The sequence below is a fragment of the Hippoglossus stenolepis genome, chromosome 12 (assembly GCF_022539355.2).
Source record: "Hippoglossus stenolepis isolate QCI-W04-F060 chromosome 12, HSTE1.2, whole genome shotgun sequence".
Classification (NCBI taxonomy): Eukaryota; Metazoa; Chordata; class Actinopteri; order Pleuronectiformes; family Pleuronectidae; genus Hippoglossus; species Hippoglossus stenolepis.
In genome coordinates this window covers 2,898,858-3,043,036 of record NC_061494.1, presented here as the reverse complement: position 1 = coordinate 3,043,036, position 144,179 = coordinate 2,898,858, and the positions used below count along the sequence as shown (strand labels likewise).

General features: G+C 40.7%; 2 protein-coding genes and 1 long non-coding RNA gene across 16 annotated transcripts; 1 reads left to right on the top strand and 2 right to left on the bottom strand.

The window, feature by feature from the left end:
* The first annotated feature begins 58,290 nt into the window (after positions 1-58,290).
* fancl (FA complementation group L) lies at positions 58,291-85,360 on the top strand. 8 transcript variants are annotated; one of them, XM_035171989.2, is made up of 15 exons: positions 58,291-58,636; positions 59,172-59,230; positions 59,394-59,454; positions 59,998-60,054; positions 60,392-60,489; positions 67,493-67,589; positions 69,456-69,524; positions 77,542-77,692; positions 77,900-77,983; positions 78,194-78,214; positions 79,341-79,386; positions 81,113-81,190; positions 82,060-82,176; positions 84,290-84,361; positions 84,764-85,360. In XM_035171989.2, the coding sequence occupies exons 1-15, from the start codon at positions 58,553-58,555 to the stop codon at positions 84,774-84,776; spliced, it is 1,107 nt and encodes a 368-aa protein (XP_035027880.2). In that variant the 5' UTR covers positions 58,291-58,552; the 3' UTR covers positions 84,777-85,360. The 8 variants fall into 8 exon arrangements, with proteins under 8 accessions (XP_035027880.2, XP_035027878.2, XP_035027879.2 ...); XM_035171987.2 differs by having other exon boundaries at positions 81,113-81,194; XM_035171988.2 differs by lacking the exon at positions 78,194-78,214 and having other exon boundaries at positions 81,113-81,194.
* Positions 62,903-105,685, bottom strand: LOC118118725 (serine/threonine-protein kinase VRK1). 7 transcript variants are annotated; one of them, XM_035171982.2, is made up of 16 exons: positions 105,531-105,685; positions 104,815-104,968; positions 103,734-103,789; positions 102,311-102,380; positions 101,470-101,557; positions 98,950-99,058; positions 98,720-98,812; positions 98,456-98,588; positions 90,773-90,893; positions 90,316-90,374; positions 88,232-88,410; positions 86,264-86,407; positions 85,456-85,635; positions 85,149-85,263; positions 67,827-67,919; positions 62,903-64,407 (listed from the first exon to the last, which is right to left on the bottom strand). In XM_035171982.2, exons 2-16 carry the CDS (start codon positions 104,942-104,944, stop codon positions 64,370-64,372), a joined length of 1,608 nt encoding a protein of 535 aa, XP_035027873.1. In that variant the 5' UTR covers positions 104,945-104,968; positions 105,531-105,685; the 3' UTR covers positions 62,903-64,369. The 7 variants fall into 7 exon arrangements, with proteins under 7 accessions (XP_035027873.1, XP_035027869.1, XP_047198231.1 ...); XM_035171978.2 differs by lacking the exons at positions 62,903-64,407; positions 67,827-67,919 and having other exon boundaries at positions 84,669-85,263; positions 105,527-105,685; XM_047342275.1 differs by lacking the exons at positions 62,903-64,407; positions 67,827-67,919 and having other exon boundaries at positions 84,669-85,263; positions 104,815-104,949; positions 105,527-105,685.
* A 2,166-nt stretch (positions 105,686-107,851) lies between these two features.
* On the bottom strand, positions 107,852-108,285 carry LOC124854589. Its single transcript, XR_007034770.1, has 3 exons — positions 108,271-108,285; positions 107,993-108,162; positions 107,852-107,874 (listed from the first exon to the last, which is right to left on the bottom strand). It is a non-coding gene; the product is annotated as an uncharacterized LOC124854589 (long non-coding RNA).
* Between the last annotated feature and the right edge of the window lie 35,894 nt (positions 108,286-144,179).

The window sequence follows — 144,179 nt, the reverse complement described above, 5'->3', positions numbered from 1 at the left end:
AACACCAAGCACTGGAAAACTTGAACAACTCGACACGTTTGGATGTCCACACCTGGCAAGTACTGAGGGGGTTCAAAGAACACTCAAACATCTCGACACTAAGCATAAGATACTATTAGCCCTGCTCTGCTGCAGAGACTTAACAACCTGAGGCCGACTTTAACATCGGGAGGTTTTAACACCAGCATTTTCGTTGTGTTTTTTAATGTATTTTACAATACCCAAAGTTTGAAGGCTCTAGGGTAAGGATGTTAAGAAACATGGAGTGTGATCTGCAGCATGAAAGTGAAGACAAAAAATCCTGGGACTGAGCCAGCCAGTGGCACAACGTGGGTAACAACATGTTAACCCCTTGCATAGTTTTTTGGTGACAATTTAAAAAATCTTTTGTATTTTTAAATTTTTTTTTCATCATATCCCTGTTATATCCCAATTTCTCCCAGATGCCATGAGTTGCCAGCAATTGTTGACATCGCCCCTGTGATCATCCTGAGCTGTGCCCAAACTGAGTATCAGTAATGAATCCCCAAACAGTGGAAACAAGCATGCACACAGTAAATGAGTAGAGAAAAAGGTATCCATTTGTGTATGTGTGAATTTAAATTAAAGGTGGATCTCCGAACATCAACCAGAATTGGTGTCATAAAATAATAAATCCTCAAATTAAAACCTCAGTGCAAAACACACATCCCCACGCACCCACACACACAGTTTACCCTCCTCCCAGACATTGCATTCCCAGAGATAAATAACAATAAATATATGTCCTCCATCAGCCTGCCCACCAATCCATCCCTCACCCTCAGCCACATCATATGTGACTGGTTTAATCGCAGGCCAATCACTGCCAGGTCACGATTAATAAAAGCCACAACAGCAGCAAATAAACAAGTCCAAATTGCAGCGTTAATCGAATGATGCAAACATCGATGAGTTACAAAAGTTCACTGCCGCCACTGACAATTTCCTAATTGTATTCACTCATTCATGGCAATTTTATTAACATGGAGCGGATGTCTTCTGCCCTTCCACTGTCACAGCACCAGGGATCTAATTTCATTATTTTCCACAAGATTTGCTTGACTACTGCCGCCATGCTAGTGGCGCACCACGGCCAGATGTTTATGCTATTAGAATGAGGAAGCAACGCCTGTTGGGTAAACATAATTAAAGAAAGTTGAAGCTTCTTTTTTTCTTTACTTCTCCCCTTCCTTGCCCTCTCTTTGTCTCCCTACCTCTCCTCCTACGGGTCTGTCTCACTTTCTTAACTTTACTTCATTAGACAAATTTCAATTAACATCGGAGTCACATGTTTCTCTGAGCGGGAGCACAAGGCCTGCATGGAGGGCTGGGTACGCAGAGAAGTGTGACACAGTGGACAGACAGCAAGCACACACACACACACACACACACACACACACACACACAGATATGCACAGATGCTTTAGCCTACATTTAAAATGCAAATATGCAGACATCAGCAGACAAGTGGAGAAAACAGCAAAACAAGGAGCTAAAGTCAATGTTTTCTTCACAGGATTAGTGACATTGTGTGTGTGTGTGTGTGTGTGTGTGTGTGTGTGTGTGTGTGTGTGTGTGTGTGTGTGTGTGTGTGTGTATCTAACATGCTCTTGAATCATTCACAGCTCTGTCCTACCTGTGTGGATGATGAATCCAAATACCGTTGACCTAAGGCCCCCACAGCATGTGTGTGTTTATTAAAATCATCGGCCAGCGCAGGCCAATCACACAGGAATTACTGTCCATGCCTGTCGCATGCTAAATAAGAGGCGATACAGAGTAACACACACAGAGAGAAAGAGAGAGAGAGAGAGACTGAGGGTAAATTAAATCACTCATGTCACGGTGCTAATAGGCCAGCCTCACTCTCCATGTAATTCCAGGGGTCGGCGCTGCAAAAAATAAGTTGGGTTAAAAAAAAAAAATAGAGCAAGAAAAATCTATTAGGACCAATATCCCAGACAGTGTGTTACAAGAGGTCATTACAAGATTATGTAAACCAAGAGAGAGCATTCCCATGCACTGGTCATTTACATATGATTATTGCATCAGAGTTATGCAGTGATTATGCAGGAGGACATGTCAAGCCATACGCAGGGCGTGCACACACACACAAACACACACACTGAATTACATCAGGAGTGTATGTTGTATGGTGGGGCTCACAGCAGCCCCTGTATGTTTTTTGGCTGCCGGACGAGGATTTATTTGCCACCGCCCCTATTTTGCTGCACGATTTGTGGGGCTCCTCACTTATAAAAGCTCTCCTTCCGGCCATCACAAGCAGAAGCATTAATTTACTTCATCTGATAGAAAACATCCTGTTCCGCGCGTGAGTTGCTGCCGGTTTGATGGCTGAAATATGCTTTACGGCTGCCGCCATACAGGCTCTTTTTAAGTATGCAGCACGCAGCACATTCGATACCCTTTAGTGCACATGAACTGAGTAGCTGTCAAAAATACAACAGGCATCTCAAGTAATTATGCAGATTTATGCAAAACATTAACAAGAAGAATTAAAGGCACAAATGAGGTGGCTACACTTGAATTGTTAAGATTATGAATAATTACCATGAATCTTTTTGCTCTTAATATAACTTGTTTTTGATAAACAAAGCCTTAATTATCGGAATACTTTGGAGGATTCCAGTGACCTTCATTAATCTTAGACAACAAGTCTCCGTTGAGACTTGAGATGAGGCCTATGCACGTGCACGCAGAGACATGCACATGCCCACACACTTACACACCCGCATAGGGTAAACAGACATGCACGGTGCTGCATATGCTAACTAGCCACTTCAGCCCGGAGCGAGGAGACAGACAGGTATGTTTCCTAGTTAAGCCAAGAGCGCTCCTCACGCTCCCTGGTGTGTCCAGGTAGCCTACGCTAAGCCAGGAGAACAGATGCACGGGCACAACACACGCACACACAGCAGGTAACTCAGATGCTCCTTTGAGAGTTGCGAGCACCCGGTCCTTCACTAATTACAATTACATCTCACTTCCTTCCCCTTTCCACTTTCTTCAAACTTTGGACATGAATATTCCAATCAGAGCCATTATACATTGGACACGCTGCTCAATATGTCCCATAATTAAAAGCATGATGTGCAAGGTGAAAACACTAAGAGTGCTCCGACTCCACTCAGAGCCTGCTGCAGCTGAAGGGGCTAAAAAAGAGATTTAGCTTTTTTCACCCGTAAACAGCAAAGTGGGACAGAGGAGCTTCATCTGGGTACTGACGTCTGCAAAAGCCTCTCATTCATAAATGAGAAGGAATTGTGTCAGGGATTGAGATGAATCATTTTATATATGTACAACAAAAAGTATTTTTTGAAACAAACTGTTTAAAGATTATTTGAATTAAGAGTAAATTTATGAACTAGGTTACCTCTCTGTTAGACATGGACAGAGTTGTTATATCCTGTGTGAGTCATGATTGCCTGGGTAGTTTGAAAAGGGGAAATTGGTATTTTAAGGGGGAGAAGCTGCTCCATCCCAGGAGGTAAATAATATTGAAACTGCAGTGAACTGCAAAATATAATTAAAGTGATAGAAAACATTAATATTAGACATATTACTCCTGTTACATTTTGTTTAACTGTGTCATATTTAGTAATAAAAACATTGGCATACTTAAAATCTTTAATACAGTAAAAATGTTACCTGGACTGTATCAGCTGGGACTGATTTTCCACTTATAGCACAAATGACAAAGTCCTGGAAAATCATGATCTTACAAAGTCAGACATCATCTTCAATGAGTGACACTGACACCATCTGATTTCAGATTCTTACATGTAGAACACTTCCATGAAATACACTGTGTACACCGGGGACTTATTTGCACAGTGCTTGAATTTCGACATGGCTAGCTAGTCTTCACGTTATTGTTCATGGCATCAAGTCCTAACAAACACCCAACCGTTTTTTTGGAATCAAACGTTTAGCAGGTAAAGAAGGATCACATGTACCCACTTCCTCCCACATTGCAGAAATGAAACCAAAATATCCCAAATATGAAAAGTGTCATCTTGCCCAATTGGAGCCAGTGTCTGCGCAGAAGCAATCGGGGGATGAGGTATTGAGGACCCCATGATATTCATGCTCAACCAACAGTCAGCCTCAGCTATCAATCCTGATGTCTCACCATGTTTTTATAGCATCGAAAAACTAAATAACCTGAAAAATGAGCACTATATACCAGTATATAGCAACATATACCAGTGTGATAACTTTCACGGAGGAGGTGGGGTTTATGACCTATACTGCAACCAGCCACCAGGTGGTGGTCAGGGCGTTTTGGCTTCACTTTTTGGAAGCAGTAATGGAGTCCATCTTTATTTACAGTCTATAGCATGATGTAGTGATAACCGTTACATCCCAACAGCCGCAGCCTCCATTTTCATATGTTTAAAGGTACATTGGCAATCCCACCCCCAACTTTTTGACCTTTATGAGTATGATTTACAGGGACTCAGTGCACTGCATGTTTCCATGATTGGCGATGTGAATAATAATGATAATAGCGAGTGTGAGGACAGAAGAATGTGAGAGTTGTGAGCTAACTTTAGATCCTGTTAGCAAACATTAACTGCTGCTCAGTCAGCTCTGTTCTCTGTGGTGACCACTAAAAGTAATGAACTGTACAGTATCCACGTGTAACCTCACCACAGTACTTCAGACTGTGGTTACTATCAGTGGACATTAGCTTCGTTAAGTCCTCAACTGCAACCCAGCTAGAACAAACATCCGCCATCAACTAATGCAGCAAACTTTTTTCTAGATAATATTTATGATTTAAAAAAAACAAGAAATCCTGCTCTCATTAACTTTGAATATCAAAGGCCAAGAGCTGCATTGCTTTTAGTAACATATTTAGTCAGCAGTTTGTAGTTTGGCTAACTCGTGAAATTGCGTGTCACAGTGGTGGCGTGCTCTGGATCATACCCTATACATACAAAATTAATTAATGTTATTGGCTTTTGCAAATTACCAACTTAATATAACCTGGAGTAAGACGGACCAACCTTTGATGCTAAAGTCCAGTAAACTACGTTAAATTTCAAAAAGATTTCAAACTAGGCAACATAAAGTTGAAATATTACATAATAGCTAAATCATGATGAATACAACATCACTATTTAAATATTGTACATAATTAATAACATAAGATTAAGTGTGATTGTTATTATGTGTGTTGATAATAGTGAGTTACTACCCTGCGATGCTTCAACAATTAGGCCTTATCCCATGGGTGCAGGCACCCAGGGGTCCTGTCAATCAAATCTCTGGTGATTGCTTTTTTTTTTTTTTATTGTTATGTTGTCTCTATATGTTCTGCTTTCTTAGGCCTGGTGCAGACTAGAGGATTTTCAACTCTTAACTGATTTTAAAAACACTGGAGACCACAGACAGAATGACAGATTTTTAATATTATAATTGTCAAAACACACACACTAGAAGATTTGGCCAAGGACGTATGACCACACACTTGCCGTTTGTAGGAACAGTGGTGAATCCAGAGACTTGGGATCTTACAGAAACCTGGTGATCAAACGAGACTACAGAAGAAAAACTAAAATAGAGTTATGTCTGAAAAGGCAGAATAAACTTTTGCAGCACAAGCTGTAGATGACTTATTGTGGCACTAGGCCCAGTTTAATATAAAACACAATTTTATACAATATATATAGTAGGGGGTCCCTGCTCCATCTCTCCATCAGTTTGGGGGTCCTTGGCCTGAAAAACGTTGAAGACCCCTGCAATAGTGGGTTTGCTCAGTTTTTCATGTTTGATACTTGATTTGATATTTGATATTTGTTTCAAATTTCGAGATCAGGGAGGCTCCGACACAATCGTTAGCATTTAGAATATTCTGTATACCCCTCACACCCCAGCAGATTATCAGCTCTGATTTGCAACCCCCATAGTTTTAAGGGGCAAATCGGGGCTAAAATGGCACCAGCCCTTAATGATCCCATACCTTCATTCTGTGAAGAGGGCATGTCAAGAGTTGTTCCTTTCTGAAACCTATTTCTATTGGGGCAAATGTAACAATAATGTGTATCATGTGCGGAGCTGTTTAAAATGGTCTGTGACACATGAGTCAATTATTCACCATGAAATAAATCCCTCTTTAACTCCCTCCCTCACTAATTTACAACAATATGAGCTAGGTTACTATCTGTCAACCAGGTAAATGTAAGTACATTGTGAGTACCATGATTGTAGTGTAGCTAATAATGAATATGTTGCTGCCCATTTTGGTGTAAATCACTGAAAAAGTCTCCATTTTCATTCAGTGATTCATGCAGACCAATCAAAGCTTCATGGGCGATATTAAGACTGGGAACGTCCTCTGTCTGTGCCTGAGCCAGAAAAAGAATGGTGGACATGGTGACAAGTGGATGAGATTGATGCATCTGAACAGGTTGTCGTAAAGGACCATGTGAGGAGGATTTAGGAAGATCTATCATCAGAAATTTAATCTAATATTCATAATTATGTTCTCTTTTTTGGAAATTGAATAGAACAGATAGCTTGACAGTTAATCACAAAAAACTTTTCATACGTCAAGTAATAATAGAGACACAAGACAGGTTTACATACGCCGCCAATCATCCCATTGAAAGCTGACAGTGTTTTCCACTGTGCTAGGGGACTATACAACAGAAGACCACTGTTGTTCTAAAATAAAAAACTGAAAGTATGAAAACTAACGTATGAACTGCATCCTTGAGACTTTGGATCCATTGGTTCAAGGAAGGTAGGTGAGGCGGAACCCGGTTTATTATTTTCACAATAATCATGATAATGATCATCATAACTCAATGAATAACTTAATCAATAATAATGGGCTAATAACACAAGCACCCTCAGAATATATACAATTTCACCCATTCCTTTATATATGTGTTGCCAAGAATCGGTTGATGTTGTTAAAATGGTTTGTTTACAGTCTAATTTATCCAATTTCCTAAGACAGTCCGTAAAATGTGAGAGACATCTCCCCTTTTTAACCACGTCCTCTCCTAAGTTTACTTTTACATATGATGCATATGTTTTCATCAGTGTATAATCAATTCAAATTAAGAATTGTTGAGAACAGGTCATCATCCACGGACTCCGACAAGTCGTGTTTCAACAGTATCCCAGAATTGACAAACCAAACAGTGACTCTAGAGAGGGCCTTTGCATTTGTTTTAGCCTACTACCTGAAGGCTATCGTGGGTTCTCAGACCCCTCTCCTCACCCCTACAAAACTAAGGTGAGGGGAGAGGTACTCATTTGGTTGCAATCTGATACCTCACCACTAGGTGTCATAAAATCCTACACACGGAAACTTTAAGTTTTGTTCTAAGCATTTTCGGTTTGTTGCAATATTTCAGAGGTTTCTGGGGAAAGTTTGGGGAAAGGTTTGTGTAACAATAAACACAACGTGAGTTGAAGTGCAATGAGAAGACACCTCCAAAAGGTGTGTGATTTAAATGTGTACTGAAGCTTCTGCTCCATGGAAGAGATAAAAACATCACCTTTATATGATGCCATGAGGAGAGAGTAACCGTCCTCACATTAATAAGAAACAATGGTTCTATAGCAAGACTGGATAATTAGCACCACCAACTGTGCTTAACTCAGTAATGGATAGAAATATAACACGTTTGGAGGGAATTTTTATTTATTTAATTTCATGAGATAATTTCATCGGAGTGTTTCCTTTGGCTGACAGAAATGTTTATGTGTTGAGTCTATACTGTGTAGAATTATGAATGGAAGAATATCAGTGTCTCTGAAACTGTTTCCCTTGTGATGATCATCAGTTGGAAGTCACACAACAAGGAGAATATGGAGACATCAAACATTTTTTTTTATGATACAGTATGTTTCACTGCTGAGTCATAATCATTTTGTGGGACATCTGCTGAAGACGACAGCTTCACATGCCAGACCTGTGTGACTGCTCCTCTGTCCCTTATAACAAAAGCTTGCACAGTAACTCAGGCCCGCTCTATTGATCAGCAAAACACAGCATCCCTCAAGTAGAGGAGAACAAAACAAGCCAATATAGCTTCCAAATGCTTTACTGCCCTCTAGAAAACATCAATGTATATTAGTTTACATAGATGGCAACTAAAAAAAGCAAAGAGAGAGGGAAAAAAGATGGCTGCCGTTAAGCTGCTAGTCAACGGAGCCAGATTTACCATTTCTATTTCTACATTTTCCCTCTGCAAATCAATGGGGGGGGGGGTGAGTTCATTTTCTCCAACATCAATACTGTGGAGCCCGGTACAGTTCGCTGTAGCCTCCAACTGCCTTTCATCCCGGCCACACTGGAGCTGCTGGATGTGAGTGTTTGACGCTCGAGGTAGTGGCTGCCATCCCCAGCACAGGATCAGCTCAGGCTCACCTTTCCACGCTGTAACCTTACCCCCGCATGGAAGAAGAGATGGAGGCAGGGAGGGAGTTTAAAAAAAGAAAAGAAAAACATTCGGTGACCTCTCATGAGTGGTTCGGGGCATTGTCTACCTCCTTTGTAGTCTGCTGGTGAAACTTTCCAGGACCTCTTTCCACTTCTTGCTCAGCGGCAGGATGTTAAATGTTGGCCGGCGAGCACATGTCCTGCCCTCCTGTCTTACTTATGGAGGTGTTTTTTTGTTTGCGCAGGGAGAAAGTCTTTTTAAACACCCTTGGAGGTGCACGGGACCCCTCTTCGCCAGCATTTCCTCTAACCTCGGCCCAAACCTTAAAGCAGCACAGGGAGGAGAAGTTGAAGAAAGCTGGCAAACTGGCCTGAATTGCAGCGCTCAGGGGCAGCCCCAACCTCCATCTCAGTACCCTGCCCTCACCTCCTGCAACGGGGGGAGGCGAAGGGTAGAGGTGGTCGAGGCGGTCGTTAAAGAGGTCTGCGGAGCGGAGGGAGGGAGCACTTGGCACACAAGTTTGAGATTCTGGTCCAAGGTGCTCACAGGAAATCATGCCTCAGGACAGGAGCTGTGTTCACATGACCTCTGTTTGATGCTTGCCTTCCTTGTCTTTTTTTTCATTTTTATTTTTTATATAGTTTCATTCTTTTACAAAAAGAGGGCACATGTGCAACCTCTGAAATCAATGCATTTAATAACTTTGAAGTCTCTTTTTTTTTTTGCTGAAGGTATGAAAAACTTCAAGTATCTAAAATAAATCTTTTGTCTTTGATAGGTATGATGGACACAACATCGAGACCAACTTAATAATCTATTACCTTTGACACACTTTCTTCCAGGCACATATGTTTTTATTTGAAGAATATTTTTGTAATATTGATATTTTATTATTCTAAAGGTTGTTTTTGTTCTCTTTATAAAGTGATCAAAAAAATCAAGCAAGCGATTAACAAGTATCTCAACATGTTCTCAATAAAACTTTAACTACTTTTCTAAATCAGACAAAGAAGCATAAAGCAGGTTGCTGATGTAACATTTAGAAAAACTGACTGATAACAAAAATCTATTGAAATCATTTAGTTGTATTGGGAACAGTTTTTGTCAATCCCAGTTCACATAGATTTAAACACTTACCTTGAGGAGGTGGTTTGAATATAAGTGAGAGATTGTGTATTTTAACAGAACTGACAAGACACAAGGTCACTTATACTTGTTCATTAGATAAAGCAGACAAGACAAAAGAAAATTCACAGCAAAAGGAAAATTATGCTATGCTTAAATTAATAACTACATGTATTTGATTTTCTACATATGAAAAACGAGATACAATAAAATTATAATAACTACAATTATTAAATTGAAAGACAACATTTTTGTCTTTATCTGTACATGTTTCTTCCCCCAGTGGAATCACCCACAATCCTCCGTGCCTATGAGCAACATATTGCTGAGAAGCCGACCCTGCCACCTTTCTAATTAGGCCTAAGTGAAGTGTTGTTGTTGTCTGTGAGCCCCCTGCCCTCGCCTGCAGTTACCTGCTCCACGCCACAGTCTGCCTTGTTGTGTCTGCCTCCACAATCATATTTTGCCCAACCCCCCACGAACCACCACCGACCCTCCCCCTCCATCCCTCCTTGTCCGAAACCACCCCCCCACACACATGCAAATTTAAGCCTGCACCCACCTCCACACCTCTAGACAAAACATATGTCCCCCCTTTAGCTAACGTGTCCGGGTTCACTACACACACACACACACACACACACACACACACACACACACACACACACACACATCTGACGCAACATGGATGTTCAGAAAAGACTGAGGAAAAAGCTCTAGTAACACCACTGCTGAGATTATTTCCCTGCATGTGACACAAAACCGGTGTTTTAACTAATCACATCACTTGAAACGAGTGTTCGATTTTCCACTACAAAAACTAAACTTGACATACAGTTGTGCACAGTCTGAAAGTGACTAATTTTATGATGCATGACAACATGGGGGCAACATTAGCATGGACAAGACAAAAAAAAAAAAAAATGCAAATGAAAGAAATATTTAAATTTCTGCACCCTCTTGACACCCTCTGTCAAAACCTGACCTTTTTTTGTTGTTGTTATTTTTACTCTACGCATGTGTTGTTTCAACATCGCACACATATGAGGCAGAGGTTACATCATGGGATAGATGAGAGTGTCTCTTTTTAGGATTTCCTGACAGAAACAAATTATTAAAAATAACACTTTTGCTGGAAAATGTTACCCAGAAAAAACCTGCATGTAAAGTGTGTGCATCTATGTTAAATGCTCACATATTTAGTCATTGTATGTCTCTCTTACACACACACACACACACGCACACACACACACACACACACACACACACACACCAGAATCCACTTATTCACTCACCTACCTCATTTGCGATTTCACCATTACAGACATTATGTGTGTGTGTGAGAGAGAGAGAGAGAGAGAGAGAGAGAGACTGCATGTGCATTTGCAACAGAGGCTCAATCTGACAAATGTATGTGGCTCCAACTCGCAGAGCAAAGACCTAAAATTTATGTAAAACAGCAGCAACTCCCGTTGCGTTTTATTAAAGGATCGGCTTTGACTATGGGAGCACATCCCCATCAAATATTTTATTCCATTTTGCACATTCAGGCTTCATGAAAAAAATAAAAAATCAGACCAATGTACCTGGAGCTGTAATCTATGGGGCAGCGGAGAGACAGGTTATACATGTAGGTGGATTAGTTGGTGAGGGGGAAAAGGAGGAACGATGAAGTGAAGCTCTGTGGCTCTGAAAACACAGGACCAAAACATATTAAGTCCCAAGTTTAGCCTCTCAATCTATCCAAATTATTTAATGATATTTCATGTTTGCTTTGGCTACAGTTTTACAGCAGTGTTTTAATGTGAAAAACCTTAAACAGTGGACATGAGATAAAGAATTGGACGGTAACCAAAAAAAGATTCGACATAAAATGACTTCCTTCAAATTGTGGCTTCAAATCTTTATTCCAAATAATTAAAAGACTTTGGCTGTGAGACCTGAGAAAGGACCTTGACAGGTTTTACTTTAAGAGTTTACGAGCCAAAAAGGTTGAGAACCGCTGATGTATGGAATTAAAAATGACAACAAAGAAGTGATGCAACCAGATTATCACAACACTGTCTTTGAACATTACTGTATTTTAAATAAAATAGTAATGATGATGAGAAAGAAATGCAACTTAAATCAGAATTAAGTGTTATTTTATTTTAGTGTTTTATGTAAAATCTAAATCTTTAGCCTTACCAGTGTGTACAACACTTTCTAGTGTCTAATGTGAATGAATGAACAAAGAATGTGCTTGTAAACACGTCTTGGGAACACGATTACAGAATCATTTGTAATCATCACAATGTATTTTATTACTTTCAACTGTTTCTAATGTGTGAATAAAAAGTAAACTGATGTTATGACAGTCACAACTCGTAATTTTGTCGTGTAGGAATTATTATTGTATAAAGTAAACTCTAAATTAAGAAAAATATGATTATGTTGTTCAATACTATTCACTATAAGCACCCTTGTGCAGCACATCAATTAATCTCAAATCAAATATTTATATTTCTTGTTTCTAATACAGTGTTAAAAAAAGATATGGTAATATTTTTTAATCAAAGCAAACTATGATGAATAACTATAGATTTTGAATTAAAAGAAATGTTCACACACTTTTCATATTTTTAGACAAATTAAAATTCATGATTTAAATGCGTGGGAATAGAGAAACGCAAAAAAAAGGACTCAACATAAATCATCCAGATACATATTTACATATGTAAGATTGGATGAATTGAAAATACACTGAGTGGTCTGTATACATATAGAACAAATATAATATAAGTATGATCATTAAGTAGAGAAAACAAAATCAATCCTAAGATAATTATTTTTTAATTAGGAGCTGGTGTTTTCATTTTAATTATCTTGGCAACCTCCTGCATGTCGCTGTCCGTCAAAGCACTGGAAGACGCTGCCAACTTTTGATTTATTTGATTTGATTTAGTTTAGAGGTAAATGAAGTTCAGTCCTCCTGCATGTGAAGCCCAGACACAAAGGAGGGAAATGAAGACACAAGTGGGGGAGTTTGAAAAAAGTAGAGGTTAACAACAAGTCAAGCAACCACCTCCCTGTATTTCCCTCAATACTATTCAAAGCGACACAAATGTCTGCTTCTTGGAACCTATTGGATTCCTGTTGATAGCCGATGAGATAAATATGCTAACGCATTTGTCTGAGAGACGGAGAAGGTGAGAGAAAACAAGGAGAAGGTGAGGGAGAAAGAAGGAGGTGCAACAAGCACGCATATAATCAGAAGTTGCTGGTAATGTGCAGGCATTCACCCATTGGACGAACATCTTTCACTTTATTAGCATGACAAAGAACACAATCATTTTGGATATGCCTGAATGCCGTTTTCATTAACTTCCCAATGATTTATTAACAAAAGTGTCAAGAATGCTGTGAAAGCTTCAGGCCTCGGCAGAAACCAAAAAAAAAGGGGGAAAAGAAAAAATAAGAAAGTGAACAAGAAATCATAAAGCAAAGCAAATAAAGAAATGCCATCTTCAGAAATGAGAAATGAGAGGGCCAAATAAAAGCAAATAAAGACAGAGAGGTGGGTAACAGGGGTGAATAAAGCAACGGGTTAAAAGGTAGATGGGTGTATAACAGCACATCCATTCTAATTGTAAAGTATATCCAGTTGATTATGACATTCATTAGGTTTTAACACAGCTCATTCAAACTGAGACTCCCAGCTGGGAAACATTCTCCAGTCGGCTAATAGGGAATTCCATCAGCCATAAAAGAGATTGAGCCTCATAATTTATATGCTGCTTCACAGACTCTGCTCATACTGAAATACTTTACAAAAAAAGAACATCGGGGATGTGTGTAAAGCCACTGACCTTTACCCTCTTTGACGCTGTGGACCAGATCATTTAATACTCATGAGATCTTCAGTCTTAGTACATATTTTTTTCTGTCATGACCTGAGCTTGTTCCGTCTGTTCCTTTCTTAGGCCCTGTTCAGATCTGGTATTAACATCCGTCCTGACAGATCTGATCACAAGTGGAGAACTCTAAGTTCGTCTGTTCACATTCAAAATCATCCTGAATATGTCCCCTGTGACCACTTGTGATCAGATCTCACTCTGTCACTCTGTGTCAGATAATCGCTGACAACATTTGTGTGTACAAATACCAAATTATGTTGTTTCTACCCAGTTTGAGTTTACAGATGTGTTCCATAACAATTTTTGTGTGTGTCAGTTGAGAGAGCTGAGTCAGGAGGGACTGATTGAATGAACTATTTAACCAAATTTTTTTTAAAGTACGTAAAATGTGATAGGGCGTCAGATGAGTAGGCTGTTCTTAATTTAAGGCCCTGGACGCATTTGCATTCACACAGACTGACTGTGGTCGGAGCTCAGGATGGATGTTACTTCCAGGTCTGAACAGGGTCTTAGGTTCACATGATGTGATGTTATTCTTTATGCAGGTGATTTAGTGTGTTTATTTTCTTAAAGGGTAATTCCACCCTCACATTCTGCTAGAACCCTCCCAACATAGTCAGGGAACAATGACCTGTAGGTGGCGTGGCTGTACGGCTGAGGATTGTGTGACGTGGAGGGTCAGGGGACACGGGGGGAGACTGACTGACCACTGACCTCCTGACATTGTCCGGAGTTGAGTGCATGTCTGAAAGAGGCTATAGAGTCTGCTGGAGGTCACTACCAGCACTTTCCCCTGTTTAGTCCTGTGTGTGTACCTGTTGTACCTGGAAGAGTAGCTTGAGGCTGTGTCCGTGGGGTAGTTTCAGCACATAGATGTTGCACTTCTGTTTACAGCAGTTAGCATTAGCCCTAAAAATATTGTTAACCCTCTGGTCCCTCAAGCAGTTTATGTTTTTTTTCTCTCTCCTGTCACATTCTACTCAGCGTTGACTCATATTTCACTGTAACATAAACTCCTGCACCTCTGTGGAAACAGCACAATCATTTCTGCAAGTAAAGAACAAAACCTCTTGTGTGCAGTATAACACAGTTATGATGCCATGAATCATTAGAAAGTGACAAACTGAAACTGGATTGTTTTATCCTTATTATATATATCAAAAATGGAATCAATATATACAACAGGAATTCACACGCTAGTCTTTCACTTAGCTACACTGAGGCCCTGTTCATACCTGAAGTCCTCCCTGTCTCAGGCGAGCTGATCACAGCTCTGATGGACAGATCGAAGGTGTAAAAATTGGGTGCCGAAACGGATCCCCTGCCCCTCATTATATCTGTAGACACCCCAGGCAGAATAAAAAGTACTTCTAAAGCACAGGCCACGTAAGGTGTGGTTGCAGTGTGTGAAGGCTGCTTCGCTGATCTGCTGCATCTCTTGTTCACACAGGGAACGTGTCTCGTGCATGTTTGCAATGCGGGTTTCTGGTACGACTACTGTATTTCTGTGAATAAAAGTAGCCTATGTTCTCAACTGAAAGCCAGGACTCTACAGTGTGAAGGAAGTGTCGCAAATATTTATGCTTGTGACATATTTGACGGAGAGACATTGAAACTGTCTATTTCTCTGTGAATCTCGTAGATAACAGGTGAGACTCTGACTCTATAGAAGAGTAGCGTCGCTCACCAGGGCAGTGTGACTGCTCTAATCTGATTACATGGGCGCTGAAATTAAAAGTAAGACGCTGTGTGACACACGCATCCAGTGTGGCCTGTGGTAGTTATATTAACTGTAGGCTGATGATCAGTTATTTCATTTATTTGTTTTTGTTCCAAATTGAATTGTACTATCGACCAACAAAAGCAAAATACCATTCAAATTATCATAAAAAAATGAAAAGAAACCTTGAAACCTCAAGATATTTCACACAATGGAAGTAATGTTGAAAGTGTTTAAGAGCTACTCAAAGACGTGTATCAGCTTCCACAATGTGGACATAATATTAATAAGTAAAATGAGAAGGTAATATTTTACACAGAGCTCGGTATGAAACTTATCGCATGAGACTTGCTCCGCATAATCACACTGAGAACAAGGAAATCCGAGCTGAAAACTGCAGAAAACCAAATCTGATTCTCTCGCTTTCAGTGTTTCCCAAAGTACAGTATGAGTGAGTTACGAGCAGCGGGGACCATAAATGAGTCATGGACCTGTTTCATTTGGATCCCCTCTTGATCATGGTGTGTTTTTACGAGTACATTTTTCATTTGGCGTTCTTGGCTACGAGGGTGCAACCGCTCATTCCAGTATCCAAAAGGACCTGGGAGTCCCCCCCCCCATCACCGCCCTCACCTATAACACAAACAGCAACAATGGAAAGAAGGAACTTTACTCTGAGGAGACAAGTGTTTTAAAAGATTGAGCTTTCCACCACTGAGCTGATGAACGACTCTCCACTCTCTCACTTCCTCAGAAGAAGAAAAAAAGAACAGCCAGTGAAAATAAGCTCAACTGTGCAATTTAGAGAGCCTTATAAATCAATCCGGGTGAGTACACATATTTCTGTGTGGGGAGAATTTATATGTTTAATTACCGAGCACAGGTGCCAGGCTCTGGCTTTACTCATTACAGTAAGATATATGAATGGCGGCTAGAGCCCGGATAGCGCAGGACAAAAGGGAGGACAAAGTAATTAGCCATCTCTTATTTAATGGGACCCTTCCTCAAGTCGTCCACGGCTCCTCGTCCATGTGCTCCAATTCAGAAGTCATTTCATAAAGGACCACTGGTGGCAGGTAGGACCGCGGCAATTACAGTGGCGGGGGAATGGAGTCGGCTGGGATTGAAAATGAAGTGTTTAACACTATGTAATGTTTGATTGCCCAGCTTTTCTTAGCCCACAGCCCCCCTCCCCTGCCTCGCTCCCCTTCATCTCAAATGGATTTTCCCAGAGAGATGGAGAACCTGGGATTCCCAGCTGTGTGGGACGGTGCTGCAAACGCCTTTGGCCAGAGAGTGGTCTAGGTTGGTTTTGGCTGCATGTGTGCGGTATTTGTCCAAAGCATGAGTTTATCCTCCCATGGCCTGTAAGTGGACCTGGCGGTAGATTCCGCTCTGGCTATCCTGAGCCTGAGTGTGTGTGTGTGTGTGTGTGTGTGTGTGTGTGTGTGTGTGTGTGTGTGTGTGTGTGTCTAGTGGCATTTGCAAACAATAGTGGAGACACTGGCCACTGCAGAGCCGTGTGTGCCATCTTACCTCAAGGACTCTGGATTTGTGCCAAGCAGGGCCGTGCCAAAGAAAGACACTGAACACCTAGAGGGGGGGTCAGCTCAGTTCCAGTAATATCCACAGGATGAGTGTGTCTCCACAGGGGATCGATATATACACTCATAAAAAAAATCTAATCACAAGTGTTGGTGATTTAGCAACACACACTAAAAATAGTCATCAAGGTATATTGAAAACAGGAAAACCTGAGGCCTCATCTAAAAACTTAATGTTTACCAAAATTTGTATTTTAATTATTTCATTTCATTGAAGCAGATAGATAGATGAAAACATTTGGGTTTTATTGTAACTAATTTGTCTTGGAAACTGCATATGGCTGGAAAACAAGTGGATTTGTCAAGATAGAAGATGTCTTTATTTCAAGTAAAAATAAAAAAGAAGGTTTTAGTGACTCAGTATTTACTTCTGTTTAGTTGTGATACTGGCTCTTACTCCTCCACTTCAAACAAGAGTATCCTTTTTTAGAAGCTGAGCAGCATCATCAAAATCTGTGTCTGAATCCTCTACGTTGTTTTATTATTGTTCATTATATCCAAGTAACTGCTTTACTCTGTCAGTGTCGCTCCCTTGCTCAGGCCATCAGCCACTGTCTGAACCGATGAATTAAAGTGATTTAATGAAGTATTACATAAGCTATTATATTATTTAACCAAAGGAGATCATGCAGAACAGCATAACTGTGTTTAGGGGGATTTTCACTGTTTCCCAGATGTTTCCAGGGTCCAGACACTGATGCCTTAGGCCAGATGTTTTTATGTTTTTGGTGCAATCTAAAGTTATGTCAAAAAGCAACATTCGCTTTCTTTGCCTAATTGTTGTTGTTATTGGATAGAATTTCCATATGTTCTCATTATTGGATCTAGAAATTGAGCAAAACTAAGCAAGTAAACTAGGGTGGGGTGACAGGGCAATTTATTCCAAGCTTTGTCTGGCCCCCTGGGTTAAAGGATCAGTATTGGCTATAATACAAACTCTAAAATTTGAATGATTTTTAGCTGCTGTCATTTTTCCAACTAAGCCCACTGCATTTCTTTACCAAAGTAAAGTAAATCTGTATTTCAGTGCATCTGCAAGGCGAAATCAGAGTGTTTGAATGTATTTGTGTGAACGAAACTAGCAGCGGCTTGTCATGGATCACGACTTTTAACAGTTGAAATCACATAAACACAAAAATAGTCTCTGTAGTTCAGACAAATCTAACAGACTGATACGTGTGCTTTCGATTTGAACCTGTCACATCAGTATGATAAGTCACAGTCTCCTGGTTGATGTAATTTATATTATGTCAATAATTTACATGGATCAACTCCATAGTTCAGCACCAGAACCATAAGTTCATATTAATATTCAATCCGCATTTAGGAAAATAACAGTATCAGATCACACTCAGATTTGGTAGATACCTGAAATTCTTAATTTAAAAAATGGAATAAAACCAAAATTTATGTAAAAACACCAAAAACTAAAAAGAAATCAAAAATAATGTTACACAGAGAATTGAAATAATAATAGCTATAAAATACAAAACACAATTACAAAATAGATAAAAGGTAAAAACATTACTATTTTAAAGAAAATTTAAAAAATGACACTCACAATGTATAATATATATTAATTAGTGTACGATAAATACTGAAATGGATCTTCAGTAAGAAAACACAACTGCCTTTCAGCATGAGCATAAAAGCTAGTGTCAGCAAACTCAAGTGGCTGCTTTCAACAACCTATGTGGAGATAAAAACAAATGCAGAATAACAAGTGTTTGGGGATGTAAACCAACCCAGACCTCTCATCACCTGCTCTGGCCGCTAAACAGCAAAGCAAAGCCACAGGCAACAGGCTCCGCTTCTCATTCTCACTCTGTCCACACACACACACCCGTCATGTTGAGTCGGTCCAGCCAGCCTGGGGGCGTTGGTTGGCCAGGGTATCCCTCGGTGGACACCACTTGGCTGCTGCTGACCCCTGTCTACTCGCCATCTGGCCACAGGCTTGTAGCAAATGTGTGCATATGAGTGTGTGAGGGCATGTCTCTGGCACATGCCCCGTTTGAGTTGATAGCTTTTGACCTGTCTGTTGAGGGGATGTGTTTGGCTCATACTCAGACATACAAACATTTGAGTTTGTAGCCGACGGCCAGTTTGGCCCGAGCAGCCGTGTTTAATGGGATAACACTGGTTGAATTAAAGCACCCGATGTTGTCAATCTGTCTCAGAGCCAGTTAAAAGCCACCGTCCTTTGACAGTCCAGACTCAAGGTGGACAGCCTGTGGAAAGTAGCAGAGGACTACACACTGAGTGCACTTATGAAAGCAAAGCATATGCTGCTCACACTGTTTCATAATCAACTTCATGATCTGGGAAATTCCAGTATATGGCCTTTTATGAATGAACTGAATTCAGTTTATAGATGAAACCATGACTCGGCTCATGGTCCATTCACATTAAGATGGCTTAAATTAAAAGCAACATTCTGTTTCTGCTGTTTTTCACTTTTCACGAAAGGCACCAAAAGATTTCCCAATTTTTTTCCAGAGTGGAAAGAACTGGGAATGCTGGTCTTGAATTTATTCAGGGCAAGAAAAGGTGAGTTTTTGGACAATAATGATATATGGCTGCAGAGCAACAGCTTTCTGTGATCATCAATGAGCAAGATAGGAGGTTTCTATCTGTGTTGAGTTGTAGAGTTAAGGGGTACCTCCCTTTCTTTGTGGACAACTCAACACACCTGGCAGCGGCACACCTGAGACACCAGACGGCAGCCATTGGTGGGTGGCCACCTGCGTAGAGAAAGAATCCCAGAGCGTGGACTCTATTTCGCCCCTTACGATGCACAGGGATACACTTTCCCCCTCACGTCTGAACTAAAACCAGACAATAGCAGACACAGCTGGACAAGTTCAGAGCCTGGCTGGAGGGAACACCACACAGCCACGTCCTGGCAATAGGCTCCTCGGTGGAATTCATCTGGAAGTTTGGCTGAGAAGTGGGAGAAATCCAAAACCTCCCTAGACAGACAGTTTGTTCCCAACCCTAGATGCATACACAGCAGAGACTGAATTGTTACTGGGCAAATGTTTAGGCCTATCGTTAAACGTCATCCTCACCTGCACAAGTTTCACCAGGTTAGTGTTACGTTTTGGTCGTGTTACTCGATGGCTGTTCCACAGAGCTTACAAATGGCCAGAATTGTGTCTTTCTTTCTGTCCTGCCTATAAAATCAAATTCTTTACCAAAGCCTTTGACGTTAAATTTGACGGTGCACTGTAAATCGTTTCAGCGTGTTGTTGCTTTTAACTTCTCTGCATATCATTGTACTAACATCTCTATTGCAAAACTGATTTCCAATTAATATCGACAAATTTATTGTATAAATAATTATGCTACAGTCATTTGAAAAAATTAAAGCATTACTGTATAAAAATCACCACTGGAGAGGTGATAGATAATGTAATTGGAAACAAAGAGGGGAATCTGTAAATGCAGGTAACAAACTTGAATGGGCACTAGTTCAGAGAGCCAGAGAGATATGGATGCAGAGTTGGCATGTACCCCTACCTGGTTCAGATCTGTTGGCACTCCTCCAGTCAGTGTGCCACCCCGGCTGCCATCTCTCCTCCCAGTCATCCCAACCAGGCTCCCTGCCCCATTTACACCAACACTGGGGACACAACCAGAAAAGCACCAGAAAGAGGAGGACCAGTCACTAATCAGGTCGTCACCACATCAAACAAAGGAGTACTTATTGTTGTTAGCTGATGCTAGGTGCTAATAATGAACAGTTACACAATACCTTTTCAACATCAGTGGAAATAATGCAATTTTAGGAACAATTCCTTAAATTTGGTCTGAATCTCATCCAAGCAAGAGATTTAAGCTGAATGTAATCACACCCTGAATGATCCATTTTCCTCCGAATGAGGGGTTGTCTCTGTGGTTTATGGCAAAGTAAACCAGCGAGCACAGCAAATGTTGGTGAAGTTGCTTTGTAGCACTGCTGGAAGCAAACAGAGAGCACAAACACTAACCAGAGCTTTGTTTTTTTTCAATTGCTTTGCAAGTTTTAAGCTAATTTCTGAAATTTGCAAAGTAAAATGTGAAACACTCCGCGTTTCTTTTAACTACATGTTTGTGAACATATTCAGAACATTGCACCTTTTTATTCATTGTTCCCTCTCACAAAAGATTCAAAGCTCTACTGCTTTTCGTACAGTAGAAGACATTTATTATATCCTGTTTTTCTCATTTGTAAGTGCAATGTGCAAATTCTCAAAGTTGCAGACACAAGTGCACTGACCGTTCTAAACCTGCCTGTTTTGAATGTTCTGCTCTCTTGATCTATGGTAATGATCCAGAGCTACTTCAGAATTGTTCCCTGTTGTTGGTGAGTCCTCCTCAAACAGTTCTACAATATACTGTCACTTTTTACTGTTTGTGTGCAGAGCTTTATATCAACAGTCTATGGTGTAGAGTGAAGTTAGAAAACCTTGGTACCTACCTGGTTTATCTGCATTGAATATTTTATAGTCAATGTTTTTGATAAAATAAAACTGTTTATTAGTGTTCGTGTATGTGGCTTATATGTTAGTAACTGGTACTATTTTGTTCATACATAACATGTCAGCTATTTTAGAGGTCTGTTCAATAATCAACACAATCTTCAGACCCAAGGTCACAACTTGTCAATATGTAAGCTCTGTAATTCAGCTTGTTAAATAGCATTACACGAATGTTGTGCTTTTACTTTGAAGACAAATTACTAAACGAGGAAGTGATTCAATGAATGTTGCTGCCATGATGGAGATCAGCTCTCGTGGATGTCTAAGTCAGTCAGATAAAGGGAAATAAGAATTATCAAATTATCAAAATGGTTTTGCTGCGGTTTTGACTAGTTTGCTATGAAAAAGAGAAAAGAGGTTGGTAGGAGCAAGTCACTTGTAGCAACTGGGACGTGAGTTTCGTAAAGTCATTTGTACTTGCACAAATGAAAAAATGTAATGAAATAATGTTAAACATGTTGTTCTATACAACTGAGGAAGGTGAAGGGTAGCACGCACCATGTGATTGACCAACCAGTCTTACTCTGCCAGATGCTAACATCTAACATCAACTGTTACATTTTATTTAGCTTGTGTTTGACCTATTGAGTTTAACAGACTCAATTCACTTGAACTTTACTGTGTTTACAGTGAAACCCTCAGTCGTATTACACAAATAGTAACTTTTTCATTATTATTTGAAATATGACAATATTTGAAATTTGATATGTGTAATGTGAACAGTATATACAGTGTAAACATTCTGAGTTTTACCTGATTCCAATTTTAGTATTTTCCAACAGGGGATATGCTGATATTATACGGGTTTATACAGCATCCTTTGGACATGTCTACGACACATATTACAACACCGGATTTTTCAATAAAGTGTTCGAAGGTAAAAAAGGGGGCGGCTTTGTTTGCACAGTTAAACAAGTCCGCCACTGGTGATAATAAATATAATCATGTAATAAAGTTATAAAAAGCGTAGCTATAGGATATACATCATGGAGTCCTTCTATGATAATCAGCGTATGCATGGCTGAATGTAAATGGTAATATTAATGGGATATTCATTTTTATTATCCATGTAAACAGCTTATTAGGAAAATTAGCTACTTGGAATAAGGAGAAAATTTAAATATTTTTTACATTTAAATCTAGTGAGTGTGACTAAAGCTTTGGAGAAACACTGACTTTCTAAATTAATTTTACATTCAAATAAAATGCATTTTTATGTTTACGCATACGCACTGGTGAAAGATAATAAGAAGAGTCGCAGAACCGATTAAATAAAAGACAATTTAATACTCGTTATTTCTTTATTTTAGAATGAACACTTTTTTTAACGCACAAACAAGCTGGGATCCACCTTTAGCACCAATCCAAACATTCTTCAGACACAATAACCTTAAAATCTGGTTGAGATCCAAAAGTTCCCTTACGTGATATTAAATATCAAACGATGTGGCAGGAGGAGGAGCGACGAATTCCCAAAACTAATCTAGTATAATCAGGGCACTGCCCCAGTGTCCTGAGCCCATATACACTAACTAACACACACACACACACACATCAGCATGCTCCTGCCTACCCATAACCCCCAGTGTGTGGGTGGTGGTGTTCCCTTGACCCACTTAACACATCTGGGTCAGCTGTATTCAACCACCACACATATGCACACAAACACACACACAGACAAAGAGACAGAGAGAGAGAGAGAGAGATTTTAACACACACACACACACACACACACACGAACAATGAGATAAAGCAGATGGGTTTGAATTTACTTTTTCACTACTCATGTGAGTTGTATTGAAAATATTTAACAAAATAATATTGCTGATCCACTGCTCATTACTTAGAAAAGATGCACATCCGTAAGCGTTGGTAATATATTATAATTTTCTCTGAAATAAATTAAAACTTAAAGTAATCGGCTGTCACTATTATTTTGAATGACATGAATGATACAGACAAATATAGATAATATATTAATAACCCTTGACCTAAAATTCTCTTCCACATCCCTGGAGGCACTCAGCAGACCACTTCAAAACGGTCCTGTGTTTTAGTCTCATCCAGTCTGTGCTGAGTTTAAATCTTTCAGGTCCTCATCCTGCTGGAGGAGCCGAGACATGGGACTGAGACAAAGCTCTCTGACCCTGAACCGTATGTTTCACCACTGGATATCTCAACATCTCTGATGTCATTTGATTTAATTTCATTTGATTTGATTCCAGGCTTCCTGTGCCAGACACAGCAAAGCAACCCAATAACATAACCGAGGCTCCTTCATGTCGAGGGCGATCTTTTTTTTGGAAGCCCCTAAGTTTGTTCCATTTGTCCAAAGGACGGAAGCACATTTGCTTCTCAAAATTCCTTTCAACAAACTCCAGTCAGTTTTTTTCTTACTCCTCCAAAAGTGGGGTCTTCCTCAGTCGTCTTCCATGGATCCCACTTTCTGTCAAATAGCGACGAATGGCGTGACCAGAAACTGCTGCACCTTGATCTCAGAGGTCAACTTCTATCTGCTTTGAGGTTTGCCTTGGTTCTTTTTCCACCAGTCAAACTTTCCTTCTGTTCAATCTGTGGTCAATTTTCCTCCAATTCATGGAGGTTGGCCATGGTCCTGCAGACCTTAAACTTCTTAATGATTATAGCAGCTGTGGTCAAAGGAACATCAAGCTGCTCGGAGATGGTCTTGTTGCCTTTATCTTAAATATACTTGGCAAATATTGTCTTCCTCCTCTCCTATTTCATATTTAAAGAAACCCGTTATATGACCGAAGATAGTCTGCTTGATATATCACAACAATCCACCCGTGTATCACCACTTCAACGGAGAACCAATCATTTTGTCCAAACAGAAGTTCTTTGTAGAATAAGCAGAAATTCAGCTCTTTTTGTGGCTTCCTTGTTTTATTCTAAGGCAAATCAAAGGTGAGTGGGTATCCATATCAGAAGAGCATCTAATCTTGACACACTGCAGGAGGAATGGAGCATGGTTTCAATGGGGTTAAAGGGTAACAACTATTTTTGCCATGTCTTTACATTTTCTTATGTGCTATCTATATCTCACAATCCAGAGTTCACCAGTCATTGTTTTTTAACCGAGTCAAAATACCAACAGACTCCTCTAAAGGCCCAGCTTCGGCTGGGGCAGACGCCAAATGCACGGCCCCACTTCACTGTATATAAAGAGCACTGTAAGGCAAACAGATCGGAGAGCCACAAGGTTGTCTCGCTAAGGCACGGTGTTGCCTTTTTGCAGAGGCAGGAAGTGAGAAAAGGGCATATGAAGAGAGCGGTTAGGCTCTTTAAACGAAGGGGTAGTACTGCCTGTATCGCTTCCAAAAATAAAAATAAAGAAATGAAAGAAAAAAACTTTTTAAGTGTTTGTGTTTGAGGCGAAGGAGCAAAGGTGTGCTTTTGCGTTTGAGGCAAAGGCAGGAGTATCTTCTGTGTGTGTGTGTGTGTGTGTGTGTGTGTGTGTGTGTGTGTGAGTATGGAAGTCCCTCTTGCCAGTTTTAAAAAACAACCGTAGCCCAGGTAAATGGCATGCTGTCCTCTGCACATGCCCGGTGGCTTTCTCTTTCTCTTCACAGGGAAGAGTTCAGAGGGCCAGTTAGCACCATTCACAGCAGACCCCGAGGCTTTAGTGAAACACACACACACACCCGCACACACACTTGCACACACACACACACACACACACACAAAGATTTCTGTAAGCGCACCAGGCCACAAACACATTCACACATGATCAGCGGCTCTCATAAATTCATGCAGCAGCAGTTGTACACACATACTCACATGTGCACACTCACACACACACTTGGCCCATGGCTACAGTGTTCAAACGGCCGTGATATTGAAATCCAGCAGTAGGGAGAACAGTGGGTTTTGCTGAGGTCCAAAGCAGGTTATTGATCAAGGTTAGTTTACTGTGAAAACTCTGCCTGTGGCCAAAGGCCATTCACACCAGAGGATAATGTGTGTGTGCGTATGTGTGTGTGTGTGTGTAAGTAAGTAAGTAAGTAAGTAAATGTATTGAAACTGTATGCAACACTGCTGTTGTGCTGTACTAATGTGTTTGAGCTGTGCTTTTCTCAGCTAACAGAGCTGGTTTTGCACAGAAGCTGTTTTTCCTCTTATGTGAGCTTGTCAATACATGATTATCAAACTTTGATTATATGTAGACACTCTGAGATAATTCATTATTTATGTGGAGCAAATTTAATAGCTACACTTAAATATTTTACAGATGCAAACCTGTCCGCGAGGCGACATCCGTGTCTGCCCTTGGTCCCTTCTCCTCTTTCAGCACTGGAGAAAAAGCCACATTGATGGTGATCTGTGTTTGTCCATCGATTGCTTTCTTTTTTAGACTGTAATCCTTCCTATGAACACAGAGCTCCTTTTTTATCTGGAGCATCAGAACCTTTTCTTGGACACTTCCCAGTTGTTGTTTTTCTAGTCTACCAGCAGCCTTCTCTGCTGCAGTTGCTTATGTCTTCAGCTATGGCAAATTTGCTGGTTCACATAAAAGGCAATGCTACCGGTGCACAGTGTGGGAAGGTTGCCACAGAGAACAGAGTGAAATGTAATACAAGGTCTAATCAGCATTGTGTGAATGGCTTTAATTTAGTAGACATTCATTTATGTGTAAAAGTCCCACACCCATGTTTCGAAAGTTTACTTAAAATTCTGATGAATTCCAGATGTTTTCTGGTGATGTTCGTTCTCTTTCTGTACTACCACATACGTAGATAATTAATAACATAAGAAAAATGTTGTTGAAAATTGTGGAATTGTTCATCTGCAGTAGCCCTGACTCCAAAAAAACAACAACAATGACTATTCAGGCCTCAGATTACTGGTGTCCTGGGGTTTTTTAAGTCATTTAAAGGTCAGAGGAGGTGAGTGTGGGGGGAGTAAGGAAGTCAGATGTGCATTCCCCTCTCTAAACACATTAGCTGCTGCCAAGATGCCCTCTAGCAAGGCATTTAACCACCAATTGTTCAGTATGAATCAGAAGACAGCTATTCTTCTACAGGGGCAGCTGCCTTTTATTAGCAAGTCAACTGCAATAAAATGATGTGAGTTTAGCAAAACTTGAAGAGGATCTGTTTCAAGAAAGTGGGCATGGAGATGCGATTGATAAAGATGTGTTTGTCAGGAAAAAGTGGCCTTACACTTATGGACCCCACTAGTTTGTATTGGTAGGATGCTAAAATATGCAACATGTAATCTAATCTACCCATTCTAATCCCAACAAACAATATTTATTTGCAAAATATGTCATTTGTCTGTTTATATTTATACAACGTAAAATAAATACTCTTTCTTTCGCATTTTCGGCTTTTACCATTGAAATATTCTTTTCCTTACAATAGGCTGGATTTTTCAGTTTTAAAATCCAAATAGACAAAAGGTTTATATTAATGTTTTGTTCATACTGTATATAAAATATCCTACATGGCGTACTTTAGTATGCCTCTATACATAATGTAAGATACAGACACAGTTTAGTCTATTGTGAAAAAATACTACTAATAATACTACTCTAACATAATATATGTAGGTGTAATATATACAGATAGTAGCTTTGAGCTCAAAGCTATAATGGTGTGTTTAATAAAAACATAAAGAATGGTGGACTTCAGTGTGGTTGTTTGCCTCATGATGATAACCTGCTGGAGGTCACTGTGTCTTTCAGTTCATTTGCCACAACACAGTTTCCATATTACAAAGCACAAAAGCCCCAATGTGGTAGAAAAGCTTAATGAAACCAAGGTAAAGAAAAACTAAATAATTATCTGATTTTATGTTATGACCAGTCTCAGTGAAGCCTTAGTGAAGCTCTGAGTTGACTCCAGTCTTCAGATATGAGGTTCACAAGCAGAGAGGTTGTGGTGGTGTGGGACTACTCAGGAATTTTTTTAATGTTCTGCAAAAAAACTTCAAAACTTGGCTGCCACTCATCTAATCACTCTTACATATTGCACACACATATGCAGACACACACACGGGTCCACTTTTCTCTTTAGCACTAACAAAGGTAAATGAAAGTAATATGTCTGTTACTCTATTTAGGGCCTCAGAGGCCTGGCGTCAAAAAACCCTAATCTTGGAAATTCAACACAGTTGACAACAGTGTACAATCTCACACATGCTCTCACAATGTTCACACACATACCCATGCATCACTTTCATATGAGAGCATGTTTGTATGGAGGGTATTTTTCATGCATCTGTTGTGGTTACAGCCAGTGGCCAGTGGCCAGTGGCCAGTGGCCAGTGGCATCGGTATGTCCATCCATTCGTCACTTTCTCATGAATATCTTAAGAACTCCTTGAGGGAATTTCTTCAAATTTGGTGCAAATGTTCAGTTGGACTAAATGACGAGCTAATTTTGCTTATTTTGATAGTGAAAGGTCAAAGATCAAGGTCACTGTAACCCTAACAAAAATATTTGATTTGCCTTGTGAACATGATATCTACAGGAACACCTCCAGGTAATCCTTTTAAATTTGGTACAGTCATTCACTTGGACTCATGGATGAATTAATTAGAATTCGGTGGTCAAAGGTAAAGGGGCCTCACAAAACTCATGAACACATTATTAATTGAATGCCTTAAGAGAATCCCTTCAAAAATGGCAGAAATGTTCACTTAGATTGACTGATAGTTTTTGATTGGTCAAAGGTCAAGGTCACAGTGGCCTCATAAACCATGTCTTTGGCCTCTTGAACATGATATCTGTCGTTACTTGGACTCAAAGTTTAACTGATTGGATTTGAGTGGTTGATGGTAAAGGCCATGTTGAGTTATTAGTTATTAGTTATTATGAATGCAATCTGTCAGGTACACCTGGAGGTACGATTGGGCTGATGGACACTGCCATTAACGATGACAGTCATCATGAAGTTGAGCCAACATTGGGATGCCCTGCCCCCCCTCCCCCATTCGACACTGACAGAGGGGTGCAGCCTGCCACGCACCGACTATCATTTTAGTGTCTACTATAACATAGAAAAAATATACTTATTACTTATTTGCGGGGGTTCATGCTCTGCCGATCGAAGATAACTAGTGGCGGAGCTAGAGCCACCAAATCTTTTTACGCCTGTGCAGAAGCACACATGCAGGTGATGAGTTGCAGTACGTCAAGACGAAAGGAACGGACGACGCTGCAATTAAACACAACACTGACGATTATTTTTAATTATACAGGTGTAAGTAATTTAAAATGTGTTTTTAAAAAAACAGTTCAACAGCCTGCTAGGCTTTAGTAAATGGGCAACCTGTGTACACCAGGAGACTCTAGCTTGGTTCTACTCTCTGTCATTTTTTGGTTTTTCGACAGCACTTGAAGACCAAAGCACCAAAAATGAAACTTATGGGGTAAATGTTGTTTGCGAATGTTGCCGTCTGTCATCTTGATTCCCCTGTAACGCACAGGGGGACAAAGCGACCCAAGAAGATTATGGGACACAACATGTGACACAACAGTCTTCAAGGTGTTAGGCATTTCAAGAGGGGAGAAAACATTGAAACCGTTCTAGGAAAAACGGCTAAAAGGCATCACTGAAGTTTTAAACTAAAAGATGTTTTAGGTGCTAGAAAACTGGAATAGTGCAGTCACTAGGTGTAAGTGTCAGAAAAGTAGGAAAAGTGATGAATTATAAAACTTAATATAGTGTAATATATTACTGTGGATGAGGCCTGTGTCTCAGGCCTAGAAGTGTAAATTAAGAGGTTAACAGCTACTGAGTACAAGCAGTAAAGTATTAGAGAGAACAAAATGTTTTACAACAAAATATAACAGAGGATAAAAAATTTGAAAAATCAATATGATATAGGATTGATGAGCTGTTGTAATCGAATGCGTCAACCTATACACGTTTTCATCCAAAGGTGACCGTTATTGGGCCAATTCCCTAAAACCTTGGTGAATTTCTTTAACCGTGAAACCACAACTCAACCCCCACACTATATCCTCGCTTTAAAAAAACATTCTCCCTCTGAAGGTCTAACATTCAAAGTAGCTCTCACGAGTGCCAACACACACACACATTCACACACACACACACACATACACACACACACACACACACACACACACACACACACACCCTGTCTTTCCACTTTCTTCTGTCCGGTCACTGTAATGGATGGTGAATCTGTTGCTTACTCATGCATATAGCTGACAAATTGTCCCTCAGTGATCACAGTCCTGCCGCTGTGTGATTTGTGAAAGATGGGACCCGACAGGATGAGTCGGCAGCTCAGATTGAAAAAAGGACATTGAGGATACCCGCAAGCGAGTCCGAAAAGGTACATTTGAAGAAAATTACATATCTGAGGGCTTACAGGCCTAGAGTGTATAGTGTATATCTGAGTAAGAGTAGATATGTGAGACAATGACCTTGCTGTGTAGTATATCTATCTATATATATATATATATGGAGGTATGATTTTGCACAAAAACATTCACCACCAAAGCAGGAAACGTGTCTGGTACGCTGAGCATGAATCTATTGGACTGGATTTAACTGTGAGATAGTCCACCCAATGTGCAGCAGACCCCATTTAAAGTGTGAATAATAACCCACATAGAGTCCAGCAGTCCCTGGACCTATTATTATAATGTAACCCATATTCTCAGCAGCAAATTCCGCTGTTACCTGTTACGAGGAGTCTTGCATTTACACTGGTAATAAGTTCACCAAAAAATGAAAATATCCCTTTAAAAAAACGACAGTGAAATCTGTATGGGGATAAAACACTTTGTTATTCAGTCACCAAATCTCTATAAAAAGATTCTGCATGCCTTCTGGTTTCCAATTTTAGTGTGAGAAGTCACGCTTGAGCAGGTTTTGGTTGCTCGCAGGTAAACAGTCCATGTGAAGAGCAAGAGGTGGAACACATTGACTGAAATGCATCGGCTATCAGCTTTTTATTTTATCTGCATTCATAGATTAGCCAAAATGTTGTCGCCTACAAAAGTATCGCTGTTTGTGGTTTGTGTGGAGAAACGTTCGGCTGGTGTGGACTGGTTGGACTGTAAATGGTTTGCGGCTAACGTAAGATGGACTCTTGGTCTGGATATCCACTGTCTACACCCAAAATATTGCCAGTTGCACCCAGAGTCTAATTCCCCGTCAGACAATAGCATATGGGGGCAACCAATCGCTGAATTTCCACTACAGGCTGGTTAGGAAAGGATCCACGGATCAAAAACAGAGCTAAAATGTTCAGTCCATATGTTGGGCTTGATTTACTTAATTCTCTAACTCTACGTTTAAAATGAGATTCCTCAGAGATCCCAACCGGGGGAGTTCTCTTTATTCTTGTTCCCTATTTTGAGGAAGGGTCAAAGGTCAGTGTTGGCCAACTTCAGCTTGCAAAGTTCAAAATCAAAATGTGGAAGATGAAAACTGTTGCACACTTTATAGCGACAACAAATCCATTAGAAAGTTAGTCAAAGCTTGATATTCTATTTGATCCCTTGGCTTTATTTGAGGGTTCAACAGCAAATAGATCACAGTCCTCATGTAGGTACAAAGTCATGCCTCTACCAGTGCAGTCCATCCATCTAAAAAAGTCAATATAGCAACCACACTTCGCAGACAGTTGAAGGTTTGAACTATTAAGAATTAAATCAAAAACACAGCAGCTTCACGTAAATGACAGGGCATGAAAAAAACGATGTACAGGTGGTTTTATAGTTTTTTGTGTCTTTGCATCTTCAGAAATGAGGATACAGAAAGTAGGGCAGCACAATACTGACTGAAGCCGTAGAAATAATCACAAACACATAATCTCTCTCTCTCTCTCTCTCTCTCTCTCTCTCTCTCTCTCTCTCTCTCTCTCTTTCACACACACACACACATGCACTTTTTGAGTACCCAGAAACAAGCACATGCGCCTAATGTGATCCTTAAAATCACAGGCCAGCTTTCATAAATTAACCTACTTTATGACAAGCCATTAGCTATTATGAGGAAGTAAAAGGAAACGGAAAAAAAGTATATCAAAGATAAAAAGGGAAGGTACAGAGGGGCGGCTGTGGGGAGGGAAAGAGACCCTTACTATTTCAGAACACTAGACAGAGCATTGTGCCAAGTCTCTCTCCTCTCAAACCCCCTACTTCCTCCCACCCACCCCCCAAACCCTTTGTCTTACATAGGACCAAAGGGAGGCTGCATCTCTCTAGTCATAAACATCTAGTGGGTAGGTTTGCACTGGGCCTGTGCCATGTTACATACTTGCTTATTTGAAAGGGGGGTAAAAAAAAAAAAAGAAGGCAGTTCTGGCACAACATCTTCTCCCCCTCCCTCATTCTGTGTCTCATCGTTCCTCGAGGCCAGAGTTGAGGCTGTGATAGAGATTAGGACAGCAGCGTTACTGACAAGCCAGCTAAATCTATGCCGGCTGACAAACCTGGCAGTAGCTGTGTTTGGGGAAGGACTGTTAAAAAAGAAACAGAGAGGGGCTTTGACTAATAACGAGGAGAGAGACGCAGACTGGGGTCAGGAAATGGAGCATTTTGAACGGGGCCAAAATGGTTGATTGGGGAGACTGATCAGTTATGATTAAAGGCAGATGTGGAGTCTCTTGCACAGCTGATGCAAGTTTCATATACAGTAAGTGTGTGCATGTGGGTGTGTGTCTCTGAGTGAGCATATATGTGTGTCCAGAACAGACTATCTGCATATGCATGTGTGGCTGTTTAAGGCTGACTACACAATCTGTGTACATAAGATGGTGTCAGTGGTGTGCATGCGGCCCATAGGGACGGTCATCACTGGCAAAATGCTGAATTCACAACACTTCAAGAGCCACCAGTTTACCACTGCGAAACCACATGCTACCAGTCGCCAGTGTCAGACACAAGATGGTGCCCATATGCCCGTGATGGCATCCAGATGAGTCAATTCAAAGGGGAACGACATGGCATGGAGCCATGTTGGGGCTTGTGTGGTTTAGCTCAAGGAGGGATCACTTTAAAGGTAGTCGCACCATTTCTCAAGTCTGGTTTACAACAACAGTCAGGTGCTCATGTGGAAAATTTTTGCTCACTGTAATTCCTATTAATACTGCCCTTGAGAAATCCCTTCTTAATGGGCTTTCTTTGTAAGTCATGGGGACAAAACCACAGACCCCATTCTGTGGCATGTCTGCAGCACTTTATGAGAAGTTAATGTGAAGGTTGAGCAGTTTTGATCCGTCATATCGAGTGGTTATGCTTAGGTGGCAATGACTATATTCAAAGACATGTCAAAAGTATCCTGTGTATGTTGCTGACGTAATTTGGACACAGACTCTGCACAGTAGGAGCAACGGCTTTTAAGGTCCCATTGATACACCTGCTCAGCTGTCAGACACCTCCTTTTTATAGCATCATATAACAATTCAATTTATCAAACAGCTAAATAAATCTAGAACACGAACGCAGACATATATCAGTGTAATAAGAACTAGCTCAGGTCCCAATCTTAAAAGACTTTGGAAAAAGCCATTTGATTGGTCTACACCAGACGGCTGGAACCTCATTTAAGCTTTACAGCATTTAAATCTATTTCATAATTTGAGTAAATTTTATTAAAGAAATAAAAGGCTTGGGTCTTATTTTTGTGTCTGTGGCCCTTCTTTCTGTCACTCGTGACAACACTGAATTTATCAAAACATTGTTTCTATGAACTTGGCTTGAGAGTGGTCAGACAATTAAGCGTTCAGCCAGGTTATGTGAACGACTTTATCTTGAGGTATATCCAAAATGGGGAAATCACGCAAACTCCACACAGGAAGATCCCGGCTGAACCAAGAACCATCTTGCTGGGTAACCACTGCACCACCATGCCGCCATGCCTGTTATTAATATCTTCACAATGTGTCACATAACAATGTATCAATTTGACATGAGTAACTATGAGCCTTAGCTTAAATTCTTAAATTTAGGCTTCATCCAAATTAGATTTTTTGTTGTTCCTCATTGTTGTTCAAAATTACCCCTATGATTCAATTTACACAAGAGGAGTGCAGGAAGTGTCAGTTTACTTCCTGTCTTTATCATGGTTTGTTGTACTTTTGATCAAAGTTCCGACCATTAGACCAAGACACACGTGTATAAAAAAGGAACATAAAGGTTTACATGATTTAATATTAAAATAAAAAATCACTAATGGACTTATGGAATTTTAACCTTAGTGCAATGTACAATAATATTTTGACACTTTAACTTGAAACTAAAAATAAAAAAGTTTATAGAAAGAAAATATGTATGTAATGTAATGTTAAGTCCAAGTGAGTTAACAGTTCATTCAACTTATTTCAGTATTTTAACTTTTTGAGCTTTCAAGTTTAACGTTAAAGTTAACTGAGTTCAGTTAACTTGTTTTTAAGGCATTCGAGGAATGTACTTTATTTTTTTTTTATTTGAAGTTGAAATGATTTACAGAGGAAACCTGCTCAGCATAGTTCAAAAGCCAGTGACAGTAAATAACCCACGACTAGAGAGGAGCAAGATATTTTCCTTAGAAGCTGGTAGAGACCAAAAACGGAGCAAATAGAGAGTGAATATTGGAATTACATCCACCAGGGGGCCAGAGACGTGACTACAAAAAATGTAATTGTTGCCCAGTAACACCTGTATCTGTAAATATACAACTGTTTGCTAACAAGGTTGCAGAATCAATTTAAAAGGTGATAATATGTCAATGTTGTGTAGACTTGCTGCCCCCAAGTGGCCTTAACATCAGTTATGGTAGGTTTAAAATAAATGTGTTATTCCATCATAGGTGCACTTTTGCATTCATGGGAAGTTCAAGGTGACAGCATACTTATACAAAGAGCACAAAGTGGGGAATCAGCGGCAGGCCTATTTGAAATTTTTGCCATGGTGCCCGAAATTCATCTACTCAGCATTATTACACAGGAGTTGAACAAAATGTTGGGCCGTGAAGCGTTCTGAGATCTCAGGACTGAACTTGGGGAAGGCAGTGTTAGCATTACTGATACAAATAAGACACACAAAGAGCATAAGAGTTCATTCCTGACCTCTGGTGTAGCATTTTGACCAGTTTAAAACCATTAATTAGCTTTTTCAACAGTGTGTTGCAGATGACGATGAACACCAGCATGTGAGCTTTTTTTTTTACCAATAATGTGGCTTGTGTACTTGTGGGTCCATGTGTGTTTGTTCTCACCCGAGATTGTGTATTGTTACTGTCTGTCTCTCGTTCTGTCTCTCTGCTTCTCTACACCCACCACCTCACGGTTGCAGATTAGGCCGCTTAGTGCTCACCGCGGGGCGAGCTAATCACCAAGAAAAGCAAGGGGCTGGGGGAGGAGGGGCTATGAGACATGAGAGAGGGAGACAGAAAGAAGGAGAGAGAGAGGAAAGGAAAGGGGAGTGGTACTCAACTGCACCCCCCCACCACCACCACCACCACCACCATCCAACCATCCGACCCCCACCAATCCCGCCCCCGTACTGCCCGCGGGGCACCATCATGGTGACAGCAGTATGACAGTAATCTTCCTGTGACACTTTTCTGTTTTTTCTGTCTTTTTTTTTCTAATTGGTGTGTGTATCTGTTTTTTTTTTGGTTTTTTTGGGAAGGGAGGGAGGGAGGAGCTGGTGGGTATGAGGGGGGGCACCTGAAGGAACCATGACACTTAGACGATTGCCCCCAGAGAAGGCAACAACACGGCAGCACAATGACGCGCATTGCCTGGCACCGGCACACAGCCAGCCAGCAGGAGCAAGATGCCTTCCCTTCCTCGCCTCTAAAAATACTTGCACACAATGCATCTGATAATAGGTTTATGCAATGATGCACCGGCACACTGGTAATCTATCCACTCCAGCATCACCCACCACCACCTCAGCTGATAATATTACAAATGCACAAAAAACATCTCAACTTATGTCTTAAATATGAGTAATATCCACAATAAGGCTGAAATAAGGATAAAACACAAGGTTGGGATTTAAATGGATGAACCTGGTCTTATTCCTGTTGTTTATCTTTTCTATTTTTCTTATTGTCAGTAAGTCCCTGTGTGGCACTCAACAGCTCAGTGATTTCCTTTACCAACTGAGAACTGTAGTTTTTAGTTTTAGGGACTATTTTAAAGTTTGGATTCATAAACATTTGCTACACAGGGACTGACCCAGAATAAACTACGTGTCACTGCAGTGTCACAATGTAGCTCAGGATTTTGGTTACACACACAATGCCTGTTAATGGGGTGATTGCATTGTTGGATTTGTTTGTTTGAATGGCATTAGTCGGCAGTAAGAGAAATCAAGAATATCCCTTCGGTATGAAGCCGAGAGTACGTGAAGCAAAAGAGCGAAAATAAACGGCAGAGGTCACAGGATAGAAGCACAACTTCCAGCCACGCACGGCACGGAATTATGATCGCAAAAACCACCTGTTTAGTGTTAAGTTATTCTCTATGCCTATTTGAGCTGGCGCACACGAAAGGATTTTTGTCCTTGTTGAGCACAATGAGGAGCAATGCGTCTACGCATGTGCCCGTAAGCAGAAGGTAGAACTCCAGACAATAGGAAAAGAGCCAGATTTAAGAGGACTGTCGCTCGGTGTGCAGCGTGCATCTTCATAAATCCTAATACACAGTCTTTCCCCCGTGGAACACGGCAGGAGGAAAAAAAAAAAGGCAAAGAAAGGGAGAGAATGAATGCATTTTCTTCTTATCTATCTGTCTTTCACTCTCTTTCCCCACTGAGAGAGACAGAAGGGAATAAATGGCTCCCCTCTCCTCTCCTCTCTCCTTGGTGTGGGCTGACAGCGCGGCAGATGGTGGTTTAAGCAGTGAATTTATGAGTGCCACAGTCTTAATGTTGCAGAAAGAAAAGAAAAGGACTCGCATCAAACGCCACTGACAAATGCACTTGCTAATATTAATGCACTCCTCATTCATCCAATATGCTGCCTAATTGCTTTTCTGTACACAGTAATATGGCACCTGCTGCTCAAGTCCGGCACTCGCATCAGGAGCGGGGAGATTGGGGAGGTGGGGGAGGCGGAGGGAGGGGCTGGGGGCAAAGAAGGTAAAGATGTGAAAGTAGAGAGAGAGAGAGAAAGAGATGAGAAACAAAGTGTCTCTCACCCCACCCCCCCCAACACCTCTCTTTCTCTTTTTCCTTTTGTCTTTTTTTTTTTTCCTGTGATGGATGCAAGGCTGTGGATCATGCGCCAGACCTGTCAGTGTTCCTAATTAAAATTTTATACTTACAGGCTCAGGGAAAAAAAAGGGGTGGAAAGCACTCAGTAAACAATCAGTTATGAGGGGAGAGGAACGGAGAGGCCATCGCACGGTGGGACACGCCGGGGCGCACGTGTGATCCGCTTCTCTGTACAGCCATCAAGCTTAGAAGATTCCTTGACTTTTTTGGAGCTGAGCGAGGCCGCAGACCGAGCCTCAAATCCAACCGGGCCTTAAAAAAAAAGCAGCAAGGCGACCACCCTTGCTGCAAAATGCTCCTTTTTTGGGGGGGGCTGTTCTACACGTGCAAAATGTAATAAATGCACGAAGGCTGTCACACTGTGTCACCTTCATAGTGTCCGTGACAAAAGTGGTTTCGCAAAAATGTGGGACGGAGCCGCAGAGTTAAAATCTGCCCTCAGTGTCTTCTGTTTCTAACACTCACTGTACACTCAGGCTCATCATTAAACATTAAAATGAATATTTCGATCAAAAGCGCAATTAAAAATAATCAATACTGGATGATTGCACATGTATTATGAATTATTCAGAGCTGATATCTTGCGCGTAATCCCAATCAGGTTGTAAAAATGCCATCATCTACATTACCAGCTTGTTTTCTCTTTCCTGGTATCAATTTTCTTTTGTGTTATTATTATTCAAGCTTTTCTCCCCTGAAATCTGACGTCTTGGAATCAGACAGCTGAACATCGTTTTAGTGCTTTGCGTCATGTTCGGGGGTCCATCTGGGGCCTGCGTTCGCCCCCTATAGCCCCACCATTATCTGCCCTCCAGCTGCTGTTAAATGCACCAAATTGTAAAATAATGAGTTTGTAAATTGCACGCAATTACGGATGCAAATTGAATAAATCCTCCAAACTATAGATTGTCCTTTCTCCTCACATCAACATTTAATTGATGCATGTTTGATGGATATACCTTTGATAGAAGGTATTTCTTTGAGTGGCTGAAAAATGCATTTTGCTGTTTGAGGCGTCTGAGGCTGTGAAGAGATGAACTGTGGTTTAATGGAACAGAGTATGGCGGTGGTGGAATGAGAGAAAATTAAACCAACAACGGCAACAGGATCTGAAGCTGCAGCTAAAAACACACACCTGACCTAAAACACACAGACACGGGCAGACACACACACACACACACACACACACACACACAGCACTGTAGGTCTGCAGTTCCCAACCGGAGGTCAGGAGTCCCCCAGAGGGTCACTGAGGGGTCACAAAAGGATTACTGGGACATAGAGGAGAATAGATGACACATTTCTACTATATGAGTATTAAGTATTATTTTAAATGTTCATTTTTCATACAGGAAACAGGTTGGGAAACAGTGTTGCTTATATTTATCACCACCAAATAACAGATATAATATTTAAATCCATCATCAACCATAAATAAGGCAAAAAACAAATCAGATTTACAAAACGCTAAAAACGATTCTGATGAAAGTAACTGATATGAAAAATAATCCGGACAAAATTTTGTAATTATACTACACAAGTACCATTTTAAAGGAATAATAATAATAATAATAATTATTATTATTATTATTATTATAGTTCATATAATATAATAACAGTGGTAGATTGTTTACACTGGTCTTTGTTAACATTGTACTCAAATGAAAAATGAACATTATTGCAGTTAGGGCCATAGTGTTGAAAGTATTTACCAGAAACAAACAAACAATAAAAGCTTGAAGACCTAATGGTTTCTCTGCACGTGCAAACGTTCTCTGCTCAAATTATTGTATGTTTCTCTTTCATAAATACAGTGTAAATGTAGAACATTTTTAATTTTAATCACATTTAAAATTATAACTTCCCCCACAAATCGCAAAATAACAATGTAGCCTATTATATGTGGGGTACAAACATTTATATGAAATAGTAATATATTAATATTAGAAGTCTGAGTACTGTATGTATGGCGTCTAACACATTCATAGAATAGTATCATCAGCAACTCTAAATAACAAACCTGCTGTGAGAGTTTTGTTCTCATATATGATTATTAACTGTATAAATTCTGATCCGGTGGAACCTGATTGGAGTCTTCTCACATTTCTCTTCTCAGCTAAAGGACGATCAGTTACTCATCTGAAAAACAGCATGTGTGAGTTGTAATAATGAAGCAGCAGCCACTGAAACATCAGACACACAGTCAATCACACAGGAGCCACTTTGAGCATCACACACACACACACACAGACACACACACGCACGCACACACACACACACACACACACACACACGCATGCCTGCTTTTACCTCTCCTTCCCCCAGTGTGTCTGTCTATGTGGGTGGATGTTTTGCATGCATTTACCTTTTCCCTGTGTGTGCACGTACCATATGTGTATGTGTGTGTGTGTGTGTGAGAGCTAAGTCTTTTATGCATGAAATGGAGAACACTGTGCACCTGAAGGCACACATCAACACGTCAGGAGCAGCCATCAGCTCAGGACTTGAGTCACATCCAGCTGATTCACACACAAACACATGTACTAGAGCATTCTCGGCTGCACGTGTGCATGAACACAAAAACACATTTGACACATATCAAGTCACAGAAAAAACATGTTATTTTCACCAATGTATTACAACTAAAACAATCAGCTGTCATCAGTACAACCAGGTTTCATGAAGGATCTATAGCTGCTGAACTGGTAGAAAATGACTGGAGTGGGATCAGAGACAAGAGATTTAACAAAAATGTATTATATGTATTGACTGAATAAATTTCTGTTGTATGTGCCGTTGTGCCATCGTGAGCCACAGATCCAGCCACTGTGCTCTTTTATCCACCGGCAGCACTGAGGTCACCACAGCGCCCGCAGTTTTATAGTGTGTGTGTTTAAGAGACAAGAGTGGAAAGAAAAAAAAATTAATCACCGGCAAGTTGTAGAAAGACCAGAGCATCGCCATCGTCATCATCGTCTTCGCCGTGGAGATATACTACCCACAATCCCTTTCCACAAGCTGACTAATTAGCCACAGAAAGGTCAAGTAAAGTCAGAGTGTGATTAGAAGACAGTGAGAGAGGAGTGGAGGGAAAGGGAGTGAGTGAGAGCGGAGGGGGGGAGGGAGGAGGAAATGAGACAGACGAGGAGAAGAAGAAAGAGAAGAAGCTCACATGTATCTAGTTTTGGACGCGTGCCAGAACGTCTCGTTTCGTCTTTTTTTCCCCCTCTTCCTCAGTTTTACTCCACGCCAACTGAGAGCTTTGCTACGAAACAGTGCCTTCAATTTTTTTGATCAAATGTTTACGTGTGTTGCTGCAGCTCAGCACTCATTCAAAAAAGAGACGCTGCAGATCGGACAGAGCGCTCGTAATGTGAGGCCTCCAGAACCAAGTGCAGGTCCAGGCAGGTTGTGTTTCAGTGATTATTAGGGTGCATGTGTGTGTGTGTGTGTGTGTGTGTGTGTGTGTGTGTGTGTGTGTGTGTGTGTGTGTGTGTGTGTGTGTGTGTGTGTGTGTGTGTGTGTGTTTCACGTTTGTTCATAGTCATAATTACTTTTATTATTAGGTCACAGATTACTAACCAATTATTTGTGCCACTACATAACTGTGTATAAGTACATGCATTTCCTGTGTGTGTGTGTGTGTTTGTCAGGTACACGTGCATTTGTGGTTCTATGGGTGCGCGGTTCAGTGCTAATCCCACTGAACCTCGTACGGTGGTCTTGCCGCAGGCTTCTCCCCTGGCTCAATGCTGAGTCAAAACATCTTCTGGTAAATATATTATATATGTGTGTGTGTGTGTGTGTGTGTGTGTGTGTGTGTGTGTGTGTGTGTGTGTGTGTGCGCGTGTGTGCGTGCGCGTGTGTGTGTGAAGCAGAAACACAGCGGCAGAATGCGCTCCCCTGTCACAGCAGCGACATGTTGGATGACAACGCACTGACACACCGACGCTGCACCTGCTGTGCACTGCCAACCTCTGGGAATTCAGTGGAGTGAGGGGCCCCGATGTACGCTCAGTGTCACATGATGTACAATATGTGTCACTCTGCAGGCGTTTCCAAAGCAACATATGTTTTGTTACACACGAACACGGGACTCACACACACACAGGCAACGGCATGTGAAACTTGCTCTTCTACCTGGACTGGTCTCATCCCTGAGGGGAGTGGTGTTTTAAGACATTCAAACACACTCACGTGCACACACACACACACGCATAGACGCATTGGTATAAGTGGACCCACAGACTAATGGAGTTTAATTACTCCCAGCACATCCATCAGGGGCTCCAGTAGGGGGAGTGGAGTATTTTATCACCACTTTTAAGGGTTATTAGTACAAATACACTGTCACCCTGCATTACCACTGCAACGCTTTAGGGTGCCATGCCCCCCCACCACATTCATTACAATCTCTATCAGTATCTATCACAACTAAATGCTGCCTCTTTCTCCCGCCACCTTCCTCCTTCCACGTCCTCTCCTCATACACTTGCTGTCATTAAAAGATGAAGACTAACATCACCCATCACCACCGCCCCTAACGCCACCCGCTCCCTCCTCCTCTTCGTCTTCCTCCTCTCTGTGCCTCCATCTCCCGTCACCTGCTTTGACAAGATCCTTGAAAAGTTTCACTCCATTTATCGCCCGGCGCTTTTTCTGGTTTGATGATGGAATTTGGCAGCTGGCGGGGAGACTACCAGACGGTGACCTTAAGAGCCCAGTGGTCATATGAAAAAAAGTTAAATAAATAAAATAAATGACACTATTACCAATCACACGAAGGTGGGGATCTTGAGAGAGATTTGCTTCCTTTGGCTGTACTTGAGGAAAAGGACGGCTTTCAGTTTGTGGCCCAGGGAGTTGATCAATCAAGCCGTATCTGACACATGAAGTCCATTACTGACTGCTGAGACTGACATTTTGACTAATTCAAAGGGATGTTATTGTTCGGGGGCTGTATTCATAAAGCTTCACAGAATAAAGAGTTGCACCTGGTGAAAGAAAAGTCTTAGAATTATGACATTTTCAAAAAATCTCTCCACACAGTGAAGACTAGATCCTGGTGAAGATAAAAGTTATTCACAAAGCAGCCCAGCTTTGCCCTGAAGAGAGCTCCTGAGGTGAAACACGGTGAGGAGGAGGAGGGAGGAGGACTTTTCAGAGGCTGGAGAGTTTCTTAAGCAGAGGAGAGAAAGTCGTTGTTAACGTTATTTCAGATAACTTTGAAAGCAGTTTTAAAAGTGGTACAGCACTCACCTGTGTGTGAAGGATCCTTTACTCCTTTGCTTTTAGACCGCACCACACACACCACACACACCACACACACCACACACACCACACACACCACACACACCACACACACCACACTGGTGCAGCACAACCAGAGGGAATGATTCATCTCCCACTCCTGCCTCCTGGTTTGTGCTCTAACACCGGGTTTGAATTGTGCTCTTAAACTGTGTTTTACGCTCGTCAACTGATCAGTGGGTCTAACATTGGTCGACTAAACTAGTTTTATTCTCTGGCTCTTTCCCCTGTTGACTGGTTTACCAACTGTTAACCGACTGTACGAGGTTTAGGCAGGCCAGCAATCACAGAGACTGAAGAAAGCTGACTCACTTTTCTCCCATTAATATCAAAAAGATGAATTACCAGTGTGGTAAATAAATGTTTAAGTGAATGAATAAAGTAACTATCAGCGTGTGAGCAGGCTACTGCAAGTATAGGCCTTTGTTTTCATACATGTTGTAGTATGTTACAGATACTGATATTAATAAACTTAAAATAGTATATTCATAATAACCTCAACGAAATATGTGTTGTTTTCACTCCTGTACGTTTATTGTTTGGTTTGTTTGTTAGTTTGTTGGTTGCAGCAGGATTACACATAAACTACTGAATGGATTTCCACAAAACTTGATGGAAGGACGGGTCATGGACGGAGAAAGACATTTTTCATCACTGTCTAAAACACTGTGAGATTATTATTATTTTGACAGTTTTACAGATTTATCAGAGAATCATTCATGGATCTTAATGATTGATGGGGAAAAAAGCAGGCATGTTTAGGAGACTAATATCTATGAGTGTGTGCACTGAATATAAATGTAGTTTCATAAGGGACTTTATTTCCTTCAAAAAGAATACAGGGTAAATGGTCTGTATTTATAGCATTTTTCTAGCTCTTTACAGTACAATTTTGCCATTCACACACACACACACACACAGTGCATTTGCAGCACTTTCTCTATCACACATCATTAATACACTGCCAGCACAGATTTCAGGGGCAACTTGGGGTTCAATTTCTTGCCCAAGTACACTTCGGCATGAGGGGAGGGGGATCGAACTGACCTTCTGGTTAGTGGACGACCCGCTCTATCTCCTGAGCCATACAGCCGCCAACCAGGATCAACCACAATGCCCCACTAAGGTCAAAGTTTCTGTCTCTTCCTTGCTCAGAGCTGCTCAGAGAAGTTTCCTGAGCTTGATGATTTGTGAGACTTTTCTCAGAATGTTTGCGAATCAGGTCCCTGCTCTTTTAAGCAATGATAACGTGGGAGGTGTATCTCGCTGTAGGTGCCTGTATTATAAGAAATTATGAAATTGGCTACATCTATATCTGAGAGCCAACACAGATCTTATAAGTTATATATATAACCTATAGATCAGTAATATGCATTAGCTCCTGTATATTTTCATCACTGGCTCAATCACAGCCCAGCCAGTACAACTTAACTATACTATAAGTATATAGTAAGAGACTTTATTTATGCATTATTGAAACGTCAAGATGACCCAATATGAACTAAAGCTAAAATCTATAACGTTTGAGTCAATATAGCTATGATGATATGATAGTCCACCAGCATGGTACAGTTCCACACACACAACAGTGACAGCATAAGTACATGTCATTACAATTTTGAACAACAACAAAACAACATCAGAAACGAGTCCAGGAGATAAAAGACTTTTTTTTAAAAATTTTAAGTAAAACCCCAGGTTAGACAAATTTAGAAAATTTAAAGAAAGATGTAATCACTGTACTTGCCGTAGTAACCCATTGCAATAAATAATACGCCCACAGGGTTGTGTGTGCACTCACTTCATTGTCTTCCTCCAAATGAAAAATCTTCTGTTTGATAGACTGAGCACTCATGTTTCTGCTCTTGCCCCTCTGGATTTCCCTCATCTCACCAATGGTCTGGGCCATTACAATGATGTCATGACTGACACCACACACACACACACACACACACACACACACACACACACACACACACACACACACACACACACACACAGGCTCACACACAGAGACACAGAGAAGTTGTCGAAATTGAAGATTAAGATAATTAATGATCTGTGATGGACAAAAATAAACAGCAATGGAGCTTGTTTAGTGACAAAAAATATTGTTTTTTTCCTCTAAATGAAAAACCCAAAGTTCTGTCCAGTGGTCCTCATCTGTAACTATCAAGGAAAAACATCCAGCTAGCACAAGAACTGTCAAACAAAAAAACAAGCATAGGCTATGTGACGTTCTCACGGGATCTACAGCCCCTGACTGACGTTTAGTTTAGATGTAGATTATTTGGCTTTTGGGACAGCTTTGGCTCACAGACAAACTAATGTGGAGGGTTATCCAAAGGTCCAAATCTATCTTCTCTCACCTGTGAGCACAAACACTGCAAGACCTGCTTCTCCCCACCTTCACTGTTTTAAATACAGAGTCCTGACACTGCTATGTGGCAGCTGTGAGCCACAGGTTCCACGGCTAGGGGAAGGTTATTTGGAGGTAAAGCCGCACATCTTGGCTTTAATAAATGGCACAATTACCGCTCTTACACAGTGTTTACGTCCATGGCACACACCTGGCACAATTGCCTTGGCGCACATTACCATATAAACCAACCTCTACAAAATGAATATAAGGCACCAACACACTTCCTCAGAAAACTAAGAGGAACGATTTGGATTTGAGGTTGATATATAGCAGCTAGCTCCAAAGTATGAAGACAAAAAAAATTTGAATTCCACTGCTGAAAGAGGCTGGAAGCGAGCAGCTAATGAGATTTTGAATGAAAGAAAAAAATCAAGAGTGTGAGTGCTTTGTCTGCATCTGTGTGCATCTGCATCTACATCCAAGCACATACACAGAGAGACATGTAGATTGTCAACCATCACATGAACTGCGCTGCATCTCATCCCCCGCAAACACATTAGAAACTCTTCAGTCATGTTTTTAAAGCTTGTGTTTCAACCACCCACCTGACCAGGTGACTGTTTACTATCATTGAAACATTTCTTCTTCTTCTTTTTTTTCCCAGCATCATGAAATAAAAATCCATAATCGGACTCCCCAAGCTCTCGTTATCCAGTTGCACATATTTTATAGTGAAATAAAACGGCGGTGTAATGAACATTGGAATGTGACCCCGTGCTGTTCGGGATGCATAAAGGTCAGGGAAATTAATTTTGCCCACTGTTGCAGGGAAAAGATGGAGAAAAAGGAGCGAGAAAGGAAGAGGTGCAGAAAGGTTGTGAATGCAATAAGACACCCTGTGCAACTCGAACCTTTTAAACTGCGTTATTCAACAGCTGATGAGTTAGTTCCATGATTTGAATGTTCTCGTGTCGCTCAGTTATTGCTGCGCATACGTCGTGAAATTTGAACCCGTAGCCTCTGAGATATGGAAGTGTGTCTTTTCGGTGCTCTCTAAATTGAATCTACCTCTAAAAGTGTGGTTAAGAGTGTGTGTGTGTGTGTGTGTGTGTGTGTGTGTGTGTGTGTGTGTGTGTGTGTGTGTGTGTGTGTGTGCATTTCAGTGTGAGTTTGTGAAGCACCTCGAGCGCTGCTGTCATCCTTTTGAGAACAAAACCACTCAGCGTTACGCGCCAGCCCGAGCCGAGTTCTGCCCTGTTATTTATGGAAAATGAGGAATGTATGGATTAAACAGATGATGCCAAGACGAGCAACAACTACGACAACAACAACAACAACAAAAAAGCTATGATTCACTACCCAAACCATGGAAAAGCGCCAAAGGACAAACAAATCAATGGCAGTTTGGATTATATCTTGCCCCAAGCATTAACAGGCCATGGAGCATTGGCATGAATGTTAATGTGTTGTAAAGTGCTGTTTTTATACATCACATATAGATATATATGTATATATACACCTATAAGAGGCAGACCAGAGCCTGCTATTATATATGCTATTTTTTACCTGATTAACATTGCTCAGTACATGCACTGGAAGCAGTTGTGGAGGTACTAAAGCTTCCGTCAGCTGCGGTGTGATAAATACATATATTTCCCTCCTTCTGAGCAGAGCGGAATAAGCCGAAGAAGTGATGCTGATTATTTTAAGAGACAACAGTGAGATCCATCAAATTAGAAACCAGCCAAAACAATCAAATAATGCACTGGATAAATGATGTCATACTATAAAATCTATGGCTTATTGTCTGGGCACAGGGCCAATTTACATCGCTACACTGGTTATGCAAAACAGTGCGAAGGCTTTGAACGTGAGCTAGTCATCAATATACAGCAGCAACAGCCTGCTTCTGTTTTAGTTTTTTTTTTTCGGCGTAAATTTGAATGTGTTTTTTGTGCTTGTGGCAGCCCTGTTAAAAAGTCACATGTGAGGGAGGAGGATGAGGAAGAGGGGAGAAGAGAGGAGAAGAGAGGAGGGAGGCAGCAGAGGAGAAGAGACGAGCCCTGGCTGGCTGCCACTCATCTGGGCACCTTCTCTAAGCAGGGCAGAAAATCAAACACGCCAGGAAAGAATTAAAGGAGAAAAGAGAGGGAGAGCGGGAGAGAATGAGAAAAATGATTTTTCTTATAAATAGCATGGCTTGCCAGAAGGCAGAGGAAATGAGAGCAAGTGAGCGCTGGAAAAGAAGGGCTTGAGCTTGACACGGGGCTTAAAATTGAGAGGGGGCGGAAAGAAGGGACCCACTGCGCGAAAATGTCTCCAACCAAAGCAAGGATTAGTGTTCCAACCTCCTCCACCGCCAAGATCCGCCAGTACAACTAATCACCTTCGCAGCTTCTCTCACTCTCCCTCCCCTGTCCTTTTTTTCACTCTTTTCATTCCCCTCTTTTTTTTTGCCTCCACTCTCCTCTGCTCTTTAAAGTATCATTTCGCCCCTCTCATCATCATTATGCCTAAAATTAAAGCAGAGTATGTTCTGCCAAGCACGATTAGATGCAGCAGCCTAACCGGGTGCAGTTGGGTGCTAGGGTTTTATTTAGTGTAGTCTGGAGCACAGATGCAAAAGGTACAGGAAAACTCTGCAAACTTCAAAAGGCATCTACATATATGATGACAAGGGATGTTGCAGATAAACCCCCTCGCTGCCTGCCGGCATCTTCGTCTTTCTTTTTGTCTGTCAAATCCCCTCTGTCACTCTATCCCTCACTCTTTGACCCCCACCAATAACACACACACACACACACACACACACACACACACACACACACACACACACACACACACACACACACACCTTCTCCACGTGCCAGTCTATCTTTCCTTCCTTCTCCCCCGTTTTTTTCCTTCTCTCTTCCACCCTGTCGCTGCCATCCATTTCCTCTCCCCTGACAAGGCTCCTCACAAATATGGCAATGGCGAGAAGAACGATGGGGCATAAACGTAAACAAGTCAAATTGATCAGACGGAAGATGAGCCTGGTTTTTTTTCTTTTCTGAGGGGGTTTGCGGCCGTGGTGTCAGAGGGGCGGCGGGCAGCAGCAATTAAGTTCCTTTCTCTCCCTTCTTTTCTCTCTTTTTCCTGAGCTCGATCTGTCTTTTCGTCTTGAGGTGGCGGAAGCGGCGGCAGTGGGGGGACAGCAGTTGCAGAACCATCCCAGAGAAAGAGCCACTTCATAAGCAGATGCCTGGCATACGATTGCAGCCGGGGGAGCGTGTGAATTCATTCTCCTCCACTATAAATACACGCCGTGTCTCTGTATAGGTGCAAGCGCAAAATGTAATTAGGCGGCGAGGCAGAGAAGCAAGCTGCCTTTCTCTATGTTTGCATATTTTGTCCACAAATAATGTACTACAAAGGCAAAGAGAGGAGAAATCTCTCTTGAATATTCATTTACAAAATAACGGTTTGCTGATGAGGCCAAGGCATGTGATAATCAATTAGCTAAATGTTCTACAAAAACCTGGCAAGAAGGGGGGGTAATAAAAAAAGGCAAAAATAATAAATATGCAAACACGCAGTGTATGGTGGTGAAGCGAAATGACGACGTCAGCAGAAGAGTGAATATCCATACCACATTAGCCTAGATAAAATATCACAAAGAGCAAAAAGGGAGCAGGATATGTATTTCTAATGAGTTTGTTTGTTTCAAGCGCTTGTACGATAAGAAAGAGTTTGTTTTACATACAATGTGCCTAAACGCACCTGCTGTTGCCTGTGTAGTGTGCGTGGGATTAGGAATATTACAGTGGAAGATGCAGATAGTGCAAATAGATTAGAGAGCTGCAGACACAGTGTGTGTGTGTGTGTGTGTGTGTGTGTGTGTGTGTGTGTGTGTGTGTGTGTGTGTGTGTGTGTGTGTGTGTGTGTGTGTCAGACACACAGGTCAACGTGTCAGGACGACACCTGGCACGGTGCTGGGAGTCAATTTTATTTTTTTCTTAACAACAAATCAAAATAGCACCAAATCACTGAGACAAATCAGCGCTGCACTCCATGGCTCTCACTGACACACACACACACACACACACACACACACACACACACACACACACACACACACACACACACACACACACACACACACACACACACACACACACACACACACACACACACACACGCACGCACATACAATGAAAATGATCTCTGCAGGGCGGAAGATAACAATTATTTTCATTATTGATTAACAAGACAATTATTTTCTCATTTAAAGAAAAAAAAACATAAAACTGTAAGAATATGCAAAGACAAAGATCTTTAGTCTATATTTATATGAAACAGTAGAGGTCACCATTCTTTTAATCTTATTTTTTCAGGGAGGCGTCACTGACGGAACGTCCTGATCACACAACCACACTCTGACCTGGGCACCTCAGTCATGGTAATGAGGGTGAGACAGGCGTCAGTATTCACTCCACTCGCCCAGATATGTCCTCGGCCCTCGGGAGTTGGTTCACTGGGAAATCAAGCCACAACCACATTTTAAGGGGGAGAAACCAGAAAAAGTTTTTTTTAATTTGACTTAATCAGAGATCGGAATAGTTATGGATACATTTTCTACCGCAACATTAAATTGATTCTCGGACCGATTGTTTTAACGTTTCGACCTCAGCTCACATGCAGAGCTCATTTCCTGCAGAACTCCACAAGTCTTATTGTGCAGCATGTCCAAAGTAATTGAATTGTTCTGCAGGCAGCGCTGCAGTATTATGCTTTACACTTGCTACAACTACAATGATGCTCCATGTGAAACCAATTAAAGTACATGTGATTAGGCCTTGTGCCTATTAGTAACTGGTAACAAATATGAGTATTAGGTATAAGAAGCTGCTTTTAATCATAACAACAAATGTCACCACCGAGGCTTTTCCTTCCTCCCCTGCAGGCCCCTGTGCCCGTTCCCATGCAGGACGTGTCGTCCTCTACTGGCCAGAGCGCGAATTAGAGTTGACCCTGCCGCCTGCAGCCGTCCTGGCAGGGAACAAAGAGGCAGCACTGTGCCAAAGAGGCGTAGCACTCCCTCTCTCTCTTCTCTTGGGGGGAGGATAAAGGGGAGTGAGGAATAGGAGGGACGGTTTCTTGTGTGGAGGGGGGAGTATAGGTAGGGTTAAGGGGGCTCTGTCGTGCTCGAGCAATGCAGCTGTGCTCTGTGGTCGACTCCCACCTAGAGCAGCAAACCGTTTCAGTGCGTGTGGGCGGGGTGGGGAGGGGGCGAGGGGGAGTGTTGGCACAGAGGGGTGGGCTGGTAAGACATCTGTCATCCTATCATCAGTGCTGTCACATCATAGAACAAATGGGCTGTGGGATTTTTTTTACCGCCCAAAAACAAGGGATGGCAAAAGGTGTCAGCTGGCATGTTATCTATTACTGCCCGGCCACTGTGCGTCACCTCATCAAAGGGCGAGGGGGAAAACGGACGGAAAGCGGTCGGAAGTGATGGAAATCGGACAAATCAACAAAGAAAGAATCCAAATCAACCCAGCATCATGGGGCTGTTCTGCACGTGAACATCCTTGGCAGAGGCCCAACGCCACGTTTAGGGGTCCGGAGCCGCCGCGACTTCGAAGAGAGAGTGGCATATTTAATTTCCCACCATCATGCCCCCATCTCCTCCCCTTCTTGTCATTATGGAGGCAAGGTACTCCATAATGACACCTTGACTGTGAAGAACTTCATCCACTCACTGCACTATCTCTGGCGCCCGTGTGACAAGACGGCCGTCTTTGTTGCCAGGAGAATGGAAGAGAGCTTTGAACCGCGGACTGACAGCGTGTGTAGGGGGGGGGTTGTGAGCGTTCCAGGTGTAAATGTAAATTATTGTTACTTGCACATTTAACCCAGCACCTACAAACCACCCTCCCAATCCCCCACCCGCATTCATCCAACCACTAACATCACCAGTAGCCCTTGTTTACTGGGGACACTGGGCTCCTCTGGAAGGAGGCAGGGGCAGCAGTAGCAGAGGTGGTGAGGGGGGGACAATTCTGACATCATGTTGCCCTCTTCTGGCAGATGCTTGCAACTGCAGCTCACCGTCCCCTCACCTCGGAGACAACAACTCGGTCCGTCTCCCCAACAGCAGTAAAGTGATGAGACGCTGATAAAAAAAATTAGTGCAATGGTGCATTTAACACGTCTCTCCTCATGATTAGTTTGACACATAAGAGTTGAGCTTACAATGGCTGACTACAGGTCAAGCTGGTGGCTCAGATCTCTTTATCTATCGTGATGGTACTGAAAGTGTAACGCACAGATTTCAAGCCACCGCTGACAACAGCACAAAAAGTGATTTGTTTCCACCTCGTCTCTGCCAATGGTTTGCCCCCGTTCCTTCATCTCCTTCCTCTCTCTCACACCTCTACGTTATTTTTGTCCAGATGCTTTTCTTTCATTGTGTTGAAGCAGGTAAAAGTCTCACAGAGTTAAAAAAAAACATCTCTTCAGAAGAGAAAGGTAGCATTAGAAAACAGTTACAGTACAATGCAGACAATATAAGCAACAATGAACAAATGCCACATGCTCCTAGAGAGGATACAAGATATCTAGTAAAGATCCATGGGTAGGTATGTACGAGCGTCCAAAGCTTATCTAAAATCAGGCATAAAACAATTATATTTTCGAGAAATCAAAGTGATTTTTCCTGATCCTCACTCTAAATTAACCAAAACTCTGTCACCTTTGTTAATTTCAAGTCACTTCGTACATTGTTCCAGGTGAAAGGAGCTCAAATGTATTTGTGCATGCAGCTAATTACAGCCTATGGGTTTAAGTTCTATTGTTAAGCTTCATCTTTGTGACAGTCGTGTGAGACAGATCAGTCATTTCTGCAAAGGCCTCACATCGACATGTTGACATGTTGACATGGTGACAAAGCCCCTCCACAGGGAGTAAAATAGTAGTAGTGTTTTAATTTGACTTATATCATTTATTTTTCAACCATGATCATTATTGTTATTATTGTATTGTTATTGTAACAGTTACTTAAACATACGAAAAAAGTGACATTTAAAAAAAATATTCAAACCTTTATCACACACATGATATATATATATTTTTTAAGAGTTTATCTGTGTTTTATTTTCCTTCTGATGTCGGGACATTTTTCCTGATAAGATTGTTTAGGTTGGAGGCCTTTTTGTTATTTCTGCATGAGTTGGTACATCTATGAACATACATGGTCTCTTAGCTGTGGCACATTACGGACAGTTTTGTAAAATCTACAAAATCTTGAAAACTGGGAGGAGATATTTCATTCAGATCATATTCATCTGATAAAGATAAAATGTAGGGATCCTCCATTTTAGATTTATTGTGATATTTTATTTGTTTGTGTATTTCATTGTTGAATGAACCTAAAGGTTGAATCCAATCACCAAGTCTAATCTTAGCATCAGAGGGCTTTGTTGTGTTTACTTACATGGACTGTAAGTATGACTGTGGATTGAGACTTGTTTTCTGCCGCTGATCTTATATTGCCACTCCACGTGCAGAGCTGAGCACACTGGCAGCGCCTGTCGCCAGGCAAAGCTCCAAGCCATTTCCCTTAGCTGCATCTCCACTGAATCAATAGCTCTCTCGCAGCATATCATTAGACATAAGTATTATAATTACTTGTGTTATTAATTTTGCCTTAATACCAGGGATAATATGATATGTAATTCCACCCTGTTGAGGCAAAGGAAAATTAGATAATCACAAATGCATTTCTTATGAAAATCAATATTGAAATGGATATTCCAATAATGCCGAACCACTGCCCCCCTGTTTTTTTTTTTCCTCATGCATATCAACCAATCATTTTCTGCATTCATCTGGAAAAAAATATATAAATATGTCCGACATATTTCACACAGGCGCCCCTGTACGAGGCAAAACAATATGGATTTGTGTTGCCTTGCAAACAATTTTAATAAAAAGCTATTGATCGGGGATCGAGTGGTTAGCCAGTGGGCGCAGAGCATCAGACCCCAGTGGGTCCAGATCGTTAATGTCCTCAACTGCTGGCTTCACTGGTGCAAATTTGTTCAATAAGGGTCTGGCACTCATGCTTCAGGCTTTTATTTTGATACAGCACGTCAAGCTGTTTGTGGCTGTTTCACAGGCCACATTCATGAGACACATTTGTTTAAAGCACATGTTTTTTATTCTTTGTGACTATTACAATAAATTAAAATCTCAAAGAACAAAAGAACAGTGTCAGTGCATGTGCTTTCACATTAATGAATTTCAACACGCATTATTACTTCTACTCTGACTGAGCACTCATGGCAAACATCACCTGGAGACCAAGCAGGTCTCATCAGAGGAATGTGCATAGTAATAAAGGCAATCCACACACACACACACACACACACACACACACACACACACACACACACACACACACACACACACACACACACACACACACACACACACACACACACACACACTGTAAGACATGTCATCAACAGACATCCTCCTGACAGAAAAAAAGTGCAAAACACATTCTCACATCCTCCGTCAAACCTCACGGAAAAATTTGTGCAGCCACAGTATCTACATCCCGGCAGAAACACACTTGCGTATACTTTCTTGAGCAGGTATCAAAGCCTTGGTGCAGCGCTACAGTTTTAATTACCAGGTACTTTCCTTGTGCTTATGATTTCAATTTCTCCCCGCAAAGCTGGTAATGATATTCAAAATGCCTGCTGGCAACTGCGACTGCTTACTCTCCCCTGTCTTTCCTTCCCACCATAATGTGAATACCTGAGTTTATAGGCTTATTTGTCCTCCAGTCACTTTGTAAAATCTTTATTCTGCCGAACATATCTTTTTTTTTTTTTTATGTGAGCCTCGCTGGAAGGAATGGCAATAAAGATGTTGAGGGAGGTGGGGGGATCAATGCAGAATGTATTAGCCTGCACTACTGAGACCGACTTCAATAATAAAAGAATTGATCCTTTAAAGTGAAGCTTATTCTGGGCATGGTAAAGGAGGATGGTCCATTCCAATACTGCCCAGGCCAGATGGAGAATCACAGCAGGCTACCCCCCAACAACACACACACACACACACACACACACACACACACACACACACACACACACACACACACACACACACACACACACACACACACACACACACTCAAGTTCACATTAGATTCAGTCACACAATTATTGAGGGATTCTTGTTGGACTGCATGCATTATGGAGGAGCATGTCCAATAATAACACAGCATATGGCATAACATATTCAATTGGCACATCTTAAGCTTTTTTCAAGCACTAAAGGAGGTGAGAAAAAGAGAAAGGAAAGATGTGAAGAGAAGAGAATAAAGTTTAATGAGAGCACATATTTAGATTTGTATTGTATCTGGTATTACTAGAGGACATGTTGGTTTACTGCTATTTACTTTATTTCAGCAATTCTGAGAATCAGTGTGTGCCACCATAGATTCCGTGGGCCGCCGTGTCATTTGATTTTCATCCAATCTGCTTTTAAACTTTGTGTTTTCATAACAGGAGGTGTGAACATTTCCCAGCTTCCATTAGTCATCATCGGACACATCACATCCCGGCACCGTCTCCTCACACAGCCGTCGGTATAGCAAAGCGCCCCGCAGTAATCAAGCGCTAGGGTTGTGAGATATAACAAGCACACTTCACAGTGTGCCTAACAAGCACACTTCACACACTAATCAGCTTGAGTGGACAAGTATTGCATCCACATCCCTGTGTTTAGTTTGTGCCTCGTGGATATGAGCCCTGGCTTAGAAATTATCTAGATAGTATCAATAGATCAGGTTATCAGAGACTCAGCCAAAAGGGATGAGTATGTCGAGATATAGTGGGGAGGGATGAGTCCTGCGGTGCCTATTGATAAAATAAAGTGCTGAATGCAAAGTGAGGGTCTGAAGTAATCATAGTGGAAGCACGAACACACACACACACACACACACACACGTTTTTTTCTCCGCAACTCCAATGCTAAATGCAATGATATCCCATAGGCCTCTGAGGCCTTATCTTTCCCTCCAAAGGTGTTGCCATTTCATAAATAGAGTTTTGTCAAAATACATATTGGGAAATAAACTTTATTACAAAATGTCACATACTGTTTTTTTTTCACCTGATGTACACAGTCAAAAACCCTCCAATTTGCTCAAAAAGTTGCATTAAATATCAGTTATTTAATCTCTAACAGCGTCAGACTGCTGTGGTGTAATACTCGCACACACACACATACACACACACTCACACACAATGATCCCCTCAGTACCACCACCGGGCTGCAGGACGGACACCCTCCTAAAACTCCCATAATCTCATGTCAGACATGCTGGATACGAGCCTATCAGTGAGGTCTGTAATCCACAGCTAAGACTTCACACACCATGCTCCCACTTATCTGGACACACACGCGCACACACACACACAAACACACACACACACACACACACATACTGTGGAGGTAAACACACTCTTAAACACACTTGGATAAAATAAAGAATAGACAGTCTGTGGCTGCTGTAATCAATTTGTGTATCAGAGGTGATATAACGTATATAAAGGGAACATAAGCATATACATGAAAACAATGTCAAGTCAATGTGTGGGCTGAAAAGCACGCTGCACTGTTTAAACTGACGCCAAATGCAGTCTGCTCATGAATTGATGCGTTACAATTTTTTCCAAAAGGAGGTGAAATAGATCCTTAAAATACAAACTTACTATAAGAAAGAAAGAAAAAAAAAAGGAAGCAAGAAAGATGTTACAATTTTGTTAACATCTAAAACATTGACGGACTGCCAATACATTTACTTTAGAGATAACATGCGAAGTCTATGAGTGTGTGTATGCAATTCAACGTTTTCTTCCCATAAAAAATAAATATAAGATGCAAAAACATCAAATTCGGACGTTTGGAAATAAATTGGTGGGGCTAAAAAATGTTGATGAAAAGCTAAGAACCCTCTCACAGTAGCTACAAATCATGCAGTGTTTTTAACTATATAAAAAGAAAAAAAAAGACATGTTCAAAATGGTGCTCAGAGAGGACAAAAGATAATCTAGACCTGGACATGCACAAACTACTGAATGTCTCCAACACATTTTGCTGTCAAGACATTCAATCAATCTCCAGTCCAGGAAACAATACGTCCCATTATCATTCAGATACATGCAAAACACCATGTTAAAAAAAAGAAGAAAAGAACAAGAGAGACATAAAAAGGCACATCGGATGAGGCACCCCTCAGAGAGAGAGAGAGAGGGAGAGAGAGAGAGAAAGAAGGAGAGAGAGAGAGAGAGAGAGAGAGAGAGAGAGAGAGAGAGAGAGAGAGAGAGAGAGAGAGAGAGACGCAGGGTGCAGGACCCACACGGTGTAGTTCCAGCCAATTGCATTCCAGAGAAGTGACCATGGCCAGCGATAAACAAAGCACCATAGATCATTCCTCCCTCAAACGGAGACGAGCGCTGGAGGCAGCGGAAGGGAGGACGGTCAGACAGAGAGAGAGAGAGAGAGAGCGAGAGAGCGAGAGAGAGAGAGAGAGGGAGAGAAGCAGACAGAGACAGAAGACGAGCAGAAGAGAACAGAAGAGCTCACCACCTGCATGCATCTGCCCCTCTGCCATCCTCTGGTGCAACATTTTGATGCCCTTTTTGCAACTGGAGTGCCGTTAGCCGGCCACACAGCACGCCTGCAGATTTACTCTCTGTGAACGCGAGAGTGAGCCAAAGAGAAAGACAGAAAGAGAGGACGGAGGAGGGCTGCAGCTGCTGCTTTCTCCCACTTCCACAGTGCAGATGCATTGTATAGAAAATAAAACACAACAAGATATCCTTCAATTGTTCCCATTCTCGTAAGAGCACAAGAGAAGGGCATTCAGCACTTACCCACTCCCAGACACAAGAGTCAGATTCAGTGTTCATTTGAGCCCAGTGTGCCTCACAACAGAAACTCAGATATTCCTCCAGAACAGACGTGCAAAGAGGAGCAGTGAGGTTCTCCCTCTTTTGTTTGTGAATCTGCCTGGCTAGGTTTTTCTCTATTTGCATCAGCCGGCTTTTTACGGCTTTGAAGCAGGTGGATGACAAAAACATCAATCTCTCCAGGCACACTGTGTGGCATGCATGCTTTGACACACTCCCCTCACCGGCTCCGTACAGTATAATCACACATTCCTATTCTCTCTCTCTCTAGCGCGCAGCTCCGCGAATGAATACGGGCTCAGGAGGAAACTGGAAGACAAGTGGCTATTGTTGGAGTGCGCTTCTGTATAATCATGTTGTGATTGGATTAAAATAGGAATTTGCTACATCTCCAGAGTTCCATTTGCTATATGCCGAGGCAATTTTATGCAGGGCATTGGCTGAGATTTAAGTTTGCAACGGACAATAACCATGAGCCAGAGTCACAAAGCCCCCTCCTGTTCAAACCACCACAGAGAAGAGCATTTAGGAGCTAAAAGAGTTGGTGGAGACCAAAACAGAGATGGGAAGTAAATGAATGCTGATCTTAAATGTAGTAGCTTGTCCGAAACATGTCTCTGCAGATAATATTGCTCCATAACGGCTGGAAGTGTAAACAGGCAACAGTTTGCAAAAATGTTAGCGATATATTTACATTATATTGTCAAGTTTTCAGCTTGTTCTGCTGCCCCCAGGTGGCCACAAACTATCACTTAATGCAGCTTTAACTTATTTAGACGTTGTGTAGTTGCTGCTGTAGGATCTGAAAAAAGATGAGATCTGTAGGACACGATTTTCGTGTTAGCTTTTATAAAAGTGCAACTTGGGTTTTAACATAAAGTAACCACAGAAACAATGCAGAAGCAAACAATGCATGAATTAATTTTACTGTGATTTCCATGAATAATGTCTTTACCACCAAAACGCTGACCTAGGTTATTTATCCATTGATTTCAGTGAGAGTCAGTGGAGACTGTCAGATTTTGAAAAACATATAACATGTCCAGCAGAGAGGTCACTCCAGAGAAACTGAAGTATTTGATGTAATTCGAATTAATCGTACCTTTGTGAAATTACTATTGATTATTATTTATTAATTAAAAATCAACACACTTCGCAAATCATCGTGAGTGTATTAATTTTGAACATTTCCGGCCAAACGGACAAACCGAAATGAGACTCTCTGGTCTACAGAGGCCTTCCATGATTGTTGTCACCAGCTCGTCCCAACCTTATTTTTGTTTTGTAGCAAAAGAGCTGAAGTTGGACAAGTTGGACAAAGTTTTATTGCCCATTGTTTGTTTTTTTACCTTTGTAACTATAGCTGTTTGGTTGAGTTGAAGCATGATACTCAAGCATCGGACCTCTCTGTGCCATTATCTCTTTGACTAACGTCAGGTAAATGAATCCTGGGATAGGTCTGACCAGGACGGGTCTACCCTTGGAGACTTTGTTTCTAGAGGATGGGGATTCAAATGATGCCTCTGAAGGATGCACCCCAAGAACACATCTTCTCTGTTAATTCATGACATTAAATATACATAAGGCCTACAAGGAATTATATGTATATAAACTTAATATGGCACTTAAAACAACTCAACATAATGGAACATTTGTAATTTGCACAAATAAATATCCATTTGTTATTATTACCTCAATTATATTGGGAATTTGTAGCTTTAGGCCACAAGTTGCACACACTGCATTTTATGGCTTATTTTAGCAGAATTATTCGTTCTATTCATTAGTCACATAAATCCATCTTTCTATCAAGAACAACAGCAGTAAGCACCTGAGCAGGAGAAATAATAAAAGTTATTTCGCAGCTATTTCTGTGTTATTGCTTATGCAAATTTCTAATGAGTCATGCCAGTAAAAGAAAACAGGAGTTCTGCAGCAGAAACTGTGATAAAGTACTTTTGTTAGATACAGATGATGATTTAACTTTCCTTTTAATTAATTTAACAAACAGTAAGCAAATATACACAGCCGAACACAAAATATAATTTCAAAAAGTGACCTTTAAACGTCTCACCACCGTGTGTGTCTCGGAATTCCGATGTTTTTACTAGTTGTTGAAGGCATCTGCGTGACGTCGCTGTTTATGTTTCATGGAGGGACGTGTAGTTTCATTTCATTCACTATGCTAATGCTAACGCGAATGCTAGCTTAAAACCTGCTTAAAACCAAGATACATCTGCGCAGCCGGTGTTTTATGTGCACGAGTTGAAACATGTGAACGTACGTGTTGGCTCCGTGTTGCTGAGTCACCTCAAATCCGTCGGTGTCCTGTGAGGCTGCTTGACTTCAGCTGAGGAGAGTCTGTGACTGGAAGTTAAACGATGGAGTCACTGGTGAAAGACAACCCGATACTTCTGCCCCTCAACTCTGACAGAACTATCTATGACGGATTCATCACCGTCCAGGTAACTTCGGCTAACTTCGGCTAACTTCGGCTAACTTCAGCTAACTCTAGCCAACTTTAGTTAATGCACTGAGAAGAAAGCCTCTCCAGTGTGCACTGAGAAATGTGTGACTTTAAAGATATTTAGATGTACATGTGCAGTAGATTAGCTTAGACATGTCCACGAGTATCTACATGTTAATTCGAACCCGGCACTAAAACTTTAGATTGATATTTGAGCACATCACCACTAAACGTATGCCAGTGCTAGAAGAAGTTAGTTGTAGAAAGGACAGAAAGAAAGTGACGATAGTTTATTTAGAATAAGTAATATGAACTACTTGCTTTACGCTGAATCAAACAGTTGATATCATTGACTCAGACTTGAATAAAAGTGAAGTTCAACTTAATATTTTCCAATTTCCAATCCGAGTTTGGTGCTGCCTTCATAAGTCAGTTTTGTTTTTAAGCATTTCTAATGTATGTCGTTTTTTAAATTTTTAATATTGACCTCTGTTTCTATCATAACAGTCTGTTTGTCATTTGTTGTTTTGCAGGAACGAGACTTCAGACTGAGAATAGTGCTGCCACCAGATCACGAGCTCAAACGGGCCAAGTGAGAATTATCATTTATCTCCTTTGATGTTTTATGCTCACATTATAAAGATGGTTTAATATTAGTGTGTTGAGCAGTGTGTCTAATTGTAAATCCCTGCTCATCCACAGAATGTCTGTTTTAGTGTGTGTGTGTTGTAACTGTTCATAACTCTGTATTGTAGGTTGCACTGCAGCTGGCAGTTAAAACACCTGTTGCATGGATATGAGCCCATAGTGAAGCAGGTAAACTCTACACACACACACACACACACACACACACTGAGCATCTTGCTTGTTGCATCGTAACATTTCAGTTGTGTTGTGTCAGTCAGCTTTGATTGAGATCATGTTGATTGTCCCGTGCTTCCTGTATTTATTTATTTATCTGTGTATTTGTCATGTCATTTTCTTTTGGCTCCTTTTGTGTTTGCGGCGCCGTGCCAGGCGTCGTTCCTGCGCTCTCTGTCACCCGTTAGGCTCGCCTCACTCAGAAGCAGAGAAAAATATTTTTCACTGTTTAATTAACATCGCCTGGAAAATGTCCCTATTTGTTATGTGGCCCCTCAGGGTTATTTGGATGAGATTGATATTTCACCCCGGGCTGCAAAGTTCATTATTTTCACAGCCTTTAAGCTATCATTAATTATTAAAGCTGGTGGCAGCCCCCATTAATCACAAACGCTGTGTTTGATTTGAATGGCTGGCTAGAGGAAAAAAGTAGACACTGTCACTTCATTATCCTCACATGCAAGGATGCCTTTTTCTCTTTTCTTCCACTTCTCACAGAGGCTGCAGCAGTCGGCCGATCTTGTCTCTTTCTTACTGGAGCTGAAGACTGTCTTGGTGAGGAGGAGAGGGACACGCTGTGTTAACACGTTCACCATGACATTGTTGCTATAAGACTAGGTGGTACATGAGAACCTTCAGGCACTATCAATAACCTTGATGGCGAGGCACACATGTACATACTGTATATGTTTTTTGATAAATTATTGAAAAGTGTGACAGCCTGTATGTTTGCCGCCAAACAGAGGCATTTGACCTATTGACCCTGATTCCATTTTTGTATTCATCTTATTTGCTTTTAGCAGAAACGAGATGGTGCATGGCTGTTAAGTTGTGCAGTGATGTGCATAGTAATCTGGGCTTAAAATAAGAAGCGCTCTCTGTGTTGTTGCAGGAAGTGGGTCTGAAGAGCCGACCTGAGTGCAGCTCCATCCCACCTCCTCAGTATTACTCGCAGCTCATCTCTGAGATGGAGACCCTTGGGTGGAACAAGTAAGTGGGCCTCGGTGAGCCTCAGAAACTAAATTTATCAAATGTTGGGAAAGTTGGCTGAGACCGCCATGTTTGCAAACTTTACATTTCACTTTGAGAGGTGGCTTACCTGTGTCGTCTGTGGCTTGCTGATTCACAGTGGCATCAACTAACTATGAGTGGATCAAATCTTAGAATCATGATGCTGTGGCAATCTACTCGTTAATTCCCAAATATTTATTTTTGTATCTATAGTACAAACATAAGTAAGAAAGGGTAATTTCTAAAGGACATTTAAACACAGCTTAGGCTGGCCAAAGTGCTGGAGAGAGGATTTTTACACAGTATCTACTAAGTCCGGAAATCTCTAATTATTTGTCTGTACATTTAATAATTATAAACTTTTAGTAAATGGGTGACCAGTGCTCTGTAGCTGCAGCAAAGACTCATCGATGTAAGTGACATTGTTCAGCATGTTCACCACAAGGGGTGCGTTCACAACTATGGCAAAGACAACTGATTCTCTCCAGTTCAGGGTCAGCTCTTTGTGCAGCACTGGTGGCTTCAGGGTTCTGTGGACTGTGCTCAGCAGCAGGTCTTTACTTTCTCCTTTTTCAGTGGGAATGCTTAAAATCTCAGATTTCAGGGTCTCTACTTTGCTGGAAGTTAACTGGTTGGAATTTAAATACACACTTGAAGCATGTTTACCTGCCCTGATTGCAGTCCTGGCAAGTGCTTGTACGATTGTGCTTGTAAGCTTGTATTTTTATTTGCAACGCATTTATTTCTCCTAAACGTATCAGAATAAGCGTCCACTGATAATCCATCTGGTTTTCAAAGTGGCCCTTAAACATAAAAATGTAACTATTATCAGTATTACAACAATAAACTACCGCTGCAGTGCTGTTGAATGAATCGCCTCTAAATGCAAACAGTTGTTTAAATTGCCTCACAGCGAGAATCAAGCGATAATGAAATTAAGTTCCCTGTTCCCCTTCCCCACTTACATGGTGCTAGGATTCTCTGAAAGTGATTTGCCTGCAGACATACTTGCAGATGGCGCTTGTTTCATGTTTCATGTTTTTTTCCTTTTCAAGCTATACAAGGGACTTCAGCTTCTGCACCCTTGAATATAATGGGGCATTATAAGAAACTCTTCAGCCAGAATCAAGGAAATTATTGAAACTGTACCTTACTGATATTATTTCTTTTGCACAAACGTAGGTGTCTATATGATTACAAAACTCCACTGTTGTAATGGTAGTCTGTACATTTATAGCTCTTTTCTAGTCTTGTTGAACACTCAAAGCGGTTTACAGTACAGTTTTGCCATCCACCCATTCACACACACACACACACAATTATACAGTGCATCTATGTGCAGCACTTTCTCCATCATACATCAATCATGCACTGCCAGAAAAGCTGTCAGGGGCAATTTGGGGTTCAGTATCTGGCCCAGAATTTTCACCTCACTCTTGTTTATGGTGAACTCCACTGTCTGTACGTCAAAATTTAAGTAATTTTACAGTTATGACATTTAGGACACTTTGGCACACAGAATGGGGGAGACAGGGATCATACTGCCGACCTTTTGGTTTAAGGATGACCTGCTCTACCTCCTTTCTGTGACTTTTTTCTTGCCTGCACTCTAAACTGATTAAGGAGGCTGCAACACAACCACAACAGCTCATTGCCCATTAACAAATGTCTCTTAGTGACTTCCTTATTTTTAGTTATTGAGTTATAGTTAAATCAAGGTAACATTTAATGACTCTAAGGCCACGAGCGGTGACAGGCTCAGCTAATGCCGTCGTCTCCACTCATCAGGAGAGGGAGGCGGGGTTGGTGGTGGTTAGTGAGGAGATATGTGTTCTCCCCCAGCTTGGATTAAGCCTTGAATACTACACTCATTTTCCACTTTCCTATTAATGACCATGGCTACAATTATGATATTAGCGAAATGCAAATGGCTCTAATTGAAGAGTCTCAGGTTTTAATAGGAGAAGGGGAGGTGAAGGTATGCTTTATGCTGGAAATGAGACCAACATCATTTCCAGTGTCATGTTGCAGTTACGAGACATTATACACAGTGAACCTCAATCTCCAAGGCACTCCAGTTTCGTTTGCGTCTTAATTTGTATTGGCCGTGCTAATAGCCACCAGGGGTTTTCAGCTGTAATGCTGTCTGCTTATTGGGCCAGGTAAGTGAGTCGCTCCCTCCCTCTCTCGGTCTCCATTACTGCATTTGAGAGCGTGGTCATCTTAATTGGCTGGAGATGGCATACCGTGTGTTAATTAATGGAAAATGAGGTCAAGTAGTTCAGCCGCCATCACTTGGTGACCCCAAAACATGGCCCAGGATCTGTCTGGGCTCATTATGGGCTGGCACTCTTACTGCATGTACACAACATGGTCTCTTCTTATCACAGTGTTATCATCTGGCAATCAATTTATTTAAAGTTTAAAGTAGAATCACCTTGTGTCATGATCCCAGTACAATAGGGAAATAAAAAAATGTAAACGCAACCTCGTTAAAAGGTTTTATATAATAAATCAATGGTATTACAAACATGAAATGTCAGTAAGCTTTGGTAAGGTGATGGAGTGGCATTAGTGCCATGATAGGTTCTAATGATGTGAATAAAGGCAGTCAAATGCTCTGAAGCTAACTGATTTGTAATTAACTGAAGGATTGACAGGAGACCCACAATGAGAAAAGTTGAGTATTACTACTTTCTGATGCACTTGTTTCCTAATAGGTGTGTGAATGATTTATCTGTTCTGAATCCAGGCTTTATAGTTAAAAGAAAAACCTTAAAATTCTGAAGAGTGGGCAGAATCAGCTGTTACAAGATGAAATTCTAGCTGGAGCGGGCTGAAGACTTCATGTAGGATGACCAGAGAAAAAGGGATTACAATAATCAAGTCTGGAAGATATGAATAAACACATTATGGTTTCGTCATCACAATGACAGAACAAGACAGATTGTAGCCAAATAACCATGCTGTACAGTATTAATGATCCTCTTGATAAAAGACTGGAATTTCTGAGAGGAATCAAAAGTCACTCCACTGTCTTTGATAGGTGAGCTCTCAAAGCACTCAAATTCTTAAATAATTACCCATATTGGCTGGTCTAAAAAATAATAAATTTGATTTATCAGCATTTTACTGCAGAAAATCCATGCTTATCAATATGTTTCATTTTTGATAGACATTTTTTAATTTAGGCGTTTGGAAAGATCAGTGGGCTTTACAGGTATAATACAGTCATGTCAGTGCAACAGTGAAAAGTGTCACCATGTTTCCAAACAATGTCTCCAAGGGAAGCATGTAGATAGCAAAAAGCACAGGCCAATCCCTGGGTGCAAATTTAAGGATTATATTAATGTAATTTGCAAACTGATATTAAGATCTCTGACAGGCTATGTGGGGCCAACCAGGCCTTGGCTGAGGGAGTGAAAGGTTTTCAGTGTGTATTATTGTTTTTTATATTATTTCAATGCAAACACAAATGTATTGGGACTTAAACAGCTGTACAGGTACATCCAGTAAGTAATTATAATGTCCCAATCAGAACAGTTTATGCTGTAAACCTGGTCAATGAATAAAAAGTTATATATGTGCTGTGCATGTCATCACACACAACTATCTGCTATTGGCAAAACAATAAGAATTCTTCATATTTAGTTATTGAGTTATAGTTAAAGATCTGTTGATGTCGGTGGTCATGAATCATTTTTCAACACACACACAAATTCAACAACATGCACACACATGCAAGCACAAATGAGCGTGGTGTGCACTGTGTGGAAGCAGATCACTTGGCTGTGGAGTTGTAAATGGGATGCTCTCATCAGTCTTCCCAGCAGGACATCTGACTGTCATGCTGTTTCCATCATGGCCAAGTAGGGGCGGCAGCTAGTCCCCGATATCCTGGCATAAGACCCCGGAAGAGAGGAAGGGTGGAAATTTATGTATTAGTGATGCACCAATGACTTTTTCACTGTCAATACAGTTTGTACAGACCTAAAACTTCAAAGTTGGTTGATACTGAGTACTGGTCTGGGTTGTTCTCAATAATCTTAATAGTTTAAATTTAGATATACAACTTTATACACGTTGTAAGATGGCTGGTTGACATGGCCCCTAAATAATATGTGAAATTTTAAGGTAACATCACAATATATTTATATATTCAAAGGTTTCCTCTTAAGCACTTCATAAATGCTTGATTTAACCCATTGTTTACAATCAAATCAGTGGGATGATTGTAGTAGACAGCATGTGTCTGCATTAAAACTTTCTTTTTTTATGTTCATAAGTTCTTTCTATTGGAGATATTTTAAACTTGCAAAATGGGGGGAAATCACAATAAAGTTAAATTTAAAGGTTAAACATCAACAGCCGCTAACAACTATTTTCTCTAAAGTTATTAAATTAAAAATATTTGCACGTGATATGATTCATAATTTTTCAATGAAGGTTTGGGGTTGATGTTAGAGACATTTTGAACAAATCAAATATAATTTCATAGCATAACATTAAACATGTGAGTTTCTGCATTTCTGACTTTTTTTGATTGATTCTCACAGCAGCTGTGAGCAAATGCAGTGTCTTTGTAATTCAACAAGAACCACAGTAACTCTTCTCTAAAACTGAAAATTGTATTAAGTAAGCTGATTTAGTCATTATTGGATTAAATGAAGGGCTGTCAAACTCAAATCTGTTGATACATAAATGTATACATTGTATATCATGCCTGTTTTTGGCCTGATAAGCACTGAGATCAGTATCGACACAGCCTTAAATATGTGAAGGTTGTCAATGTGTTTGTGTGTGGGTCCACACACAAACACCATAGAGATAGAGGGTGATGGAGGTGAAACTGAGAAAAATTCTATCTATAAGTTCAACTTGCAGGAAAACTACACTGAGTCGAATTGGCATGAAGATGATGTCATGTGTATGTAAGTGTAGATGTAAGTGTGCATATGACACTTCAACTGTCGCCCTTCACAGGCATTTGATTGCAAGCGTATGAACGAGCAGACATTTTTATGAGTTGGGCAAATCTGACACCGTTTCCCATCATTCTATCACTTCCCTTAGTGTGTGTGTGTGTGTGTTTCGTGAGCAAGCCGCTCACATCACACTCCTCTACCGCACTCCATAAATCCTCAGCGATGTCAGCCTCAACACAGAGCGCCGATCATAATGTACTGTAAATCTGGAGGAGGTCTGTTCAAACCCTTTGTCTCAGATCAGTGTGTTGTCTTCAAGTCTGAGTCGACCAGAGATGGACTTAAGCAGCAGTAAATCTGACAGCAGCGTTGATTCATGCTTAGGCCACATCAGTGTTTTGTCCTTAGCCAGTCAAAACGTTTTTCTAATTAGCTTATTATATAGGGGGGGTCTGATTTACCAGCTGACTCTTGCTTGAAAATGACATCCTACCTGAAGGCCATTGCAAGATTTACATTCACGAGAGCTTGCATATGAATCTTCTTGCTGCTAAAATCCTTGTTGTGTCACTTTTTTTAATTGGTTGCAAATGGATGTTAAACAGGTTTCTTCCTGTTGACAGTCGGTTGTCCAGTCTTTTCATGTCAAGATGTCTTCAAGCAAAATGTAAGGCAAAACTTGCTTTGCAATATGCAAAACGTGTTATTACCAAGTATTTCTCATCTAATTTCTGCCTGCATTATGATTGGACTTTAAGATGGAAATCGTATAGGTGGAGCTGGCGGACTTGGAAGAATGGGAGGATGTGGAAATGCTTCGTCCATCTTTATTTTGAGTCTGTGTGTCCACCAACTCCTGAGAAAACATCTAGCTATTGATATGCTAAATGCTTCTGTGTCAGTCTGCTGTTTGGTTCTGGGCGGATAGTCTATGGGAGGTTACCCGAGCCTTTTCACTGAAAACATCTGCCTGCTGCTACAAAAATCTGGTGCTAATGAGAATGTGAGGACTGAAAGTTAAACTTGCTTGAAACACAGAGTCCGGCAACAACTGGCTTTTTGGGACTGCTGCTGATGCTGATACCAATTTAAGGGAGTAATTCAAACATCAATTTGTTGTTGATACACATGATATATATATACTCTGTATTTATATATATACTCTGTATTTATATTAAATGTGGCATAAAGTATCTTTTGTCTTTGTTTAAGATTTATGTATTTACATATTTTTTACAATTTCTAAAATAAACCAAAGTATATTTTTCCACATTATGTTCTATAAGGAAAAAAATGCATATATAAGCCAATATCAATTTATCTGTGACTGTGATTGGCCAATGAAATTGACCCAACAGATATATCAGGCATACCGTTACCCACACTAAAGAAATTATAATAGAGTAAGCCGATGGATTATTTGAATGGATTTATATTCAGTTAGTTTTAAATAGGCATGTGAGTGGCATGAGGAATATTTCAAATCAAATATACTTCTGTTCTTCACAATTATTCTTTAAATTAATCCACGTAGATTAGTGGACAACTGCATCTTCATTGTATCCTTTCATGAAAGCTGTATTAGAACAATGTATTAGAAAATTGGCTGAAGTGCCCTGTGATTACATATTGTTATTGTATTAACATAGTGTTCATACAATCAGTGTGTTTCCACCAGTTTATTGGAAAGCATAAAATCCACTGTGTTCCTGGTGACTCAGCATGAAATGCTTTCACCCTCAACATGATTTGGTTTGTTATATTCCACATTAAAGCATTAAAAAAGCTCTCGCTGGAGAAGAGTGCTAATCAGAATTTTAGAGGAAGACATCCTGTCGTTAATGTTTTGCTGGATTTGGGTGTGATTGGATGTAACCTGATGTCTCCACTTTGGTACCCAAAGTAATAAATCTGAAGGCAGAGTTGATATCTCAATATGGCTCTCTGCTGCTGTGATTAATGATGGATGATGGCTGTTGTCAGTACACAGTGTTGTGGGCACCTTTCTCTGATTTATCGTGTATGAATTGTGTGTGTGTGTGTGTGTCCATCTTCAGGCTGCTTTTCATAGACACAGAGTTCCGAACACTGAGACTGAAGGCGCAAGACTCTTCTGGGAGGCAGCACATTCTCACTATCAAACTCAAGTCGAAGGTAGGAGACACATATGGACACACATACACAGTTTACTTAAAGGGTTTAATTGGTTTCACAATTATTCATCATCAAATGGAACACTCCACAGCTTGACAGTCCATCCAAATCCAACCAGGTTAACTTTACCAAACATATTTTGGATGTTCAGTTTACCGACAGAAAAAGAGTGATTTACATCTGCACACATAAATCTAGGTCAAACTGGAGATGAGGAGGAAAGACATGATAACTCACCGTGACTGTGATGTAGCACAGAACATCTAAACTCTGTGGACAAGATCGTATGGTCACGTTTCCTAATGTGCCCGGCAGCAGGAGATGTTATCACTATCAAATGGAAGAAAATATGCAATGAAACATATTGAAGTTAAAGCATAAAGTACATTTTTACTATTCTACAATAAAATATATGGTTTTCACTCCTGACACTTTGGAACTTTCTTAAAATCTGAGTCAGAATCGAACGTCTAGCAGCTGGCAGAATTGTTCGTATCGCACAGCGCTGTTGCACAGTCTAGGGAAAAGTGGGTGGGAGGCATGGTGAGGTGATGCTTTCCTAAGCCCGGATGACATCCACTGGGGACATGGAAGGGTAGCGGGACCCCACTCTGTGCCCACCTGCCCACCTGGCCCTCCTCACCCCTCTGGCACCAGGTAAAAATAGCTTGGAGTGCTCCCCACGTTCCAGCTGCTTCCATCAGATCCAGCGCCAGGTCATCCCTCACCAGGCACAGCTAGGGGAGGAGGCAGCACTGGCACGGACACATGGAGGCTTGGCTGGCAGGGGGAGTGAGGGAAGAAGAGCGTGGGGAGAGGACGAGGAGTAGTGTGATGTTGAAGGTGAAAGGAGAGAGGAAATCTGGCTCCTAATGTTGTAAACAAGTGTCTTCTTGATGACTTTTAATGAAGTTTTGGCTGAACAGCAATGACAGATCACATTCAAATGGCTGAGTGACAACTAATAACTCCCAGCAAATGAAGAACAGTTGCTGTCACTAGTCATTAAAGACAGGTCGAATGACCTGTGCTTTAATAGCTGGTCAGTTCATAATGTATTTTTCCATGGCATCTACACTTCTCTAAGTTTCTCTTTTTAACTGAAATATTATCTTATACCTTAAAAGCCTCCAAGGAACAGTACGGATTAAGGGAAGTGTTGACGCAAACATTTGAAATGATTGCAAATATTTATTGAATGTAAACACAGTTTCTGATGAAATAAAGGACCTCAGAGAAGAAGGTGACAGTTTGTTGCCCACCTAGTCCTCCCTCCTTACACTTGACCCACACTAGGTGCGTGAGTAGCATGTGACAGCTACGTCGCTGTCACTGATCTGCTGCATCTCGAGGGCCTCTGTTGTTCACACAGGGAGTGTGTCTGCTGTGGGGCTGATATGTGAGGTTTCTGCTATGAGTACTGTATTTCCTGTAGGCCTTTGTACTTAAGCAAATGCCAGGACTCTGCTATGAAGCCATGCATCTCAGGTCCTATAATAACAATAAAAACTTTGTTAAGATAAATTAATGGATTCAGTCAAAAGAAATGCTTTTACTTTGAGTTTTTCTTTTACTTAAGCAGGTACAGGAAGTGTTGCAAATGATTAAGTTTCTTACATATTCAACAGATATAGACATAGAAACTGTGGTGAATGGTCATTTCCACTGTCTATTTTGCTGTGAACCATATGTTACATTGAGAAAGACAGTGTGGCAGCTCTAACATCTTTAATGTACTCCGGAATGAAAAGTAAGATGTTCTGCGACACACACATGTCACTCACACATCCAGTGTGGTCTGAGCGTAAGACTCACAGAAACAGTAAAAAAAAACCTGATAACTGTCCCATCTTTTACACCCTGCAGCACCCTGCAGAGGGCCCTGAATGCTCAGCTGACCTGCCCCTCCCTCTGGCCATAACATGGACACCACAGGTATGTAAAAAAAGTTTTATGATTTTCACGAATGTAAACTGACATACTTTTTCTGGCAAACAAGCTATTTAAGTAGGCAGTTTCAAAGAAGTTCAAAACACAAAAATACAATGGTAACAGTATTCCAGGCAGCTGTGGCTCAGGGGTTAGAGTGGTCGTCCTCTAACCAGAGGGTTGTCGCGGGCAAGATACTGAACCACAAATTGCCATATGAATGTGTGTGTGAATGTAAAACTGTACTGTAAAGCACTTTGAGTGGTCATCAAGACTATAAGGTCTTATATAAATACAGAACATTTACCATTTACTTTTTGACAAATTGACCACAATATTTGGAACTGTTTAATATATGTCTGAATGTATACTGCTTCTCTTATTTGATAATCTTATTCTGAGGTCAAAAATCTGAGATAATGCTAGACTAAATTTTCAAAGTTTCACAGAACTGACATTGTTCAGAAAGCTTGTAAAAGCCAACATGTTAGCAGTGTACACCAAAAAATAAAAAAACGTTTTTAGAATTCTATCAGGTTTCTGTCATTTTAGGTAGCTCCTATCACACTGATGTATTATCAAGTGTCATGTTTCTGATAACTTTGGTTTTAATTTGTTATTTGATGTTTATAAAACGGGGGGAAATTGACAGCTTGAGACTGATTCGAGATTGGTATTGGTTGGAGCTTGATACCGCGGCTCTACTCCACGATCACTACTGCCCAGACTCTTGCTCCAAAAACTGACCATGGTGACCAATCGCAGTTCTCTCTCTCGATGTGAAAACTCTGCTGGCTCTGTATTCTCATGTATAGTTAGGGTGGTGCATGTTTGGCATCTACGTGGGTTAGCTCTGAAGCTAAGCTGTAACACTTTCTGCACTACAACAGATTCACCTGGTGTGTCTACACAAGAGGTGTTTCAGCTGCATTCTTCAGTCATCAATCTCACACACATATGAAGGAACAGACAGTTTCTGCTGCCTACATCTTTCAGCTACAACCGCATCATTGAGTTTGCTGATGACACAACGGCATCGGACCTCATCAGCAACAATGAAACTGCTCACAGGGAAGAAGTGGGCCTACTAACAGAGTGGTGAACGACCAACAGCCTTTCCCTAAAAAAGAACTTGTGAAACTATTGTTGACTTCTAAACCTTCCTTAGCAGCTGAAGACTGTTCAGAGAGATTTTAGTGAAAGAATAAAGGGTGTGAATTAGACTGTGCCGAGTGGAGCAGAGATAGGATTTTGAAAAGTGGTAGGGATGTGTTCCCTCTGAAAATTATGCCCTTCTACCGATGACATTAACTTTAATCTGCTTTGCACTTCGTTTTGTTATTAATCACTAGTTCAGTTCCATCCTAAACATATTGAATGGGTTGTTTGCTTCCCGTTGTATTTTTACTTTGTTAGCAAATTGCTAAAGAGCAAGTGATTCTATGAATGTTTGAAAATCAAAAGTGCTGTTTGCCCGTTTGTAATACTTTATTAATATTGAACGTATCAGAATGCAAATGGTTTATATTTTTAAAGACCTTTTCTAGTCTTGATGACCACTCAAGCGCTTTACATTACAGTTTTGACATTCACCCATTCACACACACATTCATACAGTGCATCTATTAGAAGCACTTTTTTATTCTATGAGGGGCAATTCAAGGTTCAGCATCTTGCCCAAGGACACTTCAGCATGCAGATGGAGAAGACTGGATTCCAAACCACACCGAAAATCCAAGTAAAAGATTGAAATCACAGGCTGATACAACTTGTGTGAATTTCATCACGGCAACTCATAATGTGACTCGGTTGTGTGTATGGCCTCCACGTGCCTGTATGATCCCGACCACGTCTGGGCATGCTCCTGATGAATCTGTGGATGGTGTCCTGGGGGATCTGCTTCCAGACCTGGATCAGGTTTTGCTTGCTTTTGCCTCCACTGCACCTGTTGTCACTTTCAATTGCACCAAAGCAAGTGAAATTGATTCACAATCACTTGTACTTCCTAAATGGACAGATTGATTCCCCTGAAGTTTAACTGACTTGGTGTTAAGTGTTCCCTTCATTTTTCCGAGCAGTGTATATAATACATGTATTTTATTATATTAGGTTGTTTTCTGTGAATCATCAGAGCCTCACATGTGGACAGGGTTCTGTTTCCGTTCTGTATTTTGTAGTGAGACTTTCTGTGGCCGTTTGAGACTCAAACTGTGATTAGGCACAACACAGATACACTTGAGTCATCCTCTGCGACCTATTGCACCTGCTGTATTAAGACAGTATTTTCTCCTGGCCCCTACAGTCCACTTTAACTGGCAATAAAGTGCTTTGTTGTAAAACCAGCTGTGGGCTCTGCCGCATGTTATATATTCTTTCCCCTCCTTGTTATTGTTGTTTGCCGTCTTGCTTCTTTCACTCCAGCTCTGCTTTTCATCTCTGCCACTGCCTCCGAGTCTGTGTGTCACTAGCTTACTGTCACACACACACACACACACACACAGATGTCTTGTGCTTTTTTTACAGTCGCAGTCGCTTTGTCAATCATAAAAACTACTGCTCCATATCTGAGCTTTGCATTTCTGTTTCAATATATTGTGTGTGTATGTGCATGTACACGCACGTGTGTGTGTGTGTGTGTGTGTGTGTGTGTGTGTGTGTGTGTGTGTGTATGTTGCTGAGCTGATACATGGCAGGCGTACAGTGAGGACCAGCTTAGAACAGCGCTACCGTATGGAGCCTGTCTGCCTGCTGTGCTGTTGATGGATCTCTCCCACACTGCGACATGAAGTGTGTGTGTGTGTGAGTGTATGTGTGTGTATTCGCTTGTGCCTATGCCAAGTGTGTTTTTTTGTCTGAAGTGTGAAGGGTGAAGGGTGTGTGTGTGTGTGTGTGTGTGTGTGTGGCGGGGGGAAGGGCTTGTCTGTCGTCAGTCCTGACATGTTCATTTGAATGAGTAATTATTGCTTGCTCTGTTGCAGGGCCAAGACGTGCCACTCTGTGCATTTGTGTGGAACTAGAATAGGAAGAATAATAAACCTGTGTGTGAGTTTGTGTCCTTTGTGCCTGCAGAGTATACAAAGGCGATTTTTAACAACCAAAGACTGCATTTATTAAGATAGTGAGGAGGTTTTAGTGTGAACAAAAGTGGGAATGTGTGTAAATAGTCGTACATCTAAAATAATAACTGTCATTATAGATGCGGAATAATCTTCTCAGTATCTGTAAAATTCCATATGCATAGTTTAGGCTGTGACTCTACATCAAAGTTAAGCTGACTCATGACCCCTCATCACATCCTGTAGGCATGTCCATTTGACAAAAGATTGATATTCCCTTTTTTATTTTTAAAGTTTTTGATAACTGAGGAGGTAGAGTACTTCAGTATTTAACTAGCATGGCACTCAGCAGAGCGCAGACCTCCACCAAGGCACAACAGTCCCCTTAAATTTAAGGGGCCTATTGAATTTATTCAAACAAGCCACCTCAAATTGCGCACTCTAATAGATATCATTCCCCCAAACATGCTCAGATTTTTTATTTCATCAATATCCATGAATTATTCCCTGGGAAATAGGTGAAAATGTCATAAAAATTTTAAAGAAATTGGAAAAATATCCTGGATATTGTTTGAATCCGTGCCAAGATTTAATGGGTTCTTTTTTGGCCCATGTCCCATCCTTCAACCAAGCTTTGTGGAAGTCAGCTGGGTAATCCTGCTGACAAACAAACAGGGGCAACAGTCATTAGAATCATGCAATTAGAATAATAAAAGAAATTAAAAAGAAAAGAATATTTTTTGTTAAATAAATATACTTCTGTCTGTGTGTGTGATCCTGGATACACATACTGAAGCAGGAATTTGGCAGGAATTTAAAATTGTCATCCCATGAGTACAAAGTGCTCTTAATTATGTAACAAGTACTGAATAAGTCAGAAAGTCAACATGTTGACAGCATTGTTGGGTTAAATTATCTTTTTGTTAAATTGATTTTAAAGGTTGGCCATAGGCAGTTTTTCCAGTAATTTACTTTGAATATGTATGTTTTTTAAATTTTTGTTTTACTCTTGGACAATATGAAATTAGTGATATGTCTAAGGAGAAATGGTTGAGCATCTGACAATATAAACCATATGACAGAAGAAATGCATCTCCTCTTTGGTCACATCATTTATACTGAAGTTTCGCTCCCTCTCATATTTTGAATATTATTAGACCATTGTGGCCAAAATTACAAATCATTTAGCACGCCTATTACACCATGTTGCATCTGTGTGATAATGCACCTTTTAGCAGGTCATCCAAAAGTTGACATTTCAAATGTTATCCATGATTTGTTTTTTCATGATCAGTGTCTCAATAGGTTTTTTATCAATCAAGATGTTTGTGCTGTGAGCGGTGCATTTTATCCCCTCCTTCAATTCTTACAGATGTTTAGTCATGTCCAGATGTGGACCAGTTAAGTTGGTTTAGGTGAGTTCCTCAGCTTTTACCAGAGCTTTCGACTGTTCCACACAGCCTTCTTCAGCAAATTGTTCTCATGTGTCGTCAGGTGACCAAAGTAAGGTACATTCTGTAGAAATCTTTAGCGAGTTTAAAATATTTAACTACACATTCCAAATTTGAGGCAGGTTATACTTGAGCAGACAAACAGAACTAATAATCACTCTACCTGGTGATGTTTTGTTCTTGTTTTTTCTATAGAATGCGATAATATTGCCATGCTTATTCTGACTTATAACTCACCGCTGCTACCAATACAATTCCACATCATGTGCAATTCAATAAAAGATGCTAAATTCCTTTGTAAAGGAGAGGCTGCTCAGTGAGAGAAGGATTTACTGAAAATAGGTTAAAAAGAGTGAAGTCTAATATCGTCCATGTAAAGAGGAGTGGATTATTTCAGCCCAGCTGCTTTTAAGAGCTAAATTGAGGTCAGTCTTAGATATCATAAATAGATAAAAAGAACTGATTGAGACGGCCAAGGAGCCAATCTCAGCTCAGACTCTGTGTCTTTCATACTTTCTTACAGCCTCCCACCCTCACCCATGTTCCTCTCTCAGATACAGCAGGAATTCAATTACCAGCTCTTCTTCAGTTTTTTTCTCTTTCTTTCTGAACGGGGCCGAGCGTACTTATCCTTAGCAGTAACCGTAATCATGCCACTGGCATTAATTGGGCTGTAATTGCTGAGGCTCTCAGCACCTGGACGATGCTTAATTGTGTGCACTGTGCTGGCACAATGACCCATAATTTTTGGTTCATTTTTTTCACCCCCCTAATTTTTTTCCTTCTCATTCCATCTGTATTGCTCTCCCACACCTCCATCAGCCTGCCTTTCTCTAGGTGTGTGCGCATGTGTGCACTTTAAGTTGTTTCACTTTTAACCAACTGGTCGCGCTGCACTTTCAGTTCATCCACTTTCACTTGCCTCAGATTAGACGGCAGAAGCCCTCTACACTATCAAGAAATAAACTCTCTTCTCTTTTGTAATCACAAAGTGATAGTAAAGTGAAACAACTCTGGTAAGTGCACGCTCTCGAACATAAACCTAATTACAATTTACTGTTTTATTCACCCTTAACTGCAGGGCTGTGCTCAACAGTTATTTTAATTATCCGTCCATCTAATGGTTCCTTTTTTATTAATAAATTAATTGTGGAGTCCTTAAAATGTCAGATTTTCTTAGTGCACAGGTTGATCTATTTAAATTACACGGTGTCATCCAACAGCAACACATATTCAATTTGTTTTGTATTCAAGACAAAGAAAAGCAGTAACTCGTCACATTTTAGAGGCTGGAACAAGAACACGTTTGCTTGATAAGTGATTTGAACAGTTAATCTGTCATAAGAGTAGTAGTAATTTTCTTTTAAAGGGGACATAGCATGCCCATTTTACCACAAGTTGATATGGTTCCTTGGGGTCTTAATGAAATGTCTGTAACATACTTTGGTCAAAATACCACAAGGATCATTTAAAACAGCACCCTTTTTACCCTGTATAAAACAGCCCTCCACAGAGCGACCTGTTTTGACTGCCTGTTCCTTTAAATGCTAATGAGCCAGCTCCCCCTCCCTCTCCCCCATGATTTTAAACGATATAAATTACATATTTTATATGATATAAATTATCAAATATGCATCCCATACTTTGTATTCCCTTGTTGTCCTGGGGTTTTAATTTTCCCAATCACATAATTAAATGCCCCCCTGCCCATCCACTACAAGCACACAAGCAGACAGACAGAGAGAGAAGAGAGGTGGGGGCTATGAAGACCATCATTTACCCCCGAACCCCGACATTCAACGGGTACAACAACAAGCGGAGAAAGCAGAATCGCGGGCTGACCTTATATATACAGTCTATGGGGCTGACCAGCGGAGAAATGCTCGTCCCGTGTGAACAGCCAGGCGGCTGCGTGCTGGAGAACGGCGCTGCGCTGCCTCGCAGCGGCACTTCCGCGTCCGGTGTACCCCGGCGTAACTACTGTAACCCGGCGTAACTACTGTAACCCGGCGGAACTACTGTAACCCGGCGGAACTACTGTAACCCGGCATACAGTAGAGCTGAACACTGCGGAAGTCTTCCACACAGCTGGCAGTGTGGAAGACCGCTGCGAGGCAGCGCAGCGCCGTTCTCAAGCGCGCAGCCGCCTGGCTGTTCACACGGGACGAGCATTTCTCCGCTGGTCAGCCCCATAGACTGTATATATAAGGTCAGCCCGCGATTCTGCTTTCTCCGCTTGTTGTTGTACCCGTTGAATGTCGGGGTTCGGGGGTTACAGTAGCGCTGAACACTGCGGAAGTCCTCCACACTGTTGGCTGTGTGGCGCTGACACAAATTCCAGCTCACGCACGGGAGAGCGAGCGGTCGCTCCCGAGCAGCTGCTGCAGCCTCCCAGTCCCAACGATCCAGACAAATGCCACATGTGAGTGAATCGCGGGCTGACCAGCGGAGAAATGCTCGTCCCGTGTGAACAGCCCGGCTGCGTGCTTGGGAACGGAATCGAGTCGCTCAAGCATGACGTTTCTGACTTAGAGGAACTATAACAAAACGCGCGAGTGTTTTTTCCCCAGAGTTTTTGGGTTGGTAGACATGCCAGATACCCACATTAACCTGTAGAAGCACTAACAAAGTGGAATTTGCATGCTATGTCCCCTTTAAATCAACAAATGGAGTTTTCATTTTCACTGTGGGTTCACTGTTAAGTAGCTTGTTGATTCACATTTCGACATGGTTAATTATTTTCTTATTTTTTGACAGTTTGTTTTGATATAACTTTGCTTATATCCAACATGTACTGTATCTAATTACAGAACGACTGACAGGGATTGTGGGGGGGGGGCTAAACCGAATGTACAAAATGTTATATGTATTTATTATTTGCAATAATTCCTAAGATATTCCTTATCAGACCCTTATGACAGAGAAATGTGTTTGAGGCTGATATTTTACAGTTCAATCAGAAACTAGAACTTTCTACAAATAAAAGTAAGACATACAACCAGATATGTAAAACTTGAATTCAGAAAAAACATTTTCTATAAATAATTTGATCATCAATGTACATCTTGTTCTGTAAATGTACATTTTTCATATCAGCTGATAGTGATAGGTCTGTGAAAGGCTCACACCGGCCAACTGATCACTCATCCATCAGGCTCTAGTATCTATAGCTTGGATATGGTCAGTGAGCACAGGTTTTATTTCAGGTCTTTTCTGCAGGTGTAAATAACCTCACTGTGATAGTTTGCTAAGAAATAGTTCCAGCACTATCTGTCATTGAGTACAACTGTGTTTGTGTGCAGATTGATCTTCCATGATAAAAGGCATTAATTCATGAACTTGGCAGGTGTTGGTCGACATATTTGTAAACCTTGGTGAGAGAAGCTGGAAATGACAGTAACAGGACAGAGCAGCCTTCAGTCACACTGAACAAGAAGTAGATTATTACAGACACCTCACTGCTGTTGCTCTAGTGTTGTAACTAACCTCTCTTTTCCTTCTGCGCTGGTTTGCTAGACTACTCTGGAGCAGCTCCACAACCAGTTCCTGCTGGTTTTGGAGTCCCTGACAGAGTTCTGGGACGTCTTGGACGAGATCGACGACAACACCTGGATTCTGGAGCCGGAAAAACCCAGCAGGTCCGACACCATGAGGCGGATCGCCATTGGTACTGTGAACTTCCTGTCGTCCGGTCACTTGATATATAATAATATATAACCCTACTACATAGTGTCTTACTAGATTTCACAGGTTAATGTAAATTATGCAACTGATCAACAGGAAAAACTACACACACAGTAAAACTAACGATTTTTTTGTATGATGAACATTTGAATTGTCATTGATTTGGGTACATTCCTGTCTGTGTTTGCAGGAAACAATGTCTCCATTAAAGTGGAGGTAGATCCCAGACACCCCAAGATGCTGCCAGAGTGCTGCCTGCTGGGAGCTGAACACGGTGCGTAGGACCCCAAAGACATGGCAACGCTTCAAAGTGTGTTCTCAGGCGGTGCGAGAGCATAAGAAGCATATCTGCTCCATTACACACCCTAAACTGACATGCTGTATTATAGCATGGAAATCCTTTCCTTAATATTATACGCTCATCAGGTGTTCATGAAATTTGTGTGTCGTTTTATTTTCATTGACTTTACTGATGGATGGACAGTGGAAATGCCTGCTCAAACAAGTGAGTATCCACAGTAGATGGCTTCGCGCATTATGGTCATTCAGCACACCTAACATTGTAGCTTCCATCATTGTGGACTCTGGGTTCGGCTTCAGAAGGAGAGCTGACAGATTAAAGTGTGAAGTAGCAGAGGTTATGTTGTCCGTTTTAGCAGGATCACGTAAAACGTAATCAATGTAGTCTAAAAAATGTAATTAAACAATGAAAAATCCTTAGCAAAATTCCTCTGGGCACGAAAGGAGATCTTCAAATAGCTTTCTTTATTCAAATAAATCTCCCAAAAATACTCGTATATGCTGTTGGGAGAAAAGTGATGTTTTCTGTGTTTTGTCGATTGGTTAAACAATTAATCTGAATATTTAATCATACATTTATTGCTGATCAACTAACCGACTACTTGTGTTCACATTAATGGGAACAATTGTATACTGTGCCTCTTCATAAGGCCCATACCACTGTTATCTGACTTAATCCAGCTGAGGATCAACTCAGGTAATAAAGTACAAATCCAGTCTGAGCTGTTGTTATTCAGATCAGGTCAGTGAGAAGCCATCAGGTAGGAAGGAAAAGGAATAGTGATTCTGTCGGCCGTCATGTCACAGGACTTTCAGCTTTCAGAACGAGGCACATTTTCATTCTCACCGCGCCGACATGGAGCCAGAGAGCTTCACGTTTCTATTTAAGTCCCTGTCAATTGTCGGCCATTGTTTCTGTAAACTCAAGGTCATGCAGTTCGTAGCCTGTTGCCTAGCAATGCAACTCAAAACATATTAAACAAGTACACACTTCAGCCAAGATGGGAGGCAGGCGGCGACCCTCAAATACGAGGGGTCACGCAGAAATATTGCTTTTTGCATGTAAGAATAACAAGTAGTGAAGGTGATGAGAAGTGCACAGAGACAAAGTTCCCTGTGGAACAGAGGAAGCAGTGATGGTTCATATGGGACAGCGGTGACGCCACCGTCTGCGTTGAACTGAAAAACAGCGTTTGAGGGCATGTAGAGGATGTTTTTCTGAGCGTTATACTGTTTACAATAGTGTATGTGCAACTGTTTGTCAACAAAAAAAGACATATTCAATTTACATCTTATAACTTCATATACTGTTGTTTTTTGTGTTGCTGCAGTGGTGACTCCTCTGAGGAATAAACTGAACTCCAACATGCACCTATGGTAAGGTCCTCTGAGGTCCTCTGCATCAACCAAGCTTTTACTTGTCAAATAGTAACTAAAAAGGTTACCAAAGTTGATTCTTAAATGATGTGTTTTACTCTTGTGTAATCGATATTTACTTCAGCTTATTTTATGTGATTTTTCAGGACCAAAGACCAAAACCAACAATGTATTTGTCAGTCTTCTTACAGAGTCTGACCTCTTAGGGTCACTCAGCTCCAAACCTATCGGCTCCTGTTAAAGATGTATGATTTTAAAGCTGGACTTAGAAAGATGTTTATATTGATAATGAGCCAGATCAAAACAAGTGATTGTTTGTAGTGACAGACCCACATACACACTCCTTTGGCATCTTTCATCTCACTGAAGGTTTATGGGCCTGTTGAGTTACTTTTTGGGTTCTGTTTTCCAGCAAGCCAGCTGATTCAGTTTTAAAAAATGTACACACAACATACGGCTGTCATTGAAACACCTTGGTTATGTTAGACGCTGTCTTTTCTCATCATTTTGTTAATTTGCTGATGTGCTCTGCTACACCCGACATCTAATGCACTTCAGTCTGTCCTGGGTGAGTGATCCCTCACTTGCGAGTGATCCCTTCCTGTTGGTATTTTCTCTTCACTCTAGTCGAGGGTTAAGGGCAGAGGATGTTTCATCTTGTTAAACCCTATGAGGCAAATTGTGATTTGTTAATATGGATTATACAAATAAAATTTGATTGATTGATTGATTGATTGACATTCGCTCTGCACCAAACGGAAGATAGGCCGAGTTAGAGAACCGCAGGTGAACATACTGGGACAATCAGATTTTGTGATGGTGGAGAACAAAAACGGAGCCAAAAAGCAGGTCAATCTTCAACGCTTATTCCTCGGGTGGTGCACAAACTCCAAACAGATGCTAATGTTGCTCTGTGTCTGCTGGATGTGTAAATATGTTTTCTTCATCGCTAGCCAATTTTCTAACCTGTGAGTGATGTTGAGTTTTAATGCCCAAGAAGCCAAAAACCCGGAATAATGTCGCTTTAAACACATGACACAAATATGTTAGTTTCATGAAAAAATTCCCAGTAATTTAAAAACATCTGGCCTCTGTGGTTTCCAGCAAATGTCACTAAAACAGGAGGTCAAAGTGCATTTGCTGCTGCTTTTCAGCTGCCTGCTGCTGTAAATACTCACTAGCAAATTTGTTGAGCTAGTGAATATTTAGCAGGTTGGTTTAGTGATACTAAAAATAAAATACACTGTGTGGGAACACGACACCCAGTGCAACAGAGTGGCTCTATAGCAGATATACACACTATACTTGTTAATAGGATACATTAATTGTTGGTTTTGGTCTTTACCTGGGTTTTCATGAACATATCTTCCAGCTCGACGAGCAGTGGCTTTATCACTGTCAAAGTCACAACCTGCACACCAGGTCCACTACTTTCCAAGCATAGAACCATCTGATTATCAGTCAGTGATTAAAAACATAATTAGGCTTCAAATTCACAGGATTTCAAATCTGTACTGTATTACAAAATGAGGAGTGATTATGTGTTTTACCTCCCTGCATGACAAATCTGAGGAGAATCTTCCTCCCCCACTGTTCAGTTTGAAGCAGCAGATTTTTTTTCAAATACCATTGGTAAAAGCCTCCTAATCATCCCCCAGTGTTTTTGCAGGCTTATTTGCATGTGGTTAATTAGTGTGTGAAGGAGCTGTCTGTGGTCTGCTGGCAGGAACCCGGACTCCAGCGTCTTGCGCAACCTCCGGGATGTTTTGGAGATTGAATTCCCGTCACCTGCCACCCACGAAAAGTCTGTATGTCACACAGTTGCCCCCTCCCTCCACGATTACCTTAAGGAGCTGTGTGTGTGTGCGTTGTGTGTGTATTAACATCTATGAATGCATACTCTTGTCTGTGTGTCTGTTTGAGCTTTAAGTTATAAGGGGGCGGACGTATTTTTCTGACCATTTCCATATTTCTCTGTGTTTTGTTCTTCCAAGAGATGGGCACACACATTCTCCTTTAATTGGGTTGTTAACAGATAATATCATTAGAATAACAAAGATGGCAGGATTCTCTTCACTATCAAATCGCTTTAATTATGCAAAACCATTTATCTCTCTTTTTTTAAACGCATGTTCTTTTCCCCTCCCCTCTCTGCGGATGGGTTGAAAGGGCGTTGTGTTTATCCGCTGTCACCGCAGTGATTAATGCCTCAGCTTCATTAACATTCAGAGGAGTGCAAAAAAGTTGAGTTGACCAGATGTTGATTTTTTTTTTTTTTTAAACCTGCCATCCTCTGTCTTAATGGATAACTCCAGAAAAACAGGAGCTACTCATTACGCTAAAATGCAAACAAGAGCAGAAAGTGTGTGCATGTGTGAGAGAGAGTGTGTGCTTGTGTGTGTTAGAAGGTGATGTCAGAACTAGATTTAACTAGATCATTATTTGTTGCTAACTGGTTTCAGAGGTCCAGCACAAGGCTACAGCATCTGTAGCTGTAGTTTATGTGAACAAGCGTACTGAATATTTCCATTTCCTTGCTTTCATTGTGTGTGTGTGTGTGTGTGTGTGTGTGTGTGTGTGTGTGTGTGTGTGTGTGTGTGTGTGTGTGTGTGTGTGTGTGTGTGTGTGTGTGTGTGTGTGTGTGTGTGTGTGTGTGTGTGTGTGTGTGTGTAGGATTTCAGCACTGAGTGTGGGATTTGTTATTCCTATCGTCTTGAAGCTGCGATCCCTGATCAGGTGTGTAACGACCCTCGCTGTGGCCAACCCTTCCACCAGGCCTGTTTGTATGAGGTATGGATCTCACACACACACACACACATGATTGCATTCTTTATGAAGATGGATGATGTGTTTGGACAATATCGGCGCTGCCATCTTACGCTTTTGACGTCATTTGAAGCCAGAGTCTGCGCAGTAGTGATCGTGGTGTGGAGGCCGATAACACAAGCCTGACCAATCACAAGTCAGCCTCACCTGTCAATCACGAAGTCTCACCCAGTTTTCATAGCATCAAATAACTAATTACAACTAAACTTATCAGAAACCTGATCACTTCAACATGCATTGAGAGCCAGTATATGTCATCCATCTTTACAAACAGTCATTCACTTCACTTCAGTAGTTTACTTGTAGTATATTTGATCTTCACATAATGTGTCAGTGTTAGATATTAACCAACCGTCATCCACCTTCACTCTGGTGGATATGAAGAACTCTCTTTTACTCCGAATCCATTTTGCACTTCAAATATTAATATTGCACGAGTTAGAAACCTTGAGCCTGACAATTATTTTGATTTGAATCGACTGTCAGCATGTGAACATATATTTGTCATGAATTTTCATGATCTTGAAATGAGCACTGAATTTGCATAATTCATTTGAATAGAAATGTATTTGTTCTATTCAAATAATTCCTCCTTTTTTAACGGATCTGTCCAAAGCAACAGTGTATACGAGGTCAAATGGAATTAATTCAATACATATGACCTGACATGTCGTCAAAATGTTTTCGAATAATGACTTAAACTGGGAAAAGTGAAAATTACATTAAAAACCAGAACATACCTGAAGCTACAAGTGTCCAAATGATGTCTGTTGGGTAAGTGAAAAGGAAAAGTTTCCACTTATTCCAAACTACTTTAAGTACTTCCACAGTAACTCAGGGACACACTTCATACACACCTCTTCATTAATGCACAGGTGAATAAAACAAACTCACACTTACATTTACATTTAATAAACCACTCGACCTCCCTGAATTACACTGACTGTGTTTACATTGTGAAATGCTTTAGATTGAAGTGGCTCAACAGATTCAGAGGAACAGATTTACACACGTCTCTCTGTTCACTCAGACATTTTTAAGTTTTAATGCTGCAAATCACAAATTTAAAACTGGTGGTTACTTGCACTGTGACTAAAGTGCATCATTTAAAAAGCCAGTGAATCACAAGTCAAAGCTCTGGTTGATTCCACATATTTAGGCATGTCCAGTGAAAACTCGCAGCTATGGAGGTAACTCCGAGTGATAACCTTCAAAATGTATTGTCACAGGGAGGGAGTTACAAGTTCCAGAAAGCATTATTATTAAAGTCATCAAGCAGTTTAACAGTTTTATGGTTAGGAAGAAAAAACACAGATTTAAAAATACTATGATATTGATCAAATTAATAGAAAGATAAATGAAGAATTAACACACAGACCTAGGTTTAAAATTGGGAACATGTTATTTTCTTTAATGTCACAGTCACAAGAGACAAAGTCCTGTGATCTTGAAGACGTCTCAGTAAAATGGCAGTTTTGAATGTAACAGTATCTAAAACGCAGCCGTGTGGATGTGGCCTGAGATCAGATACTGACATCTGATCTCAGGCTGAGTCAGAGAGCACACACACACACACACACACACACACACACACACACACACACACACACACACACACACACACACACACACACACACACACACACACACACACACACACACACACACACACACACACACACACACACACACACACACACACACACACACACACACACACACACACACACACACACACACACACACACACACACACACAAGGCCTTTGGCTTCACACTCAGAGGTAAAGAGACTGATGATGCTTCTAGTCAGCTCGTCCCCGTCCTCCATCCATCTGCCTGAGCAGGGATTTACTTTGCTTGTATATGCTTATTTATGCTGTATTCAATGATCTCTTGTTAAAAGCAGAGAAAACGTGACAGGCGGACATTGGAAAGTTCCACCTGAAAGCCCTTAAAGTTCTTCAGAGTGGCAGACAATCTTGAATGTGTACATTGAAAGTAGGGATATTATCACATGACACCGACACATTCGATTCAAGGTGGTGATGGTTTGTTTTTTGTCTCTCCTCCCTCAGTGGCTGCGAGCGCTGCCCTCCAGCAGGCAGAGCTTCAGCACCGTTTTTGGAGAGTGTCCTTACTGCAGCAAGGTACGTGTGCGTAATAAAGGCCTTCACTCCACACTCTCAATACATATTCAGCATACTTAATTAGCGCCGCTCTATACAACACATAGCCTTCTCCGCTCTGAAAGGAGACGAGTGTGTTGACAACAATCCGCTACATTCAGTCACTCCTACCGCAGCTACTTCTGTGATAAAGGAGCGAGCAAAGTATGTGATACTGAATGCAGCATATCATTGATTCAAAGTCAAAGACAGTTTTATCTGTGCAGATGATTGGGAGGGTTTGGCTGTTCTTCATCTACAGTCCAATCACATTCAAGAGCCCATTTTCCATTTGATATAAAGTCATCCTTCATAGTACTCATAGCTATAAAGGCTGTCTAATAAACAGAATACGATGAACTGAAGTTTCTCCTTCCATTGCAGCCTATTACTGTGAAAATGTCGGCTCCGTCGTCCTGAGAAGAGGCTTCCTGTCAGCTCCGTCTCCACTCTGAGGAGAAGACGGAAGCAAAGACCCCTCGTGCTCTTCATCAAAAGGGGTTTAATGCACTTTGGCAAACCGCAAAAACAAACGCACCCAAGAAAAGGGAGACGCCCACAAAGACAAACCAGTAGGTGCCTATCGTCTGTGTGGGACCTGCTGCCCATCCTGCGCCTGTGAGAGTAGACGTTCCCCAGTCACCACACCTGTCAGTGTGTTCAGAACAGGGATCACTGTCCCACCGCTGCTGACGGCTGCATCCTGCTCGGTGGCTGTGCAACCTTTCATCCCACCCCCCCCTGCAGGCACCGTGTGTTTGGCTCTTACTGTCACAGCCAGGGAATATGGGTTGTTTCATTTGGGAGTGGACTCCTCGCTCCCGTCTCGCCGAGGTCACAGTCGGGCTGTCTCCTTTCCTGGAGGTCCTTTTGAGTTCAGTGTTCTGTCAGAGAGGATGAGTCAGTGTTTGCTCTTTGAGAACTGACAGGATCTGTTCTACTATGTTATGTGAATATGTTTAAATAAAGTTGTGAAAGAAATACTGTTGTATGCTTTTATTTCTTTCCTGAGAACAACATTGTCCCCATTGGGGGAAAAAAAAGTGCCTTGCTGCTCCTCCACGTTAGCCTCACACCTTTTTAGACTGAGTTCTGGGGCCTATGGGAGGGCCTCGGAGATAGCATGCAGGAATGGGTCTGGGTCTGGAAACCTCTTCATCCTCTTCATCCTCATCTTCACTATCATCTTTATAAGTGTTTACAGGTTCAGTCCTTGGCCTCAGTGATCTTCTGACAGCAGGCAAAACCTCGTCCTTCTGTGGACAAGCAGCAAAAAAAGTGTTTGTCTTCATTAATTTATCATAACAATCATTTCTTTAACAGTATTATTCAATTTATGTGCAGTTATATGGAAGCTTAATTAAAAGACTTTCTTTTAAATGTCAAGTAACAATTGTGTCCTGTAAGCACTAACACATCTGCACAGAAGGTGCAGCCTGACAAGAATGTTCTCCACCTGGCCCCCTAGTATAAGGTCGGCAGAAAGTCTGAAGGAGAAGATGTGTGCGCACAGCAGGAGACCCCCCCGCCGGATTCAGCGTGAGCAAGTGTGTGGGGGGGGGGCTGTTGATGCTTCTAACACAGACATATGCATAAAACAAATATCTCCGCATGAAAAAGTGCGGCCATACACGTAGAAGTCACTGACGAAGATGTCAAGCGAGTGTGTGGTGATAAGAGCCGATGCTGGTATCATGTGATCGTATTACTACTTTACTTCCTGCCCCTGCCTGCTACACACACCCACCCCCCCCCTGAACCCTGCAGAGATTTGCTGTTGTTGTAAAAGCGCCTCAGCAGAGAATCTCTCGCTGTGCATGTGTGAAAGGAAAACTCGAGTCACCCATCTGATGCTTTTCATTACTTGGTGGTTTCAGTTCTTACCTGTGACTGAGTTTTAGAGACGACTGGTCCTCTTCTGTATTGAGCCGGCACTGGTTTGGACTTCATTCCCTCCTGTTCCTCTTCATCCATCCCTGTAACCACGGGCTTGGCTTTGGAGGCTCCTCTGGATCGTCCTGCTTTCTGCTGATGAATACATGTGGAATGATTTATAGCTGAGGGGTGTTGTATGTGCGGCCACCTTGTTAACATGTCTTTTATACTCTGTCATGGGATATCTTCCAAAAAAGTGAGAACTTTAATAACTGTGGTTAGTTATTAACTATGTTTTTTTTTCTTTTATACCTGTCTTAGACCAATTTCTCTTGAATAAAACTCTTAATGACCATCATCAGATCTGAAATAATATATTCCTACGACACTAGCAGCAAATGATTCAGTGAACATGCCCACTGAACGGCCTTTATCTCGGCTGACATTTACTCTCCTCACTAAACTGCCTGAAAATGGCCACTTCTGTTTAACTAGGGATCAAACTGGCCAGCACTTTAGCAGGGAAATTAAATGACACGAGGAGAGGAGAGGAAATCAGGAGCATAATTGGAGACATCGTGTGCTGTGTAAAGTGTGTGTCATCAACTGCTTCAAATTGGGCCGTTGAGAGGGCGCTCTCTGAGCCCAAGGGGTCAAGAAGTGATCCTGGTGAATTTCAGGAGAATCGCGGTGCTCCTCCAGCTTCAGACCTGACCACCTGTGGTTGACATTCTGAGTGGAGGTGGGGGGGCGCGGGGTGGAGGAGGTCAACCCTCCACCTTCACTGCTGGCACGCTTCCCCACTCTGGGGTTAAGAGACTCAATAAAGGAAACAGGAATATTTGTGACCAACACTGAAGTTTCTGATTGTTCACCGAGAGCAAAAAGGAATTATGTAAAATACTCTTCATGATAAACACCAGTGATCAAATGGCTCAAACCTTCAAGTTTACTTTCTGTAGCAAAAGTACACACACACACACAGTGAAATACAGACACATGAACAGATTCTCCCTGTACTCTGCATTACACACAATTACATTTCCAAATGGAAGTCAGTGTAAAAACTACTGTGGATTTAATTTATTTATACTTATCAGTTACAGTCAACCACTCCTACATTCAAAAACATTTAAAGGAAATAGTCAGGTCATGTGTTTTATTTTAAGTGGTTTTTTTTATCTGCTTCGCGACTGCAGGTAGCGGAACTATAATTTTGATTCGAACACAGTCGATAGTTTAATAGCCCAGTTTTATTGGGAATTACCCATTTGCCAAGCACTGATCTGTCTCTTCTTTGCACCAGTCTACAAACACCGGAAAGTAAGTGAACAAATAAGGAGTGCATTAAAAGGAGAAGTCTGTTAAGCTGTCAGTGTTTTCTTTTGTTTTCCACAGCTATCCGCTGTAAGGGCTGATGTGCACACAGTAATCATCCCTGGCTTCTAGCTGATGATGAACATGACTATTTCCTGGGACACACATCAGGGGTATCAGGGTGTGAACTGGGTGACTTTCAACTGACTGCAAGATGGCAGATGGCAAACCAAGTGGACTGTCATATGCCTATTACTCAAAGAGACCTCTGTCTCAGTTCTCTACCAAAAAAGCCTGATTAATGGAGAGCTGCTGAGTCGACCTCCTAGTAAATTCTTCCATCTTCTGACGCTCTGTTAAAGTGAACATTGGGTTCTTGGTCACCTCCTTGGTGAAGGACCTTCAGATGACAAATGAACAACCAGATTCCACTTGGAAGTGGACGCTATCTTGCAAAGGATATAGTTTTGTCCCGCGCTTGAGTTCACCAAATGAACAGTGCTAACAAGACACACTAGGCTCCATTTTAACAGAATGAAACCTGTTAGCTGTGAAAAGCCCCTTAAAGGATCTTTCTGAAAAATATTCCAGGCCTACAGGAATCAAAGAACAGTGATTGCTGTTGAACAGACTGAGATCACATAAGTCGGTTCCTCTCACCTTTTCCCTGGTGCCAGGATCTACGACCCTTGTGGATGATGCCGTTGCTGGACCTTCAGGCATGGAGAAGTCAAGTCTTCCCCTGACAGCACTGGCCAACAGGTCTTTGGCATGCTGGTAGTCTGGTTGATCCTGGTAGCCCAGAGTTTTAACATAAAGGAGGAATGCAGCCACCTCATCTAAGGACAGGAACAGAATGGTGTCAGACAACAAGTCCACGATTTACAGCACATCCAAATATTACACTATTTTGGGAACCATTCCAACTTCTTTGTGATCCATTCCTCGTTCGATAGTTTGATTTTACGAACTGCATGGTACTTTTTTTAGACTATACTTGAATACTCAGTATGGAATGATTTCTGGGAGTCTTGAGTCATGCAGCAGCAAAGGCAAGATGCACCTGAAAGTGTCATTGTCCAGATATACATCAGCCTGGAAATGTATGTCCACACAGAGAGCAGATCAGGCATGCACACAGCTATGGATATGCATTGTGTCCACGTGTGGAAGTGTCATACGCAGTCAGCGCCGATACATCACACACTGGCCAGACGACGTCTATGACACATACTGCAGTTGAACTTATATCTCTCTCCAACATACACACACGTAGTTGATGCATAAACTGTGTCTTATCTGTGGCGGGCAGCAAGCACCTGTCACAAAGCATACATCACACAACCCTCACGCAGGTGTGACCTCTCCTCATAAAGAGCAGATAACACACAACAAACTTTGAAAGGCATGCTGATGGGACGGCTGTTTAATTGGTATAAAGTTTGTCTGGAGCCTCTGGGAACTGAAGGAGTGAGCGTTTTATTCTTATTGCTGCTTCTGCGACTTTGGACCGAATGAGAATATTTAGTCCCATCACTGTATATAATCTTTTTTAAAGGTCCTCTTCACTTCACACATGCTTAGGCTATTTTCAGGGATCAAAAAGGGTCAAATAACCGGAAATAAATCCTGGTATATGTCAGCAATCCTCAATCCTCAGAGTGTGCTAATGTGCAGATATGTGTTCATAAAGATAAAGAATATCATATCAGTGCTGAAACAAAGATACCTTCCTACAAAACAAGTGTCGGAAATTGCTTCATATGATTGACTGATTTTCTTTCCCCATTACATGCAGTAATAACCCCAGATAAACCCAGTGAAGACAGTCACATGGTCTTGTAAAATAACAAGGGAACCGAAAAAGCTAAAACTGAAAAACCGAGCTTGAAATTATTCTGTATGAATAGCATTGTTTGTTTTTTTTACACCAGATTGTAGTTTGATTGGGAAGACTACAAGTACTAAACAATACTCCATTAGCTAATGAATATAAGATAAAATCTGAAAATAGCAGTTGCTGAGTAGCAGTTGGTTTTTTTTATTCATTATTTTAAGGCGACAAATAAATTCCCAGTGGGTCATAACGTAGACTCATTTTGTTTGGCAGCTGAGAACAACAGCATTTAAACTCAAGTAGAAGCATCACAAGATAAAAAAAAAAATCATTTTACTGCCCTCAATGAAAACTGATATGTGAGAAATTAAACTTTTTCGGCTTTTGTTTAAACGTAGTAAGTTGTTTCTGAAAAACGGTATCTGTGGCCCTCGCATGGACTGTAATAAACACAACCAATCATTTCAATCAGTCCAAATGTGAGCAGGTCTCAGAAAATGTGGCTTCTAGCAGTTTTCAGACAGTGAGCGATTATTTGTTTTGGTGGGGCACTATGGAGGGGGTGGGGTGTTTCAGTTGCATCACCAACCGTAGCTTTAAGCAACCAACAGTCTGCCTGAATAATGACAAATAAATGGAATGTTCATTTAAATCTGAAGTCCAGATTTGAGTTTTTTCCATTCAAACAGCAGGAAAAGTTATGGTCACAATATAACTTTCTAGAACAGTGGCTCAGTTTGCGTTAAAGCTCTGCACTTTAGGGCAAAGATACTAATAAAGTACAGTCTATTTGATTTGAATTATACCTTGTCCTGTATTTTAATCTCAGTTGTCAGCAGTTGTACTGGAGTACTGCAGATAAATAAACTCATGGAAAAAGTAAGAAAAGGACCCTGCCCTGCCTTACCTGTGCTGGCTCTGCTCACTGACAGCTGCTGGACTGAGTGTGGCAGATTATCCATCAGTCTGAGGAGGAGCAAAGACAGATAAAACATTGAAGAAGGGGGGGACACACTTTATATAAGTCAGAACTTAGGGTAGATAGAAGATAGTATCAGTTGAATCTAAGCCAAAGCAAACTGTCCTACAGGGTGTTAATACTTAAGACACTGAAAGTCAGTACATTTATTTTTTCTAATTATTAGTTTTAAGGTTTAGTGTGTAGAATTTAGTGGTGAATTTGCAACATGAAAAAAAAAGATTCATAATGGAAAAACAAACAGCTTTTGAAAAAACCTATACTATCTCTACTAATGCATTGTAACCTTTGCAAACAAGCTCTTACATCCTTAACCTAAATAATACACACAGCCTCTTCTGCTCCTTAAACCTCTGGTCTAGAAACAGCACAAGAGACTACCTACCTGGTCTTAGCCTCCTGGACCTGAGCTGCCTTCTTGAGAATGCTGTCCCAGGGCAGAGACCCACACAACCAGTGAAGAAGACAAAAACCCAAAATCTGGAGGTCACCTCGTCTAGATGGGGCTATAGGGAGAGAAATACGAGGTGGTCAAAAGGACACTAAAGTTTTGCCTTATTTCTTTTATCCTTAGATTTATTGGAGTAGATTTATTCTGATCACAAATCGTTTTAAACAACAGATATTTTAAAAGAACAGTTGGACACAAGTGTAATTTACAGCATTGTCAAGCATTGTAAAATAAAACTTGAAACATGAATCTACATGGTCCTTCCTGATCTTCTGTTATTTCTTCTTTCTGACATTTTTTATTAATCAAGACACCTTCAACATGATCAATAAATAACAAATATTCCTTCCTCTCCCTTGTAGACACTGACTGAATATAAAGGACAGAAAGTGTGAAACCTAAGCACTACATGCTACAAAAGACAACAATAGTCAGCTGTTGACCTCTTTCGTACTTACGAGTGATATACACTGGTAGTCTGTGCCAGCACTCACAGCCTCACTCCATTTTATGTCTAAGCCTGAAGGATGGGCAAGCGATTCGGAAAAATATGGGGCTAGAAGTTCTTATCACCACTGTTCAAGTCATTTCAGGTCCTTAACAGGGACATAAATGTCTAGACCAAATTGAATGGCAATCTGTCCAGAAATGCGAACCAGAAATGTTAACGGAAGAGGAAAAGTCAGGGGTAGGGGCAGTTTGACAATAGCTTCTTTTTCAGATTCATAAAAGAGGGATTACTTCTGTCAAATGGATGAAGTTGTAGAATGAAAAGCTTGATACAAACCAGAAAACTGTGCTTTGCATATTATGTTGCAGATTGCTGCCCAGAGAGAGTCAAAAAGCCACGAGCATTTATTATCACCTGCGCAAGAAGCCTGTGAAACCACAAAAAGCCACAAAAGTACAGCACAGAGCTAAATTTAAAAAAAACTACTCTGGACAGATAGGACAGATGGACACGCCTAAAACATGATGCCTTCAGCTACAGTTGTTTCCTGTGTGGATACATTAAATGGTCTATAAAGCATTTGTAAGTCCAGAGGAAGCTGTATGAAATCTGATCAACTGCCTCGAGCAATGTCACTTGAGGTGAAAAGGTAGGTTGTGGCTGAGTTTAACAGATCTACAATAGCTGCAACTCGCAGAAAACTCCCATATGTCTGACCAAACTGTTGGTGATCAAGTTGCATTGTGGGTAACATAGGCAGGAGAGTAGAGCTCTTTTGATCTTTTTTGTTGTTGTGCATCACTCTTATTTCGTCATTTTTTTCTCACCATTAGCCATAATCAATGGTATTCCTGCTTCCATGGCACTTTTGAGAAAAAGTGGAAAAAACGCAACAAGGTCTTTAATGGTCAATAACAATGTAATCAGTGTGTATCTGCACTGTGACGAAGATACAACAGCTTTCCACTTTTCATGACCAAAGACACTTCTTCACTTCAGGGATTTGATCCAGAGGGCAGGTACAATAACAGTTTGATATTATGGAATTCAATATTTGAAGACATGAAAAATTGTATGTATGATACTTGTGTGATTTTGAATCAAGACTTGCTTAAAAACAAGTCGAGAGTGTGTTGTGTTTTACTGTGAGTGTGTCTGTGATTGCATGGGTCTACATTAATGTGTGAGCCCTATCAATACATGTGAACCAAGTCCAACCAGAGGGGTCGAGCCCGGGGAGTTTTAGCAGCTCAATACTGTAACGGCCGCCACACGTCTCCGGAGAAATTACCTATTGACTGGCTCCATCAGAGGGGAGAAATCTCCTCCCTGAGCCACAGCCAGCATTGATCCTCCCCAGTCAACAGTCTGGACGGAGGAGGGAGCGTGGTCACTGGCCCACAGGACCAGATTGGAGTGTGAAGGTAGTAATGGGATTACACATTAACATGCATGCCCTGCTCATACTTTCCATTATCTATATATTTAGAGTTACTCAGACTCAGTTTATAGACTTCCTGACCTCTAAGGCCCTGTTCAGACCAGGTATTAACATCCGTCCTAAAAGATCCGATCACAAGTGGACAGCGTTAAGAAAGTCTGTTCACACTTGGCAATAATCAGAACTAAAGACATTTCCTAATAGTTTGCCTGAGATGTTTGGAGGCATTTAAATAAAAATATAAATACAACAATAACTGCAGAGAATAAATTGCTGCTGATGATTCTGTCTATTCTCTATGTCTAATACATATATCCCTGTCTTCTCTTGAAGTGTGGGGGATCCTCTGATGCTTTTCCTGAGGTTTCTACATAATTCTTTTACCTTACTTTCTATTTGTTGTGTTTTGCTCGTGTGTAATTGGAAAATCAAACCAAATAGCCTTCCTGTATAACATTGTATCCTGTGTTGTGTCATTGTAGAAGAAAACCAAAACCTCCCTCTAGTATGACAATTATTCAATTAGAGCATAGAACACACTTCTGTGCACATCTTTAGAGATCGGTATTATCTATACCGATTACCCTTAAGGGTCACAGTGCTGGAGCCAATCCCAGCTGACATTGGGTGAGAGGCGGGGTATAACCTGGACAGGTCGCCACTTTGTCATTTGGCTGACACACAGAGAGACAAAAAAAACATTCACACTGACAGGCAATTTAGAGTTGCTAGTCGACCTAACCTGCATGTCTTTTGGACTGTGGGAGGAAACCAGGGAACCTGGAGAAAACATGCAAACACCCCAAGGAAAAGGTCCTAGTTCATACCCACAACTTTAGGGATGGCAAAGGTGAAAGGGAATAGATTTCATTATATTTGCATGAACCGTCAGTGGTGAAAGAAGTACTCAGTGGAGGTATATAAAAGAAAAGTACCTGAAGGACTGTACTCATAAATACCTACATTCACCATCACAAGCACAACTTCTGCATTCCAACTCCTATGTGAGTAATATTATTAAAACAGGCCTACGTGACTGATATATTATTTAACATCTGTATCAAATAATGAGATTGCTGATGCATCAGTATAAACTGCAAATCACTGTATTTATTCAAATACTTTAATTTACTACATATGTAGTCATATTCAGTTACATTGATAAGTCCACTTTCCCAACCTACTGTGGCCCAGTGAAAATACCAGATGGTCACAAGATAAATCTGAGTTTAGAGATGGTTACGGGGTTGGAATGAAGAAAATAAAATTCTGAAACCTAAGCTGTTCTGGTTACTTTGACAATCAGGGAAGTTTAAACGTGAAATGTCTCTTGATTTATATGTGAGCAATACACAAGGAAGAAGCAATGAGGTGACAGCATTATAAGACGCCAGTCAAACCTCACATGTAGAAAACATGATGGAAATATAACATCCTTCATATATTAAAACACAGGGTGAGGAAGGACACAGTCCTTTTCTCCAGAGTTAAATGACAACAAACTGTGATAAAAAGAGGTTCAAACATCTTCATGTTTCCATTTTACTTAGTTGCATTTCATTTATGTGCTCATTTAATGTCAGAATATGCTCTTCATGATTGCCTAATCTGACTAATTATGTAACTCTAATGGCCACTTATTAAAATAAAAAGCTTTCCACAACCCTGCAATGAAAACAACAAGGAACTGCACATGCCCCTTCAAACATGAAACAGTCATTGTCTGTTATACTTAATCACAATGACTCTGATGACAAGAGTTAGGTCTGTTTGCCACTGTAGTTGTAATGTATGCATCAAGTCAGCATTACACTGCGGCTTCCAATTGTTGTAAATAATTACACGGTACTTCATTGCTACCAAGAGCCTGTTGAAGGAGAATAAAGATGACAAATACTGACACTGGAAAAAGTATAGCAACTCCCTGAGCGCCATAATAGATTAACAATTAAAAAGATCAACAACTACATTAAGCGTAGCTGCCCTCTGTGCGTGCTCTCGGCACATTATCACAGCTCATAATAGTGTTTTGTGCGTCTGCTCTTCCTTATTTAACTTGTGTTGCCCTCACATGATGAATGGCACAGGACAGTGTAGAGATATGCATGTGCGCACACACGTACATTTAAACCCTTCTCAAAGGGAGCTTGGACATGCGTGAAAAACACACACATAAACACACACACTTTCTCTACATGCTTTCGACAAGGAGGTGAGGCAGCAATGATGTTGTTAATTATCTCCTATTGTTATTCAGATTCCCTAAAGCGCGCCGCAGTGTCACACTCTTAACCCTTTTGCTACACAGTCTTGTTGTCGGGAGACGGTCTTCTGTTCGCTGGACGCCCACCGAATGGCGATAATTACACCGTTTAGCTCTGTGTTCAAAGGCCTGCCACTCGCGAGCCGTGTTTGCCAAAGCTCACCATGGCAACCTGTCAACCTGTCAACATCTTTGTGGGTATTGGTGCAATCAGGTCAGAAAGAGGCCGACAAGGGTCTGGTCCTCGGTCATAATCTTCATGCACCAATAGAAAATACCCTAACACAAAATATTAATGTTTTCTTCCCAAAGCTGGAGGTTTCTTCAGTTCATTGAAGCACTTGTATAATACATTAACTAACATTTAAATTGCTTCATGTATACAGACCTCTGCCTTTTAAAATCATATTAACACTAACATGCGTTCCATTTGATAATTGCTGACAGGACATTTTCTGCCCCTCTTTTATTTATCGATCAAGTTGATAGAAGCAGTGCCATGGCAATTAGGCAGGCAGAGCCACACTAACATACAGTATCGAACTGGTGGAGTCGGGGAGTCGGACAACGTGGGGCTCACAGAGGTTATCTGTGGCTCGAGCCTCGCTCTAACCAAACACCAAAGCCCTTAATTAATGGGAGATGAATACACAGTGCAGGTTATGACTTCAACTAATTAGGGAGCTGTTAAATAGAGACAAGACGGTGCCGGGGAATTCAGCAGGGGCTGCAGATGGAGAATCGATGGTCAATGAGGAGAGGGAGCATGTAGGCAATTTGCCAGTTAATGTGTTCCCAATATCAGCTGAGGAAGGCAGAGGGTGGCAGGGCGTGGAGACTATTTTACATGTATTGACAAACAAAGACTGCAAACTCTAAGGACAAAGCTTAGAGTGGGGTTATTATAAATGCAGTGCTATTGTGAATACCTGTCGTTCTTCCTGCACTTACTAAGAAGTCAGATTAGCAGACAAAGACAAATCAAGAGGGTTTCCCTGTTAGTTCTGTGTAGGATTACTGCCAGGTAATCTCAGTCACAGTAACGCACCTACCTGGGTCTGCTATCAAGTCAACAAAGTAATACTGTCTAGTTTCTACTCAGGGAAGAGGAACATTTAGATAAAAAAGTAGAAATTTGTTATATTACCCACTTTACAGACTGCTGAAGTCTCAGGTATGAAAACCTTTTTACTCAACATTATGCAGAAAAGATGTTGGGGGTGATTTAATAATTGTGTAGTCATTGTTGTTCCTCCTTTATTTTCTGTGCAGTATATATTGTATTTGTAGTCCCTGGAGAGGTGAACAAAACAATAAGAAACCTCCACAACAATTGGACCAGCAACCAATAACAACCTATGAGGTGGGGAACCTTTTTCATATCATGGCCCTTTTATTTTGAAAACCTCCTTTATGAGCCATTGAAAAGATTTTGTCTGCGGTCAAGTGTAGCTACGATTTCAAGGTTCCTCACAGAAAGGCCATTTACTGACGGATGTGTTAAATAGGCAACAATAAATTTGAGCATATAAGTATAAATGAAACACAGTTATCCAGTCAACACACTTGGTTTCTTGAGAGCCTTTGCCTGTCACTGAAATGGTGGAAAACTCTTGTTTCCTTCTGCTGCCCCTCATTGATCTTGTAGAAACTGTCGGACAATAAAACTGTTTCTTTCACATCAGTTTTAAAACGTTTACTGCTGCTTTAGTTCTACTCTTATTATAAATCCTCTCAGACGCCCCAGTGAGGTGAAACATTTACTTAATAAATGATCAACGTGAGGTTATTTTTTAAACATATAACATCTATTTTTTTTAACCAATGTGTCTCAAACGTTCTCTGGTTCCAGCTTCTTCAATGAAAACTTACCCTGTTAAAAGTTTTTTTTGTAGTTTTTCCTGACTCTTGTTGAAGGTTAAGAACAGAGGATGTCACACCTTGTTAAAGCCCTATGAGACAAATTGTGATTTGTGAATATGGGCTATACAAATACAATTTGATTGATTGATTGATTAGTTCATACTAGTTGTAAATTAAAGCCACCTCCCATTACACATTAAACATGAGAGAAAACAAACCTTGTATCAGTTTTATTGTTAGATACTTTAGTTTGTTGAAAAAATGTGTCACCATTTGTTGCACTGACACCACTTACCTAAAACTGAATAAAAACTATTGTCCCTCTGGTAAGTAGAGTCTGGTTAGGCCAATAATAATTATAAACAGGACTTAAAGTGAAGATCAGAAAAGCAGAGATATACTTAAGTGCGTTGATGTGTGGAAATGGGTAAGGATTCAATTTGCACAGGGCTACAGCAATTTAATTTAACTGAGACCTCAACAAGAGGCAAAAGACCACTTTTCTTTGAATGGTGCCGTCCACACTAGGTACTTACATTAACTATGTAAGTACCTGTGTTACATAGCCTCTTCTTAGAAAACGTATTGATCTGAATAGAGAAGAGGGTTGTCACATCTTTTCATGTCTTGCTCTCTCGAGCCCTTCTCGACAATGAATGCAACACAAACAACAGGTAACTGAGTTTAGTTGAAACACCTTACTATAATCCGGCAGATTATTGTAAATATATTTACATCTAGATGTTTTAGGAATAACAGCAGACCCTACTCTTTGAAAGCAGAGCTGTCGGCCTGTATAATGACCCACCTCATGGCCAAGAGGGAAGCATGACCTGACAGAGGTGAAATTAAATGTAACCAAATGTCAGGGCTTTTTCTCCAGGGTTTCTCTTCTAGGGATGACACAATGTGGACATTTTCCCACCGGGTTGTGGCCGTGTTATCGATTACATCGGACATTTAACAAGAAAAGATATGTTTGCTCAGTGTCTGTACAGCATTTACATTAGATTTCACTGCAGACAGCCTCACTCTCCTGCTGCACTTGAAGTTGTGTGCAGTGTTTAACTACCCAGACTGTGAGGGTCCACTTCTCATAACAGCATAAAAGATCTTTAGTTAAAAGTTTTGCGATGTTGCTTCATTGTGAAGTGTACAGCGCTCAGCACCTCTCTCTCTGTCTCTTTCTTCCTCTCACACGGTAGACTCTCAAAGCATCCAATGTTTTAATAATCTTTTTACACAGAATCCTCATCATTTTTGTCGGCCCATTACTGTGATGTGACTCTGATGTAGAGCATGACTACGCGACCCGAAACCAGAGGGGATGCGACGGGTCGGGCCAGGATAGGACCAAAAAAATCGAATCACTTATCGGCCTCGGGTCAGGCTCAGTCACTACTTGGTCAAGCAGGGGTCGGGTCAGACAGAAAAATACAGCCCGAGTCATATACACAAAAATTAACCAAACAAGTTTTATGTATCTAAAAATGAAACATAATTAGTATGTGCCTGAACACTGTGTAACAAACGTGTAACACCAGTAACACTGACTACTGCAGCAAACCCAATTCTCTGCTACTGAAATTAAAGGCCTACCAGTCCCATTGTGGGCATCAAGGCTTGTGTACTCAATGGTTCCATTGTGGCCCTTCTTGGGGTTTTCCTTGTATTCTTTGTGGACTCCTTCAGGAGAGTATCTGCAGGACAGCCCATAGTCTGCAAGGTAGATCTACAGAACACAACAGAAGGCCCACACATTCAACAAAAACACAAACGTATCCAATCTTTTTAGAGATGCAATCTTTGTTAAAATGGCTGACAGCTGACCTTTGCATTGTTTTTGCTCTAAAGTGTACAAACCTTATCAGGGTCTCTGTAACTCTGCATGAGGTTGGCAGCTTTAATGTCTGCATGGACGTACTCGTTCTCATGGATATACTCCAGTACATCCACCTGACACAGGAGACAAAGACACAAAGACATCGGTTAAAGTGGCTTTCACCCTGAATTTCCTCAATCTGATCTGCTGGAGCTCCAGCTTTATCCAGCTTCCTTATGCAACAATCAATAGAGCATTGTGATTATCTCACCAGTCCTCGACCAAGCTGGAGCACGGTGGCCTTTTTCAGTCGACCTGCATTGCGATCGCAGACTTTCTGGAGGTCAGTGCCGAGTCGGTCCATGGCCATGAAGCGATAACTGAGTGAAAGAGGTTGAGATCCTGGTTTTGAATAACACTCCATCTTCCAATTCCTGATATGTCTCAAGCGTTTTTATGAGTCCCAAGTCTAAAAAGATCAGAAACTACAGCTTTTAAACGACCTTACAATAACTGCTAAAGTGGAGTTTCATCATATACTATTCACTTGTAGTAAGGAATGATGAGAGTCACAATGACTTTAAAATAATATGTCTCCAAGGGGTGATTTATTTACCAAGTCTGGGGTAATTAAATAAAAGAGGGGGAAGCTGCTTTTTAACATTTCACAAGCAAAAGCCATTAAATGTCTAACATAATTAGCATAATTATAGACTGCTAAAGGAGTTAAGCATTATGTAAGACAGCAGCGCAAAAAGAAAATCTCATATCAACATGAACAAATTAAGAAGGTGAAATCTTTTACTTTATACTGGATCTTAATACTGATAATTGAAGCCATGCATAAGCTCAAAGAAACAAAAGCTTATGTGAAAGTGAGTCACATAAGTCAATGGATAAGAAAGATCCTCAAATTATAAATACTATTTCATTGACAATCGCTCGTCAGATTTACTTCAACCTTGATGTGTTTATTGTTGAAGACCCATAGAAGTTCAGTGTTGACCGTGAAATTCTTTTGGATGAGGGGTTCTCAAAAAACATAAAAAGAGAACTATTATTAGACTAACGGTGAAGGTTAAGTTAAGTGACATCGTTAATTATGACATCACAAAGATAGCTTTGCCTGGGAAAATTGTGGATTCCTGGAAAATTAACAGCATCTGCAAAACCTTGTGCAGGATCATCTAAAGTGTGGGAGTATTTTCGACAGAGACCCAAGCTCTGCAAATTGGAATTGACTTATCACAGCAGAGCAACACCTGAGTACAGTTGCTTGAAGAGAAAGCTTAGTTTAAGATAAAATAGCATCAGATTTTTTAAATTTCTTTTACTTCTCATCCCCCACCTTAGCATTATCTATATACCAGTAGAAAAAGTCACTTATACGCCGTGGCTGTAATGGTATCATTTCACAATGTGTCATTTAACAGAGTTACCATTCAGTTTTATATTTTCTGTTTAACAAATGAGAACTAACTGACTAAATGAAGAAATGACAACTAACATTACAGACTGTTGTTGTTTCCTTGCTGGTGAGTGATTTTCTCAACTACATACTCTATGTAGGGATGAAATGAATCCATGTCAAACCCATTTTAAGGTCAAGTTCTTTAGTAACTCTACACTCCCTTGTCAATTTATTAAATACACCCAGATCTAACTAATGCAGTATGAATATAGTATTAAACAATACAACATGCCTGCAATAAATCCTCCTACATGAGAATTATAAACTGCAGTATTTAGTGAACATGTTTAATGTGGAGGATGTTGATATATTTTAATGATCAATTTGAAAGGGCACTGAAGTAGCTGGTTTAATATCTCACTTGTAGTAGGGACACCGCGGATCTTGACGTTACGTGCAGCGTTTAATTACCTCTAATGTGATGGGGCACTTCTTAAATGATAATAAAACGATCTCTAAAAAGATTGGTCCTGTTGCCTCATTGTAAAGTGTACAGCTCTCTCTGTACAGTAGAGTGTGACTATGCTACTCAACAGGACATGATGGGTCGGTTCGGGTTCGGACAGAAAAATGCAGCCTGAGTCACGCTCTACTCTGCTGCAGCGCGGAGCAGACACTTTCACTTGATAACTGCAGTGACGGACAAAGTATTCATAATTAGTGACGTGGACACACCCACTGATACATCAAAGTTAACCAAAAAAGTTTTATGTCTATATTTAATGAAACTGAGGGTGTGGCTAGTGCGCAAGTTGCATAAAGTATGTGTAATATGTGCTCTCTGGCCCATTTGTGGCTGGAAGACTTTAAGTTTAACGCAGCTCACTCCACTCTTAAGGATGCAGGATTTCATACATTTCACACCACTACCCAGAATTTACTCACACTGCAACACAACACACATAAATATGGATGCCCTCCGGGTCAAGTATAGAACATACAAAAGCCCACTTGGCCTTGTAGTAAAAGCCCAACAGGTAATTCACTTTACGCTCCAATTACTTTGCAATGTGGAAAGTACCTTTTATTTTTGAAGTTCTGCCCATTAAGTGTAGCTAAATTAAAGAAACTGGAATTATTATTTGCTGCTAACATTTTATCTCACATATAAAATGCTCAGGTAAAAATAAAATTATCCATTTGAACATTAATCTCAGATTATGGTACAACATGGAATAAAAAGTCTGGTTAGATTTTGGCAAAACTGCAGTAATACTGTGATATGCAGAGCAATGCTGATATTGTTTCTACATTTAAAAAAGGAAGCCGACATTACATAATTACAACATGTTTTCCCCCGCATGTTGGCTGTGTAAATACCTGAGGTTATTATGTTCAGCCAGTCCTGATCCCCAGTAGGTCGGGATACCCAGGAAGTCCAATTTCCTGCTGCGCATCCATTTTTCCACTGGAACATAATTAGAGCAGGAATAATTAAGTAAATGTGTGTACACACCTGAGGTTCTAATATTTGGTGTCTGAAAAGACTGAGTCAATCTACCCACTAAATTAAAACTAAAAACAGCTATATTAAGAGAGTAGAAACTCTGGTGCCTTGGACTAGTAAATTAACTAATGTATTTAGGGTTAGGGTTAGCAGCTGGAAAAACTTTTTATGTTTCGTATTCCAACTTTTTCAGATACTTATGATTTCGCAACCTTGAGCAAAGCCCCAGTGTAACAGCTTGTCACAGGAGTCTGAACAAAGCCCTTAAACTCTATGTAAAATAGGAAAATGTGTCCTTGTAAGTGTAATAATGAATGTATGGGAATATCAATCTTACAGTGTTGAATATACAACTGCAAATGCACGTGCACATAGAGGCGCCAGACAAAGCAGTGGGTCTGGCTCAGGACTTGATGGCTACTGGCCTGACTGGCGCTGAACCAGGCTGGCAGGTGGTCAGGGGCTCAGCGGAGGCCCGGGCATCATTACGTGTGAGTGGCTCACTGTCTCTTGCTCCTCTCCTAGCGAAGGCACTGGAGAGCCCAGACAAGCTCGGAGAGGGGGGCTGACTACCACTGAGGTGCATGTTTGCTTTGGCTTATTATTAATTACTGTGTGGCACGCAGCAAAGCCTCTGTCTGCGGCCACTTCATCAGTCAAACACACTCGTGCTCCAGCGAGCTGCTGGGACGCCAGACAGGTGGTGCTACTCACTGCTCTCTGCTTTGGCTGCCCTTTGGTAGAACTTGAGCTCCAAGAACAGGGGACCATTCTCCTGGTACTCCTGCACATACAAGACACAGTATGTTAGTTAAAGCTGCATTAGGCTGACTGAGCAATGTCCCAACTAATGAGCATCATCCAAAGCAATGAGCATCATCCCACAAAGAAATCTGCCTGTGCATTCCGTTCCTTGTTAAAGTTGTCTTCCTGTTCCCTCTACCTTTTTACCAAAGGAGCAATTTCTATGTCAATTACAACAAAGTGAGGAACCTCTTGCTTCTTTAAATCTGTTGTTTTATTTTTCACCCTTTAATCAGGACTATAAACTACAAGTACAGTTCATTGTTCACTATAGTTCTCACTCATTTCTGGCCCTTAAATATAGTTTTAATCTACAGCCAGAAGCCACTTAACCTTAACACACTTCTACTATATTGTTTAATCTGTGTAAGTGTAAAAAAGTGTAAAAGAAAATGGGTTTTACATGATCATAGTCATGTGATCTAGTAACTTTCTAAAATCTGGCAGACACAGTGAGGTTGAGGTTGAACTGGTGGATACTGCAGGAAGTTACTGCTCATGGTGAAGACAAAGCCCATGTAAAACCAAACCATATAATTTGTTCAATGGTTTGCGTTTGGATTCAGCTGAAATGTGAAGCACATTTATGACTGTGGACTAAATAGGAATATGGCGATGAAAAATCGGAACCTTTCATTTATATTGTCTACCACTAAATCCTTTCTCAAGCTTTCAAAGCATCATTGTATGAAACAAAAACAATTTCTTAAAGGTTAAGAACAAAGAGATGTGGTCTGTGGTCTGACTCAGTTACGAGATAAACAAAGGAGATGCTCTGTTCCTTCTCTTGTCCAATCACTTGAACAAAAAGGTGCATGTCAAGGGAGAACAAGCCAGTTTGACATTGAACACAGTCCAAGGTGTGAACTAAAACCTGTCTCTGCAGTCATAATCTATTCACTCAGCCAAAATGTGCCTATTTGCATGAAATGTTCACATCCTGAAGGCTATTCCAAACCATGCAATCCAACAAGTGACTGTGTAATAGATTTGCACCCCCTTAGGATGGCATGCTACCCATAAACAGTAGTTTGATAGTAATCCATGTGCAAGATGAACAACCATCACATGGACTTAACTTACATTTTGCTTCATTGTCAGATACTGTATTATATTTGGTCATCATTGGTTGTTCATATCACATGCTTCCTAGTGGCTTCAAAATAAATTACACAATGTTTGTTTTTTATAAAAAATCAGTTATTGTTCAAAATCATGGTTATGGCTGCTTTCAACTTCCAGTATATGATGTATCTGTATATACTAAAATATGAGATCAAAATTTGCACCTGAAGATGAACAGGCCATCTGCATGTAGCATTAATGTACTCACCAGTTTTATGACAAAGTCAGTGTCTGCTGCGGCAGGTCTGTCAACACCCCGGGAGGCTTGAAGACGAGAGGAGACAGAGAGGAGAGAAAATGAAGGCTACAAAGTTAGTATACGTTATGTTAAGTCTTAACTCGTGGTGTGAATCAAATCCTTTGGAGTTTTTTAATGTATTAAAGAACAGAGGAGGGATTTACAAAGAGCTCTATTGAGCAGCTGAGCAGAAAACAAAGGTCTTCATAGATTAGAGGAGTTGAGAACTGACTGATATGTTCAGACAACCTCAACATAAGCAAAAGGAAAAAATTGATTCACCAAAGTGTCTCCCTCAAACCATGTATGTATTTGGCAGAGAAAGACTTCTATTATGGATTTCTGCAGAAGTTAATTTAAGACTTTAAGACCAAAAGTGAATCACAATTAAGACCTATGTTAAGTACAACAGATGAATGAATAATAGATTCTCAAAATTACTTACACTTCTCCATAAATAAAGATAAGCCAAGCCTAGTAGAGAATAACCCTCAATATGCCACATTATCGCTCAAACTACTGACAGAGACAGTTGGTATCCATCGTCTTTCCAACAGCCGAATGTACTGCGATATATTTTGACTGGGTGATTGTAGACCATTATCAGTTCCAAGTTGGTCTTCTTTGTACTTTTATTATAGTTTGCTAATATCTTTTTTAGTTAGCGAGAACTACAACAGTGACATTACAAACTATGCATGGCAGAAGTACTATTAAATGAAATTGAACATAATTAGATAAATGTATTTAAGACTAAGTATGTGATGTTTATACATTTTAGACTTTTTAGGACTTTTTAAAAACCCAGGAGAAACCCTGTCTATTCTATAAATCCTAGTGCACATTTACATATTCCACTTTTCATATGCACATACTCTGCACTTTTTCTGCTTTTTTTTTTGCACTTCTGGTTAGATGCTAAACTGCATTTCGTTGTCTAAGTATTTTGTACTCTGTGCAATGACAATAAAGTTGAATCTAATCTAATCTAATGTGAGCATGTACAGGGTGTGTGCATGTGTGGGGAGTGGTTGTCAGACAGTTGCAGTACCAAGATAAATCAGTCCAAAGCCGCCCTGCCCGATGATCTTCCCCAGCCTCCATTTCTTTTTCTCAGTGTCTGTCAGTATGAATCCCTCTGGGAGAGGCTTAGGAAGCACATTCTTTTTAGGTGGCGCCATGGAAACTGGAAAGTTTGAGAAAACCTGTCAAATAAAAAATTCAAGAAACATCACACAGATGGACATCATGTTTCTCATTGTAGCTGTGACATTAGTCTTCTGGGATAACACTTAAATGGATAAAATAATTTAACTATAGGTGTTCAAACTGTAAACTCTTACACTTTGAAGTCTAATATCAAAACAAAACCGAAACATCAGAATGAAACCAGTCCTGGTCCTATAGAGTCATTGAACTGTGACTTCTCTCTTGTAAAAGTTAACAACAACCTCCACATTTGCCATCCTGGAAATTCTGATATAACATTTCTTACAATACACAGCAGCTGGTGGTGGTTATATCTTCAGTTGTGTCCAGTTTTAAGGACATGGTCTATTTTAGGATCTACAAAGCTACAGCACAGTTGTAATGGTGTAAATTTAATAATACAAATATAGCTGAACTGTTGACAGCAGCGGTTAAACCAACGAAAGACGTTTAAACACAACGGTTAACGTCGCAGCTTTAGAAAAAGCACATAACTAGCAGCTAACTTCGATAATATTGAGCCTTTTAATATGAATGTATGAGCATAAACCTACCGACCTCTGAGGGAACCGGAGCCAGACGTCGTCAGGTGTGTTTTCTGAGCAGGGAAAGTCGCAAAGTCGCGATAATATTTAAAACAAACAATGTTTAGTCCATAGAGTGTTCCTGTGTCCCGGTGCGAAACCAAAACAAATCCTTATTATTTCCTGGAAGTTGTCCCACCCACTCCACCTCACAGCCAATAGCGTGCAAGGAAAAGTTTCTCAACAACCAATAGCCAATAGAGAGGCGGGAATACGCGGTGACAGGCAGTCACACGGACAAATCAACTTCCTGTACATGGTGTTTATTATCTGGGGAATGAAAGGCTGACCATGTTGTTTCTTTATTTATATATATTCGAAGATTGTTTGAACTTGTAAAAATTCCAGTTATAATTTAAAGGAGATTCCTAAAAAGTAAAAATAGTATTACACTGACTAAATCATCTATGATAAAGAGCAACTTCCTCTTTTAAAATTTTTTAGAATACATTTTATCAAAATATATATAAAGGGCTCTGTCTGTGAAGCAGCTGATGACAGCAGAGAGGATACACTTATATGGGAGTTATTATACTTTTAAGTGAAACTAACTCAGGGATTGATTTTGAGTGACTCAGTCTTTAAAATGCAGCTGGAGAGAAATTTGAGTTTACTACGCTTACATCACTGACCATGTCTGAAAGACAGACTTTGAAGTGTGATGATTACTCTGTATGACCTTTATTCATATTATGTGAGTTTAGTGTATTGTTACTTATTCTGTTTTATGCTCAACTATTAAGTATATATACAATGACGTATGCAGTGTGTGTGTGTGTGTGTGTGTGTGTGTGTGTGTGTGTGTGTGTGTGTGTGTGTGATATGAAGAATAGACTAACGACTGACTGATACGGATCAAGACCTAATTCATTGCTGCCTCCTACTTTGACATTTGGCCTGAACTATTGCTCCAAAAGAACACACACACACACACACACACACACACACACACAACACACCATCATGCACACTGTATATCAGAATCTATTGCTGTCAATGCATCCATTACAGAGAAGGAGGGGGGAAGCGGCAGTGAGTCAATTTCTCTGAAATGCATTTCTGTATGTGTGTGTGTGTGAAACTGTGTGTGTGTGTGTGTGTGTCACAGTACATTAACACCGGTGCCTCTTACCCAGAAACACTGAAGACTAAGAGTGAGAGAACACCAGAGAATAACTGTGGGTGGAATGAAGGGTAAAGGTTTGAGCATCACTAAGTCACAGCTCAGACCAGGTATCAACATCCATCCTGAGTGATCCAATCACAAGTGGTCGATGCTACAATACAGATCTGAATGTGTCTGAGATCAAAAAAAAAAATCCTGAGATCTGAGACTCTGTGTTTGTATAATGATGAGACACTGGACTGAAATACATTCAATACATTTTATTTACACACTGCAACAGACAACACTTATTCAAGGAATAAAAATCATTATAAATATTAAAAGTATTAAAAGGTAGTAAAATGGAGTAAAAATATATAACAGTATTAAAAAGTATTCAAATGTAATAAAATGTAGTTAAATGTGGTAACAAAATTATACAGTATTGAAAAGCATTGAAATGTAGTAAAATGTAGAAAAATATTACACAGTATTAAAAAAGTATTTAAACAATTAAATGTATAAAAAAGTAGTAAAAAGTAGTAAAAACATATTTGTACAATGTATATTAAAATAGAAAAACACCAATAAAGAAATAAAGAAATATATAATTCAGTCCTCAACTTTCGGACGGCAGCAGCTTGTGAGGCTTGAGAAGAATTTTCTAATTCTTCTCCACAGCTTCCTCTTGCCGCCCGAGGAGGCTGTGGCTGCAGCGGTGATGTCTGCAGCCTCGTCAGAACTCCAGGAGACTTCCTCCCTGGTGCCATTGAAAAGTGGCGACCAGGTGTCTGTGGACACTATTGGCATGTCAGTACACCAGAACTGTTCACTGGTGACACTTGTGGAGTCTAGAGCCTCCACAGAATCCCAGGAGACTTCATCCATGGAGCCAGAGTAGCTGCTGTCTGAGGTTGAACCGTGGACGCTGTCCTCCTGGGATTCTGTGGAGTCTAGAGCATCCACAGAATCCCAGGAGACTTCCTCCCTGGTGTCATCATCTCCGATGGACGACCAGACTGAGGTGTCTGTGGACACTATTCTCAGGTCAGTACACCAGAACTGTTCACTGGTGACACTTGTGGAGTCTAGAGCCTCCACAGAATCCCAGGAGACTTCGTCCATGGAGCCAGAGTAGCTGCTGTCTGAGGTTGAAAACTTGACGCTGTCCTCCGTTGGGCAGACCATCATTGCTTCTTGCGAGGTGGTCAGACTGGATGAGGAAAGACAATCAATTAGTAAATCAGTCACTGTCAATTAATGAAAACCATCAGTCCATCCAACCTGATGTGTTGTTTAGTTCCAGTGTGAAAGGACATGTGGTCACTTACTAGTCTCTGCTGTGGACGTCCTCCCTCAGGTGGCTCATGGAAATGAAGGGCAGCTCCAGAGCTTGACGAGGAGAGATCCTCTCATCCCCGTCAAGATGCAGCAGCCCCTCCAACAGAGACACAAAGGCCATGCGGTCTTCCATCTCAGCCGCCCCCAACTTTGGATGGATCTGGATTTGAAAACAGGTTTCAGGTCAGATGATCCAGCTCCCGATTGACAGATAAATAACTGGTACAGATCCAGTCTTTACTCGTACAACACATGAGAGAGTACTCACATGAATCAGGCCATTGAGGGAGTTCGGCAGCTCGATGAAGCCCTCCTCTTCCTCTGTTTCCACGTTATTAACAGCCGTGAATTCTTCTGCAGTCTGAAGGAACAAAAATAAATAAAGATGAGAACAGGGCAGTATGATTTAAAAATGCTCCATTAAAATTCTCAAACATAGAAGAACATGTTTACACTACCATCAGTCTCCATGATGGACTGTCTACACCCTCCTCTTCGATGAAGAACTCCTCGCTGTACATTCCAGCACGGAGCAGGTGGTCCTGAGGCTGGCCCAGCACTGTCACCATGTTCTTCATCTGCAGACAGAATACACATTATGAGAATCACATCCACTTACATTCTCTATGAATATGAAAAATAAATAAAAATCCATTTGGTTGGATGATAAATACCATTTGATATTGGCATTTAATGGAGAACAGGTTTTGAGCCAGGTAGAGGAACGCCAGTACGCACCCGACCCCCCACACATCGATGGCCTCGGAGAATGGAAGACCCAGAGAGATCTCTGGAGCTCTGAGAAGGAAAGACATGAGCCACAGATGAACAATCTGTTGAAACATTTCAGGGCAGAGAAAATAATGTTGCTAAACAGATGCTGTGCAGGATGAACTCACATGTACCCACACGGCTGGATCTCCATCCCCAGCTCGACTTGGGACGCCATCATGGCGCAGCCAAAGTCAATTAACTTGACCCTGAGTGGCTGATCCTTCATGTTAACGAACATAATGTTGTCTGGTTTTATGTCCGTGTGCAGGACGCCGAGACCCTTCAGGGCATCCAAGGCCACCAAGAGCTGCAGGGACACAAAGAATGCACAACATTTAGAATTATTTTCTCCCATGTTCTGTTGTTGGGTGTTAGGTTTAGGTTTTGGGGATCTCTCTGACAAAAGAGTGTTGGTTTCATGATGCACTGATCGCGGCTACATACCTGCTTGGCAACTGGGCGGATCTCATGCAGAGGATGGTGCTTCCACTCTCGCTGCTGTAGCAGGTCATAAAGACTCATGTCCAGCTTCTCAAACACCAAACAGGTCTGTTCCATGTGCTGGAATTCTTCATGGAACTTGACCATGTTGGTGAGATCCGCATCCAGGCCACTGATGACTTTCAGCATGGTAATCTGAAGAGAGAAGAGGAGACATGATGAGACAAGACTATCAACAGTTTGTGATCAGCTTCATGTTCTGATGGAGCAGACAACACCTGAGCACAGGAATATAAACAAAGACTTCAGTCTCATACCTCATGCTCAATGTCCTCGGCGTCCTCGGTGTCCTTCAGGATTTTCACAGCCACAATCTGTTTGGTCCTGAGGTTCATGGACGAGAAGATCATTCCAAAGTTGCCTTGCCCTAGAAAGTCCAGGACCGAATAGGAGGAAGAGCTGCTGTGCAGCTTCTGGCCGGCCTGAGCGTCAGGTGCTGTCAGTGAAACTGTGGAGAGAGATGGTGGAGACAGAATATGTGACGTGGGTGTTTTCAGTGTGAGAGATTCATTCAGTCGACACAATATGAACAAACGCACAACAGGAGTCACATGTCTTTGTCTTTCTGCAGTTCTCATTTTAAGACCATGTGAAGACTAAAAATATGACCGACATTGTTTTGATTTCCTGATGATTTAAGTTATTTCTGTTTTCAGTACATAGATCAGACAAGATAATGTTGATGCTGTAGATAAAACAGCAAAAAACTCATTGGCCTCAAGTAACAAACAATGAGTTGTTGGACATGAAGTCAGTGCAGAAGGTGACACACAAGCTGCTGTTGTGTGTCACTGTGCATTTAAAGGGATGGTTCAGCCCAAAATGAAAATGCACTCATCATCTCCTCACTACTGTGCAGATGGAGATGTGGGTGAAGTAGCTATGCTAGCAGAAGTAGCCATGCTAGCAGAAGTAGCTAGCCTCTGATATCTTCCTCTTCACACGCACACACAGGAAACAGCGCACAACAAGCTGTTAACCAAGGACACACACAGGTTGCACGTTAAAATTGCTACTTCTGCTAGCATAGCTACTTCTGCTAGCATAGCTAATCTGTTTTCAGAGTCTTACCTGAGGCAGCAGAAGAATCTTCTGGAGTTTCCCACGATGACATGATGTCCAGTGTTTGCAGTTCAATAACCAGAAGCTGAGAATCGATCTGTAATCCAGAGTCTTCTTGCTTGTGTGCCTTTCTCCAACTGTCAAAGGTGAACTGAGCCCTTTACATCAAAGCTCTGCTGCTGTGACCTCACAACAAAAGGGTTTCCTTTGATGTCTTAGATGTTGTTTTTTTAAATTCAAATTCAAACAAACTTTATTTGTCCCCGGTGGACAAAACAAAAATATATATCATTTAAAAACATAAAACAGCAACTTGTTTGAAATGTATTAAATAATAACATGTATCTCATATATATATATATATATATATCTGTGTGTGTGTGTTTAGTCAGCCATGACACTGTACGTCATGCTGGTCACTGAAAGTTATAAACCAGCCTCACACAGAGTTCGGGCCCGAACACCCATCAATCTCAATCTCACAACCTGAACCCTCACTCCAGAACAAATGACCTTTACAGTGAGCCAATCAAAACTGAGCATCAAACTTTTGTTTGCTCGAGACTTACAGAGCAGCACAAGTAAGAAAATAAGTGTATGTGTACATATTTGTTGCATGGGTTCATGACATCAGTGTGTGTGTGTGTGTGTGTGTGTGTGTGTGTGTGTGTGTGTGTGTGTGTGTGTGTGTGTGTGTGTGTGTGTGTGTAACTCAATTAAGACGTCACAGTGTGCCATTGTGTTGTCTTCTACAGTATTTTCAAAATCATAACTGCAGCTCTCAAAATAAATAATTGCACGGACTTGACCTTCATCCAGAAATCATGGCATGAACTCATTTATATATGCGCTTATCAACCCAATGGCAGGGAGAGAGTCCTTTTTATTGAGCAGTCCCCTTTCATTTTCTCTACATAATAGATTGTAATCAAAAACAGGCCCTGTGCTCATCACTTGCAATATGATGCAAGTTTACCCCTCCATCAAGAGTCTACATGTCACTAATTCATTTAATTATTCAGTAATACACAAAATGATTTTTTCATCTAAAGGCAGAGATTTCCCTGCTACTGAATAATTGTGGGTCCCCCTGCTTTACAAAGCAGAAATGTCCCATTACATACATTTATTTGTCTAAGTTTACTATCTGATGTTGTACCAAAAATGCTTTAAGATAGCTTTCATCTCTTTTAAGGGTGAAAATCTAAATGGTTTAGTGTTTTAGCATAACAATGTTTCAGGTAACTCCAGTTAAAAAAATATACCCCATCCTCCGGTGTATCAGCTTGTCAGCCTCTAGGGTAGCTGATCCTCAGGGTGCCATTCATAAATGCCAGTTTCACTCAGATCCTACAACACCCTTATACTTAAAGTGGACTCAACCTAAACATAAATAACTACTCCACAGAGTAAATAAGGGCAGCCAGTGTAACATGCAGTAAAATAAAACCAGAGGCAGTGCAGGACTCTGACATGGGAGTCAGTCTTCAAAGTAGCCTCTTGCATGCTGTTTATTCAACTTACTTACACAATCAATAACAGTTTGTTTTCAGGATCCCAGTTTGATTTCCATTTGCTGTACAACATGGTCAATACTGGCTAATGAACACAGACTGCGGGAACAAATGTAACAGGTGGTGGACACAAACTTGAGCATGTCTCCCCAATCATCGCTCCTAATCACGCTTCTGTCTTATTTCAAGAAAAAAAGAGGGAACATTTCTCCTCTTTTTGCTCCTGTCAGTGTGCACCTGCACATCGATCTGTAGGCATCATTTAGGGTCTAACTGAAGACTTGAGGATTCCGCTATGAACATAAAGAACAGAAAACTGCATTTGCTTTGGATTGAAGATGTCATCGTCTTCCTTGATTGTTTGCTTGGACTGTGTAAAATTGATGTCGCTTTTGTTGCATGACATGATGCACCTGGTTTTTTCTTGTGCTTAATGACACAATATATACGTATGAAAATATATGTATTTGCTATTCCAACTGTGCTCATTAGGTGAGTGACGTGTACAAAAGGGTGTAGACAACACTGGGAAAAAAATTATATTTGCTGGGCATAAAGACTCGAGTCCAAGTCACCAAAGAAGAGTCAGAGTCAAGCCACCATAACCTGAGTACTAGTCTGAGTCATCAAGGTTGAATTTAATGTGTAAGTGGGAACAATTCAGGGTATCTCTTATGCACTAACTGTTGCACAAAATGTTTTGCACAAAATTGAACAATGCTACAGTGTTGACATAGCTATTAATATCTCATTGCAAATCATCAATTCGATAACATTTTATTGTAAAGCACCAAATCACAACATACATTATCAAAGTACTTTACATAATAAGGTTGAGACCTTACAATACAATAATAGAGAAAGAAAACAGTTCCTACAATGAGCAAACACTTGGAAAATGTGGAGAGAAACCTCCAGCAGAAACAGGTTCAATGTAGGCTGCCATCTGCCTCGACCGGTTGGGGTGAGAGGAGAAAAACTGTGATAGACAGGAGAAGTGGGTGGAAAAGAGGGGAGACAGGAGAGGAGGAGGCCCATTACAAAAGAAAAAAAGAAAAAAAGTCTGAGTCAATCAATCATCAATCAAATTTTATTTGGATAGCCCATATTCACAAATCACAATTTGTCTCATAGGGCTTTAACAAGGTGTGACATCCTCTGCCCTTAACCCTCAACAAGAGTAAGGAAAAACTAAAAAAAACATTTAACAGGCTAAAAAGAACGTAGAAACCTCAGAGAGAGCCACATGTGAGGGATCCCTCTCCCAGGACGGACAGAAGTTCAATAGATGTCAAGTGTAATGGAGAACATCAGAAAGATAAGGGTATTTACAGCATTGGTTTGAATAAACAGTTTGTAGCATAATGGAACGTAAATTAATTGATGAATTATTGTCAGTAATGGTAGTATCTGAGTAGACATGTTGTATATCAAGCAGTCTTGTTGTAATCATAGTCCACGGTCAGGATCCTAATGCAGTCAGTGCTTAAGCCTGATTCCAAGTTCAACTCATCAGAGCTCAAGTCAAAATCAAGTCAGTAGTTGTACTTGAATCAGAGTTCTTCACTTGAGATTGACGACACATCACACGGTTTGGTATCATTTTAATCATGATATACGGAAGATGACCGGAATGATAAACTATTAATCCTGATGAGGAAGTGATAGCATGCAACTCATTATATTTGACATGAGCTTGCATGGTGGACGTATTTTCAAAACTTTTGTAGGTAGCCAGTCTGGCTGTGTCCCCTACAAATAATACATTGTAAACGTTGAACTATTCCTTTAACTACGTTTCAACAGAGAGAGACTCTATAGTTCAATGGGACCAACAGAGGTTAAATGCGTTTAATAAAGTCTTTGTCCTTGTCCAGTAGGATACAGCTGTACATCCTCGCACCCAATCGATCCAACAGCCCTCGGTGTTAACTTCATTGACACTGTAACCTCTCACTGTGGCCCAGATTTTTAACCCTCGCCTTCTTGCATCTCTCCACCGCTCCCCCTCTGTTGTCTCCTCTCTTTTCACTTGCCCTCCACCTCTCTCGCTCTCTTCTCTGCCTTCCCCACCTCTGACTTCGCCAGCTCTCATCCGGGGGTAATTGCTCTGAGAGTTCTGTGGGCTGCCTGCTGAATCGCACTCACGGTTTCCTCTCCCTGCCTCTCGGAGTCTGGGCTCGGTGACACCAATCTCGCTGAGGGCGCGACACCATTTTTTTTTGTAACTGGCCCTCGTGATGGAGATGGTATGATTGTCCTAATTAGAGGGGCGCGGATCGGGGCGGCTGCGGCTCTGACCCACCCCGTCCTGAGTCCATATGGTGGGAGGCTGATAATGAGCCAGTTAATGTGCTGTGTCCGTTAGTAACAGCTACTCAGTATGGACACTGTGCCAAAGAGATAGAGGAGGTTTTACTCTCTTTGCCCTCTTTTCCACCCACCCACCTCCACTCATACGCACATAAATTTACATTTAGCCTCTGATAAAAAAAATTGTCACTCAAAAACCTGATGTATTTATGAGCTTAATTACCTACAGTAGTCATACTTGTCAGCACATTAGTGGGCGTTACAATTTGTCAGTAATTATGGACGTCCTGCCCCCATATCATAAACGACATTTTCAAACTGTTTCATTTTATGAATCATTTGTTCCTGGCCTTGTCTCTCAGCTCCCATCATGCAGCTGTGCCACTATTTCATGTTGTGACTTTGTTTCCCTTATGAATATGAAATTAAGCCAGTTCAAATGAAAGTAATACAAATCTAATGGCCAGTAATGAGATGCTGTTTCACCATTATTGGATGTGCACTGGGTCTATGCCAGTGTGTGTGTGTGTGCGTGCGTGTGTGCGTGTGTGTGTGTGTGTGTGTGTGTGTGTGTGTGTGTGTGTGTGTGTGTGTGTGTGTGTGTGTGCATTCTCAATGCTGTGTATGATTTGATGCTAATAAAACCATACTTTCTGCTCCAGGGAGCAAGCACTGACCAGGATTCAGATTAGGCCTTAATGGCTTCCAGGCCTGGGGCTAAAGTGAAATGTAAAACCCCAAACCAAACATCACTTAGTCTTTACATTTCCTGATGTGGCCCGGCAAGTGGAAAATGGAGACATGAAGCTGTTTAACTGTAGTTTGCCTTGTTTCACACAAACATTGCATGGAAGATGGTGCTCTACATGAACAAAGATGCGTGTATGGATTTGCATTGTGATGCTGTGCTAACTGTTAGGTCCTGTTGATTTGTGTCCACTCAGCAGCTTCATCCCAATCAACTGAATGACTTCAGTACTGAAGTAATTACAGTCTTTTTTCCTCTCGTGTGCATCAGCAAGACAAACACATCAATGTTTGAACAATATGGGATGTTAGAATACTGTTTGCACAGAACCTGCCATATTGGTATTTTGTAGATTTGTAATTTTGTTTCCTTTGTCATCTGTTATTTTCCTTTTTATTAGTAATAGAAGCTGTAATAATATAAAGACAAATTTAAATACTGCATTGCAGTCAAATTAGCATCGAGGCTGGTCATCTACATACTAATTTCCACAAATGTCTGTCTGTTTGTAAGTGGAACACATATCCAGCACTGTTTATCATATCGACTTCATACTTGGTATGTCTATTGTAAACATGAGATACATTCAATATTAATAAACATTAAATAAACAGGCGACCAGCAGTCTCTCTCTCTCTCTCTCTCTCTCTCTCTCTCTCTCTCTCTCTCTCTCTCTCTCTCTCTCTCTCTCTCTGTGTGTGTGTGCGTGTGTGTGTGTGTAAAAATAACAGCAGTTCAGTAAATGCTTCAAATTAATATATAAGCCACACTAATGAACAGTGATAAAGTAGATTAAGTTTAAATTTTATGAAAAACATTGACCATAAAAACCTTATTGCAGATAAACCAGGTATGATGAACACTCTACCTTTTACTTCATTCTGCAACATAGACTAATGACAAGGAATAATTCTGAAGTAGCTTCGGAGCATTAACACAGGACAAGAGAACAGTCCATTCCAAACATGGAATGGTCATTGCACTAGAACAAATAATGACAATCATTCACACCACAATCATTATGACAGGTCAGACTGGACCAGCTATCAAATCAATGCTGGCTGGACTGATAGATCAGGTGATCAATACACTGGTCAATAGATCAGAGTTCAGTCTGGTGAGGGCCACCCAATCCCCCTTTATTACCGGCGGAGTATCTGACCACCTGTGGTGCTATGGAATAATAGTTTTCTGAGCTGGTCTCTGTTCCTAAACATTAATGTACTCCGTAGTTTGGATAACTTTCCTCTCGATGGACATGGTGGCCAAATTTGTAAGTGGTGTGATACACATTATAACAACAAAGAGCATTGGCCTACAAAATTAGCGGTGTGGATGCTGTGGGTGAACAACGTGGCCTGGGATGACGTTAAATTCGCAGTTTAAATCACTATTTCAGTCCACTCCGGATCGACACTGAGATCATTTTCCTTTATAGCCTCGCTGTATTTGTTCAAGGTCTCCCTAACCGTATAGCCACAGCCTCCAACAGCCAAACTCCCGGTATCAATTATCTCTTTGAACAATGATCGATACATTACCACTGGAAGCTCTTCTGTTAGACGCTTCTCATCAATCTACAGGGGCAATGTTTCCCTGCGTCCATGGAGAAAAAGTGTAAAAAGAAAGTTGAATTAAATCAATTGTCTTATCAGGTGCGTGGAGGGTTGGAGCATTGGCCCGAATGCCTTTGTACTGTGTCATAAACAGCAGCGCGTCCTGTACAGAATGCTCAAGCACTTGACGCATTCACAGCTTGACGCATTCACTTGGATGACCTTGGCCACGGAAACACCAAGTCCAGTGCTGGTGAGAAAGAAAGAAAGAAAGACAGAAAGAAAGGGCCCAAGGAATTTTTAAATACCTTATCGGACTGTACCCTGACTTTCCTTGAGCCACACTGATTGGATATGGTTTGAAACCATGGCTTGTTTTGCCCTCCTTTGACTCTTCCCTGTGCCTTTGAAAAGTCTGGCAGTCAATGGACTGCAGACACTGCTGCATTTTATTCAGCAAAGCAATCACACATCACATCAGTGCTTGCTTTGTACCTGCAGTCTTAGTTGAGAGTTGGCAAAAGTAATCAGTCAAAAGAAAATTCCATTCTCTATGACCAATCTGTAGTATTTCATGTAGTCTGGCGTCTGAAAGAGAGACAGTCTTGAATGTAGACATAACTGGACACATACTTATTTTTTGTCATCAAGATTGGCCATAGAGTTCCTGTTATTCGTACACCTACAAATCTAAGACCATGAAAGATTTCAAAGGATTCTCAGGGTGAATGTTTTTTGGTGTCTTTGAATTTAAGAAGTAGATCAAAAACATTTTTGACTTAACAAAAGAACATCATGACTGTATAAGCTGACACTGGCTTGGAATCAGGTTGATGCATCCAATTTATCCTGTACTATGAAGTTATTTCAATTGATTTGCACCAAGCAGTGACTTAAGTGGCTCTAATTATTCTGTCTTACAGCATTAAAGAGGTGAGGATTTTTACTTCAGTTGACAGTAGATAGCATCAATATCCTAATGGACATACCTCCCAATGCAGCATTTGTTTATTCATTTTTAAGTATTATATAATTTGTTGTAAATAAGATATAAGGATGTAGAAGTATAGAAGATACAAGAGCATCAGAGAATCAGATTCGATTTTGCAAAAAGCAGGTCAGGTTTACGAAATAATAACATTTATTTCTGTTCCTAACTAAAAACTGGTTTTAGTTTAACCTGATAATGACAAATTGATAATTATGTATCATACATACATGTTTAATTAATTACATTACCCAGGTTATATGAACAAATAAATAAATTCTCTTTTGAATTTATGGTGGATACTGATCGATGGATAGTGGGGGATGGATCATGACGGTAGATTGTGATCATGGTGGCAGCTGATCAGGGACTAATTTTCATTGATGCTCCCATCATTTCTATGAGACATTTTCTTATGTACATATACTTTAAACCAGGGGTCAACAGGAAAAAGGCAATTGAATCAGTGAAATATTCAAGGATATAAAGCAGACAAAGTTTCATGGCCAGCTATGAGAAAATAAGACTAAAGCCTTGATCAAGTATGTACGCATACATCCACAGACTTATCATGTAGTATATGTACACTATAAACCATGTCAGCAACTTCCTAAAGGCAACGAGAAGAGTTTTTTTTGTGTTGTATTTGGCTGAACGACATATCATACCATAATGTATACAACCTATTCTTTGAGGGTTGCCGCTGACATTGGGCAAGAAGCAGTGCACACTCTTGATAGGTCACAAGTGCATTGCAGGGCGGATATTCACATATACAGGCAATTTATAGTCTCCAATTAAGCAAAACTGCATATTTTGGAATGTGCGATTAAGCCAAGGAAGCCCAGGTATCCCAAAGAAAACCCACAGAGGCACAGGGAGAAACTAGCTATCTTCACACACACGGCTAGCATGTTCAAACCCAGAACCTTCTTACTGTGAAGCAACAGTGCTAACCACTGTACTCACAGCAAGAAGGTTTTGTGTGGATTTTGCCTAATTATCCTCATCATACCATAGGTGTGAATGTGAGAGTGAATGGTTGTTGGTTTCTATACGTCAGCCCTGTCACACACTGACAACCTGTCCGGAGTGTACCCCGCCTCGCAGCCAACATATTGGCTCCTGTTCCCCCCACGACCCTTCCTGGATGGAGGTTAGCATACTAGCATTTGCTGAATACTACTACCGCCTCCGATTGTGGTCTGAGTGATCGTTTCTCAGTGCATCTTGGGTTGATGTTCACACCTGTTCTTAGAGCTGTCCATTTGTGATTGGACCGCTCAGGATGGATGTTTATGCCAGTCCTGGATGGGTTCGGAAAGTCTGCATCATGTTTTATGGTGCGCATGAATGGAATATGTCCAGGAAACCTGATTGAAGAATGAAAACAAAAGCACACACAATTTGCCGGATCTGTGAAGCTGCCTCACAAACATGAGAAAGGCTGCAGGCCCGTGAGCCATTCTCTCTAACAAAGCTCACCTATTTTAGTCTCCTTACAACAGCACTAAGTGTCCAACATAAACCTTTAGAGAAAAGAAAAAAAAAAAAAAACTCAGCAACAACAAAGGAACAGTGCTGAGAGGAATTTATTGATTCATTTCTATGCTAAGTAGAGTTTGTAGTTGCACAAACAAACATCACTTTGCTTTTCTTTTGTTTCATCCCAAGTCCTGCCCCTAAATCATTCTGACCCCAATAAACAATATACTTTTGAAAATACAAAAGAATCTCTGATGTTGATCCCAAAGATTCTATCCAATTTATGCAGGTGTGTGTATGTGTGCAGATACAGGGTGCGCTCAGATCTGGCCCCACTGTTCACTCACCTGGGTATCCTAACTAGCTCAGAGAGTACGGTCATACAGCTCGCAGGTACTGTAGGGCAATTACACAACTATCATTTGCTGGAGACTACCTTTGATGTTGTTCCTCAAACAACAATGCCTTCCCTCCCTTCATCCCTCACTGGTACTCACAGAGTGTTAATTACCAAGGCAATTACCATCTGCATCCAAACCACTGTTTCCCAAACGGTGGGCAAGAATTCTGATGAGGGTTGCATAGAGTTATGAAGAGGAATTTAAGTTAGGGAAAAGTGGATTGTCATGTTCGATTATATACTGCATTCTACTGATGGTTACATTTATTTCATTTTAAATACAAAAGCTGTTGTAAGGGATGCAGTTAGGTGAGCAGAAAAATGATATGCAAGGTTACGGTTAGTGTTTATGCCTTTGACTCATTGGGTTTGGGTTTAGTTTTTTGCAGATAGATTACTGTAATGGTCTCTATGAGGGCATTTGCCAGTCATTCCATTTGCAGCTGGTGCAGAATGCTGCTAACTGGTTCCAGGAAGAGAGACAACATCTCACTTGACTTTGTCGAGCCCGGTCCCGTCCGGACCGGACAGCGTCGTGTTCGTGGATTCGAGGTTCAAGTGGGAAAGGCAATGATTTAGACAAGATCCATGTTCAAACGTTTCACAGTATCAAGTTTATTGTATAAGAACAATACTTACAGAGAGTCTCTGGGGTTCTGCAGGACACGTCACCAGGTTCTCTGGATCATGTAGAGAAGAAGCCTCGTTTCTTCCGAAGTCCACAGTATATATAATAAGACCCAGGGTGCGGCACAGAGTAGGTCCTTCTTTACGAGACTCAGTTATTGGTCTAATATATGCTGCGGTGCAGATTCTTTACTTCAAACCGTATTTTACTATCAGATTGCCACGTGTTCATGTGCTTGGTTACCAGTCAGTTGCTATGCCTGGTTCCTGTTTTGTCGCTCTCTCTGAGGTTGTGCCCTGTGCCTGACCCTGCCCGTTCTGAGTCAACAGTCTAGACATCATTCTAAGAAACTAACAGTTGTAGCATAAGCTTATTCAAAGTATTGTCTGGATATCAAGTTCCTGTTTCCACCTCTCAGGAACCAACTGTCATAAACATGTTGTTTCAGTTACACAGGCTACAGTGACAGTTTATACTTTGTATTATGCACTATTGATTATATGGACTATACAGCTGATATTATTCATAGGATACAGGTAAAACATAGATATCTCAACAACTTGCATCACTGCATTGCCTCTCGGGTTAAGAACAGGATTGAGTATAAGATTCTTTAAAAGGTTTTGAAAAATCATCAAATGGCCTGGCCCCCAATACATCAAACAATGTTCTACATACCTTTCACTCCCAGATCTTTTAATTTTAGATAACCTTTAGCCTGACTACGTCCTAGCTAACTAAGCTTGTAATGCTATGGCCAAAGGTCAATGAGATTGTTATTTTTTTAAGTCTGTGTTGTATGAAACCCTGAATGTCTAAATCTAAACTGTCATGGGTTCACTCCAATTCCAAGTTGGAAACACTCAACATATTAACTTATTATTTTGCTTGTATCATGTATGATATAAAAAATACCTCATAGTAGTAAAGCACACAATAGTAAGGTCATTCAGTTGATTGTCATTGGAAGGGGTCTTTAAAGTGAAACTTGCTTTTGTCAAACTACCACAGTGGCCACAAGCAGCAAAATACCACTGATTTTCTCATCATTGGCAGAGACAGGTCTTTTTCACAGTGGACATTTTCGCTTGTCACTGTGGAAAAAAGTTCAGGTTTTTCAAGTGAGCCGTGACAGAGTGACACATAAAATGAATCAGCTCAAAGGAATTCGACCATCCTTCATTTTAGCATTTACACCTGTCCCTTTCCCAATGTGACATGTCAGAATGTCTCTTGAGTCTGTTGCTTTACAGAGATCCTCACTCAGTTACCTGTCTGTAAAAGAAAGACATGAGACAGGAAACAACAACTGTACACTTATGTCTCTTGTTTTATTTTTGTGATAAATTAATTGAAATGTTTATTGTACCTTGCTGAAACACAGTGTGACATTAATAGCAAGTACAGAGGAGCCATTTGCTCAGTTATGCAGAAATATTTAAGGTTGGCTAACATCAGCCGCTATAAGCTATTAGTCATCAGATCAAGATGGGCCATAGCAGCAAAAACACTGAGACTGTTAAAGGTTGTCCTGAGGATTCATCGTTCCATTTGTAAAAGTAAAAGGTATAACCTTTCAGGGACTTGAGATCTAAGAGTCTACAGTTACAGAGCAGCACTTTTCCTGTGCCTCAATGCTAATGAGTTAATCCATTGTTCTCAATTTCTTAAAATATTCCAAACATTGACTGGTTTCCATGCAAAAATCTGACTCTTGAAATCCACTAGAATTGTTATCTTATGTTTCAGAACAGTTATGATGAAATAGAATGCCTTTTTTTTTTAAGTCAATCTGCGCTTCCTGCCGTGATAACAACAACACTGACCAGAATTAATGTAAATTTCATGTTCACCAAGATGGATTACACAGTTACACCATTTCAAGAGTCTGCTAATTGATGTACGTTTTGCATGGAAGTGAATGGAAACAAGCTGATGTCCTGAAACCAAAAATACCTCCACAGCCACAACTTGAAGAAAAAAGAAAAGGATTTACCGGAAGAACACTCCACCTTTTATGATTATAGAACCACCCAGTTTGTGATGACAGCTCATTTCATCAGGTTCATCACCCTCACTTCTGACGCTTGGTGTATTAGTGGATTTCGTTTTCCAACGCATAGTTTATATCTCTGCAACCAACACAACCAGCCATGAGCAGAGTATTGCCTGCTGAACCTTCATGGCTTTATTTAATTCACCCCAAAATACCTTTAACCAAAAGAACACATACTTCTAACTAGTTTGTAAGAAGCTGCATTATGGGAAGGGTATGATCCAGAGACTTCAGACCTTGACCTTCAAGTTGTTGCTTTGATTTTTTTTTAAAAAAAAGTATAATCTTTCACTTGTGAGTACTTTAACTTTATGGTAGAGCAATACTAAAATGCTGCTTGAACCCCATTGAGCTACACATTTAGCCATGGATTTTAATCCATCATAAACTCTTTTCATAGTGGTGAAACAGATTTCTCAGGGTTTTTGTTCCGCAGTAATATTTTGCTATTTGCACCTACAATTTTATACACAAGAAAATAGTGATACCATGGTAAATGAAATCACTGTAAAGATGACAGACCATCTATATGAACATAAAACTGACAATATTTTCATAAAGTTTTAGTTTCAGAAAATCGGTTTTCATATAAGAAAGGTGATGAATCTTTTTTTCTATTCTTTTTTTAAAGCTTAGTAAACTCAGTTACGCTTGGTTTACCCTCCATTATACAATAAACACACAGACTCTCATTCACACATTACTTTTTGTCACCTCGATGCCAGAAACAGATATGCCCAAGTTTTCAAGTTTTTTTTTTTTTTTTAATAGGCTGAGCACATCGTCAGCACAGTGGGAATGCATTATTCAAACAGATCTTTGTTACTCAGCCAAGATGATTGTAGCACAATCAGCCATGAAATAAGTTTGCTGTTTTAAAAGTGTTATTCTCCCTCCAGGTCTCTCAGGTGTATCTTTGTATTCAGGTCGGCTTGCCGGCGCCAAAAATCAATCTCAATCAAAGGTGGCAAGGAGTTTATCATAAATTATCATGAAAAGGGTTCCCACTCAGTAGATGCTTAATTACAATCTCATTTGAATATGTTTGCATATTAATGAGTTTGGAATGAAAATGGTTTGTGGGGTTTGTAATGGGGGGCTGCGGGGTAACCCACGGCGATAATGGCGGCCCTTAAAAATGTATTCAATATTATTGCTGGTGGAGACCTGCACACTCATCTACCTCACGCAAACAAACACACACACACACACATATATATATACATATATGTGCACGTATGCAAGCACATATAGAAACACACAGGTAAAACAGTCAAAGACACTTGCAAAGAGACACACATTCACACATCCAAGCTCGACGCACATTAGTGCGAGCACACGCACACTCAGGGGCGTTATAATATGATTAATGGCGGAGTGTCTCTGACATTAATAAACTATAACTAAATTAAAGACTTCATTAGTCTCAACTTGGGCTCAGTGTTTGGTCACACGGTGAATCAGCGCTGTATGATATTTGCCTTGCATGACTTTCCCTTTTTCTTTTTCTACTTCCCAAGCCACCAAAGTTTACTTTGAAGTGAAGTTCTGCTGTCAGATTCTGCCCCGCCCGTCTCCCTGTCTGTCTGTCTGCTGTGGAAGTTTTGTTCTGGAGCCGCTAGACAATAACACCTGTGAAAATACATGAGCTATAAAAAAGTAATGCATGTATTTGTGGGATGGTGATATTCATCTCCTGGTTCAGTCTGTTCTTACTGGCTCTTCTCATGTGAAAGGTCAACAGAGGGCTTTCTTAATCAGGACATTTTACCATCTAATGAGAACTTACAGGACTGTGGTATATCATCAATGCAATTAAAAATGATAATTAAAAAAGAAACATTTGTGTTGGCTATTCTTTTTTGCTTCATAATAAGACTGCACATTTTCATTCATGAAAAAGACAGTGTCCATTAGGAATTGGCATATTCTTAACAAATAGCTGTTTTTTAATTAAAGAAAGGAAATAAAACACGTGTGGAGATGCATGATTTATTATAATTATTTCATGTGTTTGTTATACAAAAGTAACATCTGAGATAATCTATATTATATTATATATTAAATGACTGACCTTTGTGTCCTGTCTAGAGAGTAGTAGAGAGTATTAGAGAGTTAGAGAGTTTAGAGAGTATGACGCCAGTTCTCTCATGAGATGTTTAATCAATTGCTAAACATGCTATAGTGGATGCGAGTCATGCTCATGATAATAATAATACTAATACATTTTATTTATACAGCACCTTTCATACATAAAATGCAGCTCAAAGTGCTTTACAATAAAATCAAAGGCATGAAATAAGGCAGATCAATAAGAACACGATAGCAATAAAACAAAGACTTAGGATAAAAAAACTAGCCATGAACCCATAAAACTAGCAAAATGTATAAAAAGAAATTAAAAAAAATAGAGTAAAGACAATGGTGTTAAAAAAGGAGAGAAAATTAATTAAAACCAAGATCATAGAAATGGGTCTTGAGTTGTGTCTTACAACTATCAACAGAAGTAGCTTGTCTGATGTGTGGTGGGAGTTTGATTCAAACCTTTGGTGCATAGCAACAGAAAGCTGCTTCCCCAAACTCTTTGTAGTTCGTTTTTGGGATATTGAGCAAAAGACCTTAGGGTCTTCTAGCGAGTCAAAAGTCTGTGCACTTCACTTCACCTTTAAACTCTTAAACCTGCAGACGCAGGTGATCCAAACTTCTGTCTCCATCTGTGATGTTCATTCCACATAGTAATCGGGGTGAAATGAATGGCATCTCGTGTCTGTGAAATCCAAAGGCTGCGAGTTGAGCAGGAAGACGACGCCATCTGCATGACAGGCTCCAGCTTCACAGAGGGAGATGATATTAACCCATCGTTCCACGGTGTATAGAAAAATAACATGGCTTCTTTTACTACAGTATTTGGGAATATTATTCCCGTCAAACCCATATAGAGAGACTGCTAATTTGCAATGACCCATTTATCTGCAGCTATGAGGAGAAAGACAGGATCCATCATCATCAAAAAAATAACGTTGATGAATTTGATCTTAGAATTCAATAAAAACATCTGTGTCAGTCTGACACTCCTCCTCAGATGAATTCACACTCATATACACAAAGTGGGATTCCTCAAATCTACCTGTATGTATAATATTCCCAGCTGTTTGTGTGAAGTCGCATCTTACATCTGGTGTCGCCAGACTGATACTCAGTTTGCAGTCGATCATTCAGTGAGGATGACAACAAATAACTGGTGAACAGGTTTAACGCTGCCTGGAAAGGTGTTCTCAACTCCTCCAAATAGCAAAGAATAAAATAATAAAATAATTCATTGGTAGATTAATCCCAGAGCTTTTAGCTAGATATTGCGGCTTTCATTATCACATTGAGTTTACTCAGTTATTAAGGAAAGTGACACATACTGATTACATACTTGATTAATTAATAAAGAAATAATTAGTGCAAATTGTTAATAACTACTTTAATACTTCATATTAATAAATTGCAAATGCTGTTCATTCATTTCTGAAACTAGTACAAATATTTCCTTTATATTTTACACAGAGTGTTAGAAAACATTTGTTAACTGTTTACATGCTGCTCATAAATGTATTTTCAGAAAAGTGTTATTGTGATGATGCTCAGGCTCCAGCAACTGTATCAACTATTTCTATGTAGGCATATAAATAACAATGACACTAAATAATGATGTCATAGTGAGAAACATCCGACACCACATAAAAGACATTGATTGAAGAGTAAATCTTTCATAATAAGTCGAGCAAAGGGTTCTTTTATCCTGCACTTCTAAGACCCGCCATGACATAATGAGCTCACTGTAAACATTATGTAACACTCTATACCGGACAATGCTTTCTTCCACCATTGTTCTCCATAGGAAGCATGGGTTGGTGGAGCTCACTTGCTGCGAACATTGTGCTTCTTTCCTCTGTAGTGAAACAATACAGTTGTCTGCGGCGGGCTGCAGCGGAGTCCCGTGTGCAGTCAAGACAGGAATCCAACGCCGCCTGGGAGACCTTGGGCTTTCAAGAAAGAGAGCGGCGGCAGGAGAGGGATAGAGCGCAGCCGGGCGACCGAGAGCATCCTTCATCTTTGATGCAAGAGCAGAGACTAGTGGCGACACACGGCAAAGGCCTCTCCTCTGTTTTTCATCCCTTTTTCGTGCTCATCATCTTTGTTTACCCCTCCTCTCATTTCTCAATCATTCTCCTGTTGTTTCTTTTTTCTCTCTCCCCCTCATCCCCCTCCCCACTCCTCCCATATTAACCTGCCAGACTTGACCTTTTACTCTGTTTGCTAGATTATTACTGCTACAATTATTACAGATTACGTCAAGGGAAGAGAGGAGTGTGTGTGGAGAGTGTGTGCTCTTGCACATAAACACACACACATACACACGCGCACACACATGCGCACACACAAAGCAGCTTTTTATTAGATCTGTAGCGCTTATTGACTTCTCACATCACCTAAAGGGCAGCACCCATGAAATAGGGGAATTATATTTCTGTTGTTTTTTTTATTGAGTATGAATGTTAGGGATTGTTTCCCCCTCTTTCAGCTGCTGTTGTTAATTTATAGTCATATATATAAACACAAACAAATTGTAAAAATGTATTCAAATTTATTTACACGTTTTTTTTTCCTACTGACATGATTTTGATATAAGTGTTTGACCTTTAGCCACTAAACATGGATAATTCCAGGAATGAAATATTTAAGAAAATGAAACTTGCTCCTTGTCTTGTTTCTTTTATCAGTCTTTGAATTTCATGTCACACAGAAACATAAATCATCATATTAGTGTTTGCGTTTCGCAGCGTGTTGAGCAGAAGCCAAAAGGACGGGAGGTGGAGAGTGTTCAGCTGTGTGGAAGAATCTGAGCTTAATCAGAGCTGAGGGCCAGCAGATTAATTACACCAGCACTTACACACACACACACACACACACACACACACACACACACACACACACACACACGCACACGTACACGTACAGTAAAGGGCCATACGTGCACACATGGACACACACGTGAGCAGAAGTAGGCACCGGTGGCCCTGGCTTATAAAGACGGCAGGCTAATGGGTAAGTGTAGCCCCTGTAAAAAAGAAAAAGAAAAAGAAAGGAAAAAAAGAAATAGAGAGAAAGAAAAACAGGCCATGGAGCAAATAATTCATAAAGTCATATTGATCGGTGAGTGGAGACGTTAAGCCTCCATTAAAGGCAACAAAAGGAACGCATCATGCTTCATCAACAGGAGAAGCTAAGGGGTGAAATGTGAGATCACAGACAGATTGTTATTAAGGACGTCATGTGACATCCTCGCAGATGCACATGCTCGTCATGTTTGCACTCATGCACAGGCCGTCACAATGACAGCAACACACACACACACACACACACACACAAACGCTCACACACATGCATAAAAGCGGACGCATGGCGCCCTCACACATAAACACAGAGGGAGAGGAGGGGAGAGAAGGAGAGAGGAAAAGACAATAATGAAAGATTAAGAGGAAGAGAATGGGAACAAGAAGGGAGAGCTGCTTTAATAAATCAGAAAAAGAAAAGAAAACACTCACACACACACACGGCTGCCGTTTGTTTGGTGATGGACTCAGGCTGAGCTTTTATGAGTGTGCAGCGATCCTGCAGCACGCTTCATGAATACTAAATCTTGACTGTTAAATAGCCGTGCTCAACATGGTCACCACGAGAGAATGTGAGCACATTGCACACAGCAAAAACTAATGTGGTCTACACGGATTCAGTGCAAGATGAAGCTCATCCAAATTACAACAAAAGAAGAAAAAAAAGTAATCTACCTTTAGTTGTAGCCTGGTACAAAGTTTTGCTTTCATTTGTTTGAGTTGAGTTGTTTGTGATATATCTCCCCCTCCACCCAAATTTGTATAACTGATGTTTGATATTCTTAAATTCTGGAAATTTGACTCTACAGTACATTGTTGAATAGTGGTGCAGTGACGGTAAAAGCTCTGTGTTGTTAACGCCTGTTTTTTGCTCTATAAATGTGTGCTTCAAACTTTTTGAATACATTTATTCAATCAATCAAATTTGATATGTGTAGCCCATGTTTACAAATCAAATGTGCTTCATAGGGCTTAAGGTGTGACATGATCTGTCCTTAACCCTTGAATTTAAAAAATATATATTTTAACCGATGTTTGATTGTAAGACCTTGTGTTGTAATATGTTTTCGGTAGCTTACTCAGAGAGAGCTCAATGTACAATCTAAATTAGGATACAAGTAAATTAAGAAAATAACCTTAATTTAATTGACAACACATGAAAATACACACAACACAACCAAACATCCAAATATGTTGAAACAAACATCAACGCCTGAGACACAATCGTTGTGATTTTTGAAGTTAAAATCAAATCAAATCAAATTTACTTTATTGTCCCCATGGGGACATTTTTCTTGGGCCAAAGTGCTACAGCAGCTGCAGAACAGAACATTGTGTGACAAACAACAAAAAAACAGTACACAAGCACATATGATGTAAGAAAGTGAGTTGAATATTGCACTTGCCATAGAAACTCTTAAAAAGATAAAACACTTAAAGGATATAACAACAAAACTGGGCATTAAGACTTAAAAACCAGAGTGGAAAATGACCACCAACTACAGAAGGATAAAGTTAGTGACTAGCTTGGTGAACTGAGTTTAGCATTTGGCTGGTGGAGACCAAAATAGAGCTGGAAGAAGAACGTCAGCACATTAACAAATAAAATTTGTTTGATAACGCAGTTACAAAATATAATATTTTAAAGCTGTGTTTCCTGCTAATTCTAAGTTAACTGTCCCCTTAAAATGAATGCTACTTTTTTTGTCAGACATGGACCTCTTCTCAACAAAGTGCCTGAGCTCACTCAGGCAGCTCAACACTTAGAGCTCAGAGGGAAAATGAGCTCAAAGTATCTCGTTACTCATCCAAATGATTACAGTTTCTGTTTTGTAGTAATTGCTGAGCTCACTTGACAAAGGATAATTAAAGTAGCTGGGCAAGAAAGACAGAACTGCAAGCATTCTGTGCCTATCTCATTTGGTCATTCAATACATGGTTTCTTTTACCATATTGCAATTGTAATGAGGACGGAATGTCTGGTTCTCTGAGGTACAGGTTCTAAGTGAAAAAATGAGAAACCATTGCACACTCAAAGCATTATATGTGTGTACATTGCTCAGTACTTGCTGTTAAAAGATTCAGTGATATTGAATAAGTGAAAATCTATTACTTGATGAATCAATGCTCCCTCCATGTATATGATTGTGAGCTCAAAGCAGAGGCAGCAGGTGCATTCACACAACACTAGTTCTCCCTCTTAACACATGTATGCACACACAAATGCAAACACACAATCGTTGTCTTGTATTGTGGTGCATCAGAGTGATTGAGATTGCCCTTGCAGAGGTCCTAACCTTGTTTTGGGATTAGCCCATGCTGAGAGGAGAGCAGAAGCAGAGAGCGATATACTTCATCCTGGCTCTCATTAGACAACTCGGGGGACACGTCAGACTGCAATTTGTTTCCCTTGCATCCAATAAACAGCTCATTCACTGGTCAATCAGTCACCTCAGCGGCTAGTCAGATTAAACCCAGCAGTGGTTGACAGAAAGATGAGAAAACCAGAGGGGAAAGAGGTTTAGAGGAGACGCAGGGAGAGGACGGCCCAGACAAAGAAACAGTGAAAAATAGCACACGTGAAATATCTGCATTGTCTTCTCACATGAATACACATCACCCGCTCAGTGATGTCCTCAATGACCACAGCAGCGTTTGGAGATTGGGCCCGTTTACTGGATAAGTGATGAGAACACCACCTGGTGGATCACACAATGTAATGTTTCATACGAGCTCACAATACAGCCGTGATGTGTGTAATGACAGGAAGTCAGGCAGCGTGATCTGAAATGAGAACATTTCTAGCAGCTTTAGAAGCAGAAAGATTTGCATGATATCTCTGTGGATGTGTCAGACTTTTAAAGAGTCTGGGACAATGTGTAAGTGAAAAGCAATAGTTGAGAGAGGCTTGATAAAAATCACTGTGCGATTGTTGTTTAGCTGAAATTGTTCCAGAAACCCACTGGATGAGTTCCTGTATGTTTAATGAAGGACCTGAGGGTGAGAGTGTCAATGACTCTTACTACCCAACAATATGGTGCGAGAAGTAGGCAATTTGTAAGGGGATGAGGGGGTTGATGCCATCCTCTTTAAACCAAAATGACCAAAGAACCAGCCCCCTCAATAACCTGCCAATTCTACTATCCCCTCTCAGTTATCCCCCCACCCCCTGTGAGAGAGAGTGCAGCATGTGAGGACAGATAATTTATGAGATTACTCATATTAGATTGTGGGATCCACAGTTTATTTTTGAAAATTGAAACTGAACGTCATAGTAAAGACAGCACCCTTTGCCTCGCTCTCCCTCTCTCTCCCAAACAGACACACTGAGCGTCTGTCACAGTCAGATTGACCATCAGCAGCAGTGGCACAAATCCTACCCATGTTGTTGGTTGTTAAAACATTCATAAAAGTTTTACCATCTTCGACAGGCAAGCAGGATTTTGCATAAACTCAAGTATGCAATTCTCTACTACAGGGGTGTCACCTCCACCCCAACCGATCAGTTCAAAAAGCTAATCTTCTGGATATACACTCAAAAGTACTGACTACTCCACAATCACACCAATATGACTGAACACATTTTACTCATGGTGTGGCCATAATGGTAACTTCAGGTTTAACTCTGTTTTCAGTCCTAAGAAGCTGGTTTACTTCTTACTGGCTTAAATCACCATGGTAATTTATGTTGAACCACTAATCTGCTCAGGTTAAATCGGAGATGTCAGATCAAAATCTGTCAACAGCCCAAGTACTGACCAATCAGATCACTGGAAATCCAGAGTCATCGATCTACAGGATACCGACAGGTACAAGAGTTTAAGCTACAGTAAAGTGAGAAGACCTGTAGATATTTTACTGTTCCAGACTTTCTGTGTCCATTGGTTTTAAAACAGAGAGTTTATCATACTAAATAAATAAATGTAGGCTAATGAATACTATCACATTTTAATGCAACAGAGATTACTTGATTGAACCTAACATCAGCCGTTCAAGATAAACTATATGAAGCTGGTTATCAACTGGCTCCGTAGTTGTTCAGACAGGTGCATCCTACAAACAAGCCCTTCCTCCTACTGTCAACAGATGTGTGAGTGACCATTGTCCAAACATCCTAATGTACGTGGAGACCGTGAATGAGCGGTATGTGAGAATGAAGGGTGTTTAGATGGTGAGAGTGGAACATACAGCTGTGTGTGTCAAGGAGTAAAACTATATTTATGTGTGTGTGAGTGCATGTGTGTCTGCTTGGGAGAGTGTCTCCAAATGATTAACCTTTGGAGCTGATCGGTCAAAGGTCAACGTCAGGAAAAATATTGATATCTAAATTTTTTTTAAATTGGTGTTTGTTTGCATGTATAATTTTATTCTACTCTGTTGTGTGTGTGTGTGTGTGTGTGTGTGTGTGTGTGTGTGTGTGTGTGTGTGTATGTGTGTGTGTGTGTGTGTGTGTGTGTGTGTGTGTGTGTGTATGTGTATGTGTGTGTGTGTGTGTGTGTGTGTGTGTGTGTGTGTGTGTGCATGCGTGCATGTATGTGTGTGTCACTGCATGTGTGTGTGAGACGGCTTTTGTCCTTGTCAGAACACCTGCTGTCTCCTCCCCTCCTCTCTCTGTCGTCCTTTCTTTCTTCCAACACTTCATCAATTCATACACACACACACACACACACACACACACACACACACACACACACACACACACACACACACACACACACACACACACACACACTACAAAAAGATCTTATACACACATAGATATACAGACAGACGCATCCATACATTGTCACATCCAAAACAGACGCACAGTGACACTGAAGAAACACATACAGACACACGCACACACACATACATACACAGAGCTTCTCCCATTTCTCTTCATTTTCTATTCCTGTGCCAACTTCTTTCAGTGCTCTGCCTTTCTCCCACTCCCCCTCCATCTCTCTCTTTTTCCTCCTCCACTCCTCCATGCATCCTTTCATCTCTCCCTCCCTCTCTCATTACGTTAATTAGATCCAGCAGATGAACATCGTCAAGTCTGTTGGGGAGGAGGCTAGGCCTCGGTGATGCAATAAGGCTCATTTGCATCGGCAAAGTTAATTGCGGGAGCGGAGCAGGTGTATGGCAATAATGATCATCACACATGACACTCACCTGTGACCGGCGGCGTACGAGACACACACAAACACACAAACTGACGTGCACGCATGCAGCCACGTGTTCAGCAACGTGCATTTAAGGTTTAAACATGCTCCCCCATCAGAAATTGCAAAAAAACATCTTGACAAAATACAATATACACACTCACACACACACACACACACACACAAACAAACACACACACACACACACACACACACACACAGACACACACATGCAATCATCTCTTGTCACCAAGTTTTTATTTCCTAACTAATCCCCAAATTCCTACTGGTAATATCTATTGGACTGTGGCCACAAACATTCATATTACAATGATACTCAGAAGGCAAGTGAAATATCACTAAAATCTGAGGAGCACATTTATATGCAATGAAAAACAGTGAATGTGTGTGTGCGTGCGTGCGTGCGTGCGCGTGCGTGCGTGTGCGTGTGTGTGTGTGTGTGCGTGCGTGTGCATGTGCATGTGCGCGTGCGTGTGTCAGCAGGGACATAAACAAGGTGGTGATGAACAGAGATCAAAACCATGAAAATGAACTGTGGATAAGAACTAAATGCTGTGTTTTTGTGCTGCAAATCCCCCAGATTTGCTCAGATAAATGTGAGATAAAGTCAGATAAAAGTGTTGCTGATATGTTCTGATTTAACAGTTCAACAGCAGGCAAAAGTGTGTCATTCTTTCACAGCAGCAACATCAATGATCAATGGAAAAACATGCAGCTGCACAAGGAAACACATGTGATCAATGTGTCTGCTTGGAATAGAGGCTACAGCTTGGTGACATGTTAGTTGGGCTAGTTGATGAACTTAGGCCTTGTCTACACTACTAAAAAATTTGGTTTACACAATTTCCGTTTTACAAAATATCTTCGTCCAGACAAGAACACAAAAACAACCATGAACACAAAAACAACTATAAACATTCAATATATAACTAAAAACACTGAAGCAAGCATGCTGGGCCAAGTGGGTGGAGATAAAGTCTACAGAGAACACTGTGGTCAAAATATCAGACTATAGGCTAACAGACTAGATGCTTAATTTAGCAGCAAACTTGTAATTAGACCTATCAGTGCTAACCAAACAGAAACATTGTGGGGGGCTGCAGTAAAAATCTTCATTTGAGTGACAAGGTGCACAAACACAGAGGAAAAAGCTAATATTTATACATATATATTTATATTTGAATGCATGTATAGGGAACTGACCTTTGGAGGATTTACTGTAAATTAACATAGATTCCTACAGATTTAGTTTACAGTTAATCATGATACATTCTCATATGTACAGTAATATGTGAGGTTTACTACATAAAGTGCTATATTTACACCATACATGCTGTAGTGCTGTTAGTGATTGTGTTTGTTCATAAAGCAGATGAATTTAAACCATTTGAAGACAAAGTTATACATAAATACAAGTAATTTCAAAGGATTCACTTACTTTATTTGACTCTGTACACTGTATCATGTAACTAAATTGATATGATTGATACATTAATGATAGTAAATAAAACATCCTGAATGGAAGTATCTCGACTTAATACTTACTGGTACAGTAAAGTAAGTGTTCCTAGTTATAGTTACATTCCAGTGCTGCAGTTTACCTCACAGATGTAATGGTGAGGTGTGGGAGAGTGCACTGATAGAGAAACCATCATATTGTAAGTGATTGTGATTTGGTGCTATACAAATAAATAATGATTGAATTAATTTGAACTGAATTTAACTGAATTTAACTGAACTCATTTGAATTGATTTGAAATGAATTGAATTGAATTGAATTGAATTGAATTGAATTGAATTGAATTGAATTGAATTGAAATGAATAATGTTTAAAGTCTAAATGAAATCAAATGGAGTCAAGAAAAGTGTCGAGATGATGACTTGTTTCTGACATGATCCTCACCATTCAAAGGGAAAACTTATTTCTGGAACCTGTCACATGTTTCATGTGGCCTCATTTCCTCACTTTACTTTTACAGGTGATCACCATAAGCTGTTAGGCTGAGCTATAATTGGATGAAATGAACGTTCATGGCTGCAGAGTTCCAGAGTTCTGCTGTCAGGAAAAAGAAATTTGTTGGGTTCATCATCACCGTCTGACCTGAATAATTTACAGAGCATAAGGTGAGGATCACACCTCTGTGTTGCCAGGTTGACGGCTTGGTGATGTGCCTGACACATGTGTGTTGCCAGGTTGAGGTGGACAGGATGGTGGTGGTGATGGTTGCAGTGATTTCACAGTGAATATTTAGCACATTCAGTTAAATCGTTGGATGAATTTCCTTGTGTATTTCCATTCAATCAAAATTAATTCTGTCTTGAATATCATTTTAAAACAAATTCTTGTTGATAGAAGGATATTCTGGCTGTTTTTGAAGCACATGGGGCATTTAGGATGTGTCCAAATCCACTTGTCAGTTTAACAGTGGAAATAATGGTCACTGCAACAGAAGCACAGTTCAAAAACGTTGTACTTTCTCTCGTAATCATGGGTGTTAATTAATAATCTCTCATTCTGCTTGCACCAGTGGAGTGATTATAAGAGCAGATATGTATACATGTTGTGTACCTTCAAATGTAGGATCCTATTAATATCTTGATAATGAGCCTTAAAATTATAGTGAAATACTGCACCATTAACTTCAGACCAGGTTTATGTTGGTCAATTGCTTTCAACTTAAAAATAGCAATGGGCCAACAGTGTGCCTGACCACAATCATTCATTTTAAGACCAACACACCCATGGATGCTCAGATGGGTGCTAGTGTGGGAATGGAAATGGATGAGAAAATGACACTGAAAACATGAAACTGTGTCTGTTTAAAACTAGCCAGCACACTCCACCTTAATGTTAATGATGAGGTATTAAAATGACATTTCTGCCATGATGCTCAACCAACTTTCAATACATTAAAACAGCTCATGGGTCCACTTAACTAAAACAGGTGCAGTCTAATCCTACAGCCTGTAGTTAGTTTTACATTCATGAAGGGAAATAATGTTCAGCTTTTGTTTGGGTTTTTATTCAAGTGAATCTTACAGAGAATCTAGTTTGTGTGACTTCATTGCAAATGATCTTTATAGTAAAATTAAACAGATGGCCATGAACTAGAAGTACACTGGGACCAAATCAAAGTGTACTGCCCATTCATTAGAAAACATTTTTTAAAAGTGCCTGGACATGCCTGGGAGGGCCATGAAGGAAGAAGAGACGTGACGAGAAAAAAGAGCTACAGACGTCAGCTGCTGAGGTGCATCAGTCAGCCACATATTACTGTCCAATGGGAGTGTAGCTACAAAAGTACCATGAACTAAGAAGAACCATGTCACAACTGGCTTGATAGACAGATGTACAAAACCTTGACTGTGCACACCATCTCAAATGGATGGTCCCATTCTGAGGACAGAAAAAGACAGTGATTGAGACAAACCCGAGCAGCAAGTTATATATTGTTTTTGAGTCATGCACATACTAATGGTAATTGCTCTCTGCATCTAGATGTACTTAGAGATCGAATGGAAGTGTATGACGCCATAAAGAAGTCACATTGAAGTCGATGTTCAAAAATGCATTTTAGAGAAATATCTACAGCCCATAGGACTATAGACTGTACTTTGAAATTACATTGTTACAATATAAGAAAAGTTAGCAGTGCCTGATTTGGATATATACAGGACATGCACGCACACACACACACACACACACACACACACACACACACACACACACACACACACACACACACACACAAACATTTTGAAATGGTTAAGACACAGCAGCAGGCCTGTGTTGTGTTGCAGATGAGACAATATGGAGGGGAAGGAAAAGCAGCGTGGAGCTGCTTCAGCCTGGTGGTACTGTATATGAGTGAGCATTTGAGAATTGTCAAAGTGAAAATGTGACGCTTATGCCAGATGGCGAGTTTTCCATGTGACTTCAAAGTGGCAGGTATTATGCTTTGTAGGCATTCTGCCGACTGCTTCTCTTTTCATGTGCAGGTCACAGCGGGGTCAGCAATGCTCTGTCTGAGCCTCTTCATTAGACTCCCATTCCACTCATCATAGACGGTGGTTATATTTTTCTCCAGGTACTGTACATATATTGTATTTCTGGCAGAGCTGTGTTCTGCTTTGCGTCAGCCCTCTGCTCAGAAACAAAATGGTGCAATTTATTTGAAAAAGTCTTTGCAGGACCAAGGACTTTTCTCACTAGTTGGTGCAGTAAACAAACTGAGAATGTGTTCACTTTCTTTGTGAATGAACAATTGACAGCTTGTTGATCATTACACTGACGGTACAGAGTGATTGTGGAGACATTTCTCTCCATTCCTGGACCCTTAGTAATATCACACACACACTAATGGTTGGAGAAAAGAAGAGGAGACCACTTCCTGGTCGTCTGGTATGGTTAGTTTGACAGTCCTGCCTCTGGATCTGCCTCCTTCAATGCACCACTGCATATGTGAAATACAGACGAGTCTCTGCAAGATATTTATTTCACTTTTTGTTAAGCACACACACAAACACACACACACAAAAAATAAAAAGACCACAAAAGTAAGAAGAAAAATGGAAGGAGATTGAAAATGAAGTCTTCTCCTCGCCTTATGTTGACCCATCAGTCAAACAGAGGAAAATAATTTGCCTGAGAAGAAGGACACAAACCTCAAGTAAACAAGCTCTTCCTCCTTTTAATGCATTATTTATGGGAAAACAGGACAGGGAGAAGGAGGGGGAGGGGGAGGAGGAGGAGGGCAGCTGAGTTGTGTGTGCAGTACTAAGCAGTCTATGATATCCTTTGTGTATTATTCATGACTGCTACAGCGTCCCTGTCTGGTTAACATACTGTAGGCTCTGTGCAGATGAGACTCACTCAGTTCTGTTGGTCAGTGTCCGGTCGGTGAGATTATACAGGAGGAATCCAGCGCAGGTCTTCTCACTGACCCTGTGGATCAATGCAAACGATCAAACAGCATTATATTTATTTATCATTACTCAGAAGGAGCAGGTGCTGGTTGGACAACTTTTGATTTTTGATACTTAATATTTCTAACCAGATTTTATACACAGACCCATACATTTAAATTACTGGAAGTACACAAGGGTGCTTAAGTATCAATGTTTTGAGTTGAACATAAAATCTGCCATTTAGTAAGACAGAGTGGAACAGGTCACCAGGGACAATATACAAGCTCATGCACAATATTTGCACAATATTAAAGGTTATAGAAAAATGAGAATACATATATTATTAAAGGGGGGAGAGTTGGAGGGGTTGCCGTTTATTTTACTCTGACAGAACAGACAGAAAAGAGAAGTCGCCTTGTGGAAATATCAATTCTGCTTACATTTTATATATACTCCGTAGAAATTGAGGAATCAAGTTATAATAACAAATAATATTAATACAGTAAGGTGTGGGGTAAAATCCATTGTTCCATACGGAACATTCACCACAGAGAGAAAGATAATCCCTCCACTGAATTAAGTTATTTTACGATACCTATCCACTCTACTTTTGTTGGAGGTTTTTCAACCATCCACTTCTTAGGATTTGCTTTTTGGTTCCCAACTAGAAAAAATTGGTGAATGTTATATTAGCTACATATATTGTACTAAAACTGATTCATTACACCTCACAGCAAGAGGGTCAGCTGGGATTGGCTCCAGCCCCTCACGACCCTCAAAGGATAAGCGCGATATATAATGGATGGACTTTTTTTCATTAGCTATACCTCAGGCATTGTTGGACAGTTAGAAAGCATTTAAAAGTTATCAACCATTTTATTATTGGTCTCCAAAAATGTCCACATTCTGCACATAGATTAAAACCTAACCCCATCCCTATCCAATGACCAGAAACACAAGTGGTGGACTGTATTTTGCATATGTCAAATCATATACATATATCTATAAAATAACAAATCACTGTTTTAATTGTTTAGGTTTTATGTATCTATTGTACAACAGTGAACCCAATGAGTTCCTAAGTTGATGGAGCAGCACTGCAGCACGGAGGTCAGTGAACAAGATGTCCTGTGGAAGTGTTTCCTGGTGGTTCTGGAGATATCCATGTAGGACTGCTATGGTCCAGGATTAGGGCTGTATGTCCCCAGCTATCATTGTCTTTCAACCCGGTCAACTTAAGTAATGATTAGTGATCTCTCATCCCCCCCTGACCCTTCCTGGCCCAACCTTACCAAGCATTTTATTAGGAACACCTCTTTTTGCTCTAAAACAGCTTTGAGGCAAAATCACAGGAGCTATGTGCTATGATTAGCAGCATTGCAGGCTGAGAGGCGGAAACAGCAGCTTTAGCATTAGCTGTGTTTGCACAGCTGTCATTCTTCTGCTCAGCAGTGAATGAGGAGCTGCTGTGACCTTTGAGCTGCGTTGTCCTTTCCGACTCTCTTGAATTTAAATTTTCTTTCTCAGTCAATTTGATAAACTTAAACTGTGGCATGCCTCCTTATTCACTTATGCTAATAGCATAGTTTTATATCTCCTCATTTTCATTTCTTAATTTAAAGTTGCACGCACATATATATGTATTTTAAAATGTATCAAATGCCCCTAGATTTTGTTGTCAACCTTTCTAACACGCAGCAGACAGGCAAAGGTACTCACCACTATAGTGAACATAGGGAGACATACAAGTACTTGTTTTGAGTACAAGTACATGTTTTTAAGTGAATACCTGAATTAAATTTGTCAGGTGGCCATAAATTCAACATAAAACAAATGCAAATATTGCTCTGTGTAAACTGGATTAGTGAATAGGCAGTTGCTTGCTTATTCATTTGTTGTAACAGCTTTTAGGTCAGACTATGTCATATGCGTTGTTGTTAGGGTCTATAAGTCTATTGTTGTAGTTTTAGAAGCGATAAACACCGTGACTGCATTTTTTATTACCACTGCTGCCCCCGCTTTTGCTCTAAGACGTTTTTTTGTCCAGTTGGCCATTACTGCATCTACTCTGGAAAAAGGGAAATAGCTTCTGTTACAGTAATCACTTTGAAATATGATCTGGATTTGTACTGTAAGAAAAAAGGTAATTGCATTAATGTACACATTAAGTACTTTTCAATACTTCTTGGAAACATTTGTACAAGTTAGCGGGGAAGTACTACACTTCCTGTTATGTTATTGGCCCAAGATTGCCAATTGTAGTCTGTCTTACTTTTTAATATTTAATGGTTAAAGTAATCAGGAAACCAAATAAAACAGGTTGTCCACTTTTAGGTTATTCTTCTCATTTCTTTCAAGCATACTGTATAATCAAAGGAGGAGCACACCACTATGCAGTCCACAGAATGACTCATTAATGTGGAGCTTATACTTCCAACCAGAGAAATTAATCTTGTGTCATATGTAAATTCGCTCACTGTGAGAGGAAGACAACTTATCATCAGCCACAGTAAGATATGGGTTTAGAGATGAAACTATTCCTTCTTTCTTTTAACAGGGTTATTGAAATTTTAATTGTATATCACTGAGAAATTATTACAGTAATATATTGTTGAGTACCAGCTCTGATACCCTACTGTATGGTTCCATTGCATGGGTCTAAGAGGAAATATCCCTCATTTATCGGCTTTTTCATCTGCTTTCATGCTAATGTATTTGACATGGAAGTTGGCTCTCTACACAGTCTGACAACGTCTGTTTTAGCTAATCTGGCTCTGTACCGACGCACTAATGAGAGATTGGGACATCGACATCGAGTTCAGGGTGTGCAATGACTCATAGAGAAAAATGGCCCATCATGAGAATCATTATTGCTCTCATTTCACCTTTGAGCCAGAGAGTTTAGTTTTTCTCATTAAATGAATGAACATCACCATATAACCCTGTTCAGAGGTGTTGTAAAATCTTATATTTCCCAAAGCTGCTGAAATAAAAAAAAAACTTGCTGTCACATTTTAGTCCACTTCAATTCAAACTGTAACCATGAGGGTGACATAGCCAGCTTGGATGCGCAGGATGAAAATAATGGGGGCTGAAGTAGGGTGTGTGTGATAGAAACAGATTGGGGTGCTAATGTTAATTTCCTTGTGTTCTTCCCCGTTGATGGAGGGATAAACAGGAAGCATTGTGGTAAATTCTGCCTGAAGAGTGTGATAACTGACAGGCCTGACCCCTGTGCTCTCGCCATGTTTTCCCATAACTCACAATTAACGCAGACATTAGAGCATCCCGAGAGGGCCGGCTGGCTTTATTTCCCTCCCCGCCAGAAGCCGGGCAGCGGCAGCGAGGCCCCTGGACCCCAGCCAGGTTTTATGATTTAGCTGGAGAGAAAGAGCGACAGTGAGAGGAGAGGATGGAGGGAGGTGGTGGTAGATGGTTACCCTGAGCACACTTTAGTACTTTAGGGGTTTAGCGCTGTTATGGATATGGCCGTGGTAATTACACAGCGCTTGTTATTGCCCACGTCGCCACACCTGCGCCCGGCAAAATGCCGGTACATCGCCGGGAGGGGTCCAACAACATCTGAAGATTGTCAAGGATGGCATCAAGCTGGATTAGTCTGAGCGTAGTCAGAGATATAAACACTAGCACTCCTGAAGAAAACAGTGTTTTAATGAGGTTTCTTTGTAATCACACCAACCGTACTAGCTGAAGCCTTTACATTGTTATGTGTTGTGTTGGACAGGCGAGTTTTGGCGCAGTCATTTTATTTGGGAAAATAAACGAGCACCTGTTCTTCGTCGTGTCAAACTCAATCTCACGGCTCGTTAGCGGGGGCCCCTGCCCAATAACCCAGCTTTAGCGCCGCTTTGGCTCCTAATTCCCATCTCTGGGCTGTCACACAGTGTCATCGCCACAGTCATTCATGTTTTTATTCATTTCACATTTCATCATTTATTTATCGACTAGCCAGGCTGGCACGCCAACACCAGGACCTCAAACAGGAGGCATGGGGAGGCTGACAGAAGACAACATTATTTCTCTGGAAAACCCAATGACCACTGACAGTGAAGGAGGCCACCTAGCTGGTTCACGGGATTTCTTATTATAATAAGTAGCCTCCCATAACCTAAGACCATTCTGAGGTGAGTGTATGAGAGATAATGTAAAGCTGCACTGTCAGTGCCCTCGGTCTGATTTCACTCCATGCATGCAGGTAGTGATATGATAGACATTTTAGTTTGATTATTAGTTTTAGATTATTAGAAAGAGTCTACAAGCTTCTGGATCTGTGAGACTGAAGTGATTATTGTCAGAAAACAAAATCATAATCTGACAAAGGATAATCTGATTTTCTCCGCAGGAGCTGTATGTGTAGAATGCTATTGTCAGAGTTGGTGGCTGCAGACTTTCTCTGGACTTTCTCCAGAAGATTCACTGCGAGCGAGTGTATGTGTTGATTACCTTTCTAGCACGGGACAGACACAAACACTAAAAAACTAAAGGGATACAAACAACTCAGGATAAAAAAGTGGTGCCACATATGTAGAAGACACTAACAATGATGTCAGGAGAGCTTTTGGTGATAAGAGCCGATGCCGGTGTTGATGTGCTGTAAACTAATAATTTAATTTTTACTACTTGCACCATGATGTATTACGTTTTACTGTTCTTTTGATGTACCATTACACTTGTGAAGCACTTTGGTCAACAAAGTTGTTTTAAATGTGCTATATAAATAAAATGGACATTGACATTGATATAAACAAAAATACGTGATCTCCACAGCGGAATAAATATGTTAAATCCGGCCTCTACCTGCTTTGCCACTCCTCACCAGAAACATCTGAGTGGAGAATCTCCTGCTGTGTTGTTAATCTGTGAAAGGCAAACTCTGGAGGTAGTCCGGACCCAATTGTGCAGAAATCATCCGGAGGTCATGTCTGCAAACAGCTAAAAAGTCTGAAGCAAACTAAAGAACAAACTGAGATGTTACTGGATAAAAAGTACAGACTGCAATCCTTTTCAGTCAGTAGTTACTGAGACATATCACTCTGAACTACAAATGCCAACTTGCAGAGGTTAATCAATGAATGTGTGTAGACTATGAAGGCTTTTGTGACATTCTTGCACTCCTCTATACTTGACTATACCCAAGCTCATACCTGCATTAGGTTCTACTAAAGGTGAACTGCTTGAACTTTTAATCTGTGTTTGGGTTCATTTTTTCTGAAATGTTTTTTCCTGGGTTTTGCCTCTCAGGTTGCAAACAGTTTGTCCTATGTTATTGGATGTTGGGGGTTGTGTGTAGTCCAAATATTTAGGACCTGAAAAAAGTGATTCCAATGTTAGAAAGCTCATTTAATAATTTGAACTACAGTTTATATTGTCCTAAAAATAAACTGTGATTAACAGTCTCTTTGTAGTGAATGTAATCTTTCAAAATCGGGATCTGTAAAGGAAACTGATTTAAATTATTGTTGTACAACAGATGTATACACAGATTTAATAACACCATTATTGTGAAAAGCACAAAATAAAATGTGTTATTTGTAAAAAATGTTGTATCCATTTACACTGCACTTCCTATGTGGAAGAGGTACAGAATAAAGTCAAAAGCCATTTAAATTCATTCTAAACTTCTAATTAACCTTATTTTCGAAACATAGTTTCAAGAATGCAATAAATGCATGTAAACATATAGTGTAGGGCAAATGGTGGGTGGCGTGGTTTATATTAGGTGTCTGAGTGTTGGGAGCAGATGCCCTTTACTCCATACATCCTCCTCCCCTCCCACCTCCCACCTCCCACACACGTAACAGAGCTGTCACCCTGGTCTTAACCAGATCTGAAAGCATTAACACCCTCACCCTGCGCGTTCTCTCCCAGGAGATCTGGGCCACGGACGATAGCAGCGTCGCCAGTCTAACTGCCAGCGCTGGCACATGGCGACCGGCTCGGCGGGGCCACGTGGCACGGCTCGGTGCAGGTTTGCATGCATTGGCAGCCGTGTCCAAAGTCACTCGGCAGGCCCTGGCATGGAGCCAGTCAGTTGAGCCAAGGCCAAAAAATAAAAAGACAGCCAGGGAGGAGGGGAGGGAACAAGGGACAGATGAAGAGGGAGAAAAGTCGAGCAGCATTTCCTCTTTCATTTAGCCGTCCAACTGTTTCCTCCCTCTTCTTCTAATTGACAGAATAAATGCACCTGCCACTGTGGGGCAACTCAGAAATCAGTTCTGGTGCCCGTAGAGACCGCGGAGGGGAACGTTGGCTGGAGAAGTGCAAACCGGGGGTCAGGTGCATCCCATTTTTATTTTATTTTACAAACTCAACAACCACAACGCGAGTGACACTGAGCTATATTTATGTGGTCATATTTCTGATCTCTTACTGAAAGGGTTTCTTCCTGTAACTGATCCTTGACCCTGTGTGTGGGTCCCAAAAATATCCAAACCCTCCAATTTGGTGTTTTTTTACATAGTTTTATGGTATACTGTACAGAGGGAGCTGCAAATTGATTTTATAGCTAACTAGCTGCACAACTGTCTATAATGTCAAACTAAATTGTTATTTAAATCATGAAAAATGTTAATTCGTTTTTAATCTGAGTTTGAATGCATGTAACGTAAAGCACAGCGACAGACAATCACATGAATTTGGAATATATGAGCATCAGCAGAGACATTTAAAAATCATTTATAAGAAAAATGCACAGGGATTTAGAAACACTGAAGTTAAACTCAGAGATTCTTTTTGTTTATGTTTATCCAGTCATGAGGAAAAAATAACATTTAAAATGAAAATTCAGGAAATGTGCTGTCATTTATGGACAGATACAGGACCACAAAATCATGGGGGTAAAAATCTTGCTTCGAAGTTTATTACTTAAGAGACAGTAAAATACCTTATTGGTTAAA

What these genes read in the sequence shown, in the direction of transcription:
- fancl (XM_035171984.2), top strand. Translation starts at nt 58,553, where the DNA reads ATGGAGTCACTGGTGAAAGACAACCCGATACTTCTGCCCCTCAACTCT. An exon ending in CTATCAAACTCAAGTCGAAG is followed by an intron (nt 67,590 to 69,455) that starts GTAGGAGACACA and finishes TACACCCTGCAG; the next exon opens with CACCCTGCAGAGGGCCCTGA. An exon ending in CCTGCTGGGAGCTGAACACG is followed by an intron (nt 77,984 to 78,193) that starts GTGCGTAGGACC and finishes ATGGATGGACAG; the next exon opens with TGGAAATGCCTGCTCAAACA.
- LOC118118725 (XM_035171978.2), bottom strand. Translation starts at nt 104,944, where the DNA reads ATGGCGCCACCTAAAAAGAATGTGCTTCCTAAGCCTCTCCCAGAGGGA. An exon ending in TCCAGCTTGGTCGAGGACTG is followed by an intron (nt 98,813 to 98,949) that starts GTGAGATAATCA and finishes CTCCTGTGTCAG; the next exon opens with GTGGATGTACTGGAGTATAT. An exon ending in GTCCAGGAGGCTAAGACCAG is followed by an intron (nt 90,375 to 90,772) that starts GTAGGTAGTCTC and finishes GCTCCTCCTCAG; the next exon opens with ACTGATGGATAATCTGCCAC.